This window comes from Macaca thibetana, chromosome 6 (assembly GCF_024542745.1).
Source record: "Macaca thibetana thibetana isolate TM-01 chromosome 6, ASM2454274v1, whole genome shotgun sequence".
In the NCBI taxonomy this organism is placed as follows: Eukaryota; Metazoa; Chordata; class Mammalia; order Primates; family Cercopithecidae; genus Macaca; species Macaca thibetana.
In genome coordinates, this window is record NC_065583.1 from 110,171,449 (window position 1) to 110,315,627 (window position 144,179).

The 144,179-nt window shown below is 41.9% G+C and overlaps 2 protein-coding genes, 2 non-coding genes and 1 pseudogene across 12 annotated transcripts; 2 read left to right on the top strand and 3 right to left on the bottom strand.

Annotated features, from left to right (window-relative positions):
• Positions 1 to 7,480: 7,480 nt before the first annotated feature.
• LOC126956542 (general transcription factor IIH subunit 2) lies at positions 7,481 to 44,494 on the bottom strand. 7 transcript variants are annotated; one of them, XM_050793580.1, is made up of 17 exons: positions 44,422 to 44,464; positions 39,443 to 39,530; positions 38,889 to 38,919; positions 38,419 to 38,496; positions 38,003 to 38,039; positions 37,580 to 37,666; positions 36,868 to 36,918; positions 36,437 to 36,491; positions 31,693 to 31,798; positions 25,224 to 25,314; positions 24,918 to 25,005; positions 24,168 to 24,275; positions 21,226 to 21,289; positions 17,641 to 17,744; positions 16,991 to 17,093; positions 12,680 to 12,719; positions 7,481 to 10,355 (listed from the first exon to the last, which is right to left on the bottom strand). In XM_050793580.1, the coding sequence occupies exons 5-17, from the start codon at positions 38,003 to 38,005 to the stop codon at positions 10,236 to 10,238; spliced, it is 1,020 nt and encodes a 339-aa protein (XP_050649537.1). In that variant the 5' UTR covers positions 38,006 to 38,039; positions 38,419 to 38,496; positions 38,889 to 38,919; positions 39,443 to 39,530; positions 44,422 to 44,464; the 3' UTR covers positions 7,481 to 10,235. The 7 variants fall into 7 exon arrangements, with proteins under 7 accessions (XP_050649537.1, XP_050649533.1, XP_050649532.1 ...); XM_050793576.1 differs by lacking the exon at positions 38,889 to 38,919 and having other exon boundaries at positions 44,422 to 44,494; XM_050793575.1 differs by lacking the exon at positions 38,889 to 38,919 and having other exon boundaries at positions 44,261 to 44,454.
• A 4,225-nt stretch (positions 44,495 to 48,719) lies between these two features.
• OCLN (occludin) lies at positions 48,720 to 111,276 on the bottom strand. 3 transcript variants are annotated; one of them, XM_050793562.1, is made up of 9 exons: positions 110,916 to 111,276; positions 99,862 to 99,978; positions 93,992 to 94,670; positions 89,602 to 89,763; positions 70,381 to 70,526; positions 60,247 to 60,462; positions 57,261 to 57,432; positions 53,776 to 53,817; positions 48,720 to 51,841 (listed from the first exon to the last, which is right to left on the bottom strand). In XM_050793562.1, exons 2-9 carry the CDS (start codon positions 99,909 to 99,911, stop codon positions 51,740 to 51,742), a joined length of 1,569 nt encoding a protein of 522 aa, XP_050649519.1. In that variant the 5' UTR covers positions 99,912 to 99,978; positions 110,916 to 111,276; the 3' UTR covers positions 48,720 to 51,739. The 3 variants fall into 3 exon arrangements, with proteins under 3 accessions (XP_050649519.1, XP_050649520.1, XP_050649521.1); XM_050793563.1 differs by lacking the exon at positions 110,916 to 111,276 and adding an exon at positions 110,667 to 110,804; XM_050793564.1 differs by lacking the exon at positions 110,916 to 111,276 and adding an exon at positions 110,727 to 110,803.
• Positions 66,242 to 66,345, top strand: LOC126957801 (small nucleolar RNA U13). Its single transcript, XR_007726964.1, has one exon. It is a non-coding gene; the product is annotated as a small nucleolar RNA U13 (small nucleolar RNA).
• On the top strand, positions 74,608 to 74,710 carry LOC126957707 (U6 spliceosomal RNA). The gene has a single exon (XR_007726888.1). It is a non-coding gene; the product is annotated as a U6 spliceosomal RNA (small nuclear RNA).
• A 21,984-nt stretch (positions 111,277 to 133,260) lies between the features above and the next one.
• LOC126956168 (40S ribosomal protein S27-like) lies at positions 133,261 to 134,612 on the bottom strand (annotated as a pseudogene).
• Between the last annotated feature and the right edge of the window lie 9,567 nt (positions 134,613 to 144,179).

Consider the following 144,179-nt stretch of genomic DNA (forward strand, 5'->3'; position numbering starts at 1 on the left):
CGGTGTCTGATTTGCCTACAGCCCACAGGTTGGTTTGACCAGGTGTGACGTTTACATAGTGCGATGGGGAAGGTTGGTCACCCCACCCGAATCTTACTATGACAAAGGGCAGAGTGACCTTGACATGCCATGTGCTTTCCAGAGCAAGGGCAGAGAGTGACGCTCACTGTGGTGGGGGAGGAGACCCTCTGTTCCTAGAAAATCACAACAGCATACCCCTGTGCTATATCCCTGGTTACTACAGCATTCCTTGTTCTTGCCTAACAAGATTACGTCCCTGCACTGTAAAACTCCCGCAGCACTGCATACAGAGGGAGGATAGGAGACACGGTGGTCGTGGACAGGAAATGAGGGAATTATGATAGGAAAGTTGGAGGTCCTGTTGCCCACACTCCTTAGAGTGGTCGGAGGCTGGGGTGAGTCCAGAGGCCTTCGGATGGCACCAGGAGGTAGCCCCAGCCAGAAATCCTCCGTTGCTCCAGGACCTCTTCAGCCCCACACGACGGCTTGGTCCTCCGTGAAAGGAAACTGGTTCAAACATGGCCAATATGCCCAGCAGCCCGTGGGTACTTGGGGGTTCTCCATGTTCTCCCCAGCAAGCCTGCCCCCCGAGACTTGTAAGGCCGGAAGGCACGCTCATCATTTTTAAACGGCTAATTGTTGAAGGCAGTTTTCCCATTCACAGAAGCAGAAGGGGGCCCAGTATTTGGTTTGGTCTGATTCTAAAATGGAGGCCAAGAGCCTCGAAATCAAAGGACAGAGTTGAGGTCTGCTCCTCTACTCACCTTTCCAATGAATGCACCTTGGAATCCCAGACGAAGTCCCCAATATGAAGTGGCATTGTTGCCTGGGGTCAGTACCCGGGGTTCGTCGTCTCACACCAAGAAGGTTAAGGACACAGATACACACGAGGAGTGGGTTTAGGAGCGGAGGTTTAACAAGCAAAAGAAAAAGGAGAACAGCTCTCTCTCTTGCGAGAGAGAGGGGCTTCTGAAAGGAAAATCCCAGTTTTGATCATTTCTTATAATGGCTTACAGAACTCAGAAACTGTACTTATGTTTACTGATTTATTGTAAAGGATACAGATGAACAGGCAGTTGAAGAGGTACACAGGGCAAGGTCCAGAAGGGTCCCAGGTGAACACAGGACCTTTTGGCTTCTTGCAGTTTGAGGTGCATCGCCTGTTAGGGTTAACCAAACCAAAAGCTCTCCAAACCTGCAGTTTATTTTTTAATGGAGGTGCCATCACTTAGGCATGATTGGTTAAATTACTGGCCATTGGTGGTTAGTCAATCTCCAGCCCTTTTACCCTCTCTGGAGGTCAAGGGGTGGGGCTGCAAGTCCCAGACCTCCAATCATGCCTTAGTCTTTCAGGGCATAGCCGCCATCCTGAAGTTGTGTAAAGGATCCCAGCCACCAGTTAGCTCATTGTCATACACTCTTATCATCTGGAGATTCCAAAGGCCTTAGAAGCTCTTGTGTCAGGAACCAAGACCAAGTATTCTAATAAAAGATGTTTCTATCACCCCTGTCACTCAGGAAATTACAAGGGTTTCTGGAGATCCGTGCCAGGAACTGGATGAAGATCAAATATACATATTTATTATATCACAATATTGCAGCCTACTACTTGCCAGGGACAATTCTAAGCACTTTAATGTGTCCACTTAATTCCTTTAACAGTCCAAATCAGCTATTGCTATATCTCCATATTACAGATAAGGAAACTCAAGCACATAGAGGTTAAGGTTAACCAGGTGATCTGGCTAGTCTGTACTTTTACCTGATGTTATGCTGCCATACAGACTAGAATTTTTTGTTTGTTCGTTTTTTTTTTTTGAGATGGAGTCTCGCTCTATTGCCAGGCTGGGGTGCACTGGCATGATCTTGACTCACTGTAATTTCCACCTCCTGAGTTCAAGCAATTACCCTGCCTCAGCCTCCCAAGTAGCTGGGACTACAGGTGCGCAACACCACACCCAGGTAATTTTTTTTGTATTTTAGTAGAGATGGGGTTTCACCATGTTGGCCAGGATGGTCTTGATCTCCTGACCTTGTGATCCGTCCGCCTTGGCCTCTCAAAGTACTGGGATTACAGGCGTGAGCCACCGCGTCCGGCCTATTCCTACATATTTACCCAAGAAAAATGAAAACACATGAACACACAAAGATTTATACAATAATGTTCATAGCAACTTTATTCATAATAATAACCAAAAAATCAGAAACAGCCCAGTGTCCACTGGGGATAAACACATGGATAAACAAAGTATCCATAAATGAAATACAGGTGGTAAAAAGAAGCAAAGTATTGATATATGCAACAAATGAATAAGCTCAAAAACATCATGCTAAGCAAAAGAAGCCATACATATTTAATTTTTAAAAATTGTATATAACAGACAAATCTCATCTACAGTGACAGAAAACAGATCAATGTCACCGGCGGCTGGAACTCCTCAGGAATACTGACCGCAAAGGAGCCCTTCTGGAATGATGAAGATGTTCTCTCTCGATTGTGGTGGTCGTGGCATGGGTACAGAACACTTGTCAAAAGGCATGGAATTACTCAAAATGGGAGCATTTTTACTGTATGTTAATTATAACTCAATAAAATTGATTTTTAAAAATTCTAAGTACATATATAAATACACTAATGTTTACAGAGCATTAAGAGAAGTGAAAAAGGCCGGGCGCAGTGGCTCACGCCTGTAATCCCAGCACTTTGGGAGGCCGAGGCGGGTGGATATCGAGGTCAGGAGATTGAGACCATCCTGGCTGACACAGTGAAACCCCGTCTCTACTAAAAATACAAAAAAATTAGCTGGGCATGGTAGCGGGCGCCTGTAGTCCCAGCTACTCGGGAGGCTGAGGCAGGAGAATGGCGTGAACTTGGGAGATGAAAATTGCAGTGAGCCGAGGTCGCGCCACTTCCCTCCAGCCTGGGCAACAGAGCAAGACTCTGTCTCCAAAAAAAAAAAAAAAGAAGTGAAAAAATAATTCCATGTTTGAGATTTGTTTTTTATTAAGGTTACCTGAATTTGTTTTTTAAGTTTAGAAGAATTCTTTTATCAGGACCTGTTTTTAAGTTACCTACATACCTCTGTAATGGGATTACAGGCAGTAACTCTCACACTTCAACATTTATTGTGACCACCTGGAGGATTTGTTAAAGCAAAGACTGCCAGACCCATCCTCAGAGTTTCTGATTCAACAGGCCTGTGATGGGGCTTAAGAATTTGCATTTTTTTTTTTTTTTTTTTTTTTTTTGAGATGGAGTCTCACTCTGTTGCCCAGGCTGCAGTGTAGTGGTGCGATCTCAGCTCACTGCAGCCTCCTCCTCCCGGGTTCAAGTGATTCTCCTGCCTCAGCCTCCTGAGTAGCTGGGATTACAGGTGCCCTCCACCACGCCCGGCTAATTTTTGTATTTTTAGTACAAACAGGGTTTCACCATGTTGGTCAGGCTGGTCTCGAACTCCTGACCTCGTGATCTGTCTACCTCAGCCTCCCAAAGTGCTGGGATTACAGGCGTGAGGCACCGCCCCGGCCAATAATTTGCATTTCTAATGACTTCTTGGGTGATGCTAATGCTACTTACTGGTCCAAACACTACATTTAGAGTCACTGACTGTAGAGATCCTTAAAAGATCCCTAGTCCTCCAAAGAGTCAATTCTTAATGCTTAAAACTTGAACTAGGCTGGGCACAGTGGCTAACGTCTGTAGTCTGTAATCCCAGCACTTTGGGAGGCCTAGGAGAGAGGATCGTTTGAGGCCAGGAATTGAGACGAGCCTGGACAGCACGACAAGAGTCCATCTCTTAAAAAAAAAAAAATCAGCCAGGCATAGTGGTGCACGCCTGTAGTCCTAGCTACTGGAGAAGCTGAATTGGGAGGATCACTTGCGCCCAGGAATTCAAGGCTGCAGTGAGTTGATTGTGCCATTGCACTCTAGCCTGAGAGACAGAGTGATACTGCCTCAAAAAAATAAAAATTTAAATTTAAAACAGAAACACAAAAACCCTAAACTAAATTATCCCCTAAGTCTGGCCACAGTGGCTCACGCCTGTAATCCCAGCACTTTGGAAGGTCCAGGTGGGTGGATCACTTGAGGTCAGGAGTTCCAAGACCAGCCTGGCCAACATGGTGAAACCCTGTCAGTACTAAAAACACAAAAATTAGCCAGGCATGGTGGTGCACGCCTGTAGTTCCAGCTACTCAGCAGGCTGAGGCAGGAGAATCGCTTGAACCCAGGAGGCAGAGGTTGCAGTGAGCCAAGATTGTGCCACTGCACTCTAGCCTGGTTGACAGAGCGAGACTCTGTCACAAAAACAAAAACAAAAAATAAATAAATTATCCCCTAAGAGGAGTATATCCCAGGAAAGTATAACACCTGAAACTTATAAGAATATCTGCCCTGGCCGGGCGCGGTGGCTCAAGCCTGTAATCCCAGCACTTTGGGAGGCCAAGACGGGCGGATCACGAGGTCAGGAGATCAAGACCATCCTGGCTAACACGGTGAAACCCCGTCTCTATTAAGAAATACAAAAAACTAGCCGGGCGAGGTGGCGGGCGCCTGTAGTCCCAGCTACTCGGGAGGCTGAGGCCGGAGAATGGCGTGAACCCGGGAGGCGGAGCTTGCAGTGAGCTGAGATCCGGCCACTGCACTCCAGCCTGGGTGACAGAGCGAGACTCCGTCTCAAAAAAAAAAAAAAAAAAAAAGAATATCTGCCCTGATGATAAGTGATAGAAAAGAGACAGGCCAGGCCAAAGTTTGTAAACTGGTGGCCTGAAGATATTTAGCCTCTGTGTTTTTCTAAATTAGATGCCAGCATCTCAAACTTGGGAGAATTCACTTTAAAAATCCAGTTTTTACGGCTGGGCACGGTGGCTCAAGCTTGTGATGCCAACACTTTGGAAGACGGAGGCATGCAGATTATTTGAGCTCAGGAGTTCAAGACCAGCCTGGGCAACATAGGAAGACGCTGTCTCTAAAAAAAAAAAAAATCTTTTTAAAAAATTAGCCAGGCACAGTGGCACACACCTGTGGTCCCAGCTACTAGGGAGTCTGAGGTGGGACCATCACTTGAGTCTGGAAGGTCGAGACTGCAGTGAGCCATGATTGTACCAATGCACTCCAGCCTGGGGAACAGAGCAAGGCTTTGTCTCAAAAAAAAAAAAAAAAATTCCAGTTTTTAGTTTAAGTATCATTCCCAGAAGAAAAAAATAGGCTGGGGCCAAATAATGGTTACCTCACTTTAAAATCTTTATTTTTACATTTTTTTGAATTAAGTAACAAAATTTAAAAGATACAAAAGGATCTACAGTGAAAAGTACATCTCCCTTCTATCCCTGATCCCCAGCCTCTCAGAGGCTGCCTCCTTTAGATGGGATGGGTGCTTTCCAGATGTCCCCACTGTGCATCAACTGGCCCCCTTTCACTTATCTGCATTGTCTGCCTGACCGCTTTAGACATCTGAGCTGCCTCCCAACCCACTTTACCACACCTCTCCTGCATCCCCACAACACTTGGCATGTCGTTAGCGCTTTCACACAAGCTTCTTTACAAGGCTGTGTCTTTTCAGATAGGGAGATTCACAGATGCATGAGGTTAGGTTTACTTCTTTTGAGTATCTACATCCCTGATAACTAGGATTGTGTCAGACTTACGGCAGATGTACAAGTTTGTTGAGTGAATTAATAAATGAATGAATGGGCAAATTGTGTATTGTTTCCAGAGTCCTGAGGTGTGACACAAATAGCAATTCAGTCAGGTGAAATCAATAATTTAAATCCCTTCAGGATCCCAGCTGAGTTCCCAGTCCATCTTGTAATACTTCTCCCCAGAACAGACTTAGATTACCTGGAAATAATGAATCCTCTGCCCTTACAGAACTGGATCCAAAGCGGGTACTAGGGCACTCTAAGACTACTTCTCAGAAATGTGACAACCTCCTGTACCGTTTTTCTCCTTACTACAGGGCCCAAGGACTGAAACTTCTTACCTTTTCTCCTAAACTCTGCCACCCACTAATGGCCTCCAGACTGGGGTTCCACTCACCCACTTCCCAAGGGCTGACTGCACCCTTTGTCACCACTCATGAAATCATTTCATGCTACGAATTTGCCAGCCGTTCTAGAGATACAGCTGAACACAGACATGACCACAAACATGAGGAAGTTATAAAGTATTGAGAAATCCTTCTAGAGGCGGATGCAATGCCACACCACTGAGCACGAGATCTGGCTTCCTGAGCAGTTACCACAGGATATGACACAGCCCTGTGGGCAAACTAGGATCAATGGGAAATGGAAGAACTTAAGAAAAGTGAGTTACTTCTCCTTCCTCCCTTCAATGGACTGCTCAGAGGGGCAGTTTCTCCTTATAAACCTTCTGGAGAAGCCCCACACTCTAAGTGAACACACTTGTTGGGAGGCTCCTGTATCTCGTCACAGCTTGTCATGAAGTCCAGCCACTGCAGTAACGCAATGCATCACGTTTTTCCTTGCCTTGCTTTCCCTTTTCTTCCACACTCTCACCCCCCTAGATCTGCCCCTTCCTAATAAAGTAACAACACTTTCATCTTTGCCTCAGGTTCTACTTTCTAGGGGACTTAAGTTAAGAAATTGTTGTTGGCCAGGGGTGGTGGCTCATGCCTATAATCCCAGCACTTTGGGAGGCCAAGGCAGGCGGATCACGAGGTCAGGAGATCGAGACCATCCTGGCTGACACGGTGAAACCCCGTCTCTACTAAAAAAAATACAAAAACTTAGCCGGCGAGGTGGCGGGCGCCTGTATCCCAGCTACTCGGGAGGCTGAGGCAGGAGAATGGCGTAAACCCGGGAGGCGGAGCTTGCAGTGAGCTGAGATCCGGCCAGTGCACTCCAGCCTGGGCGACAGAGCGAGACTCCGTCTCAGAAATTGTTGTTGGCCAGGGGTGGTGGCTCATGCCTATAATCCCAGCACTTTGGGAGGCCAAGGCAGGTGGATCACGAGGTCAGGAGATCGAGACCATCCTGGCTAACACAGTGAAACCCTGTCTCCACTAAAAATACAAAAAATTAGCCAGGCATGGTGGCAGGCGCCTATAGTCCTAGCTACTTGGGAGGCTGAGGCAAGAGAATGGCGTGAACCTTGGGGGCAGAACTTGCAGTGAGCCGAGATCGTGCCACTGCACTCCAGCTCTGTCTCAAAAAAAAAAAGAAAAAAAAAAAAAGAAATTCTTCTTGTTGTAATTTCTTGTTGTAATTTTTGTTTGTTGTAATTTCTAGGGTAACCACTGAAAGAATAAAAACAAAGTATACAATTTTCAAACTAGTGAGGGAAAACACAGAATGGTAGAAAGTAAGTAATCAAAAAGAAGGCAGGAAGGAAAAGATACTGTCAAATATGCAGTTAAAAAAACTAAAAAAAAAAGGAAAGATGGAATTGTTGGAACCAATAACACAAAGATAATAAATTTAAACCCAAATATATCAGTGGTAATCTTTTAATAAATAAATATATTTGTTTATTAAATATAAAATGTACACAGTAAATATAAATGAACTAAATGCTTTAGTTCAAAGACAAACAGAATAAAAATTATGAAATAAAAATATATACACTTGAAAGTATTTAAAATAAATCTAATTTTCATAATGAATTTTAAGCATTAAGGAGTTTTGTAACTGAATAGTGGAACTCAGAAAGATATCCTATTCAGAAGGATCTCTCATGTTAATAGTTTCCTTCACTATATTGTATATTGTAGTATACTGTAGAGTTTCAAGAAAACAATTAAAGGCCAGAACTGTCTTACATTACCATTTCTATTTCTGCAATATTCAACAAACCAAAATTTTCTCTGTAATTGTGAAAAAAGAACTCCTCCTCAAGCATAAGCAAAATTTTGTCTTAACCTTTCAAATACCCAGAACTGTAGAAAGAGATAAAGCTGTTAACAGAGACATGGATATCCCTTTTTATCAGGTCAAGAAGGTGAGTCTCTAATAGAGAGTTCTAGTAACTTTTCAATAGGTAATTAATGAAGGCCTTCCTTCTAAACCAGATAGGGGGAGATAGAATGCTCTGAGAGTATTAAAGGCATCTCCTGCAAGCCACTGATACCTTTGTTGACAGAGCAGATGGAAGAAAATAGCAGTTACTAGGTAACCTATAGCTGAAATTTGTGTCCACATAAAGAACCACTGGGTCTAGGCTCATGGAGTATGACTCCTGAGAGAAACTCCTGTTACTCTAATCACATTGTGTGTGTGTGTATGTGTGTGCATGTGCACACACACTTACTAAAGATGCATATTCCTGGGCTCCCCTGAAGATCTATTGAATAGACTCTCCAGGGTGGGACTATATTGTCTTTACTGATAATGTTCTTAACTAAAAATTGTTAGTTATAAAATCACAGATTTCCGCTGGGCACGGTGGCCGAGGTGGGTGGATGACCTGAGGTCAGGTGTTGGAGACCAGCCTGATCAACAAGGTGAAACCCCATCTCTACTAAAAATACAAAAATTAGCCAGCCATGGTGGCAGGTGTCTGTAGTCCCAGCTACTCAGGAGGCTGAGACAGGAGAATTGCTTGAGCCCGGGAGATGGAGGTTGCAGTGAGCCAAGATCTCGCCACTGCACTCCAGCCTGAGTGACGGAGCAAGACTCCATCTCAAAAAAAAAAAAAAAAAAAAAAAAAAAAGTCACAAATTTCATAGTGAAACTCAATCTAGAGTACCTGAAGTTTATATACATAAAATAGACATACCTTTGCTATGAAAGCCTGATTTACTCTTAACTGGGTAAAACCAGAAAAGAGTTCTGCCTATAATGATATATCTGCATTGAACCTAAAACACAGACTTCATCATACATTCTCACCTAAATTTCTCTGATGACCCAGAGTAAAGCAAAAGGTTTAGCATATGAGAGTGAAAGGATTTGAATCTCACTTTCTGTCAAACTTTTAGAGCTCTGTTAACCATGGTTAGTATCAACTATGATTTTAGGCAACTTTGCTTATAGTAAAAATAACTCGTAATTGTTACAGTATCTAGATTGGGATGCACTATAAATAATCTAATGGAGACTTCAAGCTTTAGGCTTTCCTGAGTGTGGTGACTCATGAAATTGACACATCCCTTGTGGATACCCTGGAAGCTGTGTTTATGGAATTGTTAAGAGATATTGGTTCCTTGATGCCTGTGGAGGATCTTATCTCCTTGCACCTAAACTGTAACAGTGGACGGCTGCAAAGACCTCCACTGCTAATGAGGACCACTTGATGCTGTGCTGGCAGGCTGTTGTTTCTGTTTAGTATCCTTTTGAGTAAGCGGGTACCAAGTATGGCCATGGCAGTCTTGTGAGTCTGAATGTTTAATCTAAAGTGACTTCTGTTGGTCAGAGCCACAAATAATTTCAGATGTACTAACTTGATAAACATATTCCAAATGTTTGGTTAAACCTAAAAAGACCTCTCTGGTGGATGTAGCAGTACATCATTTCATATGTATTAATTTCATAACTTGTTTTTTTTTTTTTTGAGATGGAGTCTCACTTTAGGATGGAGTGCAATGGCACCATCTCAGCTCACTGCAACCTCTGCCTCCCGGGTTCAAGCAATTCTCCTGCCTCAGCCTCCCAAGTAGCTGAGACTACAAGCATGAACCACCATGCCCGGCAATTTTTTTGTGTGTTTTTAGTAGTGACAGGGTTTCACCATGTTGGCCAGGCTGGTCTCGAACTCCGGACCTCAGGTGATCTGCCCACTTTGGCCTCCCAAAGTGTTGGGATTATAGGCCTGAGCCACAGTGCCCAGCCTAATTTCATAACTATTGATAAATTTTCATCTTACACTGAATTTACATTTCGACTTAACTTTCTTCTTACACTAAATTAATGAATTAACATAAATCATATTCTGTATTTAATTATAAAAACATAAATAAAATTATCACATCAATTTAATTATTATAAGTAATTTATACATACTGCATAATGACTTTGAAAACAGTATAACTCAAAATAATAGAAAACAAAATTAATTGAATGAAGTACTACTGAATTTCAGGTATTTCTGTGACAGAACACAAATTTAAAATTTAATAAAATAATATCTTTTCTTAGCAAAAAGTTTCTTAAGTCAGATTATCCTTTCATGTTTTAAATGAAGCTTCTTCTAAATAAGTCATTTTATTCACAGTTGCAAATTTCTTTTCAACACATACAATGTATAGTACATGCTGGAATCAAACACCTGAAGGAGCTGGAATCTTATGAATACAGCCAGGGCAACAGTGTAGAGAATCATGAACAAAAACATCACAGTCCACACAGAAAACATTTTGGCACACAGCACAAACATAAACCTGTAGTGAAAAGAAGAAAAGTGATAAACTAGTTTCCAAAAGTTAATTACAGCACAGCTTGATGACATTCAAGGTGTGCTTTGCTCTTTTGTATCTCTACCAGTTTTTTCCCACTACCTACTTTATTACTTCCATGTACTCTATATTCTCAAATCTAAGGCAATTAATTTTTTACCCCAAACTATCCCTTAGAAATGAGGGAATGACTTTGTTTTTGAGCCTTTAAAGTCTATTCTATTATAGTTCACTCTCAATTATTTCATTCTAAGGTTTGGGAAAGACATGAGCTTCAAACCAGCGCTACTTTTGAATGCTTAGCAAGACCACCTAATTGATTCAATTAAAAAGAGAAGCATAAAAATTTAACATAGATTTAATTATTCTTAGGGAATGACCTCACAATTGCAAACGTTATATTTCCTTTTCAAGTAAACCTTTCAAAAAAATATGTCAAATGACACAGATAAGACAAATAAAAAGGAAAAAACTACATTTGTTCTTTCAGCATTACATATATGAGTACTTATGCCTTGGGATAAAATTTCCAGGGCAGCTTCATACACAGATTCAAAAATCACTAAATCTCAGAAGTATGTGGCTTTGGATAAAAAAATAAAAACGAAATGAATGAATAAATAAATCTCAAACAACACAGACAATGACCTATTCTTAAAAACTCAAATGAGGCTGGGTGTGGTGGCTCACACCTGTAATCCCAGCACTTGGGGAGGCCAAGGCGGGCAGACTGCTTGAGCCCACAAGTTCAAGACCAGCTGGTCAACACGATGAAACCCAGTCTCTACTAAAAATACAAAAATTGGCTGGGCATGGTGGTACATGCCTATAATCCCAGCTACTTGGGAGGCTGACTCACAAGAATCACTTGAACTTGGGACGCAGAGGTTGCAGTAAGCCAAGATTGCATCACTGCACTACAACCTGGGTGACAGAGCAAGAGTTCGTCTCAGAAAATAAAACCAAAAACCTGTCAAATGACTCAAAAAGTAGTTCCAGTAAAGAGGAAGCTACTGATGTCAAAGAGGTATATACAATTTAATAAAATTATAAATTGTGACAGTGGAATAGCAATACTTATAATTATTATTTTATATAATTTATATAGTTTTAAATAGGAACATGTAACTAAATTAAAAATTAAAGCTAGACAGTGATCCATATTATATACATCTATACAAGTTTATATATTAAAGTTGGCCCTCTTCAAAATTGAAAAAATATTTTCTCATTGGCATAATGGAAGAATCACCTATTATCTGTGGCCACCTTAAACAACTTCAATGTGTTATCACACAGCTTAAAGTATAACATGAAGAAAATATTTTAAATACTTTCAGATTAAATGCAGTTTAGCTTGAAAGATAAAGACAAATTACATGTTTTACAAGGGTGTACCAAAGTAGACAAAACAATCAAAGAATTTTAAAAAATAAGAAAAATATTTAAAAACTTTTAATACAAAAAATTTTTTTTTTTTTTTTTGAGACGGAGTCTCGCTCTGTCACCCGGGCTGGAGTGCAGTGGCCGGATCTCAGCTCACTGCAAGCTCTGCCTCCCGGGTTTACGCCATTCTCCTGCCTCAGCCTCCCGAGTAGCTGGGACTACAGGCGCCTGCCACCTCGCACGGCTAGTGTTTTGTATTTTTTAGTAGAGACGGGATTTCACCATGTTAGCCAGGACAGTCTCGATCTCCTGACCTCGTGATCCGCCCGTCTCGGCCTCCCAAAGTGCTGGGATTACAGGCTTGAGCCACCGTACCCGGCCCAAAAATTTTTTAAGAAGATGAATTATAGCCCGGCATGGTGGCTCATGCTTGTAATCCCAGCATTTTGGGAGGCCAAAGTGGACGGATCACGAGGTCAGGAGATCGAGACCATCCTGGCTAACACGGTGAAACCCCATCTCTACTAAAAATACAAAAAAATTAGCTGGGCATGGTGGCGGGCACCTGTAGTCCCAAAAACTCAGGAGGCTGAGGCAGGAGAACGGCGTGAACCCGGGAGGTGGAGCTTGCAGTGAGTCGACATCATGCCACTGCACTCCAGCCTGGGTGACAGAGCCAGACTCAGTCTCAAAAAAAAAGAGATGAATTACAAAGTATCTTTATAGCAAAAATTATAATGCAGAATAACAAAACTACTATTTAAACTATATTGTTCCCATTTTACCTCCACCTATTTTAATTATCTTTACAAGAAATAAACTGATATGAGCCTGGTCTTTAACAACCTGTTGAAAACTTATAGTACCATTTATTTCAGTATTTCTTGTACATTACTTAATATTTAGAAAGCCAATGAACTTACATGTTGGTCTTTCAATTCCCCCTGACATCCATAACAAAATCTGAAAAAAAAGTTTAACAATCAGTTTTTTCTTAAAATTTACTCATTAAAATAGTTCAGCAAAATCTCAATAACTAGAATCCTTTAATTAATATGTACTTGTCTTCACATGACTTTCAGGAAAAAGAGTTAAGAATACCAAAAGGCCAGGCACGGTGGCTCATGCCTGTAATCCCAGCACTTTGGGAGGCCAAGATGGGTGGATCACCTGAGGTCAGGAGTTCGAGACCAGCCTGGCCAACATGGCGAAAACCCGTCTCCACTAAATACAAAAATTAGCCGGGTGTGATGGTGGGCGCCTGTAATCCCAGCTACTTGGGAGGTTGAGGCAGGAGAATCGCTTAAACCCAGGAGGCGGAGGTTGCAGTGAGGCGAGATGGTGTCATTGCACTCCACACTGAGTGACAGGAGCGAAACTCCATCTCAAAAACAAAAAAAAAGGATACCATAAATTTAAAAAAATTCCACAGTATATACAAGGTCATCTGACAGCCCAAAATGTAGTTTTTATTTTCATTAAGGTTAAATGTGAGCATGCTTTATTTTTCTTTTTTTTCAAGTCAAGGGTCTTGCTTTGTCTCAAAGGCTGGAGTGCAGACATGCTATCATGGCTCACTGCAGCTTCAACCTCCTGGTGATCCTTCTGCCTCAGCCTCCTGAGTAGCTAGGACTACAGGCATGCATCTCCATGCCTGGCTAAGTTTTTATTTAGACAGGGTCTCGCGATATTGCCCAGGCTGGTCTCGAATGCCTGGGCTCAAGCAATCCTCCCATCTTGGCTTCCCAAAGTGTTAGGATTACAGTCATGAGCTACCGTGCCCAGTCACAAGCACTTTCAAACTTTTGTTTGATAGTCAGTTATTCTAATAAGTGCTACTTTGTGATTCTTCACAGTTACTGGCTATGAACCTCCAACTACGAAAGAAGAGAATTTAATTCTCTTTCAACCATCTTGAACCCAGTAATGCATAAATATGTAACTAATGTCATTCTCAATTCTTTCTACATAGTTAAGTCTTCCTTTTGGATAGAACAATAATCAATGTTTAGTTTACTATGCCTATAAAAATATTCTCAGCTAAGCCATAAGTTTTCCCCTATTTAAAACATTTTTTTTTTTTCCTGGAAATACTGTGTTGCTATTCCCAAGGTTAGTTTCCTATGTAATTGACACTAATTCAGGCCCAGTTTTCTCTGGAATAATATAACTGTCCTCTCAATATATTTAAATACATCAGGGGTTCTGCAGTTTTCATCCCCTTGGTGATATCTTTCCTGGAGCATTCTGACTGTCTCCAAACTGGACTGTTCCCCATATGTGACACACAGGTATCATTCTGGAATTTCTTCTTACCATCATGCTAGGCCGTTCTTCCGCCTGTTTTGAATTAGATACATATTACTAGACCCCATGTCATTCTCTTTCTCTGTTCCTTTGAATCATCTACCTCTTCCAGACCTTCCCCAGAAAAATATCTTTTTGAGACTTTACAAGTCTGAAAATGTTGTTATTCTACCTTCACTTAACTATAGCTTGGCTGGGTATCTAAGGGTAACAATTTTCACTACAAACTTTGAAGGTGACTGCTCCCTCTCTGCATCCAGTGTTGCTAATGAGAAGCCAAACAAGTTTAATTCCAGATCCTTTGTATGTGACCTCGTTTTTCCTCTCTGGAAATGTTTAGGGTTAAGGATTTATTGTGTATTCTGAAAGTTCACAATTATGGGGTCTGTCTTCCTTCAATACGTCAGGCACTTGGCAGTCCCTTTCTTTTATCTTTGTTGTAGAGATGAGGTTTTGCTATGTGACCCAGGCTGGCCTGGAACTCCTGGCCTCAAGTGATCCCCATCTCAGTCTCCCAAAGTACAAGGATTAGAGCTATGAGCCACCCTTCCCAGCCAACAGAACCTTTCAATCTAGAAAGTTCTGTCCTTCAACAGAAAATTTCTTTGAACTATGTCTTTGATGATTTTCTATCCTACCTTTTTTTCCCTCATATTATTCTCATACTGGACCTTCTGGATGAATCTCCAGTATTCTTATCTTTACTCTCCTATTTCAACCTCTTTATTTTACTCCTTTTATTGTACTTTCTGGAATATTTCTTAAACTCCATTTTCTATAGTACTGGGTTTTTCTTTTCTACTACATTTAACCTCAACCATAAGCAAATAAATACCAAGCTAAAATAATGAGACTTTTTTTTTTTGTCTGTCAGTTTTAGCCAATATAAAAAAGTTTCATAATACCTAATGTTGGCTAAATGTGGGAAAACAATAAATGAAACTTCTTTGAAGAACAACTTTACAGTATCTATCACAATTCACAAAACATGTAAAACTCCTGACTCAGTAATTTTACCTCTAGGAATTTACCATGCATTTATACTTGTACAAATGTTCAAAAATATAGATATAAGCATTATTTGTTAATAGCAAAAAGAAAAAAAAAATCTTATATCCAACAGGAAGCAATTGGTTATAATTATCCCTGAAATATGCAACAATTTCAAAAACAACACTGATCTAGATACGGTGACGTTAAATGACTTCCAAATGATTTAAGTGTGAAAAGCAAGATGGATACATAAGCCCAGCGCAGTGGCTCAAGCCTATAATCCCGGCACTTTGGGAGGCCGAGACAGCGTATCACAAGATCAGGAGATCAAGACCATCCTGGCTAACACGGTGAAACCCCGTCTCTACTAAAAAATACAAAAAAAAAAAAACCTAGCTGGGTGAAGTGGCGGGCGCCTGTAGTCCCAGCTACTCGGGAGGCTGAGGCAGGAGAATGGCATGAACCTGGGAGGCGGAGCTTGCAGGGAGCTGAGATCCGGCCACTGCACTCCAACCTGGGCGACAGAGCAAGGCTCTGTCTCAAAAAAAAAAAAAAAAAAAAAAAAAAAAAAAGATGGATACATAATTGTCTTCTGCTAGCCAGTAAGCATTTAATGTGATTCCTAAATCCTGGATGTTCTTTTTTTTTTGAATGGAGTTTCGCTCTTGTCGCCCAGCTGGAGTGCAATGGTGTGATCCACGCTCACTGCAACCTCCGTCTCCGAGGTTTAAGCGATTCTCCTGCCTCAGCCTCCCGAGTAGCTGAGGGTTACAGGCACCTCCAACCACACTCGGCTAATATTTGTATTTTTAGTAGAGACGGTGTTTCACCATGTTGACCAGGCTGGTCTCGAACCGCTGACCTCAGGTGATCCACCTGCCTCGGTCTCCCAAAGTGCTGGGATTACAGACATGAGCCACCATGCCCAACTGATCCTGGATGTTCTTAAAAGTAGTAAATCTTTATTTTCTGAAGACTATTCTATAAAAGATTGACTACCTCTATTTCAGACTTTATTTGTTGTATTTCACACAAATACCATTCATAAAAATCCTTAAAGATTTTAGGTAAATTATGTTATGCCAGATTTTTATTTTATTTTATTTTATATTTGAGACAGAGTTTTGCTCTTGCTGCCCAGGCTGAAGTGCAATGGCGTGACCTCAGCTCATCGTAACCGCCGCCTTTCGAGTTCAAGCGATTCTCCTGCCTCAGCCTCCCGAGTAGCTGGGATTACAGGCATGCGCCACCACTGGGCTAAATTTTGTATTTTTAGTAGAGATGGGGTCGAACAGGCTGGTGTTGAACTCCTGACCTCAAGTGATCTGCCTGCCTTGGTCTCCAAAAGTGCTGGGATTACAGGCATGAGCCACCGTGCCCAGCTTTTTTTTCCTTTTTTAAGAGATGGTGTCTCACTATGTTGCCCAGGCTAGTCTTCAACTCCTGGCCTCAAGTGATCCTCCCACCTTAGCCTGCCAAAGTGCTGAATAAGCCTCTTATTTTCAGTAGTATGCTAGGACTGGATTGTACTGGCTCAAGAGGATATATTGTTAAATATGTATTCAAGGATTTTGAGAGCTGGTTGTTAATTGGTAGCTAAAAATTGGCCATAGTGGGAGTATTCAAACCATGGAAATCTGTGAATACTACCAGTCAGGGTTTTTTTTCTTTTCCTTCTGGAAAACTGATTTAGTAGTACAATCATTACCCTTATTTATACATACGTGGGTTTAGTGAAATTATTTGGTTTCTGGAGATTCAGATCTATTTAACAATGAGTCATTTCAATCACAACCACGACATTCTTCACCTCATCTTCCATATTAGAAGTACTCTTGTCCAAGCCAATTGGATTATTTTTTAAGGTAGTAACAATCTATTCAAACATTAGCTTACCACTTATAACAGATATAAATTAATCCAAACTGATATACCTTTCTCCATTATATTCTTCTAGGGGAATTTCTTGAAAAGCATCCAAAGGAAACAAATGATGGTAAGACCGTGCCAAGTGGGGAGCAGACACCAAAGTAAGACCTAACACATGAAGCAGAGAGACATGTTGAGTAGCCCAAACCTCATGAAGACAACAGCTGAAAAGACAAAAGATGTAACTTTGGCAGAATATTTTCAGTTTCTTTTAGGATGGCAGTTATTCATTTTACCTGTGGCTATAACAGAAGATTGTATGATGGAATCTTAGTTCTGTCACTAAGTGTGTAACCAACCTGTCTTGGTCTATTTGCTTACTTATAAATGAAATAAAATTAGACAATTCTATTAGTTCAATTATTCATTCTTGTATATATTTACTTTATAAAGGTAAGAGATGGAAAAATGTCTACTAGATCTACTGCACTGCCTTTAAAGAATATACTTTTTTCAGAAAGAGGATCAGAAAACTAGAATGCTACATTTATATCTGGAAGTGGAGTACTAGGCACTCAATTTAAAAAGAAATCTATTTTTCTTTGCACAGATTAATTCCAGAAACATAGGAATAACTTAACATTTACATTAATTTTAGCAGCAATACAGATAAGTCATTCAACATTTACTGAATAATGAATAGTTGGTTTCTTACCACAGATTTTACATTCAACAGGTAGCTCACAGTACTTTGCCCGACACTGTGGACAGAAATAGCCTCCTAATGTAAGTCCTGGCTCAGTATTGCCATCCAAATGCCTGTAGAGGGGAAAAAAAAGGTAATATATAAGACTCTGAAAAGTTAGAGCAGGAAAGCACATTATCTTGACCTTAAAATCTTGACACTATTTAAAAATCTATTTAAAAGTCTGTATTTTTGGCCGGGTGCAGTGGCTCACACCTGTAATCGCAGCACTTTGGGAGGCCAAGGCGGGTGGATCACCTGAGGTCAGGAGTTCAAGACCAGCCTGGCCAACATGGTGAAGCTCCGTCTCTACTAAAAAATACAAAAATTAGCTGGGCATCTGTAATCCCAGCTACTTGGGAGGCTGAAGCAGAATTGCTTGAACCCAGGAGGCAGAGGTTGCAGTGAGCTGAGATAGAACCACTGCACTCTAGCCTGGGTGACAAGAGTGAAACTCTATCTCAAAAAAAAAAAAAAAAAAAAAAAGAAGTCTATATTTTAAAAAAATTTATAACTTTTTGTAGAGATGGGGGTCTCACTATGTTGCTGGTCTTGAATTCCTAGCCTCAAATGATCCACCTGCCTCAGCTTCCCAAAGTGCTGGGATTATAGGTGTGAGCCACCTGCCTGGGCTGAAAGTCTATTTTTAAATCTGTATGTCTTATAGCTCAATTATGCTACATTCATTTTTTTCCCTCTCTTCAGTTTTTTTTTTTTTTTTTTTTTTTTGAGACAGAGTCTCACTCTATTGCCCAAGCTGAAGTACAGTGGCACAATCTCAACTCACCGCCTCCATCGCCCAGGTTCAAGCAATTCTCGTGCTTGGCTTCCTGAGCAGCTGGGATTACAGGCACGTGCTACCACGCCCAGCTAATTTTTGTATTTTTATTAGAGATGGGGTTTCATCATGTTGGCCAGGCTGGTGTCAAACTCCTGGTCTCAAGTGATCTGCCTGCCTCGGCCTCCCAAAGTGCTGGAATTACAGATGTGAGCCACTACACCCAGCCCTTCATTTTTATTTTAAAGTTTCTATTACTATCTTTGAATTCACTAACTTTTTTCTTCTGTAGTGTCTAATCTGCTGTTAATCCCAGCAAATATATTTTTCATCTAAAACACTGTATTCTTCATCACTAGAAGTTTATTTGGGTCTTTTTTATACCTTCCATATCTCTTCTTACCATTCTCATGTTCTATAATATCCTGAACATACAGAGTACATTTATAATATAATTGTTGTCCTAACATCTTTATCTACTAATTAATTAATTATTTATTTATTTATTTATTTTTAAGCCTGTCACCCAGGCTGGAGTGCAATGGCACGATCTCAGCTCACTGCCATCTCTAGCTCCTGGGTTCAAGTGTATTTTATACCTCAGCCTCCTGAGTAGCTGGGATTACAGGCGTGCGCCACCAGGCCTGGCTAATTTTTGTGTTTTTAGTAGAGATGGGTTTTACCATGTTGGCTATACTGATCTCGAACTCCTGGGCTCAAGTGATCCGCCCACCTGAGCCTCCCAAAGTGCTAGGATCACAGGCATGAGCTACTGCACCCAACCCTTTGTCTATTAATTCTACCAAATGGGTTATTTCTGGGTATGTTTCCATTCTGTGATTTTTCTCCATTTTATGGGTCATATTTTCCTTTGCATCCTTGGTAATTTCTGCCAGGGATTGTGAATTTTGCTTTGCCAGACATTGTGAATTTTGCTTTGTTTTGGGTGCTGGATTTTTTCTTTTTCTTTTTTTTTTTGTATTCCCTTAAATATTTAAGGGTTTGTTTTAGAATATACTTCATTAACTTGGAAATAGTTTAATCTCTTCAAAACTTGCTTTTAAGCTTTGTTAGGCTGGTCCAGAACAGCTGTTAGTCTAGATTTTTCTCTCTTTTTTTTTTTTTTTTGCCTCTGGTTCCAGTTCTTGTGATAGAATTAATTTGATCCCATTACTGTGGACTCTATTCAATGCCTGTCATGTTAAGAGGTATTTCCATACAGACTGGTGAGAACATGAATGTTCTCTGTGTGAGCTCTGGGAATTGCTCTGTCTGCTGCTTTCCAGTGATTCTTTTTTTTTTTTTTTTTTTTTTTTTGAGACGGAGTCTCACGCTGTTGCCCAGGCTGGAGTGCAGTGGCGCGATCTCGGCTCACTGCAAGCTCCGCCTCCTGGGTTCACGCCATTCTCCTGCCTCAGCCTCCTGAGTAGCTAGGACTACAGGCGCCCGCCACCGCGCCCGGCTAATTTTTTTTTGTATTTTTAGTAGAGATGGGGTTTCACTGTGGTCTCGATCTCCTGACCTTGTGATCCGCCCGCCTTTGCTGGGATTACAGGCTTGAGCCACCGCGCCCGGCCTTTCCAGTGATTCTTTCCCTGACTTCCAGTAGTCTCCTCACACGAAAGTGCTGATCAACACTCAGCTGCTGACTCATGAGCAAGTCTCTGCAGCTCCCCAGAGAGTTCTCTCTGTGCAGCTCTTTCCTCTCCAGTACTCTGACCTGCAAAATTATCACCCTCTCAGCCTCCTTGAAAGATGAACTTTGTTTCTTCAACTCAACATCTCCAGCCTCCATCTGTAGCCTGGGAATTCCATCCAGGCAGTAAGCTGGAGTGCTCTTAGGGCCCATCTCATTTGTTTCCTTTTTGTCAGGGATCATTATCGCAAGGCTTGCTGTCCAATGTATGAAAACCACTGTTTTATATACTTTGTCTACTTTTTTTGACAGGAGGGTAAATCTAGTCCCTGTTACACCTTTTTGGCTGGAGGCAGAAATCTTGTTTGTGATTTTTAAGAATTACTCTCTTAAATTTAATTTTGTTTTATAATTATGTAAAATACAAAGCTCTGAAGTTAAAACACGGTACAGTAATATTCTATGTAACATTCTGGTCAGTGATGGACCACACATATGACAGTGGTCCCATAAGATAATACCACATTTTAGTTGCACCTTTTCTGTGTTTAGTTACACAAACACTAAGTGTTACATTAAAACTGCCTACATTATTCAGTACACAATATGCTGTACAGGTGTGCAGCCTAGGAGAAATAGGTTATACCATATAACTGTGATGTTAGTAGGCTACACTATCTAGGTTTGTGTAAGTACACTCTGTGATGTTTGCACAATGATGGTATCACCTAATGACGCATTTCTCAGAACAGATCCCTATCATTAAGTGATGCATTCAGAAAAGTCTAGGGTCTATCCCTTTGCTTTTCCCTACGCACTCACTGAGGTAAACATAAAAAAAAAAAAAAAAACTTCCCCCTCTACCCCTTTTAAGTTTTTATTATTTCCATACTACTGTTTTTATTATTAACATAAACAAGCAAATATATCCACTTACATCTCTACTTTCTTCTTAGGTGATCAGTAGCATACTACAAAATTCTCTCAAACTTACTATTTTATTTAGTAATAGATCCTGAAGATCACTCCATACAAGTATACAGACATACTCTTCATTGCCTGTCTTTTGAATTTATAACTTAAAAGAAGGAATTAAAAATGTAAAAACATTATCACTGATATTTTCAAGGTCTTTACTTACGCCATGCTGAAAGAGGGTTTTGCATCCTGGTCAGATAAAGAAGCAATGGTGTGCTGAGGAAATCCTTCATAGAAGAAAATGTATTACTTTCTTTTTCCAAGCAAACAGCAGAATTCTAGGACTAAGAACCTAAAGATGTTCTTATCAAAAAGCCAACGAAGTTGTACAAAATATCACTTTACCACCTTTCAGATAAGCTTATTATAGCATGATGAAACTAATTCCAAGCTACAAGAAAAAGTAGAGGAAACAGGCGAAAGACCTGTCTATATATATGACCTCAGATTCTGAAGTTCATATATATATTTTTCTTTTTCTTTTCTCTTTTTTTTTTTTTTTTTTTGAGATGGAGTCTTGCTCTGTCACCCAGGCTGGGGTGCAGTGGCGTTATCTTGGCTCACTGCATCCTCCACCACCCGGGTTCAAGCGATTCTCCCACCTCAGCCTCCCAAGTAGCTGGGATTACAGGCATCCGCCACCATGCCCAGCTATATATTTTCTAACTTAATAATGATCAACACTACTTTTTAAAGAGGTTGTAATTTTTACATCATTTCTGATACAAGTGAAGATATAGTACACCTTCATTTTATCTAAGTTTATACTTTTATGTTTAAAATTTTGAAATGCTCAAATCTTTCATGTAATTTGTTTTCCATATATAATTTTAAATTCTGAAAACATGTTCAGGAAAAGCAGAAACCATTTTTAAAAAGAGATATTACATAAAAAATTTAAATGTATCTACATATCAAAACAAATAAATAAAAGTAAAGGCAAATAACCAACAAGAAAAATATTTGCATCAGGTGACTAAGAAAAGGTTAATGCCGGGCGTGGTGGCTCAAGCCTGTAATCCCAGCACTTTGGGAGGCCGAGACGGGCGGATCACGAGGTCAGGAGATCAAGACCATCCTGGCTAACACAGTGAAACCCCGTCTCTACTAAAAAATACAAAAAACTAGCCGGGCGAGGTGGCGGGCGCCTGTAGTCCCAGCAAATGTAGTCCCAGCTACTCAGGAGGCTGAGGCAGGAGAATGGCGTAAACCCGGAAGGCGGAGCTTGCAGTGAGCTGAGATCCGGCCACTGCACTCCAGCCTGGGTGACAGAGCGAGACTCCGTCTCAAAAAAAAAAAAAAAAAAAAAAAAAAAAAAAAAAAAAAAAAAAAAAAAAAAAAAAGAAAAGGTTAATATTCCTAAAGGACTCTAACAAACAAATTATAAATTTAAAATGGAATAAGAATATATATCAGTAAATCAAAAAGATTAGCTAAATAAGATCTAAAATGTATTGAATGTTTACATCAAGCATTATTCTAAATGCACCATCTGTATTAACTCGATCCTTGCAACACACAATAAGGTAGTTAACTAACATCATTAAACACATGAGAAGACCATGGAAAAAAGAGGTCGACTAGTAATACAAAAGGCCAAAAGTAGAAAAGCATCCTACTTAATTAACATTTAAAAATATATATATTAAATAAGGAGATTCTTTTTCTATTTAAAAGTTATACCTTTTTTCAATATAAATGTAATAAATCTTCATTGCAACATTTTTGTAAAATAGAAGAAAATAACATTTTAAAAAAGTCATCCAAGCCCGGGTGCAGTGGCTCACGCCTGTAATCCCAGCACTTTGGGAGGCTGAGGCGGGCGGATCACGAGGTCAGGAGTTCAAGACAAGCCTGGCCAACATGCTGAAACCCCGTCTCTACTAAAAATCCAAAAGTTAGCTGGGTGTGGTGGTGCCCGCCCATAATCCCAGCTACTTGGGAGGCTGAGGCAGGATAATTACTTGAACCCAGGAAGCAGAGGTTGCAGTGAGTTGAGATCGCGCCATTGCACTTCAGCCTAGGCAATAGAGTGAGACTCTATCTCAAAAAAAAAAAAAAAAAAAAGAAAGAAAAAGTGATCAAAAACCAATAATTTCCCCTCCTTTGAGCAATTTGGTGTATTTCCCTGCAAGCTTTGTCTTTGCACAGTTTGTATTACACAGCTTTGATCATACAGTACAGAGAATTTTGTAGCTTATTTTATTTTTATTTTTTTTAAGACAGTCTCGCTCTGCCACCCAGACTGGAGTGCAGTAGCGCAATCTCAGCTCATGGCAACCTCTGCCTCCTGAGTTCAAGCGATTCTCCTGCCTCAACCTCCTGAGTAGCTGGGATTACAGACATCTGCCACCATGCCCTGCCATTTTTTGTAATTTTTAGTAGAGACAGGGTTTCGCCATATTGGCTAGGGTGGTCTCAAACTCCTGACCTCAGGTGATCTGCTAGCCTCGGCCTCCCAAAGTGCTGGGATTACAGGCATGAGCCACCACGCCTGGCTTTTGTAGCTTATTTAAAACATTTCTTAATGTAAGTATTTTTCTTTTTTGTTCTTTTCTTTTTTTTTTTTTGAGACGGAGTCTTGCTCTGTCACCCAGGCTAGAGTGCAGTGGCACGATCTCGGCTCATTGCCAGCTCTGCCTCCTGGGTTCACACCATTCTCCTGCCTCAGCCTCCCGAGTAGCTGGGACTACAGGCACCCGCCACCACAGCCGGCTAATTTTTTGTATTTTTAGTATAGATGGGGTTTCACTGTGTTAGCCAGGATGGTCTTGATCTTCTGACCTCATGATTCGCCCACCTTGGCCTCCCAAAGTGCTGGGATTACAGGTCTGAGCCACCACGTCCAGCTTAATATAAGTATTTTTCTATAAACACAGTTTATACCTTTCTAGCCTTAAAAATAAAGAAAGCCAACAGTATTTTCTGGGTGACAGGACTACTGGTAGTTTTAATTTTTTTTTTTTTTTTTTACTTCTCTGTACTTTCCAAAATTGCTTCAACAAGCATATTTCTTCTTTAAAAATTCTTAAATATTAAAATAACTTGTGCAAATAAAAATAGAGAGCCTAGATATATATTTTTTTAAAACATAAAAACACTTACCCATACGAATAAGGGAGCATTCAGAACTTGAGCTAGCAGGAGGAGGACTAACATGATGTGTGAGCAACTCTTTGTAATGGCTTTCATCTAAAATAACATGGTATGTGCCTAACAAGATGAAAAGGAAAAAAAAAACAGCTTCATAGACATAACGAAGTATACGTTCTATGTAATTCTGTAAAAGTTTTATCATCTGAAAATGTACATTTTCAAAATAATGATTTCAGCTAAATTATCACTTTTAAAACCTTATTTAAATAATACATCTAAACCAACTTCTCTAGGAATAACTGTAATTACAATTTATTATTATTACTATTATTATTATTTTAACATATAAATAGAGACAGGTCTCACTATGTTAATCAGCCTGATCTCAAACTTCTGGCTTCAAGTGATTCTCCTGCCTTGGCCTACCAAAATGTTGGGCTTACAGGCAGAGCCATCATGCCTGGCCTGTAATTAGAATTTAATTAAAGACAAGTTATAAAATCTTTATAAAGAATTACATACAGTAAAATTTCCAGCTTTCCAAGAGTTATACTACTTCCTCTAAATATTGACATAAGTACTGAAAACTCTTTGCATTTTGAGATGATTTCTTACAGAATCAATGATATATTTAAGATGACTGCCCATATTTTAGACTACTTTTAGTAGCTCAGAACAGATTAAAACATCCTAATTTAATTAATAAATTATTTCCTACACAGTAATTATGAGCAAATATTAAAGAAATTATATATATACCACCAGTTTCACGAGCAAGTACAGTGCAAACGCGAACCTCTGCAGACAATCCAATAACAGATACTCTAATTTTAGCTGCCTTTAGGGTCTTCATAAAATCCAAGTAGATAGATAGTTTTAGGGAAGAAGAAAAACATTTAAGAATTAATGTATTTGAAATATAAAGAATGCTCTGAAAACTAGTAATAAATTCACTACATCTACCACAAAGATGAATTAGACACACAAATATATATATATAAAAAAACAAATTTGCTACAGAATTCTCTTTAGAGTTGTAACTTTGGTTTTGATTTTTTGGTCTACCTTGATTAGATCATAAATATTAGATGGATCACAAGTTGTAAGGCTGCTAAAGATGATTAGTACTTCTCGACTTGTATGTCCAGGCATGTGTCTTAAAAGAAAGATAAAATACACTCCAATTAGGTACAACAAATTACACTACCAAAAAATTTACCCAAAAAGAATAGTAAACATAGGAATACACATTTAGACTACAGAATACCTCATTTGTTTCAATAATGCAAGGAAAGGTTGTGAGTATATTTTAAACACTTCAATGTAAATTTTTCTAAAATGAACTACGCACTTCAAAAAATTGATAATTGATTCATTTAATAAATACTGAGTACTCAAGTTCTGGGGATAGAGTGATAAACAAGACTGACAATGTTCCCGACATCATGAAGCTTACATTCCAGTGGCTTGTTTCATACAAAGTCTAAAGTATACACTAAGAAATACAACAATATATGGATAAACTTTAAAAAGTGGCAATATCATATGGATCAGCTTTAAAGTATATAGATGTGGCTTCAAAATAGTAACACACACTTCTTTCTCAAAGACTATATAGTAGTCCCCTCTTATCTGCAGAGGATACATTCCAAGACCCCCAATGGATAACTGAAATCAAGGATAGTACTGAACCCTATATATACAGTCATCCTTCGGTATCCTTGGGGGATTGATTTCAGGACCTGCTACGGATACCAAAATCTGCAGACACTCAAGTCCCAGATACAATATGGCATAGTATTTGCATATAACCTATACACATCCTCCCACATGTTTTAAGACATCTCTAGATTATTGATAATACCTAATACAATGTATACTATGTAAATAATTGTTATCCCCTTTTAGGGGATAATGACAAGAAAAAATGTCTATTTGTTCAGTACAGGTACAATTTTTTTCCAAATATTTTCGATGTGTGGTTGATTGAATTCACAGAAGCAGAACCCAGGATTCGGAGGGCTGACTATACCATGTTTTTCCCAATACAGGCATACCTTGGAGATACTGCAGGGGTGGTTCCAGACCACAGCAATAAAGCAAATATCACAATAAATATTTGCAATACAGCAAGTCACATGAACTTTCAGGTTTCCTAATGTATATAAAAGTTCTGTTTACAGCCAGGGGTGGTGGCTCACACCTGTAATCCCAGCACTCTGGGAGGCTGAAGCAGGTGGATCACGAGGTCAGGAGATCAAGACCATCCTGGTAACATGGTGAAACCCCGTCTACACTAAAAATACAAAAAAATTAGCCGGGCGTGGTGGCAGGCGCCTGTAGTCCCAGCTGCTCAGGAGGCTAAGGCAGGAGAATGGTGTGAACCCGGAAGGCGGAGCTTACAGTGAGCCGAGATCGTGCCACTGCACTCCAGCCTGGGTGACAGAATGAGACTCCATCTCAAAAAAAAAAAAAAAAGTTCTGTTTACACTATGCTGTACTCTAATAAGTGTGCAACAGCATTATATCTTAAAAAAAAAGTACACACCTTAATGAAAAATACTGCTAAAAATCAACAGAGCTGTCAGTGAATAATATCTTTTTGTTGATGGAGAGTCTTGCCTTGATGTTGATGGCCACTGACTGATCAGAGTGGTGCTTTCTGAAGGGTGAGGTGGCTATGGCAATTTCTTAAAATAAGACAAAGTAGTTTGCTACATGGGTCAACCCTTCCTTTTATGAAAGGAATGCAAATGCTGTTTGATAGCATTTTATTCACAGTATTACCTCTTTCAAAATGGGAGTCATTCCTTTGAAACCCCACTGATGCTTTATCAACTAAGTTTATAGGGTATTTTTTTTTTTTTTTTTTGAGACTGATTCTTGCTCTGTCACCCAGGCTGGAGTGCAGTGGTACAATCTTGGCTCACTGCAACCTTCACCTCCTGGGTTCAAACAATTCTCCTGCCTTAGCCTCCCCAGTAGCTGGGATTACAGGCATGCGCCACCATGTCCAGATACTTTTTGTATTTTTAGTGAAGACAGGGTTTTACCATGTTGGCTAGACTAGTCTTGAACTCCTAACCTCAAGTGATCCACCCGCCTTGGCCTCCCAATGTGCTGGGATTACAGGCATGAGCCACCACACCCAGCCAGTGTGGATATTTTGAACTCCTTCCATGAATGGCATTTAGAATGGTGAATTCTTTCCAGAAGGTTTTCAGTGTACTTTGCCCAGATCCATCTATGGCAGTCACAGCCTTATGATATGTATTTCTTAAATAATCAAGATGTGAAAGTTCAAACTATTCCTTTATCCAAGGGTTGCAGAATGAGTGCTATGTTAGTAGACATGAAAATAACATTAATCTCCTTGTACATCTCAATTAGAGCTCTTGGGTGACTGGGTGCATTGTCAGTGAGCAGTAATATTTTGAAATAAATCTTTTTTCTGAGATAGATCTCAACAATGGGCTTAAAATATTCAGTAAGCCATGCTGTAAACAGATGTGCTGTCATCCGGACTTTGTTATTCCATTTGCAGAGCACAGACTGAATAGATTTAGCATAATTCTTAAGGACTCTAGGATTTTCAGAATGGTAACAAACATTAGTGCCAACATCAAGTCACCAGCTGTATTAGCCCCCAACAAGAGAGGAAGCCTATCCCATGAAGCTCTGAAACCAAGCATTCACTTCTTCTAGCTATGAAAATCCTAGATGGCATCTTCTTCCAACAGAGGGCTGTTTCATCTACATTGAAAATAAGAGGCCAGGTGCAGTGGCTCACGCTTGTAATCCCAGTATTTTGGGAGGCAGAGGCAGGAGGACTGCTTGAGCCCAGGAGTTCAAGACCAGCCTGGGCAATGTGGCGAAACCCTACCTCTACAAAAACAACAACAAAAAAAAATACAAAAATTAGCTGGGTGTGGTGGCACATGTCTGTAGTCCCTCCTACTTGGGGGGCTGGGAGAATAGCTTGAGCCTGGGAGTTTGAGGCTGCAGTGATCCATTACTGCACCACTGCACTCTAGCCTGGGTGACAGAGCGAGACCCTGTCTCAAAAACAAACCAACAACAAAAGAAAAGAAAAGAAAAAGAAAATTTAATATTTAGTGTAGTCAGCTTCATCAATTATTTTAGCTAGATCTTCTGGATAACTTGCTGCAGCTTCTACATCAGCACTTGCTGCTTCCTCTTGCACTTTTTTTTTTTTTTTTTTTTTGGAGACGGAGTCTCACAGTATCGCCTGGGCTAAAGTGCAGTGGCACGATCTCAGCTCACTGCAACCTCCGCCTCCTGGGTTCATGCAATTCTCCTGCCTCAGCCTCCTGAGTAGCTGGGATTATAGGTGCACACCACCACGTCTGGCTAATTTTTTGTATTTTTAGTAGAGACAGGGTTTCACTATGTTGGCCAGACTGGTCTCGAACTCCTGACCTCATGATCCGCCCGCCTCGGCCTCCCAAAGTGCTGGGATTACAGGCCTGAGCCACTGTGCTTGGCCCCTCTTGCACTTTGGTTTTGGAGATAGCTTCTTTCATTAACCTCATGAGCTCAGCTCTGTTAGCTTCAAACTTTTCTTCCGCAGCTTCCTCACTGCTCTCAGCCTTCATAGAATTGAAGAGAATTAGAGTCGTGCTCTGGATTAGGATTTGACTTAAAGGACTGTTATGGCTACTTTAATCTTCTATCCAGCCCATTAAAACTTTCTCCATATCAGCAATAAAGCTGTTTCACTTTCTTATCATTCATGTGTCCACTGAAGCAGCACTTTGAATTTCCATTATGTTTTTCTTTTTTTGAGACAGAATCTTGCTCTATCATACAAGCTGGAGTGCAGTAGCACAATCATAGCTCACTGCAGCCTCAAACTACTGGGCTCAGTCTCCTGAGAAGTTAGGGACTACAGGTGCTCACCACTGTGCCTGGCTATTTTTTTTTTTTTTGGTAGAGATGGGGGTCTTGCTATGTTACCAGGGCTGGTCTCAAACTCATGGCCTCAGGTAATCCTCCCATCTCAACCTCCCAAAGTACTGCAGTTACAGGTAAGAGCCACCAGGCCCAGCCAAGCACTTTTAATTTCCTTCAAGAACTTTACCTTTACATTCACAATTTGACTAAGTGTTTAGCACAAGAGACCTAGCTTTCAGCCTGTCTTGCATTTTGACATACCTTCCTCACTAAGCTCAATCATTTCTAGCTTTTGATTTAAAGTGAGACATGCGACTCTTCCTTTCTCTTGAACAATCAGAGGCCACTGTAGGGTTATGATTGGTGTAATTTGAGTTTTTTTTTGTCTTAGGAGATGGGGGGCCCGAACAGAGGGAGAAAGACTGGAAAACAGCCAGTTGGTGAAGCAGTCAGAACACACATAATACTTATCAATTAAGTCTGTTGTCTTATATGGGCCCAGTTTGTGGTGCCCTAAAATAATTACAATAGTAACATCAAAGATCACTGATCACAGATCACCATAACAGATATAACAATAATTTACAAAGCTTGAAATATTGCAAGAACTACCAAGTGTGATATAGAGGCATGAAGTGAGCACATGCTGTTAAAAAAAATGGCACCAACAGACTTGCTCAACACAGAGTTGCCATAAACTGTCAGCTTGTTAAAAAAAAAAAAAAGTTATCTGAAAAGTGTAATAAAAGTGCAACAAAATAAGGTATGCCTGTACATACACACCTATGATCATGTTTAATGTATAAAAATTAGGCAGAGTAAGAGATTAACAATAATAACTAATAATAGAACAATTATAACAATGTGCTGGCATCACTACTCCTGCACTTTGGGGTCATTATTAAGTAAAATGACACAAACACTGCAATAGTTTTGACAGTCAATAACAGTTAATCTGATGACTTAGGCCATTACATGGGTGGGCAGCATATACTGTGTGGATCTACAGGACCAAGGGATGATTCACATCCTGGGCAGGACAGAGAAGGAAGGTGTAGGATTTCATCACGCTACCCAGAATGGCATACAACTTAAATCTTATGAATTATTTATTACTGAAATTTTCAATTTAATATTTTTCAGACCAAGAATAACTAAAACTGGAAAGTGAAACTGCAGATAAGGGGAGATTACTGTAAACCTCATAGTAATTCGGTCATAATAATCACAAACATTAATCTTGTATACCATTTAATTAAAATGATAGCTTGTAGAGTTTTAAGTTGTGGTGACCAGTTTTCACCTATACTAAATAGATGTTTCTATGCTTTCTGCAGCAATTTTATCAGTTAGTTATAGCTTTCCTGCTTATGTTTTCTTTTTTTTTTTTTTTTGAGACGGAGTCTCGCTCTGTAGCCCAGGCTGGAGTGCAGTGGCCGGATCTCAGCTCACTGCAAGCTCCACCTCCCGGGTTCACGCCATTCTCCGGCCTCAGCCTCCAGAGTAGCTGGGACTACAGGCGCCCGCCACCTCGCCCGGCTAGTTTTTTGTATTTCTTAGTAGAGACGGGGTTTCACCGTGTTAGCCAGGATGGTCTCGATCTCCTGACCTCGTGATCCGCCCGTCTCGGCCTCCCAAAGTGCTGGGATTACAGGCTTGAGCCACCGCGCCCGGCCACCTGCTTATGTTTTCATTGTTATCTTCTCAGCTGTCACTGGTAGACCCTGCTACTGAACTTACCTCTATTACATGTGTTACCTCCTTCTCATCCACTTCAGAACTAGAAAAATATCTATTATGTAAAGTTATAAAGTCTGAGCCAGGGCAGACTACCCAGAGATAAAATATGTAAGCTTTAGGGAGGCTGAGGTGAGCGGATCGCTTGAGGCCAGGAGTTCAAGACCAGCCTGGCTAACATGGTGAAATCCCATCTGTACTAAAAATACAAAAATTGGCTGGGCATGGTGGCACACACCTGTAATCCCAGCTACTAGGGAGGCTGAGGCACAAGAATCACTTGAACCCAGAAGGCGGAAGTTGTAGTGAGCTGAGATCATGCCACGGCACTCCAGCCTGGGTGACAGAGCAAAACTCTGTCTCGAGGAGAAAAAAAAAAAAAAAAAAATATATATATATATATATAAGCTTTAACTATACCAAGTATTTCCTTTCGGGTCTTGGCTCTATTCCACATAGCTGAACTTGCCATATCTATTAATTTACAGATATATGAGGTTGGTGCAGAAGGAATTGTGGTTTTGGCCATTATTTTCAAAATAAATTAATAAATGTTAATAAAGGTACAACCAACCTACAATTATTATACTACATTAAATCTCATTTTAATAAAATATTTTTTACCAATATATTTCTTTTGTACTATTGATATTGCCAACAGTTTTAAATTATATTTTTATAAAACCTTTAACAATATCCTACTAAAATGTAAAATAGAAATTACTAGCCAACACCACACTAAACATCATAAATGACATTACATACTTTTCGTACTTAATAATTTTGTTATAGCTGTGTTTATGGGCCCCATATTAACACATCATTTCAACTTAACTCATTTAAAAAACTTCTAATTCAATTATACATAATGTATAATACTAACTTTAGAGTTTGCATAGCCATGCTTAGGGAATTATAAAGAGATGGCTCTCCATGACAGGTCATATCCACAGCTTTCTTCAAAGATGTTATATGTTTTCTTGGGTTTCCTAAAATAGAAATAAGATCTTTAAATAAAATCCTATATATTAAAAAAGGTTCTTTCTCTCAAAATTTACATATCTAAGATGTTAAAGAACAGAATCCTTTCAATTTGCATTTCTGTTGGAATTTTATCTCAAATATTTTGTAAATAGTCTCACTTCATACTGAAAAACATAATACAAATAATCTCCTTATAGACTAGCATACATATTTTAAGATAATATTAACCTAGAGTGCATTTTTTTACTCTTAATATTTCCACATTTCATCATTTTTAAGATGAATACATTTTCACATTTTAACATCTCTGAAATCAGCATGTGTTTAATAATCACTGGTAGCCAGCAGCACTTATAACATAGTCTTTGCCTGCTCATATGTGAACCTACAAATAGGTCTTCACATATTGTTGCTTCAATTACATTATGTACATTGTCCTCTTCATGGTGAGTTTAACTGCCATTTAAAATGTTTTTAAGGCTGGGTGCAGTGGCTCACGCCTGTAACCCCAGCACTCTGGGAGGCCATGGCATGCAGATAACCTGAGGTCAGGAGTTCAAGACGCACCTGGCCAACATGGTGTAAACCCCATCTGTAGTAAAAATGCAAAAATTAGCTGGGTATGGTGGCACACACCTGTAATCCCAGCCACTAGGGAGGCTGAGGCACAAGAATCGCTTGAACCCAGAAGGTGGAGGTTGCAGTGAGCTGAGATCACACCACTGCACTCCAGCCTGGGCAACAACAGCAAAACTCCATCTCAAAAAACAAACAATAAAATGTTTTTAGAAAGGTTGTTAATACAAAAGGCTATATTTTTATGTAGAAAGGTGTGGAACATAGAAGTGAGGCATAAATTTATTATTAATGAAGCAAATATTGATGGAAGAATGCATGCAATCCCGTATTTTTCTTGAGGGAAGAAATCAAGAGGTTTACAAGACCTAAGAAAGGAATAGTCCCACAAATAGACAAAGCTGTGTTATCTTCTCTTACCAAATAGCATCTGAAAAGATTGTCTATCTTATGCCAAGCAATTCAAATGAAGGGGGGAGAAGTTGCCAAATCCTTCTTTTTCTTTTTAATATAAAAATTTTTTATAGACAGGATCTGGCACTGTTGCCCAGGCTGGAGTGTAATGGGGCAATCTCGGCTCACTGCAACCTCTACCTCCCAGGCTCGAACCATCCTCCCACCTCAACCTCCCAAGTAGTTGGGACTACAGGTGCCCAGCACCACACTCAGCTAAATTTTTTTTTATATTTTTGGTAGAGACAGGGTTTCGCCATGTTGTCCGGGCTAGTCTTGAATTCCTGGATTCAAGCAATCCTCCGGTCTCAGCCTCTCAAAGTGCTGGGAGTACAGGTGTAAGCCGCCACGCCCAGCCCCCAAAGTGACAGACATGTCAAATTACCAAGAAGCTAGTATAGCCAACTCATATATCATTTGATATTGTGTCAAAGTTTAACTACTACGACTTTTCCTTCTTAATGGCTTATAAAAGTATACTGTAATTGATGGAATCTGAGTTTCAATGAAATATAGTATTCCGTAAACATTTTCCATTTCAGCACTGTCTTCGTATCAAATCATTAAATTGATTTTGTCATAAAATATAATCCATCAAAGTATACTTTTAAACGTTTAATTTTTAATCTGTCACTATTACACATAATGTTACAAAGAGTATTTTTGTAGAGTGATCATTCTCCTTCCATAACATTTCCTAAATATAATTTCAGGAACAATTTTTATGCTGTTCTAAAAAATGCTGAACTAATTTATAAGACTATCAGCACTATAAATAACAGTTTCTCTGTGGTTCCACAAGCAACATATTGCTTTTGAAACTTAATTTTGCTCATTTAAAATATATTAAAAAATAAAATGTTATGGAATTGGGTGGAGTTTTTTTGGATTACTAGTTTCCCTTATTTAATTTCTGGGGTTTTTTTCTGTGTGAATCATGTCTTGTCTATTCATCAACTTGGGAGCTCCCTTGAGTTTTTATTCATCTGAATAAGTTTTAAAATATTAACTATTTGTAATAAATATTAACTATTTGTAATAGTTAATATTTACTGCAAGTATTTTAGATTCATAAATTTTAGAGATGAAAAGTACCTCACTAAGCAGACCAAATCCCTCACTTCATAAGTGAGAAAATTAATCTAAATCTAAACAAGTGAAATGACTTGCCCAAAGACATATGCCTACTTAACTGCAGGACCAGCAGCACCCAAACCTAGATCTCCTGGCTCTCTATCCACTTCTCTTCCTACCCTACAAAATTATTTTTAATCTCCCACTGTGTTATGGGTATAGGAAAAAAGCATACCACAATAGTGTCAGTGTGGTTTACAGCAGTGGTCTGATTGGAGGAAAAAAGGTGGCTTCAAGAGGCCTGTCAGAATCTCCAGAGTATTTTTCATCTTTACGTATATGACTTCCATAGAAAACTGCTGGGGCTGAACACAGTGGCTCACGCTTGTAATCCCAGCACTTTGGGAGGCTGAGGTGGGTGGATCACCTGAGGTCAGGAGTTTGAGATCAGCCTGGCCGGCATGGTGAAATTCTGTCTCTACTAAAAATAAAAAAATCAGCCAGGCCTGGCAGTGCACACCTGTAATCCCAGCTACTCAGGAGCGGGAGGCAGGAGGATCACTTGAATCCGGGAGGCGGAGGTTGCAGTGAGCCAAGATAGCGCCACTGCACTCCAGCCTGGCAACAGAGTGACAGACTCCTTCTAAGAAAGACAGAAAGACAGACGAAAGACAGAAAGAAAGAAAGAAAGACAGAAAGATAAGAAAGACAAGAAAGACAAGAAAGACAAGAAAGACAGAAAGAAAGACAGACAGAAAGAAAGAAAGAAAACTGCTGGTAATTTGGGGTGGGTAAAGTGAGAGGAAAGTATTGACCCTATAGCCCTACCTTGGAGGAACCATCTTCTTCCACTACATAATAATCCTGCTTAGTTCATATGGTGCTGACCCTACTTCTATCCTCCTCTGGGCATTGGCAGGCAATCGAAGCATACAAACAAAATACTTCATTCACTGGCCACTTTGTTCATGGATGGGCAAATCATAAGTCAGGCCAGGCCGGGCGCGGTGGCTCAAGCCTGTAATCCCAGCACTTTGGGAGGCCGAGACGGGCGGATCACGAGGTCAGGAGATCGAGACCATCCTGGTTAACACGGTGAAACCCCGTCTCTACTAAAAAATACAAAAAACTAGCCGGGCGAGGTGGCGGGCGCCTGTAGTCCCAGCTACTCGGGAGGCTGAGGCAGGAGAATGGCGGAGCTTGCAGTGAGCTGAGATCCAGCCACTGCACTCCAGCCTGGGTGACAGAGCGAGACTCCGTCTCAAAAAAAAAAAAAATAAATAAGTCAGGCCAATCAGAGTTCTCCCAAGACGTGTGCTGAAGCTATAGGCTATGGGTACAATGTAGACTGGGACAATTAAGAGACATCTTTCAACTTCCAGAAAATCTATCCGAGAATGAAGCCCGACAAAGCCAGGACCCCAACATACACAGCAGCTATATATGGAATTGGCCCATCTTTGAATATAGCCAAAAATGTTCCTTCTGCACCTAAGCTAGCGTGACATTCTTTTGGTTACTCACAACTGAGTTTCTTGGATCACTCCAAGCCAATGTACATTTCACTCCTCGCCAATGTACATTTCACTCCTCACTGCATTTAATGAAAAACTACTAATGAAGAAAGTATGTCATTTCCCTTATGTGTGTTGGCAAGGATAAAAGGTTGAGAACCAGATTTAAGGGATAGCGTGTTTCACAGAAAATAAAATAGAATCAGTGATGCAAATCTGTAACAGCATATATACCAAAGCAAATTTTAAAATGCCATTACTACGTTTTGCAACTAAAATTCAGTTAGGTATGTCATGGAAGCAGAAAAATTGATTCATTAGCAATAGCTACAGTTTAATTTTTATACTTTTTCCCTTTTAAATTAGATGCTTAACTTTTTAAGAATTTAAGATTAACTGGATTTTATAAATGATTACAATAACTGTATTTTAATATTTTCAGGATAAGGCCGGGCACAGTGGCTCAAGCCTGTAATCCTAGTGCTTTGAGAGGCCGAGGTGGGCTGATCACAAGGTCAAGAGATCAAGACCATCCTGGCCAACATAGTGAAACCCCATATCTATTAAAATACAAAAAATTAGCATGGTGTGGTGGTGGGCACCTGTAGTTCCAGCTACTCAGGAGGCTGAGGCAGGGAATCCCTTGAACCCGTGAGGCGAACTTTGCAGTGACCCGAAATCACGCTACTGCACTCCAGCCTGGTGACAGAGCAAGACTCCGTCTCCAAAAAAAAAAAAAAAAAAGAAAGAAAGAAAAAAAAATTTCAGGATAAGCACATATAGATTTTAAATAAAAACATTTATATTCAATGTAATTATTATTTGCCACTATGAAGAACTCAATTTAGAATAGTTAACCTTGTATCCTAAGAATATAATGGTGGGGGAAATGTTATTAAATTGTTTCCCCTAGAGAAGACTGAGGAACCCTTCACGTTACTTATTAAGCAGACATACAAACAGGGCTACGAGGTTGGGTAAATAAAGCAAAGTCCTTGAGTCATGTAAAGGTAATTTTATGCATACCTGAGAGTTCAGTCAATTTTTCAGCTCTTTTACTCTTAGTCACAATTATTCCAATCTTGAAATAAAAACAAAAATTATTATTAATCTAACAAGTTATTTCTTCCCATTAAGAATATATATAACTATTCCTGTAGATCATATTGGGGCAGAAAAAAAAAATTTACATAGCTAAAATAAACTAGTAATTACAAAAGAAAGAAGCAACAGGTGAGAAACTTTTTCTCATGGTGTTTTTGGCAAATAAATTTAGCTATGAGTTCACCATACATTGTTTAACTTTTAGAGTTATTATGCTTTTCATTCTTAAGTATACCGGAAACTGGTTAAACAATTTGGGTAATTCACAAAATACATGTCCAATTTTTAAAAATAAATTACATTTGGAAGCAAAACATGAATCTAATTCTGAATTCTATCATTTATATACGTACCTGACTAATAGGATTTTGATCAAAATATTCCTCTACAAAGTATTCCAACAACTGTTTAAATAAAAAAAGACATACTAGATAAAGGCAAAATAACAATCATAAAGAACATGTCCAAGTGATGTTTCAAGCATCACTTCTTATGACTTTTAAACTTACAGATTTTCAAAAAATTTTAAGTAATAAAAATATTAAACAGTAAAAACTTTAATTTGAAATGGTGGGTAATGAGATAGGTTTGAGCTAGGTTTTAAAAGATGGAACCATTTGGATGTGTCAGAAAAAATTTCAACGAGGAAAAGATCCAATGAAGAGAGATGGGAGAATGAGCAGAATTGAGAATAGGTTTTGATAAATTAGGAATAATATGAACATATTTGTAATCTGAGGAGACAGATTTAAGTAAGGCAAAGGAGAATGAAGATTCAATAAAGAAAAGGGATAACTGACAAACCAAGATCCTGACGTGGGGTGGGAAGATAGAAATTAAAAACACAAATAATTAGCTATGTTGGTTTAAAATTTCCCTAAATGACCTGGCAGTACTTCTACTTAGCTATCATTAGTACTAACTAAAAATACAAGGCAAAAAATAAAAAATATTGCATTCTTTAAAAATATCCTTTAGAATCCAGTGTTCTTCCCCACTTTCTTAGTAGAAGTTTAAGTGATTTTGGTATAAATTTAAATGATTTAGTATAAATTTAAATTTTACCTTTAAAGTACATGTCAGTCTATTAGGCTTTAAATCTTGGTCTTCCATTGTTCTTGATCCATCTACTACCACATAAAGGTGGCGCATCTACCAGAAAAAAGAAAGGGCCAATTTCAAGTACTTGTTTTGTTTTGTAGAAACTGGGTCTCACTCTGTTGCCCATGTTGGTCTCAAACTCCTGGGCTCAAGCAATCCTCCTGCCTTGGCCTCCCAAAGTGCTGGGATTATAGGCATGAGCCACTGTGCCCAGCCTCAAGTGCCATTTTGATTAGTAAAAATAGCATTTAATAATTTCATATTCTATGCATATATTTTTAATGTATTCTTTTAAAAACTTTGTTATTTCACTATTGTTTTTTCTAGCAAGTCAGAATATTTCTCTAACCTAAACTAGTTCTGTACTAGTAAAAAATAATGACATACCATTCCAAGTCGAACTTGTCCATGGTGCTCAAATACTCTGTTAAAATTACACAAACATTTTAATGGAATTCAATATACTATCCCCCCCAACACACGAAAAAAATACAACTTTCCAATTGACCTGCTTTCTCTTTTTTTCTAATTCTGATTAAGAATGTCATAATGTGCATTTTTAGTGGAGTAAATAATTAACTTATGGAATACAATACACATAATTATAGGTATTGTAGATAGTCTCTAAAGACCATTTCCTGCTGAGGCAAGGGTAGGTGGCTAGTTCTTTCCCCATAGTCAGAAGGCAATAGGTCAGTTTCCCTGAAACACAGCTGAAGTGAAGTACTGAGGAGTGTTTATAGATAGAAAGGCTTAAAATGAATATATTTTACCTTTTTAACATACATAGGAAGGTTACATACCTTTTTCTCTTTGCCTTGAATAGAATGTCTTCTATTGTAGCTTTAAGTGATCCAGATTCATCTTCTTTAAGAATCTCCCTATAAGTCATAATTATTTGTTTGAAAAGACAAGCTAAAATGATTACTAGCCCAAATAAAATGAAAATATACGTCCACACAAAGATTTGCATGTGAGTGCTCATGGCTGCATTTACCTAACAGCCAAAAACCGTAAAGAACCTAAATATCCACAGACTAGTGAATGGATAAACAATAATGTGGCATAACCATAGATGGGAATACTATTCAGCAATAAAAAAGGAATGAAGTATCAATACATGCTGCAACATGGATGAGAAATAAATGAAAGCCAGCCACAGCAGACCACCATGCTATAATAAGTCATGCATTGCTTACTGACAGGGATACGTTCTGAGAAATGCATTGTTAGGTGATTTCATTATTGTGTGAATATCACAGGGTATACTTACACAAACCTAGATGGTATAGCCTACCCCACGCCTAGGTTATGAACCGGTACAGCATGTTACTATACTGAATATATTAAAGACAACTGTAACACAATGGTCAGTATTTGTGTATCTAAACACACATAGAAAAGGTATAGTAAAAATACTGTATTATAATATTATGGGACCACTGTCATATATATATACAGTCTATCTTTGACCAAAACATCATTATGCAGCGCATGATTGTATATGATCACATTTTTGTGAAATGTCCAGAAAAGGTTAAAATTTAGAGACAAAAAGTAGACTAATGATTGCCTACAGGTGGAATTAAATCCAGATTAAATTAATTGTAAATGGACATGAAGGATCTTACTGGAGTGGTTACAATGTTCTAAAACTGGTTTATGATAATGGCTGCACAGCTCAGTAAAGTATTAATAAAAAATCACTGAATTGTACATTGGAAATGAGTGAATTTTAACAATGTAAAATATACTTTAATAAAGTTGTAAAAAAAAAAAAAAAGACAATGTCTAAAAGAAAAGACAGGGCAATAATGCTCTCCTTACCATGTTCTTTCATAGCCTCCTTCCCATCGCTTAGTTCTTTCAGGTTCTTCATCCATTTTTTCAAAACTGTATTTTATTATTCAGTAATCTATAAAAATCATTAGAATGTAAGTTATCTAAAGATGTTTGTTACAAAATGCATCCAATTAAATTTGAAAATTAGACACATATATAAAGTAAAAAAAATTGAATGCCAGGTCATCTTATTCTTTGTATTTTACTCAGTAATTGTCATTAAAAATCTTCATAGAACTCCATTTCTCATTTTCAAGAAATAATATGAACATGTATACACAAACTTGGTACTAATAAAGCATCTTTTTATGATTTGTAAAAGAACAAAAATGCTTTATAGATGTGTCACATGACAAAACTGCTTTATAGATGCTTTATAGATGCATCACATGACACATGACTGTAGAATTGTGAGGAGTCAGTATGGGTATAAACTATTATAGCTGAGTGACATGTGATTTATTGTAATATCTTTGTGTATGTCTGAATTTTCTCATAATCAAAAGTTTTGAAATAACATTTATTATTTATAAATGGGTAAATGCTATGGCTCATAATTCAAAAAAAAGGACACAAAATTAAACATAGTTCTTTGAGACATCTCCAAACTGCTTTCCACAGTGGCTGAACTAATCTACATTCCTACCAATAGTGGATAGGCATTCCCTTTTCTCCACAACCTTGCCAACATCTGTTATTTTTTGACTTTTTAATAATATCCATTCTGACGGGTGGTGAGATGGTTCCGTGGTTTTGATTTACATTGTGGTTTTGGTTTGCATTTCTCTAATGATCAGTGATGTTGAACATTTTTTCATATATTTATTGGACACATGTATGTCAACCCAACAATCCCAATACTGGGTATATACCTAAAGGAAAATAAAATCATTCTACCAAAAGTATACATGCACTCATGTTAATCACAGCACTATCCAAAATAGCAAAGACACTGAATCAACTTAGATGCTCATCAGTGGTGCACTAGATAAAGAAAATGTGGTACCTAATATATCATGGAATACTAGCAGCCAAAAAAAAACAACAAAAAAACCCCACAATGAAATCCTGTCTTTTGCAGCAACATGGATACAGCTGGAGGCCATTATCCTCATTGAATTAACAGGAACAGAGTCCCAACGCAGTGGCTCACGCCTGTAATCCTAGCACTTGGGAGGCCGAGGCAAGTGGATCACCTGAGGTCAGGAGTTCGAAATCAGCCTGGCCAACATGGTGAAACCTTGTCTCTACTAAAAATACAAAAAAATTAGCCAGGCGTGGTGGCGAGCACCTGTAATCCCATCTACTTGGGAGGCTAAGGCAGGAGAATCGCTTGAACCTGGAAGGCAGAGAGGCTGCAGTGAGCCGAGATCGTGCCACTGCACTCTGGCCTTAAAAAAACAGGAACAGAAAACCAAATACAGCATGTTCTCATTTACAAGTGGGAGCAAAACACTGAGTACACATGGACATAACGATGAGAACAGACATTGGAGACTACTAGATGACGAAGAATGAGAGAGAGTGAGGGTTGAAAAACTGCCTATTAAGTACTATGTTTACTACCAGGGTGACGGGATCATTTGTACACCAAACCTCAACAACAAGCAATTTATCCATGTAACAAACATGCACACGTACTCCCTGAAAATAAAAGTTGAAAACAAAACAAAACAACAAACAAACACAGGCCAGGCCCAGGTGCGATGGCTCCATCCCTGTAATCCCTGCACTTTGAGAGGCCAAGGTGCGGATCACCTGAGGTTAGGAGTTCAAGACCAGCCAGGCCAACATGGCGATACCCGTCTCTACTAAAAATACATAAATTAGTTGGGCATGGTGGCGGGTGCCTGTAATCCCAACTACTAGGGAGGCTGAGGCAGGAGAATTGCTTGAACCTGGAGGGCAGAAGTTGCAGTGAGTCACAAAAAACAAAAACAAAAACAAAACCAGGCCAGGTATGCTGGCTCACACCTGTAATTCCAGCACTTTGGGAGACTGAGGCAGGTGATCACTTGAGGTCAGGAATTCAAAAATTAGCTAGGAGGTTGGTAGGGACGGGCGCCTGCAATCCCAGCTACTAGGGAGGCTGAGACAGGACTGTTTGAACCCAGGAGGCACGGAGGCTGCAGTGAGCCAAGATCATGTCACTGCACTCCAGCCTGGGCAACAGAGTGAGACCCTACCTCAAAAAGAAAGAAAAGAAAGGAAAGAAAGAGAGAGAGAGAGAGAGAAACAGGCACGGTGGCTCATGCTTGTAATCCCAGCACGTTGGGAGGCCGAGGCCAGCAGATCATTTGAGGTCAGGAGTTCGAGACCAGGCTGGCCAACATAGTGAAACCCCATCTCTACTAGAAATACAAAAATTAGCAGGGCATGGTGGTGCACACCTATAATCCCAGCTACTCAGGAAGCTGAGGTAGGAGAATTGCTTGAACCTAGGAGGTAGACACTGCAGTGAGCCAAGATCGTGCCACTGCACTCCAGCCTGGGTGAAAGAGCAAGACTCATTCATTCATTCATTCATTCATTCATAAATAAATGTCCTCATCATACCTCCACCCTCCCCAATGCAATCTCCCTCTCCACTCCACCACCTCCTGACTCACTGCAACCTCCGCCTCCCGGATTCAAGTGATTCTCCTGCCTCAGCCTCCCGAGTAGCTGGGATTGCAGGTGCGTGCCACCATGCCCAGCTAATTTTTGTATTTTTAGTACAGTCAGGGTTTCGCCATGTTTTGTATTTTTGTAGAGCCAGGGTTTCACCTGACTTGCCAGGCTGATCTCGAACTCCTGACCTCAAGTGATCTGCTCATAAATGGAACATTTTTGTTTGTTTTTTGTTTGGAGACAGAGTTTCACTCACCACCGAGGCTGGAGTGCAATGGCGCGATCTCGGCTCACTGCAACCTCTGCCTCCGGGTTCAAGTGATCCTCCTGCCTCAGCCTCCCAAGTAGCTGGGATTATAAGAGCCTACCACCACACCTGGCTAATTTTTGTGTTTTTAGTAGAAATGGGGTTTCTCCATGGTGGCCAGGCTGGTCTTGAACTCCTGACCTCAGGTGATCAACTCACCTCGACCTCTGAAAGTGCTGGGATTACAGGCGTGAGTCACCGCACCCAGCCTAAACTGAACATTTTGCTCTTCCCTGTTTTCTGTTACATATTGCGAACTTCAAAAATGAAAAACTCACATAACGTTCTCAATGTTTTAAAACTCAAATTCTTGGCAGGGCACAGTGGCTCAAACCTGTAATCCCAGCACTTTGGGGGGCCAAGGCAAAAGGATCGCTTGAGTTCAGGAGCTCAGATCAGCCTGGGCAACCTTGTCTCTACAAAACATCAAAAAACTAGCTGGGCGAATTGGCGAGTACTTGAGTCCCAGCTACTTGGGAAGCTAAAGTGGGAGGATGGCTTGAGCCCAAGCAAGTCAAGGCTACAGTGAGTCATGTTCACTACTGCACTCCAGACTGGGTGACATAGTGAGACCCTGTCTCAAAAGAAATAATTATAAATATATAATATGTATTATAAATATAAAAATAAATAGCAACTGAGAGACTTTTGGATGATCGTGTCAAAGGACTTCTTTTTTTTCCTTTTTTTTTTTCCTGAGACAGTCTTGCTCTGTCGCCTAAGCTTGGAGTGCAGTGACACGATCTCAGCTCACTGCAACCTCCACCTCAGGGTTCAAGCGATTCCACTGCCTCTTCTGTCTCCGGCATAGCTGAGATTAAGGCGCATGCCACCACAGTTAACTTTTTTTTAGTAGAGACGGGGTTTCACCAGCCTGTTGGCCAGGCCTTGTCTCGAATTCCTAACCACAACTGGTCCTCCTACCTCGGCCCTCCAAAGTGTTGGGACTAGAGGCATGAGTCACCACGCCCGGCTAAAAGGACTTCTTAATTAGAGCTGCCTGCAATGGGAAATCAGAGACTGGACAGGAGGTATTAAGGTCCCTAAAACTGCAGACGTTCAATGGGAAGTCTGATTGTAAACATGCACGCTGTTTAAAGGATTCATGCATCTTGAAGATTGACTTTGTAAAGATCTCCAATGGCCTATCATTTCCCAAGAGTCCATCTTCTTCTTAAAAATATCAGTGAGGCCGGGCGGGTGGCTCACACCTGTAATCCCAGCACTTTGGGAGGCTGAGGCGGAAGGATCACGAGGTCAAGAGATCGAGACCATCCTGGCCAACATGGTGAAACCCCGTCTGTACTGAAAATACAAAAATTAGCTAGGCGTGGTGGCGCGCGCCTGTAGTTCCAGCTACTCAGGAGGCTGAGGCAAGAGAATCGCTTGAACCCGGGAGGTGGAGGTTGCAGTAAGCCGAGATCGCGCCGCTGCACTCCAGGCTGGCGACAGAGCGAGACTCCGTCTTGGTGGGTGGGGGGGGGGGGGGGGGGGGGGGGGGGGGGGGGGGGGGGGTGGTGGTGGAATTAAGTGATCTGTTTCCTGGAATCCAACCCCAAACAATCCACATTCCTCAGCATAAGCCTACTGGTGTGATTCCCATTACATGAGCTCGGAATGCTCTCTGGAAACAAATGAGAGCACCAAACATCCCAATTTAAGAAGCTTTTCTTCACACCTTACCCTACCAAGCTATGTGAAACTGGCAAGGCTGATTACTGTCCTTGTTTTTCAGGTATGGGATTCAGGCTCAGAGGGTGGTCACTTTCTCAAGCGGGTCACAAACTCGAACCCTGAACCATCATTTCTAAAAGTCGCGCTTTTACTTAGGGAGGGACGGCCTGCAGCCCCCCTCCCTACTCTACGCCTCCCCACACGAAAGTTACCTTCCTCTGCCTTCACAAGCTCCTTCACATCCTCCTTCCCTAGGAACACAGGCAGGGCAGTTCAGCCTCCGTTCCCCGCCACGAAAACCCTCCCAGCCGCCTACCTAGCCAAGCAGCCTGCCCCACCTCTGCGCCACACAGACTTCCACCCGCGGACTCACCGGCCCGGCTAGAAGGACTCTCAGCCGGAAACTCCGCCCCGCCGCTTTAGAGGCGCCCCGGAAGTCATTCCGCCTCGCGCTGCGGCCAAGGCGAAACGTTCCGGATGGTGCAGGCGACAGCTGCCGGAGCGGGGCGCTCTGGTGCAGGGCATGCCCGCCGCTGAGTTGGGGCGCGGAAAGGGATTGTCTTCCAGCTGGACTTCGCAGAGAACTGGAAAACAGTGATCGCCATTCGCTCTCGGAAGGTCGAAGGCTCTGCAGCCGTCGACCTGGGTTCTGAGGAGCTCGATCTTGTTTTTCTACCTCTAAAAAGTTGAGATAAAAGACCCTGGCTACAGAAGTAAGGCCAGAGTTATCCTTGCTTCTTGCTGTGTATTTCAGGACTCTTCCGTTGCTCTTGCTGTTCATTCAGCAAACATTGAGCATCTACTTTGAGCCTGATGCATGTCTAAGCACTGAGGAAATAGCAATGAAAAACTGACAAAAATCCTTACTCTCGTGGAGTTTTTCTCCAAGGGGAGTAAGTATGAAGAAAAACATATACTATATGAAATGGTGATAGTGCTGTGGAGAAAAACTAAGCATTGAAGGGGAAAAGTTGACAGTTTAAAATAGGATGGCTAGACCGGGTGCGATGGTTCACGCCTGTAATCCCAGGCATGGTGATTTGGGAGGCCTAGCGGGGATGGATCACCGGAGGGCAGGAGTTTGAGACCAGCCTGGCCAACATGGTGAATTCCGTCTCTACTAAAAATACAAAAAAATTAGCCGGGTGTGCTGGCAAGCGCCTGTGATCCCAGCTACTCGGGAGGCTGAGGCAGGAGAATCACTTGAATCCAGGAGGCAGAGGTTGCAGCGAGCCAAGGTCGCACCTTGCACTCCAGCCTGGGTGACAGAGACTCCGTCTCAAAAAAAAATAAAGTAGGGTGGCCAGAGGAGTCCTCGCTGAGAAGACAGTTAAGCCATGACCTGAATGAGGAAGGGTGTTAACCCTGCTGATATCTAGGGGAAAAGCTCTTCAAAGACAGCTGCAAGTGCAAAGGCCCCGTTAGAAGTGCATTGGGGTCTTTGACGAGTGCAGGAGTGAGCAGGGGATGAGTGATGGCAGCTACAATCAGAAGGGTAAGGTGGGGAGGAAAGGCTGTGAGCATTGTTAAGAACTTTGCCGGGATTGTGATGGCTTGGACCAGCAGCTGGTGAGAAGTGACTGAATTCTAAATCTTACTGATACACTGGATGTGTGTTATGAGAAAAGAATCAAGGATACCTCCAAAGTCTTCAGCTGAGCAACTGAAAGGTTGGGGTCGCAATTATTGAAATGTTGGTGGGGTGGGTAAGATCAATTCAGTTTTGGACAAGTTGTCTGACTGCCAATTAACACAAGTGGAATTATTGGCATTTCCCATACTTGAGAAATGGAGACGCAGTGCACCCCCAGATGAGAAGAGGATTAGGAATAACAGAAAGCAACTGCAGAAGCTGGGGCCTCTTTCCTTCCCCATCAGCATATTCATCCCCTCCGTTGCCTTTATTGTTAAAAATTCTTCCCATCTCTGTTGTCTCCCTCAAAAATATAAACAGAAGGTATCTTGCATAGCAGTGGAAAGAACAGCCCTGGATTTAAAATCAGGTTCTGACATAGTGGCTGGGTGACCTCAAGGAAGTCACACCAAGTCTATGAACTGATGTGTAAAATGGGGTTGTCTCCACCAACCCTACAGGGCTTAGTGGCAGCTCTGTAATCAGTCTCATTTCCTCCCAGAAGACAAGATTTTATTTAGTTATTTGTGTTGGCTTTGCATGAACACGATTTTAAAAGGGAGAGGAGGGGAAATTAGTATCACAGTGCCAGGAAGCTTCCATGCTTGCCTCCCTCCCACCTTTGACCTCATTAGAGGACTCACACCCAAACTCCACACTTTTCCGTTTGTGCCCTTCCTTCCTATCCACACTTTTGCTTCCTTCCATCTTAATTGACCATCCTATTTGCAAGATGGGATGCATTCCTCTAGGACAAACAGCCTAGAGGAATCCCAAGCCCTAAGTTTCTTGTATATGTTTGTTATCCATCAGCCTGGGAAGACTTTAAGGAAAATCAGGAAAAGGATAGAGGATTCCCCAATAAATGTAAAGCATATTTGCAGAGAGGAGACTAAAACAGTTTTCCTAACTGTAATATTTGCTCTGTATAGATTTTAGACATGGATGTTAAGATTCAACTAGGAATGGTACTAAAGCAAAACAAAATATGCATAAATCCATAATCTCTTGGCGTGATTATGACTGACATATTCTAATCATGTACAAGTGGTAGAATAAATTATCCAACCTATCAGATGTTTTTTCAAATTGTAAAACTAAAAGACATATAGACTATGTCTTTTATATGTCTTTTATAACATATAGACTATATGTCTTTTATAACTATAAAGAATGGAATAAATCTGCTCTTTGCCCACGAGTGGCCAGACACAATCAACAGGATTAGGACATTCACAATCAGCTCAGCCAACGGAATCAAACAGATATAAAAAGCATGCAACTTGAAAGACTGGGAGAGCTGATTCCCTTACAGGGAAACTAAATCATTCCAGAAAGCCTCATCTAAAACCTCTGTAATTGACAACAGTATCTAACGATCTTGATCTTGATATGTAAGTATTTGCTCTAACCTAAAGAAGCATTTGTTTATCACGTACAAATATTTAGAATGCCAATCCTGCATTCTCAGCCTAGAATTCAAAAGAATTCTAGGCTCTAAGGCTGCACCCAGCACAGATCAATCATATGGGATTGGATGATACATGCACTTCAAAAAACACAATTTGCGGCCGGGTGCGGTGGCTCAAGCCTGTAATCCCAGCACTTTGGGAGGCCGAGGCGGGCGGATCACGAGGTTAGGAGATCGAGACCATCCTGGTCAACACGGTGAAACCCCGTCTCTACTAAAAATACAAAAAAAAAAAAACAAAAAAAAAAAAAACTAGCCGGGCGAGGTGGCGGGCGCCTGTAGTCCCAGCTAGCTACTCAGGAGGCTGAGGCAGGAGAATGGCGTGAACCCGGGAGGCGGAGCTTGCAGTGAGCCGAGATCCGGCCACAGCACTCCAGCCTGGGCGACAGAGTGAGACTCCGTCTCAAAAAAAAAAAAACCACAATTTGCAGCCCGGTGCGGTGGCTCACGCCTGTAATCCCAGCACTTTGGGAGGCCGAGGTGGGTTGGATCACGAGGTCAGGAGATCGAGACCATCCTGGCTAACACGGTGAAACCCCATCTCTACTAAAAAATTAAAAAAAAAAATTAAAAAAAAAAATTAGCCGATCGTGGTGGCAGACACCTGTAGTCCCCACTACTCGGGAGGCTGAGGCAGGCAAATGGCGTGAACCCGGGAGGCGGAGCTTGCAGTGAGCCGAGATTGTGCCACTGCACTCCAGCCTGGGCAACAGAGAGAGACTCCCATCTCAAAACAAAAAAAAAAAACCCACAATTTGCTTTTAGAAAACTTGTTAAAGTTTTACCTTCTGGCTTTGAAAGATAGGGGTAGCTAGGCATATTTACTTTTAGACAAGGACTGAGTCACACATTAACTACCTCCTTAACTATTAGATTATTACAAATGTATTTTACAGATACAAAAAACTGAAGTACAGAGAGGCTAAGTTAATTTCTCCAAGGTCCCACAGCAAGTAACTGCAGAAGGGCAAAGCAAAAATAGGACAACACATGTAGGCAATACCAAGCAGGTCTTGTGGCAGCAACTGGAAACCTTTTGGAGACACCATTCTGCATTTTGTTGTAGTCATACACAAACCTAGTTATGTATCCAGGCTTCTTTCTCATAATGCCAAAGTAGCACTATTCTAATTTACTAACACAACGTTTTCTAAAAACTACCCAAATTATTGAGGTGTTTTTGCTCACTTCTTCCCATTAGAATAAATGTAGACAATAAGAAAAGCATGAGGGATGACGTAGTCCTCCATCAAATTTGTCCTTTCACACAAGAGATGGCATGGTGTAGTGTAGCAGAATCATAAGCTGCCAGGAAATTATGAATTCTGTATTCCTTCAGCTGAGTCTTTGAAAAAGTCCAGATGGGAAACACTTCCATCCTGATGCTGAAGGAAGGAGAATGTCCTTGTGTGAGGAATTCTCACACCAACTGAACCTAAGGTCCCTGGAGCCATGATAAAAGCACTCTTCTGCCCTGATTCTTCTTTACACATATGTACCCATTCAGGTCTTTACAGATATTTCACAGGAAGCATTTATGTTACGAGTACTTAAAATGCACTCAAAATTAATATAGAACACTTTATTTACATCAGAGTGATCTCACATTATCCAATCCATTAACAAAGTCAACACAGGATGGAAGTATAGAATCTAACAGTCCAAGAGACCAAGATCCTAATCCCTTGTTTTGCCACTTGCTAGTGTGACAATGGCCAGTTAATCTATCATATCATTAGTTCCTTGTCTGTAAAACAAGAATAAGAAATGGTCACATATCAAAAGATCGTTGTAAGGATTAAATATCCTATATGTACTTATGTGTATATAACTTATTTACTATAAATACTAGTTGACTTCACTTTATTTCAAAAACTATGAAGCACATATGACAAAACATTAACAGATGTTATTTCTAGGTGGATGGTACTTATATTTTATACTTTTCTGTATTTAAAATTTTCAAAATAAAATAATGATCCTATATACTTTTAATACAAAGCCACACATGTAGGGCATCACTTTATATACAGGGAATCTTTACAAAATGAACTATGTGCTATCACAACGAACTCCTTAGAACAATAGTTTATAACAAAGCAGAATTCCAGACAAGAACCACAGGTCAGAAATGGAAGGGATGGCGGAAATCTAATCTAAACCTCTGACTTGCTAGACTAGGAAACTTTCTGAGTGGCTTTTCAAATTTACATCCAGCTAGTTAATGCCAACACCAACAGAAACACTCTGATCCTGGTTTCCTAAAATGGTATTTCGTATAAATACATATGAAAATTTTTCCTATTTTTAAAATTTCAAAGTCCAATTTTATAACACAATTTTACAATGCAAATTCTTGCTATTTCACCTTCTGGATTCAGCTGAATAGTTTTGTTTTGTGAAAATACTGACAAACTTGCCTTCATGAATTAAGTACACTGACTTCCAAGAACAAATTGTTAAAAATTTAACACAGAAAAATCAGTTAAAGGTGCTTGAGAGTCCTTTTCATTTGGTATAAATCCAAAAGCTATGAAAATACCTTTTCTATTATGTGCAGCATGCAGAAAATTAAGAATTTATTCAATTTGCAGAAATAAATCAGTGATATAATGGAAACATTTAAAATTTTATCTCCGGAAAATAATTCAAAATCATCTATCAAAAATTATAGGCTGGGCACAGTGGCTCACACCTCTAATCCCAGCACTTTGGGAGGCCGAGGTGGGCAGATCACCTGAGGTCAGGAGTTCAAGACCAGCCTAGGCAACATGGAGAAACCTCATCTCTATTAAAAATACAAAAAAAATTAGCCAGGCATGGTGGCGCATGCCTATAATCCCAGCTACTTTTGCTTGAACCTGGGAGGCAGAGGTTGCGGTGAGCCAAGATCACGCCATTGCACTCCAGCCTGGGCAACAAGAGCAAAACTCCATCTCCAATATATATATATATATATATATATATAAAATATATATAATTTATATATATATAAACATATATATATTATACACACACACACACTTAGGCTGGGCGTGGTGGCTCACGACTCTAATCCTAGCACTTTGAGAGGCCAAGGCAGGTGGACCACAAGGTCAGGAGTTCAAGACCAGCCTGGCCAATATGGTGAAACCCCATCTCTATTAAAAATACAAAAATTAGCCAGGCATGGTGATGGGCACCTGTAGTCCCAGCTACTCGGGAGGCTGAGGCAGGAGAATCGCTTGAACCCAGGAGGTGGAGGTTGCAATAAGCCAAGATAGCACCACTGCACTCCAGCCTGGGTGACAGAGTAAGACTCCGTCTTAAAAAAAAAAAATTATATACCTAAATATCTGAAATGCATACTAAAGGTCACAGATTATTCTAAAAAAAGATTTTTCGAAAAGTCTAAGCTGGGATGGTCATGATCAACTTGGTCAGCACAGTGCTATCAACTAATTTTACTAATAAGAATCTGAATTTTTAAAAAAGTGATACAATTTAAGGGCACCATTTGAAATTATTTGGTATTTCGTGGTATAGCATTCTATTTGCAGACATACCAGCATTCTTACAGCCAAAGGATTGGGAAACGACTAACCAGCACAGCACCCAAAAGAGTATAAACAACAACAGATACAACTCCTGAGTGTGGTTTTCCACAGCTGTATGTTAACAGCACTAACAACATCAAACAGGTTATTATGGAAAGAAAACACCAGGTTGAATAACTTATAAAATATGTATAGAAATTGAACATTCCTGTAAGATACAGTTCAAGTCACAATTGAATTATAAATGTAATCAGATATTCTGATATAAAGAAAAGGTTTAGTTGTTTTTTTAAAAAATGCATGTAAACCATAAAAGATAAAAAGTATTTAAAAACACACAAAATTCTAACCACTGGGTTTAAACTTTGATCTTAAAAAAGTAAATGTATATTTACAATCTTTAAATTTCACACATTTGTTACTTTTACATGATCTTTATTATTTAAGAAAAACTTCTTTTAGCCATTTATATGACAGAAAAAAATAGGGAGGCTGGTAGATCATCACATATATAGTATCTAAAATATGAAAGGCCAGGGAGTTTATTATTAATGGAGTCATAAAACAGACTTAACCAAAAGTGTGTGCTAGGAAACAAGCAGTTTCACTTCAGAGACTTCATTGCAGGAACCCAGTTTCCTTAAGTGGAAAAAAGTGATTATAAATAACAGTTATCTGAAGGGTGGTTGAGAGGATTAAATGAGATCACCTATGCAAACAAATACATGTAGGTATTAAGACAACATCTGGGGTGTGAAAGTTTAGTTCACACCAGAACCTTCCTTTAAGGCTTAAAAACCTCAAACAGTATTTCATTCTTAATACAAGAACCAATGTTTAAAGCATAAAATCCTTAATTGGAGTGTTCAGCCCAGGTGATTATCAAAAGCTATTTATAAAATGCTTCAATACTGATGATATTAAAGCAACCAAAACTTTGTGATGCTCACAAGGTTTGGCTTCCTGGGTTATGGTCCAAAGTCATTTGCCTTCTGAGAAGAATGCAGAGATGTCAGATACTTAATTTCTCAAACAACTTGGCATCAGCCTTCTATGTTTTCTGTCTGTCATAGTCTCCAACCATCTTCTTGATGTGTGACAATTTGCTCTTTAACTGCTTGCAATGATCCTTCTTACTTTTGTAATCTGCAGACTAAAAAGGGAGAAAATGAATCACATAAATTCAACAAAATAAAAACAGGTCTGCTAGGAAGGCAGAGGTGAACAAAAAAATGGAATATTTAGTCAGAGAATTGTTGGGAGTGTTAATTGAAGTAATACACTCAAGGTGCCTGGCAGTATCACTAACCACACAGGCAGCTGATTCTGTTTGCTCAGTTCTGTCTTCTAACCTGGGTTTTTAAAAAGGATACCCCATTTCTAAAAACCTGTAAAATGACCAAGAAAACTTATCAGCCTTTTTGCTAACAGATCATCTAAAACTGTAAGTAAAACAAGAGACTGGTGATCTCAGTTGACTGGGGAAAGGGAAGCTGAATAGGGGATAAGTGAGATGGGAAATTTTACTGTATACCCTTTAAACTCTTATTGCAAATCATGATGCCTGTAATTGATAATTTTTTTTGTTGTTGTTTTTAGAAAGGGTCTCATCCTATTGCCCAGGCTGGAGCGCAGTGGTACAATTATAGCTCCCTGCAGCTCTGAACTCCTGGGTTCAAGGGATCCTTTTGCCTCAGTCTCCCTAGTAGCTAGGACTACAAGCACGTACCACAGCACCTGGATAAGTAATTTACAGAAATTTTAATATAATTTTTGTTAAGGTTTTAAGTCAATAGTGACTGACATGCCAAGTGTTAGCAACGATATAGGGCAATAGGAGTCTGTAGTGGTTGATGGGAAAGTAAACTGGTACAACTACTTTGGAAAGCCATTTGACAGTATCTACTAGCGCTGGATACACAAATGCCCATCACTTCTATGTTCAAACATTTACAAATATGTTTGAAGCTGTGATATTTTTAAATGCCAAAAATTGGGAACAACCCAAATGTTCATTAACAATAGAATGGATGAATAAAGTTGCGTTTTATATACAACACTACACAGCAATAAAAATTAATCAACCGGCCAGGCATGGTGGCTCATGCCTGTAATCCCAGCACTTTGGAAGGCCGAGGCAGGTGGATCACTTGAGGCCAGGAATTTGAGACCTGCCTGCCGAACATGGTGAAACCCCATCTCTACTAAAAATAGGAAAATTAGCCGGGTGTGGTAGTGCTTGCCTGTAATGTCAGCGGCTCGGGAGGCTGAGGCAGGAGAACTGCTTGAACCCAGGAGGCAAGAGGTTGCAGTGAGCTGAGATCATGCTACTGCACTCCAGCCTGGGTGACAGAGTGAGACTCCCTCTTAAAAAAAAAAAAAAATCAATGAACCATGGCTGGGCATGGTTGCTCATGCCTGTAATCCCAGCACTTTGGGAGGCCAAGGCAGGCGGATCACCTGATGTTGGGAGTTCAAGACCAGCCTGGCCAACATGGCAAAACTTTGTCTCTACTTGGTGTGTGCCTGCAATCCCAGCTAGGCTGCAGGAGAATTGCTTGAACCTGGGAGGCGGAGGTTGTAGTGAGCCAAGATTGCGCCACTGCACTCCATCCTGGGCAACAGAGCAAGACTCCGTCTAAAACAAAAAAATAGTAATGAACCATGAATGGACCCTTACAAACACAATACTGAGCAAAAGAAATCACACACAAAATACATACTGTATGGTTCCATTTATGTAATGTGCAAGAGAGACAAAACTCTATAATGTTAGAAGTGAGCATGGTGGACCCCTCTGCAGAGAGTGTAAACACTGGAAAGGAGTACAAGCATGGGGTGGGGAGGTACTGGGAAATACATTTCTTGATCTGCATACACAGGTATGTGGTCACACTGTGAAAATTCATCATGTTATACACTTTGATTTGTACACTTTATGTATACTTCAACTTTTACAAAATACATAAAATAAAAAATGAAAAACATGTAATAGAAAAGCTCTTCCTCCAGATGAGTAGGTATGGGAATTAAAAGAAAAAGAAGAGGAGGAAAGTTCTTCCTACAAGAACGATCTCGGATACTTACTCCCTTCACTTGCTTCAGTCTATTGTATTCATCAGCAGCAGCCTATTAATGAGAGACACAAATGAATATGTTTACTGGGGCATTTTATCTTTCAAAAGTAACATTCCTGATGTTATACTTTGGAGCTAAAAGTGACAGCTTATGACAAAAATATAAGCAATTAAAAGAACAAAGTCATAAAGCTCTTAAAACTCATGATCAGTAGGAAGGTCTGAAGGAATTCAGTGAATAGATATTTATGATACTGTATCTTTCACATTCCACTCACACAGGCAGGTAACTATCTGTTCTGCTACTTCTCATCTCTCCTCATGCCAGTCCCCATGCTACACTGACACCAGGAAGATCTTTTCAAACACAGCGCTGATCAGGTAATATCCCACTACAAAACTGGTCTGAGCTTCCCATTAACTTCTCTCTTCATCCAGTTTCCTACCTTTCCAGTCTCAGCACCCATCATCAGCAACTCCTTTAAAAACTGAAACATGTTAAATGCTTCAAGATTTTGATCATGTTTTCCTTATGGCTGAAATCATGCACCTCCCCGCACCCTTCTGTCTGGAAAATTCTTAATGATTCCCTCACTGTGAAGCCTCGAAAGACTTTATTTCTCCTATGAGCAGTTAAGTTATAGTGCTTTCTACACATGATACAAATACAGCATTAATCATATTGTCTAAATTGGTTAGATGTCAGTTTTTTTCTTAAAATATGAGCTCTTTGAGGGTGGGGACAGGATTTTATATATCTAACCTCAGCATTTCCACATCAAAGAGCAATAAGTGATCAATATATGTTCACTAAATTAAGAAAGATCTATAACACCCTATAGAAACCATAAAAGAAATACATAAATCTAACTATACAAAGATGTGAATATATCAAAACTAAAAAGCAGATCACTTCAACTGAAAAATGGCAGAATATCTAATTTTTCAGGTGTAAGTGACATGTGCATCAAATGAGCCCTGTATTGTATCAGGAGGGGGACGCAGTTAGTGCAATCTCTCTGGAGGGCAATTTTGCAACAGAAGTTTAAAGATACATACCCTCTGACTCTCAGCAATTTCACATTCTGGAATTAGTTTTAATTAGATAAGCAGGCTGGGCGCTGTGGCTCACACCTGTAATTCCAGCGCTTTGGGAGGCCGAGGCAGGCAGATCACCTGAGGTCAGGAGTTTGAGACCAGCCTGACCAACATGGCAAAACCCCGTCTCTACTAAAAATACAAAAATTAGCCAGGTGTGGTGCTATATGCCTATAATCCCAGTTACTTGGGAGGCTGAGGCAGAAGAATCACTTGAACCTGGGAGGCAGAGGTTGCAGTGAGCCAAGACAGAGCCATTGCACTTCAGTGTGGGCGACAGAGCAAGACTCTGTCTCAAAAAAAAAAAAAAAAAACTAGATAAGCAGACAAGAGTACAAAAATGGAGAGGTTCACCAGTGCATACTGGTACTACTGGAGTAGGGGGAGACATACTTAAATGTCTATCCATAGAAAATGACTCTTAAATTATGATGCAACCATAAAATTGAAAGTTGTTTACCTAATTTTACACATAAAAAACTTAAAACTAAGTAGGTCTTTATTACTGATATAAAAAAAAAACTTGCTGTTAAGAAAAGCCAGAAATAAGCAGTGCAAGAAAGTTTTGTTTTGTTTTTTTTTTTAAAGATAAAACACCACAATGATAAGAATACATCAAAGGGACACAGGAAGCAACTGAAAGAGTTCCCAACGGTCAAAGTGAGAACAATTAGAGCTACAAAGTAAAGCAGCCTTGGATTATAACTCACAGTATAAAACAGATATCCATGAGTCCACAGTTACGTAAGTGATTGATCAATAAAGGAACAAATAAACAAGAAGAGACTAATCTCCCTCTAAAAGGTGGTGTAACTACATTAATTTCAGTACGTATACAAAATACAGTATGAAAAGGATGGATTTAAAAAAAAAACAAAACCCAGTAACTCTACATGGACAAATTCTATCTCAGCCAGGTGATCAAGGGAGGAAAAAAAAGATAACTATAAACTGTTGATTTAAAAGACAGGAAGAAAGTAAGTGGAACATGGAAGATGATAGATGATGTTTCCTTAGAGAAAGTTATATGTACCTCGGTGACTCCTGCTTGGAGAGATTGTTTTAACAACTAATATTTTGGTGATAAGGATTTCTTGATGGTAGGATTTAAGGTGATTTCTTTTTCTTTTTTTCTTTTTTTTTTTTTTGAGATGGAGTCTTGCTCTGTCACCCAGGCTGGAGTGCAATGGCGCAATCTCCACTCACTGCAATCTCCGCTTCCCGGGTTCACGCCATTCTTCTGCCTCAGCCTCTCATGTAGCTGGGACTACAGGTGCCCGCCACCACGCCCGGCTCATTTTTTTTTTTAAATGTATTTTTAGTAGAGATGGGGTTCCACCGTGTTAGCCAGGATGGTCTCGATCTCCTGACCTTGTGATCCACCCGTCTCGGCCTCCCAAAGTGCTGGGATTACAGGTGTTAGCCACCGTGCCTGGCCACGGTGATTTCTTTTTCTGTATACAATTCTGTGTTAAGTTCTTTTCTACAGAAAGAATGGCTTTATAAATAGGAAAGATAATAGGGCTATTTTATTATTATTATTATTATTATTATTTTTGAGATGGAGTCTCACTCTGTTGCCCAGGCTGGAGTGCAATGGCGCAATCTTGGCTCACTGCAACCTCCCCCATCCCAGGTTCAAGCAATTCTCCTGCCTCAGCCTCCCGAGTAGCTGGGATTACAGGTGTCCACCACCATGCCCTGCTATTTTTTGTATTTTTAGTAGAGACGGAGTTTCGCCATGTTGGCCACGCTATTCTCAAACTCCTGACCTCAGGTGATCCACCCGCCTTGGCCTCACAAAGTGTGGGGATTATAGCCGTGAAACCACCATGCCCAGCCTGGCTATTTTAAATAGGAAAGCATAGATGTACATAGAATAGTGCTTTGTAGGGGCTGGGCACGGTGGCTCATGCCTGAAATCCCAGCACTTTGGGAGGCTGAGGTGGGTGATCACAAGGTCAGGAGATCGAGACCATCCTGGCTAACACGGTGAAACCCCATGTCTACTAAAAAAAGAATACAAAAAATTAGCCAGGCGTGGTGGTGGCAGGCACCTGTAGTCCAGCTACTCAGGAGGCTGGGGCAGGAGAATGGTGTCAACCCCGGAGGCGGAGCTTGAAGTGAGCCAAGATCGCGCCACTCCAGCCTGGTCGACAGAGCAAGACTCTGCCTCAAAAAAAAGGAATAGTGCTTTGAAATTCTTAACTATTATACATTAGTTCAGTCTTCTATTAGAAAAGAATTTCATCCAAAACCCAATCTCAACTATTCTTCAATGAAACTGCAGTTTGATAATTACTAGCACATTTTAATCAACATTAATATAAAGGATGCTGTACCTCCACAGATAAGATTCAAATTCTGCATAATATACAAATATTAGGTTGAATTTACCATGTACTCTTCACTTTCTTCTCTATAGTCATCCAATTCTTTATCCAAACGGGAGAGTTCTTTATTGATCTCATCAAGTTCTGATTGTAAGCTCTTGTATTCCTGTAGGCCAGTGTCAAAATTTCTCTTGTACAGTTGTCTTTGTTGATCTGAAGTGATAGGTGGATATTCCCTAAAAGGTGAGAGAAAATGACTACATATGTATCCTTAGCAGACATAAAATTCAGTGCTCCTTCCTCAAAGATAATAAAGCTGGTGGGTATGGAGAATGACATTTTCTTGTTTCCTTTTTGTTTCTTATGGGTAAAGAGAGAGAGAGTACAAATAGGTTCTATTAAGAGTGACTATATATTACTGCTCATTTTTTAAAAACTATGCCGACATAATTTGCAGAAATAATTTTGAAAATCATTTACAAAATTGAAGGTACAAGTCATAGGAACTCATTTATTCTCCATACACAGTATCAATAGTGGACTACTTATGTTTCAAGTTTTTCTTTCTTTTTTTTCTTTTTTTGAGACAAAGCCCGCTCTATCACCCAGGCTGGAGTGCAGTGGCACAATCTCGGCTCACTGCAACCTCTACTTCCCGGGTTCAAGCGATTTTCATCCCTCAGCCTTCATAGTAGCTGGGATTACAGGCAGCTGCCACCATGCCCAGCTAATTTTTGTATTTTAGTGGAGACGGGGTTTCACCATGTTGGCCAGGCTGGTCTCAAACTCCTGACCTCAGGTGATCCACCCACGTCAGCCTCCTGAAGTGCTGGGATTACAGGAGTAAGCCACCACGCCTGGCCTGTTTAAAGTCTTAAAACTGGAATTCTGGAACACAAAGTACGCTTTGATCACCACAGTGGCAGCACAGCTGACTGGAAGTGGCTGTTTCCTGCTACCACCCATAGTTTTCAGACTGGTTTATTTATTTTTTGCTCTTGTTTTTCCAAAGTGGAAATAGCTTATCTACTTCTTTCATAATAAAAATAGACATTAAAAATGTACATGTATAAAAACATGTGCTCATTATTAAAATAATCTGGCAATTCATTAAAGTATAAAGAAGAAAAACTGAAATTTTGTATCACATGTATCTCTCAATATGCCAGCTACTCCTTACATAGGAAGATGATGCCATCAACCCATAATCCATAGAGAAAATACTCTGAATCCTTTCACAGGACTGGAGTTTCACAATGATGTGGAATTTCAAATTTTAGATCTAACAATCTAGTATCTTCATTTTACAGAGGGGAGAAATTTAAATGATTTGATCCAAAGGGAAATAAGAATTCAGATTTTGAAAATTTTCAGGCTGGGCACAGTAGCTCACACCTGTAATCCCAGCACTTTGGGAAGCCAAGGCGGGTGGATCACCTGAAGTCAGGAGTTTGAGACCAGCCCAGCCAACATAGTGAAACCTTGTCTCTATTAAAACCTCAAAAATTAGCCAGGCGTGGTGACACATGCCTGTAATCCCAGCTATTTGGGAGGCTGAGGTAGGAGGATTGCTTGAACCTGGGAGGTGGAGGTTGCAGTCAGCAGAGATTGTGCCACTGCACTCTAGCCTCGGCAACAGAGTGAGACTCTTATCTCAAAAAAAAAAAAAAAAAAAAAAAGTTTTCAGTTAAATCTTCTGGATACAAGTTAGGTGAATATTTTACAGATAGATAGCTAAGCCAGGCCAAAAACTCTTGAGGGGAGAGGGGAAGATAAAGTATCAGAATCATCAGTGAATAGGGGATCTCAAGCTACCCATGCCCCGCCTATCCTTCCTCACTCTCTGAGAAGCAATGTTTTGATTACCATTCACATTGCAAATGTTTCTGATGTGTGTCTTAGTCCTCAGCATACTTGGGCATAGGAAGGCTACACATCATAAACAAATACATTTGGTGATGGTGGGTGGACTGTAACAAAACCACGGACACACAAAGAAACTTAACCACAACTGTGGCTGAATACTAAATTGTTACCTCAATTGTTTACGAAACTCTTTGGATTAAACTTTAAAAGAAACTCTGGTCTTATCATTTTAAGCTTAACTTAAAAAATAATTGCCAGCCAGGTGTGGTGCCTCACACCTGTAATCCCAGCACTTTGGGAGGCTGAGGCGGGCGGATCATCTGAGGTCAGGATTTTCAAGATCAGCCTGGCCAACACGGTGAAACTCGTCTCTACTAAAAATACAATTAGCCAGGCATGGTGGTGGGCGCCTGTAATCCCAGCTACTTGGGAGGCTGAAGCAGGAATCGCTTGAACCCGGAAGGCAGAGGTTGCAGCCAGCCGAGATCGTGCCATTGCACTCTAGCCTGGGTGACAGAGCAAGACTCCGTCTCAAAAAAAAAAAAAAGTAATGCCAAAGGAAAACCATAGCACTGGTCTGGGAATTTTATAATCAGTAAAACAAAGTTCCTCTATACCTGGATTTTATTTATTTGAAAGGCCTTTCTTTGGTTGTTTTTTGAGACAGGGTCTAGCTCTATCGCCCAGCCTGGGGTGCAATGGTGCAATTAAAGCTCACTGCAGCCTTGAACTCCTGGGCTTAAGCAATCCTCCTGCCTCAGCCTCAGCCTCGGCCTCCTGAGTAGCTGGAACTACAGGCCCATACTACTATGCCTGGCTGGTCTTGAATTCTTAGCCTTTGCCTCCCAAAGTGCTGGGAGACCTTTCTTGCGTGACTATTGGTATAAGTAAGAGCACTGGTGAAGTTCACCAGCCACGCTGTGGAAAGTTCAAAGTGGTTACTGCCAAAGTTCAAAGACATGGTTACTGCCAAACATTCTCTCCACTTCAATCTTTATCACAAAAGGGTGCTAAGGAAAAAACCAACCAACACCACACAAAAAACTGTCTCCAGTCCTGGCTGGCAAAGAATGAAATTACACCAGTGACCTCAATTTGGGAGGCAACAACTCCGACACCTGGTTGGTCTCCTTTAATCATCAGAAGGTGCACGTAGCCCAGGAAAAGGAGAGCTGAGTCGGTACCTGATCCAGTCCTCCTCCAGCTCATCACAGGACTCGCCGCCAGTTGTGTAGTCTGTTTCATAGTGATCTTGCTCTGTTCTCTTTGACTTTCCTGCTCTTCCCTTTGCAGAAGTCCTTTTTGAAGGTGTCTCAAAGTTACCACTGCTGCTGTAACGAGGCTGCCTGAAGTCATCCACAGGCGAAGTCACTGGAAGCTCCTGAACCACTTCAGGAACCCTAATAAAAACAGGCATCATTGTTCAGTACACTACAGCCCTTTGCCAGTGCACTGTAATCACAGAGTGCAGCCATAATAAACACCAGGAGACATCTGCACACAGGTGCACTCAAGCAAGGACTTCAGACAATTGAAGTCTTGAATTGCTTGAACTTCAGTTCAAGTAATCCACCTGCCTCAACACTAGCACTGAGCAGATGCCTCGTTTTCTGCACGCAATTTGACAGCAGTTCAGAGTCCTCTAATACACACAAGTAGTAGGTTCCAATTTAAAGGGGAGTAGCCATTTTTATACCTTCTAAGTACAATGGATCTCAGATTTCATTTTAAAAAGTTCAGGCTGATCTATAAGAGGTGTTTACTTGACCTGTGCCAGGGACTTACTCTACAAATGCTGTCAGGAAAATAATGATCATTCTTTTCTACAGGCTCTTCTGGTTCCCTGGAATACTGCGTGGGGAAGAATGCACATATGCTCTTTGTAATATTAATCTTATACTACCATGTAGCAATTATCATATTAAGATAAAATCTTGCAAAATAAACTAAATATCTAAACTAAAAAACTAAAAAGCTTTACATTACAATAAATTAAAGAGTTCCTTTAGGATTCTTTTTAAAATTGCTGTTAATCCTGAAGTCATGTAGAATGAATAGAAGGGTTACCATTACACACTTATTATTTTTTCTAATACAATTAAAGTTGCATCACAATTGCACATTTATAGTGTTTCAGACATAAACATGAAAATAACCCTAACTGAGGAATAAAATACCAAAGTTGAAAGTGGGAACTACTTCTGAGTAAAAGAAATACGAAGTTTCATTTTCTTGTAGAAAAGGGCAAGCACAGAAATGCTTCTCACTCTCTGAGAAGCAATGTTTTGATTACCATTCACACTGCAAATGTTTCTGATGTGTGCTTAGTCCTCAGAATACTTGGGCATAGGAAGGCTACACATCATAAACAAATACAAAGAATGGGCCTAAGACTTTCCAAGCATCAGCCTTGCCATTCCAGTCAACTATTTAAAACATCTGAAGCGTTTCTTTTTGCTGCCAATTTACATAAACTATCATACTAAGCTTTATCTTCCAGGTTTAGTCCCTTTTCTAGGTGATCCACATGTGCTTTGCTCTAACTGTTGTCAGAGTCTTAGATTTGTAAGCATACAATTTCTTGCAGACTCTAAACTTTGGGGTATGTGTGTGTAGATGCAGGTGGGGGTGGTATTTATTTCTTCTTTCAAGATTTATGGCCGAGGGCGGTGGCTCACACCTGTAATCCCAGCACTTTGGGAGGCCAAGGTGGGCAAATCCTTTGAGGCCCCAGGAGTTCAAGATCAGCCTGGCCAATATGGTGAAACCCCATCTCTACAAAAAATACAAAAATTAGCCGTGCATTGTGGCGAGCATCTGTAATCCCAGCTACTCGGGAGGCTGAGGCAGAAGAATTGCTTGAACCCAGGAGGCAGAGAGTGCAGTGAGCTGAGATCACACCACTGCACTCCACCCTGGGTAAAAGAATGAGATTCTGTCTGAAAAAAAAAAAAATGTATTCAGGTAATATGGCTTTGTGTGCTATGCTAATGTTACTTCTAATGGAGGGAAAATGTGACTTTCTCCATGAGTCAATGATTAACAAGTTCCTAGACACTCTGCCAAAACTGCCAAGTACTATGCTTCTTCTTCAAGGTAGCAAAACAAAACCTTTAGAACGCAGTGGATTTATTTTAGGGGTAAGGCCAAAGAGGGAGGAAACTAAAGGGCAAAAGAAATTACAAAAAAACATAAAAAGTAAAACATCGAAGTAGGCCTCCTGCCAGAATTTTTATATTCTTGATGTATCTTTACCTTCGAAGTTTTCCTCCCCTCCTCCTACACCCCTTTAAAATATTAACATACTTGATCTAGCATGAAAGCTAAAAGCAAAATGTTTCACAAGAAAAGTACTGACTACAGGTGTGAGCAACACCACACTGGGCTAATTTTTAATTTTTTTTGTAGAGACAAGGTCTCACTCTGTTGCCCGGGCTGGGCCCTCCACATTTCCCGAGCTGCATTGATCTTTTCAGCCCAGCATGAAGTTTCCTTTCCCAAAGCTTACATAGCAAAAAGGTTCTGATTGGCCCTTTTCAGGTCACTGTCATCCTTGAAGCCAGGAGAATGTTCTCTGATTAGTAAGACTTAGATATGCCTCCCAATAATGGTGGCAGCTCTAAAATACACAGTGTATAACAAACTTCATTCTAATAGTCATGGCATTGTTGATCATAGGTTGTTTCTCTGCTGTCACTGATTCTGTGTGTAATCAGAAAAGGATTCTTATACATATGTTTTCAATTCAGTAATTGTCCTTAACACCTGACATGCATAGAGTACTGAGCCAGGTGACCCTGGGAAGACCAGGTCCATGTTCTCACGGAGGCTGCAAAACAGGGGTGGAGGAAAGTGCACAACTCCACTGAGATCAGGGCAAGGTAGGAGCAATAAAGGCAGCATGAAGGAGTGTGTGTGAGAATGAAACAAATGACTGAAGAATAAAAACAAGCCGGCCAGGTGCGGTAGCTCACACCTGTAATCCAGCACTTTGGGAGGCCTCGGCAGGGGGATCACTTGAGGTCAGGAGTTTGAGACCAGTCTGGCTAACATGGTGAAACCCTCGTCTCTACTAAAAATACAAAAATTAGCTGGGCATGGTGGTGCACGCCTGTGATCCCAGCTACTCGGGAGGTTGAGGTGGGAGGATCACTTGAACCTGGGAGGCGGAGGTTGCAATGAGCCAAGATTATGCCAAGCCTCCAGCCTGGGTGACACAGCAAGACTCCATTTCAAAAAAACCACCACCAACAAAAACCCAGGCGTGGCTGCATGCACATGTAGTATTAGCTACTCAGGAGGCTGAGGCAGAAGGATCACTGAGTGCAGTAATTTGAGAATTCAGTGAGCTATGATCACACCACTGGACTCCAGCCTGTGTGAAACAGTGAGACTCTATCTCTGAAAAGTAAAAACAAATAAATAAATAAATGTAGATGGCTATGCTGTCACAACAGAAGCTGAACTGAGAATAAAGCCAACATACTGACAGATGAAAGCATATAAGAGCCCTGCTATCTTCTGAATCCCTCGATTATGCCATGACTGAAGCTAGAGACATCCTTGGGCCTCATGTGACTCAGATAATTCCTCCTTTTGCTTAAGCTACTTTTTTCTTCATGATTTTTTAAAAAATTGAGACAGGGTCTCCCTACGTTGCCCAGGCTGGTCTCGAAATCTTGGCCTCAAGCAATCTTCCCACCTCATTGGCCTCCCAAAGTGCTGGGATTATCAGCCTGAACCACCATGCCCTGTCTTAAACTAGTTTAAACTGGGCTTCTGTAATTCCTCTAACTTGCATAAAAGTCCTAACATCATCCTACCAGCCTATTGCTACCAAACAATAGTCTCATTTGGCAATGCAAGGAGTCAGTCTTTGAAAGTTTTGCATTGCAGCAACATTCAACTTCCTTGATTTATGAAGGCTAATTCAACCTGGGTGTGGACAGGATAATAGACAGTGTACCTAATAGGGCTCTCCCAAGTTCGTTTAGTAAGTTTGGAGAGGCAACCATCTTCAGCTAAATTCTGGTGTGCCCTGATGCAGGATTAATTCTCATAGCCAACTGCCTTAAAATTCGAAGGTATAGGACATTATAAGCAAAAGGAACCAGATATGAGAATAAATTGCATGATTCCATTTTATATAAGTTCACTAACAGATGGTGACAGACATCAAAATAGCGGTTACCTTGGCATGGGTGTGGGTGGGTATTGATGGAGAAAGGGCACATGAGGACCTTATGTGGGGCTCAAAATGTATCTTGGTGGTGGGAGTTAAGTTCATATATGGGAAAACTCATCAAGTTGTATACTCAAGATTAGTGCTCTTTTTATGGAATGTATATTATGCGTTGGGAGAAAAAAACATCTTAATACTGAGTTACCTCATCCTTAGCATGGATGGATGGATGGACACAATGTTCTCCATCTAATTCCTTCTCTATCCACTAGAGTGGTGAGGAAGAGACGTGCTCATGGGTTACTAAGCACTTGCGAGAATGCCTTAGGAAAGACAGGCTATGACTTATGTCTTCTTATTCCCATTCAAGTGGATGTCCTCTGAATGCTCTACAGCACTCAGTACTCTACTGTGAATAACACTTGACAATTTCTGTTGCCCCCCAGAAGCTGTAAAATACTTCCATCATTACCATGCTCTGGGGGAGATACTGTGCATTTGTATCTCTTAGTACCACTCCCATTCACCCATTCATCTGGGTTCTAAAATGAAGCATCATGTTTGCATTTTCCAGACTTTCAAAAAAAATTCCGGGGCATAAGTTCAGAGTAGAAACTAGTACAACCCTTATGAAATAAAATTTTTACATCTATCAAAATGAAAAAATGCACACTTATTTTAGCTCAGCAATTCTGCTTGTAGTATTTATCCTCCAGATACGTTCACATATGTATAAAGTGATAAATGTATAAGGTTATTCCTTAGAGTGAGTGGTCTGTAATAACAAAACATTGGGGGAAGTGTGCATCATATAGAATTAATACATTAAGTATACCAGCCGGGTGCGGTGGCTCACACCTGTAATCCCAGCATTTTGGAAGGCTGAGGCGGGCGGATCACCTGAGGTCAGGAGTTCAAGACCTGCCTGGCCAATATGACAAAACCCCATCTCTACTAAAAATTAGCCGGGCGTGGTGGCAGATGCCTGTAATCCCAGCTACTCGGAAGGCTAAGGCAGGAGAATCACTTGAACCTGGGAGGCAGAGGTTGCAGTGAGCCGAGATCGCACCACTGCACTCCAGCCTAGGCAACAGAGTGAGACTCTGCCTCAAAAAATAGTAATTAAATAAAGTATACCTATTTGATAGAATATTATACGGCTATAAAACAGAACAGTGCTTCTTCTTGGTTATAATTTAAAAAATAAAACAGAATCAGTCAACTCATTGTATACTGCTATGGACAATATCCAAGATAAAATATATTGCTAATGATACTTTTGATATGCTAATATTTTCTGTCTGTTTCGAAACAGGGTCTCGCTCTGTCACCCAGACTGAAGTGAAGTCGCACGGTCTTGGCTCACTGCAGGCTCGACCTCCTGGGCTCAATCAATCCTCTCACCTCAGCCTCCCAATAGCTAGGACTAGAGAGGCATGTGCCACCAGAGAGGCATGTGCCACCATACCTGGCAAATCTTTATTTTTTTTGTAGAGAGGGGGTTTAGCAATAATGCCCAGGGTGTTCTCGAACTCCTAGGCTCAAGCAATCAACCCACCTCAGCCTCCCCAAGTGCTAGAATTACAGGCATGAGCCACTGTGCCCAGCTCTGGTATTTTAGTATTTTAACGGGGGTGGGGGTGGGGGAAATCAATGTACTTTGGCCAGGATCTTTATGTTTTAAAATCTCAGGAGAAATATAAAAGAAAGTGATGACATTAGTTGCCTCTGGGGAGAGGAACTAGGTAGCTGATACCTTTTGTCCCTTTTAAATTTTACACTACCTAAGGTATTCAAGAATAAGAAAGATTAATATTTAAGGAATAAGATTTTCAAATTAATTTCATATGAATTTGTGAAACTACCCTGGTTTTCGTGAAAAGGGACAACACCTGGGAATGCTGTGTAAGCATGCAGGCCTCACAATTTAGAGGCACAGCTGGTGCCAAGATGCAGTATAGGCGGACATTTTGCATGTATGAAAGTTCTGCAAATCGGTCCTTTTATAGTTCATGAGCACAATGACTGGGTGTTCACACGCATGTGTGAAATGTGCCACCCTCAAACCTTGTTACAATATTGGCATATTACCCGTGTGACATAAAAAAGAAGAGAAAAAAAAAAAAAGCTCTGCAAATCATAGCTTAAAATTTTTAGAGGTTGAGGCAGGAGGATCACTTAAGGCCAGGAGTTCAAGACTATCCTGGGCAACAAAACAAGACCCCTTCTCTACAAAAATAAAAATAAAAAATTAGCCAGGCATAGTGGTATACACATGTGGTCCTGGCTAAAGTGAGCTATGAGGCAAGAGGACGGCTTGAGCCCATGAGTTCAAGGCCACAGTGAGCTATGATCACACCACTGCACTATAGGTCTGGGCGACAGAGTGAAACAGCGTCTCAAACAAATGATGAAAAACAAACTTAGAAGGACTGCATCTCTCTTGTGTACCCTTGTCCCTAACAGTCTCAAGTGCTTTAGTTTTTGTTAAAATCCAAAGACACAGAGAAAAAGTGCTTTCTCCAAATCATTCACAATTGAAATCAACAGCAAGATCAAGTCTGAATACCAAAACAACTATGCACTCAGAGTAAATCTCATACATCATGGGCCACTAATCATGAGTTGGGCGTTGTGGATGAAACTTCAAAGTAGGCAAGGTGCGGTGGCTCACGCCTGTAATGCCCACTTTGGGAGGCCAAGACTGGTAGATCACCTGAAGTCAGGAGTTCGAGACCAACCTGGCCAACATGGTGAAACCCCGGCTCTACTAAAAATACAAAAATTAGCCAGGCGTGGTGGCTACTAGGAGGAGGCTGAGGCAGGATAATCATTTGAACCCAGGAGGCGGAGGTTGCAGTGAACCAAGATCGAACCACCGTACTCCAGCCCGGGCAACAGAGTGAGACTCAGTCTCAAAAAAACAAAAAAACAAACAAAAAAAACTTCGAAGTAACAAAAAAGTTATTTCCAGTAGATACACTTTTAACATAGACATTCCAACTAGCTGAAAGGAAGTTTTTTGGGCTTTTTCAGCCTCCAAAGGAACCTGGAGTTCTAGAATTACAGTCACAAAGTCAAAAGGGCATTTTAGTCAATGATGGACTAATAAAAGTACACGGAAAATGCAATTACATACAGTATATAATACTTGACAATAAACGACTATGCTACCGGTTTATGTATTTACACTATATTTTTTATTATTAGATTCCTTCAACTTATTAAAAAAAAAGAGTTGAAAGAGAAAAAGAAGTTAAAAGAGGTTCAGACAGGTGCTTCAGGAGGTATTCTAGAAGAAGGCACTGTTACCACTGAAGATGACAGCTCTGGGTATGTTATTGGCCCTGATAACCTTCCACTGCAACGAGACATGGAAATGGACGACAGTGATATTAATGTAGGCCTAGGCAAATGTGTATATTTGAATCTTAGCTTTGGGTTTGTGTGTGTGTGTTTTTGTTTGTTGTTTGTTTGTTTTGAGATAGGGTCTCTGTTGCCCAAGCTGGAGGGCAGTGGTGCAATCACAGCTCACTGCAGCCTTCCAAAGTGGTGGGATTACAGGCATGAGCCACTGCACCCAGTCTGTATCTTAGTTTTTAACAAAAAAGCGTAGAAACTAAAATAAAATTTACATGGTAAAAATAGAAAACAGCACTTTGGGAGGCCAAAGTGGGAGGATCACTTGAGGTCTTTTCTAGAGAGTCTAAGAACAGCCTGGTGGCAAGGCATGGTGGCTCATGGCTGTAATCCCAGCACTTTGGGAAGCCGAGGCAGGCAGATCGCTTGAGCCCAGGAGTTCAAGACCAGCCTGGGCAACATAGCGAGACCCTGTCTCTACAAAAAAATAGAAAAAAAATTAGCTGGGCATGGTGGAGCACATGTGTAGTCCCAGCTACTGAGGTGACTAAAGTGGGAGGATCGCTTGAGCCTGGGAGGTCAACGCTACGGTGAGCTGTGATCACAGCACTGCACCCCAGCCTGGGTGACAGATCGAGACCATGTCTCTACCAAAAAAACAAAACAAAACAAAACAAAAAACCAAAACCAAAAACAACAACAAATCTTATAGAGTAAGGCAATTATTCCTCTATATCTATACAATGTAAGTACGGGTTTTTTGGCTTTTCTTTTTTTTTTTTCTCCTGTCTCACTATATTACCCAGGCTGGATTTGAGCTCCTGGGCTCAAGTGTGATCCCTCCCACCTCAGCCTCCCAATTAGCTGGGACTGCTGGTGTGCACCACTGTGCCAGGCTTTGTGATTGTGTTTTTCGTTGTTGTTCTTTTTTTGAATTTTTTTAAAACAGAGTTTCACTCTGTCACCCACGCTGGAGTGCACTGGTGCAATCTCAGCTCACTGCAACCTCCACCTCCCAGGTTCAAGCAATTCTCCTGCCTCAGCCTCCTGAGTAGCTGGGATTACAGGTACGCACTACCATGCCTGGCTAATTTTTGTATTTTTAGTAGACGGGGATTCACCATTTTGACCAGGCTAGTCTCGAACTCCTGACCTCGGGTGATGCGTCCACACTGGCCTCCCAAAGTGTGGGGACTATGGGCGTGAGCCAGTGCACCCAGCCATGTGATTGTGTTTTAAGTGCTATTACAAAAGAGTCAAAAAAAGTAAAGTTATAGAAAGCTAAGATTTATTATAGAAGAAAGAAAAATGTTTAGTAAAGTTAGCATAGCCTAAGTATAGTGTTATAAAGTGTACAGTAATGTCCTAGCCCTTCATATTCACTCACCACTTACTCCCTGACTCACCCCGAGCAACTTCTAGTCCTGCAAGCTCCATTCATGGTAAGTTCCTTACAAAGATGTACCATTTATTTATTTATTTATTTATTTATTTATTTTAGATGGAGCTTCGCTCTTGTTGCCCAGGCTGGAGTGCAATGGCACAACCTCCGCTCACCGCAACCTCCGCCTCCCGGGTTCAAGTGATTCTCCTGCTGCAGCCTTCCTGAGTAGCTGGGATTACAGGCATACGCCACCATGCCCGGCTAATTTTGTATTTTTAGTAGAGATGGGGTTTCTCCATGTTGGTCAGGCTGGTCTTGAACTCCTGACCTCAGGTGATCCGCCTGTCTCGGCTTCCCCAAGTGCTGGGATTATAGGCGTGAGCCACTGCACCCAGCCAAGATGTACCATTTTTGATCTTTTATATTTACTGTAACTTTTTTGTGTTTAGATATACAAATACCACTGTATTACCTCTGCCTAGAGTATTTGGTATATTAACATGCTGTCTGCATTTGTAGCGTAGGAGCAAGAAGCTATACCACATAAGCGGGCTACCCATCTGGGCTATCCATCACAGTGTTAAGTACACTGTGATGTTCACTCAAGGATGAAATTGCCTAAAGACACGCTTCTCTGTATTCCCATCGTTAAACAATGCATGACTATATATGTAAAAATACCGATTTTATCATCCTTAGGCAAAAATTACATCCCCGTCCATACCAATTACCTCCAATATTCTTCTCTCACTAGTCATTAGGTGGAATTAGAATTGGGCTTTAGGGTAAGTGTTTCCACCACAGAGATATCATTTCAATAATCATATGGCACCTACCCTAGGCCAGACGTTCACTGAAGTTTCACATCTCCCAACAATACTGAGGAACTAGCACAGCAAATGAAATACCACAATTCCTGGATTCAAATGAAGTCTTCCAGTTTAACAGAAATGTATGTGGACAGGGTTGATTAATGTGCAGTGTCCTCCTTCTGTTTATGAGATCCAACAATTACAGGCAAAAGGAGAGGCTGAGCACAGCACTGACCTCTGCTTAGTCACTTCCTCTCACCCTCACCTAAACTTCAAAACCAGAAATAGCAGAACCACATTCCTAGAGTGAAAGAACCCAACCCAGCCTTTCAATTAAACAAGCAAGTGAAAAGAAGCATTTTCAACTTAGAAGGGAAAGAGAACCCCACCCTCCTCAACCTGGTCTTCCAAGTGGCCGTAGGCCTCTCTACCAACAAAGCAAAATTGTAATACCAAGATCCAGATCCAGCTTTTGTGTGCACTGCTGGATACTTTTTTAAGCAGAAAGGTACAAAAACCAATTATGTGCAAATATTCATTTTTACACTCAGTCTGTCAAACTAAGAGAGACGCTACTTACGGTGTGGATTTATAGGAAGACTCTGGATAAAACCGCTTGTCATTCACTTTGCCGTTGGAAGAGTATGCCATGGGACTGTCAACTCTTTCCGCATAGTCAGATGGGGGTGCAGGCACGTCCTGTGTGCCTGCAGACACATTTTTAACCTTAAAAAACCCCAAGAGATAGTTATTATTTATCTTGTAATGAAAAGGGGGCATACACTGAAGAAAATTATCTTATATGCATTATCTAGTATTTATGTGGCCCATTAATGCTATTAATGCTAATAAAAAAAAGGCAATCATTACAGGTTAATAATCAAATCCACTTTTTAATAGACATATAAATAGTGCTACCGCTAGTTGAAACAAGTATATTACCAAGAAGAAAAATCTGATCACCTCGTTCTCATTCTAATGTGATTAGGTTTAATAATTATCCATGGCAATTTCCCACCTCCATATTAGGAAGACTGGTCTCATTACCTCACACCCACATTAGAAAGACCATTCTCATTTAACCTAAGCCAGGTCCGGGTTAGGAGAATTTTCATTTCTAACAAGCTCTCAGGTAATGCCATGTTGCTGTCTGTGCACCACACTTGGAAAAGCACTAATCTAGAACAAAGTACACTGGTGGTTCTTAATCCATTCATCTCTCAACGTGGAATGTTAAAACCACAGAAGAAATCAAGCAGTTCAAGCTGACTTCTGCTCTTTTAATAAGAGATTTGTTTATTCTCCCTTAATGTAGGTTCTTAATGGCTCTATTACTAATAGCCTACGCAATATATCTCACAACATCAGTGCCTTCCCTTTCCACTTTCCTTATTTAATTGTGATGTGTAAGTGAATTCATCCTACAGAAGTAACATGCATTAGAAATTATGCCTTAATAGGCTGGGTGCGGTGGCTCACGCCTGTAATCCCAGCACTTTGGGAGGCCGAGGCGGGTGGATCACGAGGTCAGGCGATCGAGACCATCCTGGCTAACATGGCAAAACCCTGTTTCTACTAAAAATACACACACAAGCGCACAAAAATTAGCCGGGCGTGGTGGCATGCGCCTGTAGTCCCAGCGACTCAGGAGGCTAAGGCAGGAGAATCGCTTGAACTGGAGAGGGAGAGGTTGCAGTGAGCAGAGATTGTGCCACTGCACTCCGGCCTGGCCGACAGTGAGACTGTCTCAAAAAAGAAAGAAATTATGCCTTAATGTTAGATACATATACAGGTTCTTCTTATCTGAGGAATGTAAGCCCTTTCTTAAAACATATCAGGCCTGGAGAGGCATTAAAATGAAACAGCAATCAAGTCCTACTGCCCCCTTGAGCTATGTAGTTATCTCCAGAAACTGCATAACCTAACAATGCTCCACACTGGGCACCATGACCCTGCTATAGCTCAACATGTAACAACGTTATTTCTGTAAACCAGTGAGAATTCTGATGAACAACTTTGTTTCTGCCCACTCCTCGTGCCCCTTTTTTGCCTTTAAAAACTTGCTTACAAAAAAAGCTGAATGGAACACTCCCCAGGGCAGCTTGGAAGCATGTCCCAGGCAGCTGTTCTCAACCTTGGCCCAAATAAACTCTCTATATTAATTTTGCCTCAGGTTCTTCCCTTAGGTCAATGTTAACATGGAAGGCTTACCACAGAACCTTTGGGATAAAAAATTTAAACATACAAAGCACAGCCAATTAGACTCCCAACACTGTTTTTTATATATATATATATATACACACACACACACACACACACACACACACACACACACACACATATATATATATATATATATATATATAGAGAGAGAGAGAGAGAGAGAGAGAGAGAGAGACACGGAGTCTCACCCTGCACCCAGGCTGGAGTGCAGTGGTGCGATCTCAGCTCACTGCAACCTCCGCCTCCCAGGTTCAAGAGATTCTCCTGCTTCAGCCTTCTGAGTAGCTGGGATTACAGCTAATTTTTGTATTTTTAGTAGAGACAGGGCCTAACCATGTTGGCCAAGCTGGTCTCAAACTCCTGACCTCAAATGATCCACCCACCTTGGCCTCCCAAAGTGCTAGGATTACAGGCGTGAGCCACCCCGCCCAGCCACTGTTAGATTTTATGTTTTATGTAACAGCTCCAACACTCTTGACATTTCACCTAATAGTCTTTAAATTATTACATATCACTCTGTAACTGAGAAAAAAAATTGGAAAAAAAAAAAATCAAAGACCTCAAACAAGTGCTAACCCTAGATGAATCATTTAGTTGTTTTAAGGCAAAGGAATAGAAATAAAGGGTGGAAAAAAACTAAATCTACAAATCATTTCTGTGAAAAAGAGCTGCTATTCAAAAGGGTAGAACCGCTTTAGCTTTGTGATAGGATCAATGGCATTTTAGCCAGGTTTGGTACACGTGCCTATAGCATCAGTTACTCGGGAGGCTGAGATGGGAAGACCTCTTGAGCCTGAGAGACGGAGGCTGCAGTGAGCTCTGATTGTGCCACTGCACTCCAACCTGGGTGACAGAATGAGACCCTGTCTCAAATACATACACAAACAACCAATGGCATCAGATTATCTGGGCTCACCCCAGGTCTGCCAACCACAAATTCTATAAAGCCTCAGTTTTCCTCTGGAAAAAAAAAAAAAAAAAGAAGAAGAAAAGAAAGAAGAAGAAGAAGAAGAAGAAAGAAGAAGAAGAAAGAAGAAAGAAGAAAGAAGAAGAAGAAGAAGAAGAAGAAGACTACCTAGTACATAAAGTTATTTGACGATTAAATGAGGTGACAAGGTATCACATTTACCACAGTGCCTTTAAACACAGTAAAAATTCAAAAGATGCTGGATTTTGGAATTAAGGCCACTGGATCTGATCAAATTAATTTTTACAAGAATTTAGAGGTGGCAGAAGACCTTTATTTGGATTATTTTGCTATTATAAAGCCTTACAATTAGGTTCAGCTTCAATATAGTGTATCTTCCTGCAATACACATTCCTTACATCTTAACTTTCCCATTCTTAGTAGCATTAAAACACAAGATGCAGTCTCCGGACTTATCCAGGCAGTACTGCATGCAGAAAGATATTTACCTACCCCTCCAAGTCCATAGGGGTATTCTTGATTGTTTAACATTCAGAGTCAGAAAGGAATAGAATCATTTCCCTCTGAAAGTGGAATTTGGCAGCAACTGCGAAACCAGTGGGTGGGTTACCACGGAGTGTGCTCAGATCCCACCACAGGGGGGAAGGGAGGGGAGCACTCGGTTCCCACAGAATTCCTTACAACAAAAGTTTACAGCAGAAGTTGCCAAGCTTCACAGGCAAATGCTTCACCAAACCAAAGCCTATTCTTAATCCAATACCTCATCAGAATTTAAAAATGCTTCCTTTACTTAAAAGCCCATTTTATACTTCTCTAGGTCCCACCCCCTCCTCACAGCGTGAGCTTTAGCAGAGTCTGGGTATCTTTTCAGAGATTTCTTACTGGCTAGAATGCCCCTCCCCTTTTGCCAGCTATTCCTTAATTGGGCTTCAATTCTTGGCTCACGTGCCACCACCTCCTCCTCATACAAGCCCCTCCTGGATGAGGCACCAACCAGTGCTATTTCCCTACACCTGTGCATACAAACCTCCCACCAAATCACGTATACACTGCCGAACAATGGCTTACTCACAGTACAATGGCTTGCTCACCTATCTCACTTCAGTAGGCAGTGGACTGGGCTTAAGCCACCACTATCTGACTGCTTACAATGAGCCAAATATTGAAGTGACAGATCATTTAGTAGGCATGGCTCTACAGACATTTCTTTTTCAGAAATGAGGAAGCTGTGGCTCAGGAAGTTAGACAAGTTTCCCAAGAACCTAGACATAGAAAATGGAAGTGAGCTGAGATCCGGCCACTGCACTCCAGCCTGGGTGACAGAGCGAGACTCCGTCTCAAAAAAAAAAAAAAAAAAAAAAAGAAAAGAAAATGGAAGGGTGGGCAGTCTCCTGCTTTCCTCTTCGAGTCTCCAAAGTACCACACAGTGTCTGGCACAAATCGGGAGCCCCAAGTTTGCTGCATAAAGGTTACCTCACTGATAACTGTTATATTCCTACATGTATACCGAGGTATCTTATCAATGAGGCACGCTGAGCTGACCTTTCTCTCTTAGCGTCAGCAGAACTGGACTAGCTTGACCACTGACTCCACCCTCCAGCACAGATCTTTGATTAAACCTTTTCTATACACGTGCATAATAAACTCCAAGGCAGTGCTCCCTTCAGCAGCATGTATATAAAGCTGAACAATACAGGGAAGGTTAGCATGGCCCTTGGGCAAGGATGGCACCCAAATTCATGAAACATTCCACATATTTTTTTTTTAATTCTGAGCCAGCTATGATGCCACTCCAAGAGTCTAGAGGCAAAGGCAAAATATATTTGAAAAACAAAATATATTTGAAAAGATCATTTTTTTTCTCTCTTTACGCTTCAATTTTTCTGAAAAAAAGGCTAAAATATTTTTTCCTCTAACCCACTTAATGGTATCAATGCAAAGTAAGTATAAACCCAGTATCTGTGGCTTTTGAAGGACAGGAGGAAAGTAGAAGGGGGTTGGAGGGGGCAATACAAAGTGAACAGGTGCTCATTTCTACAAGGAATCCCCAACCTGTATTTCCTATTATGAGAGAAAGGACTTCTGAATTTCACTGTTATTACTGATAGGATCCCCAGTCAGCTCATAAAACTCAATGATGTAGTTAAAGTTCTCTTAAAAAAGAAAAAAAAAAAAGATTTTAATTTTCAGTAAGATTTTTTTTTCTTAAGAGATGAGGCCTTGCTATGTTGCCCAGGCTGGGCTTGAACTCCTGGACTCATGCAATCCTCCTACTCCAGCCTCCTGAGCAGCTGGGACTACAGGCTCACACCACTACACCTCGCTTTTAAAGAATGAGAACTTGAGAAAACCAGCTAGGCATAATTCTAAACAGTAAAATGTCTTTGTAACAATTTTCCCTTAAGTAACTTGAGGATATCTCTAAGAAACTAGGGACAGAAGAAAGCAGGATGAAAACACAAATTAAAGATTTCTCTAGGCTGGGCGCGGTAGCTGATGCCTGTAATCCCAGTACTTTGGGAGGCTGAGGCAGGAGCGATTACCTGAAGTTGGGAGTTCGAGACCAGTCTGGCCAACATGGTGAAACCCCATCTCAAAAATAGCCAGGCATGGTGGCGCACGCCTATAATCCCAGCTACTTGGAGGCTGAGGCAGGAGAATTGCTTGAACCCAGGAGGTGGAGGTTGCAGTGTGCCGAGATCGCACCACTGCACTCCAGCCTGGGTGACAGATTCCATCTCAAAAAAAAAAACAGTAACTCAGACTTACTCTTGAAACTACATTCAAAAAGGACAAGTGCTCACACTAAACATGCTTAAGGAGTACGAATTATTAATTTAGGGGATACTTAGGGAAGTTTTTTTAAGATTCTTATTCCAATCAAGAAAGAACTTCAGTATTTCCAAAATAGCAAAATGAAATATCTTTTTTTTTCTTTTTCTTTTTTTTTTTTGAGACGGAGTTTAGCTCTTTTTGCCCAGGCTGGAGTGCAATGGCACAATCTCAGCTCACCACAACCTCCACCTCCTGGGTTCAAGCAATTCTCTTGCCTCAGCCTCCCGAGTAGCTGGGATTACAGGCATGCGCCACCATGCCTGGCTAATTTTGTATTTTTAGTAGAGACGGGGTTTCTCCATGTTGGTCAGGCTGGTCTCAAACTCCCGACCTCAGGTGATCCACCCGCCTCGGCCTCCCAAAGTGCTGGGATTACAGGAGTGAGCCGCTGCGCCTGGCCGAAATATCATTTTTATTGATCTTCACAAGAGGTAATTATGAGGATAAATTTTTATTCAAAGTTTAATTGTACTCATTAGAAGTGTTCTGATTCTGTCACTTGTGAAAAAATTCTTTGTGACAAATAACACCTAACACTCCTTGGAGAGTTAATCAAAACATCCTAAACCCCTGTGGGATGCCAAAAGGAAAACAAAGAGGGCAGCTCTCCTTTAGCGCAGCTCAGGTGCTCTTCTCCGAATATGTACCGTGATTCTTCCTCGCCTGAGAGTAAGATGGGTCTACACCACCATGTTGGTCCCACCTTCCCCACCCTGACTCCCTGAAGTCAGAGAAGAAATAAAAAGGTCAAGAAGGAATGTTCTAGGTCACTCTGAAAGAAAATCTTCTCTCCTCCAAAACAAAGATTGGGGAAAACACTTATTCCCACTTAAATCAATTTCATATTTCATTTAGAGTTACTAAAAGCAAAATATATGCAAATTATATGCAATTATAGCTAATCCTAATTTTTCCCCTCACCCTAATTTCATCCCTAGTTCACATATGGGAGAGAGTCAGACTAGACCTGCCTCCATGTGGCCTAGCAATGTGCAAAAGCCATCTATCACTAAGAAGGAAAGGGAAGTTCGCCTGCTGAGTATCCAGCATGTGCCAGGCAAACCTGACTGTTTATTCTCACCGCCACCCAGGGAGACACAATTATCTCCATTTTCGGATGAGAAAATTGAGCTTCTATGGTTAAATTAACTTGCTCAAAGTCACAGAGAAGGTAAAGTAGCAGAGGGGAGATTTGAACCCTGGTCCATCTAGCTCCAAAGCCCAGCTCTTTCTGGCATAACAAACTGCCACCTCAAGAATTCAAACATGGCTTGAAGTACCCATCTTGGGTACCTGGTATTTTGACTGGTCTTTGTAACAAAGGAGACCATTCTCATTGTCTTAAACTCCTCACTGTTTTGAAGAATTTTATTTGCCTATTAGTTTAACTTGGTAAGAGCAGCTATTGGTGCAAAATTATTATGAGTATGTTTCAGTCACCATGTGCTTTTGTTTGGGTCAGCGTTTAGGAACACCTCTCTCAAAAAGGAAAGAGTAGGTTTTTCCCAGCTTGGTGATTAAAGTGGAGAAATACCTCAGGCAGCAGAGGGAGGAGCATCTTAATCTCAAGGATCATCTCCAGGTTTACAACCTGCCCATTCCACCCTCCTCAGCCCTATGCCCTTGTACTACAGGTTCTCAACAGTAAGTGGTCTAACTCGTTTTTCCTGTTTTCTGATATTTTACACCCTCAGATACTCCCCCGAATAAAAGCTTCAAAATTGACTGGAAAGTTCTCTTAGACTTTTCTCCACCTTTGGTCACTTGAAGGCAGACGGTCTCACATGTACTAATCCCACAAATAAAGAGATTGTGGACCAGGTTTGAACATGTCTGGTTATTTTACCTTGCTCAGGTGGCACTCAGGATTTAGGAAACAAATTGCCCCTACTCAACTACACACTGTCCAAAAATACTAATAATATAGACTAATGAGAACTATAAATAAAATCCTAAGCCCCCAACCGAGAGACTCCCTTTTGGTCAAGAGTACTTCAGAGAAATCTTAACTGAGTTCCTGGCCATGAGAGAATGGGAGGTCAGACACAACTCATTTACTCCCTCCCTTTTGTGGTTCAGGCACAACTGACCAGCATTCATGTTAACATAGAGATCATCAAGATTGATAGAAACAGACTCTTTGTGGCAATAAAACACCAAGTTATAAACAAGACCTAAGGCCATGCCAGACAAGGGTTAAATCCCATACCCCTATATTTGTCCTAACCATATACTATGTTCTAACTACCATAATAAGGTTGCTCTTTTTCTCCAGCAGCCAAACAAGCACTAGCCTCAAGGTAAGCAAGATTAAAGCAATTGCATAAGCCTACTATGTGCCCACAAAAATTAAAAATAAAAACTTACCAAAAAATACAAAAAGAAAACAACCGCAGCTCATCCACCAACAGATACTGACTGACCCCTGCTCCACAAGCCATACAGCTTTGACTGGACAAGGAACTGATTTCAGTAACTTCCTCCTGATCAGAGTGGTTCTGGCCAGCTTGCAGAAGCTGCAGGTGAGCGCCTTGTGTTCCTGTTTCACCTTTTTTTTTTTTGAGACGAAGTCTCACTTTGTTGCCCAGGATGGAGTGCAGTGGCACTGTGTCGGCTCACTGCAACCACCGTCTCCTGGGTTCAAGCAATTCTCCTGCCTCAGCCTCCCAAGTAGCTGGGATTACAGGCGCCCACCACCACACCCAGCTAATTTTTATATTTTTAAAAGAGAAGGAGTTTCACCTTGTTGGCCAGCTGGTCTTGAACTCCTGACCTCAGGTGATCCACCTGCCTCGACCTCCCAAAGTGCTGGGATTACAGGCGGGAGCCACCGTGCCCGGCCCCTGATTCACCTTTTGATGTACAGGGTCTAACTGTAATACATTTAAATGTTAAGTCTCCACCCCAAAGTGAACGTGGGATGCATGTAACATCAATGTTTGTTCATTACGCATGCATCAGGACCCCATTCATGGATATTCATAGCTCCTCCTATAACCTGTTGAATAGGAACATATAGCCAACCTGTTCAGCATTAAGCTCTTGTCCCAACTCCATCTCCTTCTAAGTGCCTTTCAGTGTCTGCCAGAAGCTACGCTTCCAAGACTGTCAAGGATGGCCACCTTGCAGGTTGTAACTCTTTATAATAAACAGTCTCCTTTCTACTTTTTTCTTCCCTTTCACAGCTGGAGATTCTTTCTAAATTTATAATTGTGTCATCTTTAGGTTGACATCAGCAAAGGTAAATTCTGAAATTCCCTGACAGTCAACAAGTTATTAGAGCTCTGGAAGAGGATGAGGTAGAAAAACCTTGTACTCAATGAGGCTTATCAATGATCTCATTCAAGGCCCCTTACTTAAATGAAAATCCCTGTGAATTTCAGACTGTTAAATATACCTGTACCTCATGCCAGAGTTTTTCAACAGGTGTGCCACGATGTCTTTGGTCATTCAGCCTGTGAACCAATCATCTGCACTTCCAGATCCCCCTCAGTTTACTCCAGTATCTTGTACTAAGTTACCATTTTCCAAGTATGCCATGATGTAATGATAACTTGCTTACAGTTTAATGGTTGCAGCTTGAATCTATAAAATAGTGGTTCTCAAAATATGGTCCCCAGACCAGCTACATTAATATTACCGACCTACGCCCCACCCAGGCATAGCGTGCGCATCATAAACTCCAGGGTGGGAGTGAGTGGGCTGTTTCAATGAGCCCTCCAGGTGACTCTGTTGCCTGCAAAAGTTTGAGAACCACTGATGTAGACACAATTCTCTTCAATGTTGCAGATCACTGTACCTCATAAAGACATACAAGTTATGGGTCTCGTTTGCCTGCAGTGATGCACAAACCTGACAGTGCCTGTTGTTTGGGCCCAGGTATCATAAAATAACCTAGAGCAACAGTGAGAAGGTTCACTCAGCATGACAACAGCTGAGGGTACCTACTTATAACACAACAGAAACATTAATTGATTCTCAACCCTGAGAAGGACTTCTATCATACCAACAACACAGTGGAAAAGGGAAGGAACACATCTTTCCCTAAATAAAGGAGAGAAGGCACTTTGGCTTGTCGTATCTATAAAGGGTTACTCATTTGTGAAAAGGACACTAATGATCAGGCAATAGACTATACTTCCTCAGGACTATGCCTCATAAAAAGTTGACCTTTATCCCATCAAAACGCTTATAAAAATCAAGAGTATCAGAGAAACTGGTTGAGTTTTGCCACCTCAGCAATTGCCAAAAGGTAAAAAGTAGAAGAGAAAACACATTAGGCCAATAAACATGACATGTTCAGAAGAAATATAAACCAAGACAACAGTGATACACTTTTACACATTTGACTGGAAAATATTATAAAGTCTAACACCACTAAGAGTTGCTCGTTTAGATTATATATGAAAAATAACTTGGCATTGTTTTATAGAAATGTACACTCACAGGCCGGGCACGGTGGCTCACGCCTGTAATCCCAGCACTTTGGGAGGCCGAGGCGGGTGGATCATGAGGTCAGGAGATCGAGACCACCCTGGCTAACATGGTGAAACCCCATCTCTACTAAAAATACAAAAAATTAGGCAGGTGTGGTGGTGGGCACCTGTAGTCCCAGCTACTCAGGAGGCTGAGGCAGAAGAATGGCGTGAACCCGGGAGGCGGAGCTTGTAGTGAGCAGAGATCCCACCACTGTACTCCAGCCTGGGTGACAGAGAGAGACCCCATCTCAAAAAAAAAAAAAAAAAGAAAGAAATGTACACCCACAAATGCTGCATCCCAGAAGCTCCACTCTTAGGTACATAGCCAAGAGAAATGTTCACAAGTATAGGTGATTTAAAAATGTTCATGGGGCCAGGCAGGGTCGCTCATGCCTGTAATTCCAGCACTTTGGGAGGCCAAGGCAGGTGGATCACTTCAGGTCAGGAGTTTGAGACCAGCCTGGCCAACATGGCAAAACCCCGTCCCTACTGAAAATACAAAAATTAGCCAGGTGTGGTGGCATACGCCTGTAATCCCAGCTACTTTGGAGGCTGAAGTGGGAGAATTGCTTGAACCTGGGAGGCGGAGGTTACAGTGAGCCAAGATCACGCCACTACACTCCAGCCCAGGCAACAGAGCGAGACACTATCTCAAAAAATATAAATAAAAAATAAAAATGTTCATGGCATTTGTAATGGTTTTAATAATCCAAAACCCCATTAAAAGGAAACTGGATAAACTGCTATGAAATGTTATAAAATAGAGGACCAGACAATGGTGACATCAGATGGACTTCAGCTCCATCAACATGCATTAATCTACAACCCAACTCTCAGTAAAACGGCAAATGCCAAGACACTACATGCAGGTACGCCTTCTACGAAGTTAAAAAACACCCAAAACAAAATCGTGTATTGCTAAGTTATACATATACATAGGTAAAAACTTCTTAAAAAGCAAATTATAATAAACTCCAAATTCTAGACAGCCTACCTCTGGGGACAGGTAGAAGCAAGTAGACGAGAGAGTGAAAACTGTATAATGTCACTTAGTAATGTATTGTAATTATTAGGTGGGATGGTAGATCTGCAGGTGTTCATTATGAAACAATAAATGTACCAGGAATGCTATGCATGGACTAAAGGTGATCATGTCATAAGCTAAGAATTGAATTCATCTATTTCTGTGCACCTGAAGTCCAGTTTTTGTTTTTAGAGACAGAGTCTCACTTTGTCACCCAGTCTGAAGTGCAGTGGCACATCTCGGCTCACTGCAACCTCCACCTACCAGGTTCAGGTGGATTTCCCACCTCAGCCTCCAGAGTAGCTGGGACTAGAGGCGTGTGCCACCAGGCCCAGCTAATTTTGTATTTTCAGTAGAGATGGGGTTTCACCACATTGGCCAGGCTGGTGTCAAACTCCCGACCTCAAGTGATCCACGCACCTTGGCCTCCCAAAGTGCTGGGATTACAAGTGTCAGCCACTGTGCTCAGCCTTAAAGTCCAGTTTTTAAAAAGGTAATCATTGGCTGGGCACGGTGGTTTACACCTGTAACCCTAGCACTTTGGGAGGCTGAGGCGGATGGATCACCTGAGGTCAGGAGTTTGAGACCAGCCTGGCCAACATGACGAAACCCCATCTTTACTAAAAACATAAAAATTAGCCGGCTGTGGTGGCGGGTGCCTGTAATCCCAGCTACTCGGGAGGCAGAGGCAGGAGAATTGCTTGAACCCAGGAGGTAGAGGTTGCAGTGAGCCGAGATCACGCCACTGCACTCTAGCCTGTGTGACAGAGCGAGACTCCATCTCAAAAAATAATTTAAAAAAAAAAAAAAAGGTAATCATTAAGGTTTTTCCTAAGAATCTAATGGCATGGAAATGCTCAATTAGGGTTCTAATCCTGGCTTTGTCGCCCATATGTGACCCCAGGAATGCGGATGAAAATGCTTTCTGTTAATATAAAACCATATTTAACTTCAACATCAATTTTGTCTATTCTCTAAAAATATTATCATATACAGTTACAAAATGGCTTAATAGCCCCCTTTTACACAATTATTCTGGCCAAAATGTGTTCAAAAAAGGAAGAATAATCAAAAGACTCAACTTTCACCAAAAAATGTAAAATTTCAGAAAACACAATTTCAGTATTATTCAAGTTGACCATCTGGGAACAAAATTAAGTTAGTGTTTATCTCATACTATAATAAAAAACAAGCTTCTCAATCTGAATAAAGTTATGACATTTGGTTAATAGCAAATATCAATATTGGTCCAGTAGTGGTGACAAATGTACCATACTAATGTAGCATATTAACAATAAGGACAACTAGCTGCACTGTGTGTAGTGGCTCACACCTGTAATCCCACCACTTTGGGAGGCCAAGCCAGGAGAACTGCATGAGTTCAGGAGTTCAAGACTACCCTGGGCAACATAGCGAACTCTGTCTCTACTTTAAAAAAAAAAAAAAAAGTCAGCCAGGCATAGTGGCATGTGCCTGTAGTCCCAGTTACTTGGGAGGCTGAGGTGGGAGGACTGCTTGAGCCCAGCAGTCAAGGCTGTAGTGAGCTATGGTTGTACCACTGCACTCCAGCCTGGGCAACAGAGTGAGACTTTGTCTCAAGAAAAAAACACAAAAGGGAAAACTGAGTGCCATGGTATACAGAAATCCATCGTACTATAATTGCAACTTTTCTGTAAATCTATTAATAAAACTATTCTAAAATGAAACGTTTATCTTCAAAAACAAGGGGAGTGGTCCATTGTATATCCCGGATGTTAAAAAAAACAAAAACAAAAACACAAAAACTGGATTGGGTGCATGACACTTCTAAGTTTGCTAAAAATTACTGTAAATTTTTAATGGGTGATTACTATTTATGGTATATAAATTGTACCTCAATAAAGCTGTTTAAAAAAACAAGTTTCTGGTGGTCTAAAGCTTCTGGTGATCTTAAAGGTCTAGACTGGGCAAAAATAAAAACAAGAAACATGAGAGGAACATTACACCAATCAAGGATGTTAAAATGTACCAAGGACTGACATATGTTTAACTCAACCCTCTACACACATTTAGTACACATGGGGTAAAAAAACAAAACTTTAAGATACCAAAGAAACTATAGGAGGGTATTATTTAAACCTTGAAGGGGGTATAAAACTTTCTAGGAACAAAGATATGTAGAAGCCATAAAGAAACAGGAAATATAAGTACATAAAAAAATAAGAAGTCTGGGCACGGTGGCAAATGCCTGCAATCCCGACACTTTGGGAGGCCAAGGCACAAGGACCACTTGAGGCCAGGAGTTCAAAACCAGCCTGAGCAACACAGTGAGACCCTCTCTCTTACAACAAACAAAAAAACACTGTAGACAAAGGTGAAAGACCACAATAATATGTGAGAAATTATCATCAATAAGACAAAATATTAATAACCATAATATAAAAAACTCCAGTCAGGAAAGAACGAACAATCACAGAAAACTAAGCTATGCTCTGAAGACATCAAGTGATGAAGAACAGGAAATAAGCATATGCTTAATCACCAAATTTTGAAAATGAAACTTTATTTTTACTTACTGGATTAACAAAAATGAATGACAGATAATAACCAGAGCAGAAAAAAAAATGTTGGGAACTGAGCAATTTCATATACCATTAGGGTTAGTAGAACCTGCAGAGCTTTTAAAAACAATTCAACTTGGTAATCCCTCGTAAAATGCTTTTTTTTCAAGAGAAGGGTCTTGCTCTATTGCCTAAGCTGGAGTACAGTGACACAACCATAGCTCACTGCAGCCTCAAACTCTTGAGCTCAAGAGATCCTCCTGTCTCATCCTCCTGAATAGCTGGGACTACAGTCGAGTCACCATGCCCAGCTAACCTAGTAAAATTTTAAGTGTGCACACTCGATGACTAGCTCTGGAAATTTATCTTACACAAACACTAGCAAGAGTGCATAAAGACATGTGAGAGAACGTTCACTGCAGCATTATCTGTAATAGTAAACCGAACACAATTAAAACATCCATAAATAGGAGAATGAATCATCGTTTACTCATACTATGAAATACCACCCAGCTGCTAAGAGCAAGTAGGTCTGTGTGCTGACAGACTTGGAAAGATGTTCACAAAACAAAGTTTTTAAAAAAGCAAACTGCACACAATGTGTACATTATGATCCTATTTTTGGTTTTAAAATAACACAAAATTGGCTGGGCACGGTGGCTCATGCCTGTAATCCCAGCACTTTGGGAGGCTGAGGCAGGTGGATCACCTGAGGTCAGGAGTTCAAACAATGTGGTAAAACCCCATCTCTATTAAAAGTACAGGCCGGGCGCGGTGGCCACGCCTGTAATCCCAGCACTTTGGGAGGCCGAGACGGGTGGATCACGAGGTCAGGAGATCGAGACCATCCTGGCTAACACGGTGAAACCCTGTCTCTACTAAAAATACAAAAAATTAGCCGGGCGTGGTGGCGGGCGCCTGTAGTCCCAGCTACTCGGGAGGCTGAGGCAGGAGAATGGCGTGAACCCGGGAGGCGGAGCTTGCAGTGAGCTGAGATCCGGCCACTGCACTTCAGCCTGGGCAACAGAGCGAGACTCCATCTCAAAAAAAAACAAAAAAAAGTACAAAAATTAGCTAGACATGGTGGTGTGCGCCTGTAATCCCAGCTACTCAGGAGGCTGAGGCAGGAGAATCACTTGAACCCAGGAGGTGGAGGTTGTAGTGAGCTGAGATTGCGCCACTGCACTCCAGCCGGGGTGACAGAGCAAGACTCCATCTCAAAACAAAAAAACAAAAAAACCACCAAATTATTAAAAATAACATTACATTATTTACCATATGCAAGGTATTATACTAAGTATTTTACAAATATTAACCAGTTTGAGGCTGCAGTGAGCTATGACTGCACCACTGCACTCCAACACAGGTGACAGAGCTACACCCTGTCTCTAAATATTAACAAAATTTAAAAAAAAAAATTTAAGGAAGTATGACCATACTTCTGATTTAGAGTAAGAAGTAGGAAATGAAAAAGATGATTAAAGAAAGTGCCCTGGGCCAGGCATGGTGGCTCACGCCCGTTATCCCAGCACTTTGGGAGGTGGAGGCGCATGGATCACGTGCTCAGAAGTTCGAGGCTAGCCTGGCCAAGATGGTGAAACTCCGTCTCTACTAAAAATACAAAACTTAGCCAGGCGTGGTGGCAGGTGCCTGTAGTCCCAGCTACTTGAGAGGCTGAGGCAGGAGAATCGCTTTAACCCAGGAGGCGGAGGTTGTTGTGAGCTGAGATAGTGCCATTGCACTCTAGCCTGGGCAATAGAGCAAGACTCCTTCTCCCAAAAAAAAAAAAAAAAAAAAAAAAAGTACCCCAAAGTGCTAACTGAAAACCACTTGAACCTGGGAGCGGGAGGTTGCAGTGAGCTGAGATCATGCCATTGCACTCCAGCCTGGCAACAGAGTGAGACTTTGTCTCAAAACAAACAAACAAACAAAAAATTACTTTATATAGTCGGCCCTTGAACAACCAGGTTGGAACTGCATGGGTCCACATATATGTGGATTTTTTTCAACTAAACACAGATGGAAAACAGTATTGGCGGGATGCAAAACCCGGGTATCCAGAGGGCCAATTTTTCATACACATGGGTTCCACCAACTACAGGAGTTGAATATGCATGGGGGTCCTGGAACCAACCCCCTGAGTATACCAAGGAATGGCTGCACTTCACTGTATTTTCCAAATAATCCATACTTAAACAAACATAATATTTAACTTAAAAAATCAGATCTGAAATTTGAGGGCAGAACAAAACAAAGACCTGCAAAGTTTAATTAAACAAACCTTAAAACATTTAAAATACAAACTGGTATCCACCTGAGTGACTATAAAAGACCAGGTTATAAATCAAGCAGTGTGCAAACATGAGCTGTTTATTTTACAAGGTACAAGATATCCAGAAAAAGGAAGAGAAAAAAGCAACAACACTAAAAAGCCCTAAGAAGGGCAGAGAAACCACCGTGTTCAGCCAACAGGGACAGGGAATTACAAAACTCTAAGTTTTCTCACAGATTATACAAAAGGGCTAAAACCTGTTTTAAACACTGAAGGCACAGCTTTTGACTACACTCTGCTCTGAGAGGTGGCGGGGCAGGAGGCGTGTTATAATCCTGAAGATGCTAAAAATCCAAGAAGGCAGGCAGTAAGATTTAGCAACATAATAAAATTCTAGACCGACCGCAATCTGTAGGGAGGGATTAAACTAATATTGAGTAGCTAATTGTTACTGTAGTAATTTTTTGTTTTGCTTTTTTGGGACAGGGTCTCATTCTGTCACCCAGGCTGGAGTGCAGTGGTGAGATCATGGCTCACTGCAGCCTTGACCTCCCAGGCTCCAGGAATCCTCCCACCTCAGCTTCCCAAGTAGCTGGGACTACAGGCACCTGTGCCCACGTCCGGCTAATTTTTTTAATTTTTTGTGGATATAGGGTCTTGCCATGTTGCCCCAGATGGTCTTAAACTCCTGGGCTCAAGTGATCCTCCTTGGCCGCGCAAGTACTGGGATTACAGACTTGAGTTTTTCTTCTTCCCCCCAAATCAACCATCATTAGCTATTCGGGGAGTCACCTGTCTCGGCTCTTTGCAATCAATAAAACCCAAATTTTAATTCTCCTTTAGTGCAAGTAGTTAATTCTAGATTCTTGTCCATTATTTTAAGTAGAAATTGTTTTGATATTAATTTCTCATGACCAAAAGGAAGAAAACTCCCTAATCTACTCCACTGTGAACAGTTTAGATGCAGGAAGACACAATTCCACAGCGATAGCCACATTATCAGGGTGAAACTAATTCAAGCAGAAATGAAAGTAACAGGCTACATCTGCCTGTTGCCATCAATTAAGGAAAGAATGAGAACGTGGTATTGAATTCCACGACGTGAACTTGGGCAGGTGAGGGGAGAATAAAAAGAAAGGCAAAATACCAGTGGTTAAACCACCTCCAAATAATTTATTTTAAATAGGCTTTCTAAGGCATTTCAGTTCAGAAAACTGAAGGGGAGAGGAAAAGAAACGAGGAATTTGCCTCTGGTTAAGTATCACATAAAACATCAGTCTGGGCAAAATCATATATCTGCTATTCAACAGATAGTTCTTTTACATACAATGAAAATACTTGTTACTAGAGAGAAACAATGAAGTCCATGTGCAACAACCCACAGGGTATCAAATTTCCAGAGGTTCAAGGAGGAATTTTATTAAAATAATACCTTTTTAAAAGCTAAGTCATTCTTTCACCTTAATCATCATCACCTCCATAAGTTACAATAGTTATCTTTTGCCAAGTTATCAAAAGCAACTAGAACTGATTAAACCTACATGATAGTAAATCAGATGAGAGGCCAAAGTTCACTGGCACTCTAATATTACTGGCATTGGTCTCCCTTGAGTTGGGTTTGTTGTTTTTAAGCCTCTTGAAACCTTAAGTAAACAAATCTAACTGCCAATGAAAACTAACACACCCAGAAACTCTCAGCGAAACATTTACTTCATACCTCCTAATATAGACCTGTCCTATTCCAGCTACAGGTGGCCTTGACTGGAGGTAAAGGTCGAAAGAAAACACTTCCTAACACCTTCTCATGTTAAAGCGAGGGAAAAAAAAAAAACAGGGCTTCGAGTCAAGGGCAGGGACATAAGAACTATCATCTCAGTGGTGAATACATACCACAGCCTTCTTGGCTTTCCTAAGACTGCTTCATTTTTGCTCCTTAATTAACCAGAAAAAAAATTCATCTATCCTCCTAGATTCCCTTAAAAATCAGACTTATAGAATGTTAGAGCTAAGCCTTCAAGATAGTAATGTCTCGCCTATAATCCCAGCATTTTGGGAGGCCAAGGCAGGCAGATCACTTGAGGTCAGGAGTTCGAGACCAGCCTGGCCAACATGGTGAAACCCCGTCTCTCCTAAAAATACAAAAGAACTAATCAGGCGTGGTGGTATGCACCTGTAGTCCTAGCTACTCGGGAAGCCGAGGCAGGAGAATCGCTTGAACCCGGGAGGTGGAGGTTGCAGTGAGCCGATATTGCACCACTGTACTCCAGCCTGAGCAACAGAGCCAGACTCCGTCTCAAAAAAAAAAAAAAAAAAGATATTAACGTCTTTACCCTAGACCTGACCAGCAGCAGCCAGCATCCATCTTTAGCCAGCCCACTCCCCACCCCACTCCTAGAGGCCAAAATAAACCTCCCCGGGAACCAGTGGCAATACCTTCATGACAATCAATCAATCTGCTCAAAGAACCCTGTGATGTCAGTTTCTGAGGTAGCTTCTAACAGGACCCTAAGAGGATTTCTTAGAAAAAGTTTCACTCCAAACATCTTTTCGTTTTTATTTTTTCCGAGACAGGGTCTCACTCTGCCACCCAGGCAAGAGTGCCAGTGGCAGAATCACAGCTCACTGCAGCTTCAACCTCCCATGCTCCAGTGATTCTCCCACCTCAGCCTCCTGAATAGTGGGGACTTCCGGCATACACCATCATGCCCAGCTAATTTCTTTTTTTTATTTTTTGTAGAGACAGGGTCCCATTATGTTGCCCGGGTTGTTCTCAAACTCCTGGACTCAAGTGATCCTCCCACCTTGGCTTCTCTAAGTGCTGGGATTCCAAGTGTGAGCCACCACACCTGGCCTCTAAACATCTCTAAAGACAGTTTACTAACACTCATTTGGGAGGCATTTTTAAAGAGATGAACTTTCTAGGCTTTCAGCAAATCACATCATATAGGAAGCCTGGTAAGATTAATAGCATGTATTTTTAAAAGGAAATTGTTCTAATCTGTCTTTGCCTCACTGAAGTATTTCATAATGTTAACTCAGAATTAGTCACTGTGGTTTGTCATGCTGTTATCTATGTCAAAAGTTTAAAAGGCCTGCCACCTGCTATTCCAAAAACACCCTTGCCAATCTTGACCCAAGAGAGCACCCTTGGCAATGGTTTCTGTTTATCTCCAAAATGATAAGCAGAAAAATAAAAGGCAGTAGGGGAAGAAGCAGTTTTTGTTTTGCAAAAACCAAGTTCTTTCTGCATGATTTTTTTAGAAGCCATTTCTTTTCAAAACCTAGATTCACTTCTTGAAAATAGAAAGCTGATTTTCGCCTTTTAGTAAAACCATTTCCACTTAGCCCACCCTCTTAAAATTCTGAGTAAAAACCAATGCAACAATTTTTGCAACATATACAAACATTAATTGTAAGAATAAAGTTTAACAAAGCACTAAAAATTCAGACACATATTTGGGGCTTTAATAAAAGATGTAAAGTTATTTTTTTAACACTTACCCACTCCTCGACATTGGGGGACTGCTCTTCATAAATGTGTTCCTTGTCCCACAAAATATTGGACTTGTCATACCTGTCCATCTTTCTTCGAGTTTTCACAGCAAAGAAAATTATTAAAGCAAAAGCCACAATAATCAAGAAACCCAGTACAATGGCAATGGCCTAAAAAGGGGTGAAAAATATTGGCATAATTAGATTTTAATTACCTAATCACAATTCACCCTCTACATACTATTAAAACCCTTATCTACCTAAGGCCCTACTAAATCCATGTGGTTTAACTTACAGAAAACTGAAGCAAATAGTTACATTTCAGACATATCATAAAACCTAACCCACACTAACTGGGCTAAGGCCAGCAAATGTACACACATACATACTACTTGATTCAATCCTCAGAAAATGCCTAACGTTAAAAACTATCAATCATCACCCTCATTTCAGAGCTGTACAAAATTAGTTCCAAAGCTTGTGCATCTATGGGCCACAGTTTTATAAACAGATGAGAATGGCCAGTAAAGTAACTCAATCATTGGTATACTTCTAAAGGGCCTGAAAAATGCTATTCAAAAGCTTTAAAATAGCCAATCATGCTTGTAATCTTGTTCAAAACACATGCTTAGCAAGCCTTTTTACGATGAATGTAAATTTCAGTCCACAGATCTCTATCTTACCAAAAATGATGAAGACATGGATCTAATCAAGCTATAAGTAGTAAATTGACTAATGATTTGTTTGGTCTGGCAGGTTTCTCTGTTTTAGGAGTCTTGCATACTTAGTAGAAAGGGCCCTGTGAGGCGGAGCTTGCAGTGAGCTGAGATCCGGCCACTGCACTCCAGCCTGGGCGGCAGAGCGAGACTCCGTCTCAAAAAAAAAAAAAAAAAGGGCCCTGTGACAAACTTCCTACTCTTAACAGTTCTCCCAGCAGTGATGGGATATTAAATGGTATATTGGCCTAGGAGGCACTTGGAGTTGAGGGAAGTACCAGGCCTCTGCCCTGGATGTCTGCTAATGGGAACAAGAGGCTCTCCTTCCAGCTGTCTGACAGTGACATCATTTTTCAAAGACTACAAGTTTCAAGTAGTAAGAGAACTAAGAGGGATGGATGGGGGTGTGATAGGATAGGAGTACCAACCTTCAGTCCCTATCTACAATGGGCATGTCTAAATGGCAACAACGAGCACTGTGAAAACCTACATCTGCAGGGAAAACCTTCTGTCTTCAAAATAATGGCAGAGATACTAGAGGTCTAACTCCAAAGGAGTGACTCATTCAGGAATGGGAATTCCTGAGTCAGTGTAAGAAAAAAGGAAAACAAGGGAAAAAAGATTAGTAACTCAGAAATGTTTCAGATGTTAATATAATCAGGATGACTCATGGTTACTAAGGTAGGTTTCTCAACCCCAACCTGAACATTTGAATCACTTGCATTGCTTTAAAACATACTTACACTCTGAAAACTATAAAACACAATTAAAAGAAGTTTAAGAAGACCTACATAAATCGCAAGACATCTTATGTTCATGAATCAGAAGACTTGTAATTGTAAAGATGACAATACATCCAAAATTGACCTACAGATTCAATATAACCCTTCAAAATCCTAGCTGGCATTTTTTTCCAAAATTGACATGCTCATCTTAAAATCCATATGGAAATGCAAGGAATCCAGAATCTAGCCAAAACAGTTTTGAAGAACAAAGTTGGAGAACTCCCAGTCCACAATTTCAAAACTTACTACAAAGCTACAGTAATCAAGACAGTATGGTACTGGCATAAGGACATATGATTAATGGAACTGAATTGAGAGCCCAGAAATAAATGTCCACATTTATGATCAATTCATTTTTGACAAAGGCATGAAGAAAACTTAGTGGAGGAAAAGTCCTTTCAACAAGAACACTAAGACAACTGCATACAAACACGTGAAAGCTTTCAGAACCCTTGCTTCCATCACGCCCAAAATTAACACAACATGAATCACAGACCTAACGGTAAGAGCTAAAATTATGAAACTATAGAAAAGTTAAAAAATAGACAATGTAGGAGTAAATCCTTGTGACCCTGAATTGGGCAAAACATTAGCTATGACATGAAAAATACAAGCAACAGAAGAAAAATTAAATAAACTGGACATCATCAAAACTAAAAACTTTTTTCTTTCTTTTTTTTTTTTGAGACAGAGTTTTCGCTCTTGTTGTCCAGGCTGGAGTGCAGTGGCACAATTTCGGCTCACTGCAATCTCCACCTCCTGGACAAGTGATTCTCCTGCCTCAGCCTGAGTAGCTGGGATTATAGGAGCGTACCACCATGTCCAGCTAATTTTTTTATTTTTAGTAGAGACAGGGTTTCACCATGTTGGCCAGGCTGGTCTCGAACTCCTGACCTCAGGTGATCCACCCACCTTGGCCTCCCAAAGTGCTGGGATTACAGGCGTGAGCTACCATGCCCAGCCCAAAACTAAAAACTTTTATGCAAAGGACACCATCAAGAAAGCGAAGATGCCTATAATCCCAGTGGTTTGGAAGGCCAAGGCAGGATTGCTTGAGCCCAGGAGTTCCAGCCCAGACTGGGCAACAAAGTGAGACCCTATCTCTACAGAAAAAAATTTTTAAAAATTATCCGAGTGTGGTGGCATGCCCCTGTGGTCCTAGCTACACAGGAGACTGAGGTAGGAGGGTCACTTGAGCCCAGGAGGTCAAGGCTGCAGTGAGCAGTGATTGCATCACTGCATCCCAGAGTGGGTGACAGAGTGAGACTCTGTCTCAAAAACAAAACAAAAACAAAAATAGCCCAATTAAAAAATGGGCAAGTCTAGGCCGGGCGCAGTGGCTCACGCCTATAATCCCAGCACTTTGGAGGCCGAGGCAGACAGATCACAAGGTCAGAAGATCGAGACCATCCTGGCTAACACGGTGAAACCCCATCTCTACTAAAAATACAAAAAATTAGCCGGGCGTGGTGGAGGGCACCTGTAGTCCCAGCTACTCGGGAGGCTGAGGCAGGAGAATGGTGTGAACCCGGGAGGCGGAGCTTGCAGTGAGCCGAGATCGTGCCACTGCACTCCAGCCTGGGCGACAGAGCAAGACTCCGTCTCAAAAAAAAAAAAAAAAAAAAAAAAAAAGGGCAAGTCGTCTAAATAGCCATTTCTCCAAAGATAAAAGAGAAATGGCCAGTAAGTACATGAAAAGATGCTCAATAACATTAGCTACAAGGAAAATACAAATCAAAATCACAATGAAGTACCACTTCACTTCTCACCCATCAGCATGGCTAGAATCAAACAGACAATAACAAGTGTTGGTGAGGATGTGGAGAAATCGGAACCGTCATACATCTCTGGTGTGAATGTAAAATGATGCAAACTCTTTGGAAAAACTCTGGTAGCTCCTCAAAAGATTAAAGAGTCACCATATGATCCAGGAATTTCACCCCTAGGTATAACCCAACTCAAGAAATCATTAAAACATAGGTTTACACAAAAACGTATACAAGAATGTCTATAGCATGATTCTTTTTATTTTTTTTTGAGATGGAGTCTTGCTCTGTCACTCAGGTTGGACTATATGGGCGCGATCTCGGCTCACTGCAAGCTCCACCTCCCGGGTTCATGCCATTTCTCTTGTCTCGGCCTCCCAAGCAGCTGGGACTACAGGCGCCCGCCACCATGCCCTGCTGATTTTTTTTATTTTTAGTAGAGACGGGATTTCACTGTATTAGCAAGGATGGTCTCAATCTCCTGACCTCGTGATCCGCCCGCCTCAGCCTCCCAAAAGTGCTGGGATTACAGGCGTGAGCCACTGTGCCTGGCCTAGCATGATTCTTAATAGCCAATGTAGACATGGCCCAAATGTCTATCAACTGATAAATAAAATGTGGTTTATCCACATACTGGAATATTAGCAATAAAAAGGAACGAGGGAATGGCACAAGCTATGACATGGGCAAACCTTAAAAACATTATGCTAAGTAAAAGAAGCCCATCATAAAGGCCACATTGTGTGATTCCATTTGTATGAAATACCTAGAGAATAGACAAATTTATAGACGTAGGATTAGTGGTTGCCTAGGGCTAAGAACAGTTAGGGAAACGAGGAATGACCACTAACAGGTACAAGTTTCTTTTTACGATAGCGAAAATGTTCTAAAATTGATTGTGGTGATGGTGGCACAATTCTGTGAATATATTAAAAACCACTGATTAAGTAACCAAATTACATGGTATGTTAATTATATCTTAATGACACTCAGTCCCTCCCCCAGATTTAATTAGTAGTGGAGCCTTGTCATTAATATTTTTTAAGAGTTTCCAGAGTGATTCTATTACATATCCCAAGTTGAAAGCCTCTGGCTAAGGAGATGGAGAAAAAACCCAACACACCACTCATACCTCCTGGGGATCCACAACACAGTAGTGATATAAATACTGATCCACGTAGAGTCCAGTAACGGCAGGTGTATAAAATTGGTTGCAGAGGGCATATATTTGTGAACCATACAGAGATCCAGAAGACTGAGCAGTTGGGTTCACTCCCATTATATAGACAATTGTGGCAATAAACACCATGATGCCCAGGATAGCACTCACTATTATCACACTTAAGTAATATCTTCTTGTTCTGGACATTTCAGATCTTATAACACTGGTAGCAAAGATCACCAACGCGGCAATGAAACAAAAGGCGGCCATGGCCAACATGAAGCCCTTTGCTGCTCTTGGGTCTGTATAGCCTCCATAGCCATAGCCATAACCATAGCCATAGCCATAGCCACTTCCGTAGCTACCAAAGCCACTTCCTCCATAAGGGTAGCCTACACTACCTCCTATAAGGGAAGTTCCATAGCCTCTGTCCCAGGCAAGCGTGGAGGCCACACATGCAAAGATGGCAATGCACATCACAATAATGAGCATAGACAGAATCCGAATCACTCCTGGAGGAGAGGTCCATTTGTAAAAGTGAAGAATTTCATCTTCTGGGTAAAAAGAGTATGCTGGCTGAGACAGCATCGGTCGAACATGCATCTCTCCACCATACATGTCATTGCTTGGTGCATAATGATTCGGTTTGCTGAAATGAACATGAAAATAATTTCAAGTTAGCACTTTTTGGTAGTAAGCAGAAAGAACACAACTTATTTGGAATAATTTAAACCATTGGGTAAATGAAACTAAAGCTTATCTGTGCATAGGAATCACCTGGAGGGCTTGTTAAAACATAAGATTATTGGCCTCTGGCCACAACCTATTGTGCTCGGACATCTGGGTTATCTCTGTTTGGGGGTATTGTAAACAGTTTAAGTATAAACATCCTTCAATGTGTATTCTGGTATAGAAAAGTACTCATTTTTCTAGGGTATATACCCAGGAGAATTTCTGGATCACATATTTTTTTATCTCCAACTTCACTAGACAGTATCAAACTGTTTTCCAAAGTGATTGTACCAATTACCTACAGTGGAAAGGGTAACTGTAATATATCCATACAATGGAATACTCCATAGCTATACTGTCCAATGTGGCAGCCATTAGCCACTTGGGTCTATCATACACTTGAAATGTATCTAGTCTGGCTGGGCATGGTGGCTCACGTCTGTAATCCCAGCACTTTGGGAGTCCGAGGCAGATGGATCACTTGAGGTCAGCAGAGTTCGAGCCCAGCCTGGCCAACATGGTGAAACCCCGTCTCTACTAAAAATACAAAAATTAGCCAGGCATACGCCTGTAATCCCAGCTACTCAGGTGGCTGAGGCACAAGAATTGCTTGAACCCGGGAGGTGGAAGTTGCAGTGAGCCGAGATCGTGCCATTGCACTCCAGCCTGGGTGACAGAGCAAGACTCCGTCTCAAAAAAAAAAAAAAAAAAAAAAGAAAAGAAATGTGGCTAGTCCAAACTCAGATATGCTGTTAAAATGCACAGCGGTAAGTTCGGGGCGGGCAGATCACTTGAGGCCAAGAGTTTGAGACCAGCCTGGTAAACATGGTAAAACCTCATCTCTACTAAAAATACAAAAATTAACCAGGCATGGTGACACATGCCTGTAATCCCACTTACTTGGGAGGCTGAGGCACGAAAATCAAGAATCACTTGAACCCAGAAGGCAGAGGTTGCAGTGAGCCGCGATCACACCCACTGCACTCCAGCCTGGGTGACAGAGCAAGACTGTCTCCAAAAAAATTTAAAAATACAGCCGGGCACGGTGGCTCAAGCCTGTAATCCCAGCACTTTGGGAGGCTGAGACGGGCGGATCACAAGGTCAGGAGATCGAGACCATCCTGGCTAACACGGTGAAACCCCGTCTCTACTAAAAAATACAAAAAACTAGCCGGGCGAGGTGGCGGGCGCCTGTGGTCCCAGCTACTCCGGAGGCTGAGGCAGGAGAATGGCGTAAACCCGGGAGGCGGAGCTTGCAGTGTGAGCTGAGAGGCCACTGCACTCCAGCCTGGGCGACAGAGCCAGACTCAGTCTCAAAAAAAAAAAAAAAAAAAAAATTTAAAAATACACAGTGGATTTCAAAGATATAATATGAAGAAAGAATGTAAAGCATCTCCTGAATCTTTCATTTTTATGTCAATCACATGATGAAATGTTTTAGATATCCAAGATTAAGTGAAGTATATTAAAATTAATTTCTTCTTTTGGCCGGGCACGGTGGCTCATGCCTGCAATCCCAGCACTCTGGGAGGCCGCGGCGGGTGGATCACCTGAGGTCAGGAGTTCAAGACCAGCCTGGCTAACCTGGTGAAACCCCCATCTCTACTAAAAATACAAAATTAGCTGGGTGTCGTGGCGGACGCCTGTAATCCCAGCTACTTGGGAGGCTGAGGCAGGAGAATCACTTGAACCTGGGAGGTGGAGGTTGCAGTGAGCCGAGACCATGCCATTGCACTCCGGCCAGGGCAAAAAGAGCGAAACTCTGTCTCAAAAAAAAAAAAAAAAAAAATTCTCCTTTTATTTTTCATGAAAGTATAAAATTACATATATGGCTCATGTTATATTTCTACAGTGCTATGAAGCCAAAACTGATGAACTATGAATACATGCAGTTACAGATAATGCTGAAAAAAATGAAAAAATACATATAGCATTATTATATTTATATAAAGTTTTAAAACAGGTAAAACTGGCTGGCCGTGGTGGCTCACACCCATAATTCCAGCACTTTAGGAGGCGGGAAGGTCACCTGAGGTCAGGAATTCGAGACCAGCCTGGCCAACATGGCGAAAACCCATCTCTACTAAAAGTATAAAAATTGGTTGTGCATTGTGGTGGTTACCTGTAATCCCAGCTACTTGGGAGGCTGAGGCAGGAGAATTGCTTGAATCCAGGAGGCAGAGGTTGCAGTGAGCCAAGATTGTGCCACTGCGCTCCAGCCTGGCCAACAGAGTGAGACTCCGTCTCAAAAATAAATAAATCAGGTAAAACTAAACTGAAATGTTTAGGATATACAAGGTGATAAAATAATAAAAGCAGCTAATGATCACAACATCAGGACAGGGGTCTCCACAGAAAAGGAGAGGACACAGGGAAGGACTTTGAAGTGTTCTGTTTCTTGACGTGGGTAATGAGCATGTATGTTTGCTTGGTCTTTCCTCATGATCTCCTACATACATTGTATGTCCTTTTCTTTATGTATGTTTCAGTTCATCATTATTTACAAAAGCAACACAAAATAAGTGTCAGATTAGTGGTGTACTACTCAATTACTATATTCTCTAGTATGTTTTAAAAACTGTATTGTCATAAACAACTTGTGTCCCCACCATGTTTTAGGCACTAGTAAGGAGGTTAAATAACTGGAACACAACCTCCACATGATATTGTGAAATATGTATTTGGTCTTCATCTCCATTTTCTGGCATACAACTCCTAAAATCTCTGGAATCTCCAAAGTGATAAATGTCCCTTATATGTTAATGAGATGATAGGTTCCTAGCAGCCCTAGGAAGCTTTAGGATGGGAGCTAGGATTAGAGGGTTGGAACTTTTCAGCCCCAAATCCCTCTGGACAGGAAACAGGGGCTGAGGCTTACACTGCTCACCAATGGCCAATGATTTAGTCAATCATGCCTGTGTCATATAGCTTCCATAAAAACCTAAAAGGACTGAATTCACAGAGCTTCTGGACAGCTGAACATGTGCAGGTTCCTGGAGGGTGGCACAACCAGGGAGGACCCCTTCCCACATACCTCGCCCTGTTCAACTCTTCATCTGGTGTTTGTTGGTATCCATTGTAATATCATCTGTTTGTTCATTCATTCATTCATTCATTCTTAAAAGACAAGGTCTCCCTATGTTGCCCAGGCTGGCCTCAAACTCCTGGGCTCAAGCACTCCTCCTGCCTCATACTCCCGAGTAGCTGCGATCACAGGCGTGCACCACCACATCTGGTTTTCGTAATACCCTTTATAATAAACCAGTAATGATAAGTAGTGTTTCCCTGAGTTCTGCGAGCCACTTTAGCAAATTAATTGAACCCAAGGAGAGACCTGTGTGAATCCTGATTTACTGTAGGTGGGTCAGAAACACAGGCTACAACCTGAGCTTGTGGCTGCTACGTGAAGTGGGGGCAGTCTTGTAGGAATGAGCCCTGAACCTGTGATCTGATGCTATCTCCGGACAGTGTCAGAACTCAACTGATAATTAGAGGACACAGAGCTATTGTCCACTGTAGAACTGATTACTTGGTTGCTGGTGGGGAAAAATCCCCACAAATTCTGGTGATCAGAGGTCACAGATGTGTTGTGACAGAACAGCAGGAGAAACTGTTTTTGCCTACATTACACTCCACTACACTTATCAGGGTTAAAGCTGCAAACTACTTAGAGGAGGAAATCCCTATCAATGTTTGATAGCAAATTTGGAATTCAAAAATTCACTGATAAATCTTCACATGACGAAGGAGCCCAAAACCCCTCAACATTGCTTGTTTTAGATAATGGCAGGAATCACTCTTTAAACTGACGGTATGGAAAGTATTATGCTGAGTGAAAGAAGCCAGTTACAAAAGGCCACATATTACATGAATCCTCCATTTATACAAAATATGCAGAATAGACAAATCTATAGAGACAGAAAGTAGACCGATAGTTGCTTAGGGCTGATGGAACTGGGAGATGACTGCCAATGGGTAGGTTTCTTTGGAGAGTAATGAAATGTTCTAAAATTAATTGTGGTGATGGTTATACAACTCTGTGAACATACTAAAAATCATTAAACTATCCATTCTAAATGGGTAAATTGTAAAGTATGTTAATTATATCTCAATAAAGCTGTTATTTTCATTTATTAATTTATTTTTTGACAAGGAGTTTCGCTCTTGTCTCCCAGGCTGGAGTGCAGTGGTGCGATCTCAGCTCACCGCAACCTTCGCCTCCTGGGTTCAAGCGATTCTCCTGCCTCAGCCTCCCAAATAGCTGGGATTACAGGCATGCACCACCATGCCTGGCTAATTTTGTACTTTTAGTAGAGATAGGGGTTTCTCCACGTTGGTCAATGTGGTCTCGAACTCCCGATCTCAGGTGATCCACCTGCCTCGGCCTCCCAAAGTGCTGGGATTACAGGCATAAGCCCCCCGGCCTGGCCTTTTTTTTTTTTTAGATGGAGTCTTGCTCTGTCTCTAGGCTGGAGTGCAGTGGCATCATCTCAGCTAACTGCAACCTCCGCCTCCTGGGTTCAAGTGAATCTCCTGCCTCCCGAGTAGCCAGAATTACAGGCAAGTCGCTGGGATTACAGGTGTGAGCCACCACACCCAGCTAATTTTTATAGTTTTAGTAGAGATGGGATTTCACCATGTTGGCCAGGATGGTCTTGATCTCTTGACCTTGTGATCCGCCGGCCCTCAGCCTCCCAAGGTGCTGGGATTACAGGCATGAGCCATGGCACCCGGCCTGGCCTAAAGCTGTCATTTTTAAAAACTGACAATATATTGCCAGTGCCCATCTAAACAAGGCATTTAAATGGAAGCTTCATTATCATTTGTACAAAACAAAAACGAACATAAAAATATAAACCTTGGCAATCTCTTGAAACAAACATTAGCAATAGGTGACAGTAGTTGTCCTAGCAGAGACAAACTGTCACTCTGAAAGTTGAGAGAAATTCACTTTTCAGTGCAGACCCTTTGATACAATTTGAATTTACAAGTACACGTATCATTTTATTTTTAAAAGCAAACACTTAAAATTGAAAGTTTCAACCATATTTATTGTTTACATGTGACAGACTTTTTAAAAGAGAATAACTAAAGGATTATTTACTTACAATTCATCAGGTCTGTAAGGAGGTGGACTTTCAAGAGGCCTGGATGACATGGCTGATGTCAATGGTCAGCTGATCTTCAGGATGAGCAATGCCCTATAGCTCCCAAGATAAACCAATCTAAGCAACAAAAGTAGGGTTATGGCATCACTACTGAGCTCACAGTTTCTTTCTTTTCTTCACCCCCTCCCCCACACCGAGACAGGGTCTTACCCTGTCACCTAGGCTGGAGTGCAGTGGTCCAATCACAGCTCACTGCAGCCTTGACCTCCCAAGCTCAAGCCCTCCTCCTACCTCAGCTTCCCAAGTAGCTGGGACTACAGACGTGCACCACCATGCCTGGCTAATTCCTCTATTTTTTGCACAAAAATTTGAAATATATATAATTTCATATTACTTTTGAAAGTTCATATTAAATGAGAACACATATGAAAGTGCACATATAGCAGCACTAGCACATACTAGCTCCTCAATGCAAACTAACAATCTAATGGGTTAAACACCTTTATCATTAAAAAAGATAATAAAATGTATCTATAAATGGCAGAATTGTAGATATTTTCCCCCTTATCTCCTTTTCCAAGTCTTCAAAACCGAGCATACTTTTTATACAAGGGGAGAAAAAACACTATGCATAGTATTAATTGGTTGTTTTCTGAAATTTTGTCCTAATATTCTTCAGCACAAGTTCCTAAACATCTGAGAAGCAATTTCACTTACCAAGCATTTATTAAGTGCCTACACTAGACCAGGAGAGCCTGTGGGAGTGACGCATGAGAGCCAGCGCTGGGGTCCTGGTTCTTCCAGGCTGGTGTGGTGCTGATACACAGGTGGCTAGCTTATGGAACTGTGAGGAGACCAGGTGGGAACATGGTGGAATGGTGTAGTCTTTTAAAATAAGGTTAGAGTAAGAATATAGTGGATGGAGGATGAGTAAGAAAAGGGAGGGCTTTGAAAGTCTAGTGGAAATGTCTCACTTCCTTCAGGTAGGAAACAGGGAGCCAGTTCGTGATTCTCGGCAAGGGAGGTGTAAGTTTGATTTGAAACAGATTTGAAGGACAAAGTCAACAGTAAAAAGAAGCACCTAGAGTCAGCAGCAGCAAACCTAGGTGTGAGGCATCAATGAAAGACTAGCTTAGGAGACAGAAGATGGGAAGGAAACTAACATTCAGCAGACACCTACCGACGTGCTGGGTGCTTTAAACAAAATCCTCCTTTCATCCTCAAAACAACCCTCCATGGTTGATTAGTCACTTTACAGATGCAAAGAGGGTCAGAAAGAGATGTAAAGTAATATGCTCAAGGTTATATGGATGACAGGGAGTCACTCAGAAGTAACTTGAACCCAGATGATCTCCTGTGCTTTTCACTATGCTAGTTTGAAACAGTGAGTTCCATTTGGGAAACACCAGCTTTTGTGGGGAGTGCACAGCTGGTGTTAGCATCCATGAGGAAGTGAAGATGGAGATCGTATGCCTAGGTCTGTAGGTGGATCCATGGGCACTGAGAGCTCTCCAGGAAAAAGACAAGTCTCAGCAAGATCTGGTAAACACACAACTCCCAAACCTACAAAGCTTGAGGATTATTCTAGAAAACTCAGTGCTGGAGACACTGGCAAGGTACTTCCCACATCAGCTACAGAACTTTATGCCACTCCTTAGCTATGTTGAACCAACAATAAATTCTTTCCAGGCTATACCAGTGATTAGTAGAGTAGGGAACTTTGAGATCTACTAGAAGGTAAACTCCACGTGAACAGGAATTTTTGCCTGTTTTGTTCACTGATTAAAACAATGCCTGGCACATAGTAGACATCCAAATAATTTGTTGAATGTTTACAGGAACCAGATTGGACCATGGATATCTCTGCCTGCAAAACCTCTTGTGCTTTCAAGTTGAAGGTAATGGAAAAGTATCAGAGTAACTTTAAAAGGTATGATCCTTGAATGACACTTGAGCAACATCTATAATGAGTATATTAAAGTATCTGATTTGTTTTCCTTTTCTAATAAGGCCTGTACAATCATACATTACTATATTAACAGCAGTACATCAATTTAAACTGTTAAAACTTTTTTTTAAATTAATGGCAGCTCTTCTTTTTTTTTTTTTTTTTTTTTTTGAGCCGAGTCTCGCTCTGTCGCCAGGATGGAATGCATTGGCACGATCTCAGCTCACTGCAACCTCTGCCTCCCGGCTTCAAGCAATTCTTCTGCCTCAGCCTCTAGAGTAGCTGGGACTATAGGCGCATGCTGCCACGCCCGGCTAATTGTTTGTATTTTTAGTAAAGACAGGGTTTCACCGTGTTGCGGAGAATTAACTGTCTCAGAATTAAACTCTGCCCAACTGTTAGATAAATCCTCAAAGATGGGAATATAATGTTAATAACACCAACACAATTAGCATAATTTTCCAAAGACATGAAGGAAGATGACTTTTCTACATTTTTGAAAACCACTTTATTAAAGTATACCATATAGAAAAGTGCAGAAATCATAAGTGTACACAGCCCTGTAACTAGCACTCAAGTCAATTTCTCTGTATTTTTTTTTTTTTTTTTTGAGACAAAGCCTCACTCTGTCACCCAGGAGGAAATGCAGTGCCATCATCTCAGCTCACTGCAACCTGCCTCCCAGGCTCAAGCCATCCCCCCGCCTCAGCCTCCCAAGTAGCTGGACTACAGGCACATGCCACCATGCCTGGCTAATTTTTGTTTTTTTAGTAGAGATAAGGTATCACCATGTTGCCCAAGCTGGTCTCAAACCCCTGAGCTCAAGCTATCCACCTGCCTTGGCCTCCCAAAGTACTGGGATTACAGGCATGAGCCAACACATCTGGTCAATTTCTCTATATTCTAATAATGGTGAAACACACACACAAATGAGCAATTTAGGCCAAAATGTTTTGGTACTATAAAAAGGCAAAAGTCCAAACTGTCTTCCAAACTGATGTTCAGAAAAAGAACATTAAGGAAAACTGATTTTAGGTCAGGCGAGGTGGCTCACACCTGTAATCCCAGCACTTCGGAGGCAGGTGGATCGCTTGAGGCAAGGAATTCAAGACCAGCGGACCAACATGGTGAAACCCCATCTCTACTAAAAATACGAAAACTTAGCCAGGCATGTTGGTGCATGCCTGTAAACCCAGCTCCTTGGGAGGTTGAGGTAGGAGAATCGCTTGAACCTGGGAGGCGGACGTTGCAGTGAGCCAATATTGCGCCATTGCACTCCAGCCTGGGCAAAAAGAGCAAAACTCCGTCTCAAAAAAAAAAAAAAAAAAAAAAAAAAAAAGCAAGCTCGTTAAGAACAAGTCCCGCCACACCAACTTCACTTCCTTTTCTGGGAAGGTTACCAGACTGGTGGATGACGGGAATGCAGAGAGAAAGAATCCTGAGAATCTTGAGCACATCCTTGTGTGGGTGGGCAGATTCCCAAGGGGCTGAATTATGGCACCCCATTAGCACAAAAGAATGAACCATTTATGTCCACCTGGTGGGAGGTCTCCAGTGGTAACCACAAAGTGGAGGAGACAGCTTATCCAGATTTGCAGCTGACCAAACACACCGGAAAGGATAACTAACCCATTGGCTAGGCCATCAACACTAAGCAAGAACTCTCTGTAAAATAAGAATGATGAGTTTAAAACAACCTAGTGGTTTGTTGTTGTTGTTGTTGTTGTTGTTGTTGTTTTTGAGACAGAGTCTTGCTCTGTCGCCCAGGCTGGAGTGCAGTGGCGCAATCTCAGCTCACTGCAAGCTCCGCCTCCCGGGTTCACGCCATTCTCCTGCCTCAGCCTCCCGAGTAGCTGGGACTACAGGCGCCTGCCACCTCGCCCGGCTAGTTTTTTTGTAGTTTTTGGTAGAGACGGGGTTTCACCGTGTTAGCCAGGATGGTCTCGATCTCCTGACCTCGTGATCCACCCGCCTCGGCCTCCCAAAGTGCTGGGATTACAGGCGTGAGCCACCGCGCCCGGCCCAGCTTAGTGGTTTTAACAGCCCCCATTTACTGGCTCACAATCTGAGACAAATTCTTTATCTCCTCTAAGTGCACTCCTCTGTCAAATGCGGGAATAATCCTGACCTCTGCACTGGGATAAGAAAAAGTCTTAAAGAGCTAAGCGCTGTGGCTCACACCTGTAATCCCAGCACTTTGGGAAGCCAAGGCAGGTGGATCACGAGGTCAAGAGATGGAGGCCATCCTGGTCAACTGGTGAAACCCCGTCTCTACTAAAAAAAAAAAAATACAAAAATCAGCTGGGCGTGGCGACGTGCTCCTGTAGCCCCAGCTACTCAGGAGGCTGAGGCAAGAGAATCTCTTGAATCCAGGAGGAGGAGGTTGCAGTGAGCAGAGATCGTGCCAATGCACTCCAGCCTGGTGACAGAGCGAGACACCAGCTCAAAAAACAAAAACAAAAACAAAACCCCACAAGAAAAAGTCTTCAAGAAAATGGGCAACAGGCCGGGCGCGGTGGCTCAAGCCTGTAATCCCAGCACTTTGGGAGGCCGAGACGGGTGGATCACGAGGTCAGGAGATCGAGACCATCCTGGCTAACACGGTGAAACCCCGTCTCTACTAAAAAAAAAATACAAAAACTAGCCGGGCGAGGTGGCGGGCGCCTGTAGTCCCAGCTACTCGGGAGGCTGAGGCAGGAGAATGGCGTAAACCCGGGGGGCGGAGCTTGCAGTGAGCTGAGATCCGGCCACTATGCTCCAGCCTGGGGGACAGAGCGAGACTCCGTCTCAAAAAAAAAAAAAAAAAAAAAAAAAAAAAAAAAAAAAAAAATTTAAAAAAAAAAGAAAATGGGCAACAGCATTCATCATAAGGTGGTTATCCTGAAAGTGAGAAATTTCAGTGCTTAGGCACTTAGGTATATTGTATCCATTTTCAAATACAGCTGACCCTCCACATCCATGGGTTTTAAATCCAGATTCAACCAACCTCAGACAGAAAATATTCAGGGGAAAAAAAATTAAAAATAACAGGGCAGGTACAGTGGTTCACACCTGTAATCCCAACACTCTAAGAAGCTAAGGCAGGAAGATCACTTGAACCCAGGAGTTCAAGACCGACCACAGCAACATAGCAAGACCCCATCTCTACAAAAAATTTTTCTTAAAATTAGCCAGGTATGGTGGCACATGCCTATAAGTTCCAGCTACTCAAGAGACTGAGGTGGGAGGATCTCTTGAGCAGAGGAAGTTGAGGCTGCAGTGAGAGCCATGATCACGTCACTGTATTTCAGCCTGAGTAACATTAATACCTTGTCTAAAAAAATAATAAACAGTAAAACAAAAAATACAGATTTTTAAAACTACAATATCACAATTCTATGTAGCATTTACACTGTATTAGGTATTATAACTAACCTAGAGATTATTTAAAGTCTACAAGAAGTCTGGGTGCGGTGGCTCACACCTGTAATTCCAGCTCTTTGGGAGCCCAAGATGGGCGGATCACTTGAGGTCAGGAGTTCGACACAGCCTGGCCAACATGATGAAACCCTGTCTCTACTAAAAATACAAAAATTAGCTGGGCATGGTGGTGCATGCCTGTAATCCCAGCTACTTCAGAGGCTGAGGCAGGAGAATCGCTTGAGCCCAGGAGGCAGAGTTTGCAGTGGGACAAGACTGCATCACTGCACTCCAGCCTAGATGATGCAGTGAGATTCTGTCTCGAAATAACAATTAAAAAAAAAAAAGTATACAAGAGCATTTAGGCCATATGCAAATACAAAGCTATTTTGTAATAGGGACTTCAGCCTCCTCAGATTTTAGTATCAAGGGGTCCTGGAAGCAACCTCTCACAGATACTGAAGGGTGACTATATTGGTGGCATAAATGAGTCATTTTTAAAATGTAAACTGATTTTTTTTTCTTTTTCTTTTGAGACAGAGTCTAGCTCTGTCGCCCAGCCTGGAATGCAATGGCGTGATCTCGGCTCAATGCAACCTCCACCTCCCAGATTCAAGCAATTCTCCCACCTCAGCCTCCTGAGTAGCTCAGATTACCAGCGCATGCCACCAGGCCAGGCTAAGTTTTGTATTTTTAGTAGAAATGGGGTTTTACCATGTTAACCAAGCTGGTCTCAAACTCCTGACCTCAGGTGATCCACCCGCCTCGGCCTCCCAAAGTGCTGGGATTACAGGCATGAGCCACCACGCCCAGCAGTAAACTGAATTTTTTAAAAGTCAATTCCATAGTACAGTATAGAGGAGAACTAACTTAATAATCGTTCATTTTTAAAGGTGCATTTCTTTGGTAAGAATTTCAACAAAAGCTAACAAGCGATCCCAAACTTTATTCACAGAAATAGTGCTCATATCTAGGAATAATACGCTATTAAAAAGAACTAACAAAACCTGATTTGTACATCATATTCTAAACTACGTGCCTCTCCAGGAGGGTGACTAAGAACGGTAAAGATCTAGAAAAGCTGGCCAGGCACAGTGGCTCACGCCTGTAATCCCAGCACTTTGGGAGGCCAAGGCAGGTGGATCACAAGGTCAGGAGATCGAGACCATCTTGGCCAACATGGTGAAACCTCGTCTCTACTAAAAATACGAAAATTAGTTGGGCTTATAATCCCAGCTACTTGGGAGGCTGAGGCAGGAGAATCGCTTGAACCCAGGAGGCAGAGGTTGCAGTAAGCTGAGATTGTGCCGCTGTACTCCAGCCTGGAGTGAGAGCCAGAGTGAGACTGTGGCCCCCCCCAAAAAAAAAAAATCTAGAAAAACCATGTCTTAAGACAAACAATTAGAAAAACAGGAAATGTTTGGCCTGGAGAACTGAACATTAGAAGAATCACTTTAGTAGCCCTGAGGTATCTGAAGAGCTGTATCCTAGAAATGGTTAAAAAAAAAAAAAAAAAAATCCAAAAACCACCATGTTAGGAAGCCTCTCCCTCACCCTGACCCCACACCCCCTCCAAAAATAACGAACAACAATTTGAGCTCATGCAATTTATGCAAAGCTTAAGTTATTTGATATTTTTTTGGAGACCAGACTGGAGGACTTCTAAGGTCTCTGAAATTTCAAAGTGAATCTGTGACTATGCTTTAAGGCCGGCAGCCAAAGGTGAAAGAGGACCAATGCCCAGCACAGCAACATTAACAATCTGTACATGTGTTGAGTGAAGGAAAAAATAAAATGAGGAATGAAGAGACCACTTATTAACTACATGAACTTATGTCAAGAGTGACAAGGACAGAAGTCAGATAGCTAAATGAGAGTCAGGGGCAAAAGGGAAGCAGCAGATCCTTGTCAAATATGTTAATCTGAAAACCAGCATCTTGAGCTAATGATAATATATAAAAAGCATTCTCCCCTTGACAATGTTTACTGACCAAAAGCTATCTTAATGGAAAACTAAGCTAAGATGAAAAAAACAGGCTGAGGCTGGGTGAGGTGGCTCACACTTGTAATCCCAGTACTTTGGGAAGCCAAGGCAGAGGGATTGTTTGAGCCCAGAACTTCAAGATCAGGCTGGACAACAGAGACTCCGTCTCCATCTTTAAAAAAAAAAAAAAATATATATATATATATATAGTAGAAAAAAATAGACTGAAAATGCTTTGCCCTCAAATTATTCTTTAAAGAAAACTCTCAATAAGTGAAAAATAAACATATTTAAGAGAAGTCTGTTCCTTTTAGGGCACATGCAGTAACTGTCAATTTGTCTTTAAAAAGTTTAAGTTGTGCCTTATATTAATGATTTAGATTATAGGCACATCATTAAATTGTCTAAAAATTTGAAGTTAGGCAGATTTTGTAATAGACTGTGTCAGAAATTGTATTTTTAATAAACCTTCCAAGTGATTTTTTAACACACCACGTATTTTGAGAATTGCTGTTTACAGTAATGGTGTCAATCCAAAAAGGACATTGATCTTACAATTTCCTGTCTAGAAAGCCCAGATCTTTTACACAGCAGACACCTGCTGTTCACATCTCAGCTCAGATGCCACCTTCTGGGAGATGCCCTCCCAGTCCCTCACTCCATCACACAAAACTTGTTTTTTCAGAGCAAACTCCCCTCTGCCCTCATACCTAAAATTATTTTAGGTATTATCTCCACCCCATCTGGAATGCCTCCATCCCAGGCATCGAATGTCTATTTTGACCATCATTTATATCCCTGGTCCCTGAAACTAGCCCTGGCACAAAGTGATTGTCAATGAGTACTCAATTAATAAAACCACGTCAATTGTTAGAGTTGGGATTTCAATCCAGCAGTGAATGCCTTGAAGTTCTTCACACAACACCCAATCAACACCCAATAAACCTATTTTTTTTTCCTTTACTTCCAACTTCAGTGTTCAAATGTAATTGAGTAGAGTCTAAGAGAAAGGGAGAAAAAGAGGACAGAACAGTCTGAGAATCACCTGTGAGCCTGTTAGAAAGGCAGAATCCCAGGTCCCACTCCTGACCTCCCAATCAGAATCTGTGTTTTAACAAGATCCCTAGGTGATTCATACTACAGCCAAGACTGCAATCACTGGGTTACGGAACAGCGGCAAGCCTAGGGGTTAAAACGAAAAGCCTAACAGAAATCTACATGGTCTGTTTACTCTATTTCTATAAATAGTAATTTGATGAAAAAGATCCACTGATATTCCACTGATATTCCAAGCCTTAAAATGCAACTGAAGAAAACTTCCTTCTGGGACGTTCCTGGGAAGGTGAAAGATATTACATCAGATCATTTATGTGGTTAAAAGTAATCTATTATTTTGGAAAGGCAGTAATTCCAACATTACCTTTAGAAGAAAAAAGAATTTTGCCATGACATCAAGCAAAATGCGGGAAATCTTGTATCAGGCTACAGGTACTAGTCAATGGTACAAAGGTCCAGAAATATCCCCCAGATCTGGTTCTGGAATATCAAGGACCGCTGCTTCTGATATTCCTTCCCAGATTAGCTGAAGCAGTTTGCAAGCAAGCCCACGCAACACGTTTCCCCCACAGCATATGCCCGCTTTTAAAACGGAGTTCTACTAAGGTCTGCCTTTTAGAGTTGTTGGGATAATTAAATGAGAAAATACAGAATGCTTTTAGCACAGTGCCTCACGTGCAGGAGACACTGCCCATTATTTCCCGAAATGGCCTGGAAGCTGCCAAAAGGTGGAGAATCATGTCTTAACGACCTCCCTATCCTCCGCTCCATCACCTAACAAAGGAGGCCCCTAATAACTAAATATTGCAAAACGACAAAAAAAAAAAAGTGTTGCTTTGTTTGAGGAAATATCTGTGCCGCCCCCACACACTCAAAAAGCACCACTAAGAAAATATTCATAAAGGCTGGGCGTGGTGGCTCCTGCCTGTAATCCCAGCACTTTGGGAGGCCCAGGCGGGTGGATCACCTGAGGTCAGCAGTTCGAGATCAGCCTGACCAACATGGCAAAACTCCGTCTCTACTAAAAATACAAAAATTAGCCGTGCATACTAGTGGGTGCCTGCAATCCCAGCTACTCGGAAGGCTGAGCAGGAGAATCACTTGAACCCGGGAGGCAGAGGTTGCAGTGAGCCCAGATCACGCCACTGGGAGACACAGTCGGACTCCGTCTCAAAAAAGCAAATAATAATAATAATAAAAACAAAAGAAAGACTCATACGTACAGTGCAAAAGAACTATTGTTACACTTGGGAATGCCTAGTTTTCTAAATCACCATAAGTGCCTTCATGGGAAGCGTTTCTCTTTTCCAGGTATTCCAATAATACACCTGTTGCCTAAGGGCCACACACTAACTGGCCTAGAAAGCTGCCGCCTCCTTGCCCGGGATAATTCCCCAAGCGGGCAGTGTAGCCAGCGAGCCCCGGGTCCGGCCTGAGGATGCCGCGGTTTTCCCCTCGGGCCCTGTGGCTTCCAACCCCTAGGCGCAGAGGCCATCTTGGCCCTTGACCCCCGCTCCCCGCAAGCTTCCTTCCACGCAGGCAACATGGCTGGCGTGCGAGGCCGGCCCACTCCCGGAGGTCCCCAAACTCCGTGGCCCGGCTGGGCGCGGGTCCCGGCGTCCGTGCGCCCCGAGGTGCTCCCGGGCAGCGCGCGCCCGCTTTCGCTGGGCAGGCACCGCCCGGAGGCAGTTCCGCCCCCCTGGCGGCAGCCCTTTTGGTCACGGGTGAGAATCCCAAGCGTGAGCAGCTTCCCTCGAAATTAACTCCGTGAACCCCAGCTTAAATCGGCGCGGGTTCACACAACTCCCAACAAGTGGATTCCAAGTAGCCAGTGTGGCCCACACCGTGACTCCCGGAATATTTCACAGACTGAATCCAGCCCCCGTCTCCCCGGGATACCCAAAGGAGTGGGGTGGGGTGGGAGCGGAAGGGATGAAATTCCCCCCCGGGATCTAAGCGGCTCGGACCAGCAAGCCGTCTCTCGCTGCAGCCTCAAGCTTAGGACCCCCAACGAGCTGGGCGCAGGACCCCTCTCCATGAGGGCCGCCCCCCAAAACTGCAGCCCCAGAGCTGATGCAGGATCGTCGCTGTTCAGGAATGTCCTGCCTCATAAAAGTGAAAAGTTGCCCGCGCCGCTGAGGCACTGCTAGCTTTAAGCGTCTCCGCGGAATAAAGCTTGATCGGCGGCTCCAAGCCGCCCCTTGCCCGGGGAGGCAGCCTCCCAAGTTGGCCGGTGCTGCTCTCTCCGCAGACCCGCGCCTCTCCGGTTCCCACGAGTCCCAGCCCGGGGACGAAACTGCCACCGAAACCAGCGCGGAGCGTCCTCCCCCCCGCACCTCCCCTAACAGAGGCGCCGCGGTCCCCCCACGGGGACCCTGGGGGCTCCCGTGCGCCCCTGACGCCGCGCCCAACACTCACCCACTGGCCGCACCTGGGCCCGACCCTTCGGGGGCCAACCGAGCCAGTGAGCGCGCTCACCTGGCGGGCGCACCTGACGCCGCGCCGACCGCCAGCGCGCAGCCAGGGACTGGGCTGGGGACGTCTCCTCCCCCTCCTCTCTCTCCTTCCCCTCCTCCCCCTTCTCCCTACAACCGGCCCTGCCCCCGGGCATGCGCACCAACGTGGAGGGGGTGCGGGAAGCCTGCGGGCCAGCCCCGAGAGACCCACCTGCTGCGTCCCGGACGGGCTCCTCGGCGCTCTGGCCCTAGCTCTCGGTTCTTGCCGCCTCCGCCGGAGGAAGCAGGGAGGGAGAGGTGGGCGCAGGAGTGTAGGTGTGGTGTGTTGGCCTCCTCCCTCGGTGACCCATTCACCTGAAACTCGGATGGGAGGGGGCGGGAGGACGCACCCCTGCTTCCCACACCCTGCCAGCGCGCTGTTAAAGGAACCGCGCGATGTTCCGGCCCGAGGGGCGGAGCGCAGAGGAGCAGCGCGGGCTCCCAGGGGGCAGCACGGATGGGCGTCCCGGACCACCTAGGGGTGCGTTTGGTGCTCCGCCTGCTTCACATGGAACCTTGGGTGTCTGACGGAGAGAGGTCGAACGAGGTCCGGAGGGGACTTTTTCCTCCGGAAAGGGTCTAGGCACTAAGCACTTTGATAGGAAAGGCACGTCCTCACGGGATACTTTTCTGCTTCCAAAATTTGATTGAACTGTTGCTGGAAAAAGGCATATAGATGTGTTGCTCCCACGAAAGACTCCTGGGAAAATTTCAAAACTCGTGTGTAAATATTGGCGCTATTTCTGAATTTCTAGATTCAGAAATAAGACAATTACTTATTGGGGATAAAATGAGGGTGAACTACTGTAGCTGTTAGTTGCCGTCCAGCAAGCTAAAGTGCATAATACACAGTTTACACATCACCACCTCAGGGTCCTCCCCTGCCCACCCGTTCCGAAATGTAACTGGTCCGCTCTTGGGGACGGGGAGATTTAAACTATTATGGCTCTTTGGCCTAAGAAAAAGCACCTTATACTTTGTTTATCAACCTGTAGTGCTTTAAGAACCCTACTTAAAAAGCAAAATAAACCTGGTTTATTTATTTTTTTAAGAAAACGAAAAAGCACCTTAGTCCTGGGTGCTGTATTCTATTTCTTGATCTGGATTATGGTTCCAAAGGAAATTTCATAGTCTGCACTTAACACTGTGTATGTTTTTATGTATGTTTGTTGTTTTTGAACATATTTTTAAATTGTACTCCAGGATGAGGTAATTATAGTTCTTGGCATTTAACTACCTGCATTGAAAGCGAACTGTTAGGTTTCTTAAATCCTGCTTGTCTTTGCGTTCCAATCTGGAATGTCAGCATTGCTAATAAATTTCTATCCAATCCCACCCACTTCTCTACCTTTAATTAAATGGTTGGAGATGTGACTCTCCCATACATTAGATCTTAAGGCACAATTCATACTTAAGGAAGTAAAAGCACCATGTAAATATGAGGTATTCCAGATGATGACAGCTTTAATGAGTAATTAATTTTTTTTTTTTTTTTTGAGACGGAGTCTCGCTCTGTCGCCCAGGCTGGAGTGCAGTGGCCGGATCTCAGCTCACTGCAAGCTCCGCCTCCCGGGTTCCCGCCATCCTCCTGCCTCAGCCTCCGGAGTAGCTGGGACTACAGGCGCCGCCACTTTGCCCGGCTAGTTTTTTGTATTTTTTAGTAGAGACGGGGTTTCACCATGTTAGCCAGGATGGTCTCAATCTCCCGACCTCGTGATCCGCCCGTCTCGGCCTCCCAAAGTGCTGGGATTACAGGCTTGAGCCACCGCGCCCGGCCATGAGTAATTAATTTAATTGGTATTTTTTTCGTGGAAGTCATTGCTACAAATGCTTTAATATGACTATGTAGTTTTTGAATGATGCAGTTTAAATTGGTATTGTTAACACTGGGGAAGTCAGGTTAATCCTCTTAATGTTCCCTGTCAGATTACTGAAATCTCCAAACATTCCACTTGGTTTATAATTAAACAAGAGAACATTTCCTAATACTCTCAGATTTGTAAACACATGTCCATTATTTTATAATGTATTTTGATATGTTCTGAAGAGGAGATCTTAGGAGTTTTTTTCCACTTTATAAAAGAGTTCACATACCATAAAATTCACCCTTTTAAAGGGCACGTACAATTCAGTGGGTTTTAGTATACTCACCAGATTGTACAACCATCACCACCATCTAATTCCATTTTAATCACCCCCAAAAGAAACCCCATGCCCATTAATAGTCACTCTCCATTTCCCCTCTCCCCTCATCCCTCGGCAACCACTAATGTACTTTCTGTCTCTATTAATTTGCCTGTTCTGGACATTTTATATGAATGGATAATACAATATGTGCCCTTTGTGTCTGTCTTCTTTCACTTAGCATAATGTTTTAAAGGTTCATCCATGTTGTAGTGTATATCAGTACTTCGTTCCTTTTTATAACTGAATAATATTCCGTTGTATCGATGTATCACATTTTGTTTAATCATTCATCTGTTGATGAACATTTGGGTTGTTTTTCCTTTGGGGATGCTATGAATAATGTTACTATGAATATTTGTGTACAAGTTTTTTTGTGGATGTATGTTTTCAGTTCTCTTGGTAAATTAGGTTTTTAAATTAAACTTTTTATCATTTTAAGATAATAATTTATGCATATCATGTTATTTTGCTTATTCCCACCCTAAACCTAAACTCAAAGACATGTTGTGTTGGGTAGAAGGTTAGCTTTCATATTTTATTTGCTTTCCCAATTCATTCCTTCAACTATTTTCTGAGTGCTCTGTACACATGAGTGAACAAAACTCAAAAATCTCTGTGAAACTTACTTTCTAGTTAGTTCTGAGTTCATCCATATGGAATAATAGGATTCATTAAGTTGAAATATATGAATTCTATTTTATTCACTTGAGATTAATTTTCTAAACAACACAGCATCAAAAGAACAGTTAACTATTGCCCAATATTGTATATATTTGGTAGTTGAAAGTGTCTAGAAAGAAAAATCCAGCCTTAAAACTTAAACACATCATTCTTCAATACCAAAACAAAATTTGTTGGATGTTAAATGATGCCATGCTCAATTTAATCTAAAATTTACATAATCATAAATTATAGCAAAATTTAACTACTATATTGTTACCAAATATTCCTTCTTGGCAACTCACATTAGTATTGAGTAGTATCCACTATTGGATATTACTTAATGAAAATCCCCATGACTCAGAGCAATGTAAATATTATTCTCAGAAGAACCCCATGATTAGAAGCTTGTTGACTTTACCTGCAGTCAAATGGATGATAAGATGAAAAAACAATTTTTTTTCTCCTTTTTTATGTGTAAAAGAGAAACTTAAGAGCTCAGATTATGGTGTCAGAAATTTCATTTGAAATTCCAGTGTTGCTACCTGGTAGCTGGGTAGGACTAAAGGAAATTAAACTACATAAGCCTCATTTTTTTCCACCGTAAATTTGAGATGATAATAAACAATACTATCTTTATAAGTCTGTTGGTGGGAATGTGGAACATTCACCAAGACAGTCTATATGCTGAGCCATGAAACAAGTCTCAATAAATTTAACAAGCCATTGCTGTATCCTATCTGCCTGAAATAGGAATTCCATAACTATGTGTTGGATGAATGAATGAATGACTATAGCCCTGTTTCCCAAATCCAACATACCTGTGGAATCTTGTCCTCCTCTCAGATGGCCTCCTGCCATTGTGAAACCTGCACATTCCTTAGTAGCATTTCAAGGCTTACATTCTAGTACTAGGGTTTAGAGGGGAAAAGACGGGAGATTAAAATAGTTCCACGGTTTCCACTCTGCCTTGCCTACTTAGTAAATGAATTCAAGCACTGGTATGTGTCCAAGGCAACTCAGTTTGGAGTTGCTGAGGGCCTGGCCTGAAAGGCCTCTGGTTTCTCTGCCCAATTATGAAGAGGGAGGCTCCTGGTCCACACAGGAGAGTTTCCTTGGACAGGTGTATGGAAGAATTTATGGGGCAGCCACTAGGAAGACAATTTCTAAAAGGATGATTACACTAGATGAGTAAACCTTTATCTCCTCAATTCCTATGTGTTAAGCAAGATCCTCCTGGGAGGAATCCACATTTAAACAAAGAGACTCAGCACCTGAGCAGGAACTGCAACAGGTGGAAGAATAACAATAGCACCATTTACTCAGGGAAAAACATGTTATAAGTACTATGCTAAGTGTTTTTTTGGTTTTCTGTTTGTTTGTTTTGAAACGGAGTCTCATCTGTAGCCCAGGCTGGAGTGCAGTGGTGTGATCGGCTCACTGTAACCTCCGCCTCCCAGGCTCAAATGATTCTCCTACCTCGGCCTCCCGAATAGCTGCGACTACAGGCACCTGCCACCACGACTGGCTAATTTTTGTATTTTTAGTAGAGACGGGGGTTTCACCTTGTTGGTCAGGCTGGTCTCGAACTCCTGACCTCAGGTGATACCCATGCCTTGGCCTCTCAAAGCACTGGGATTACAGGGATGAGCCACCATGCCTGGCAGTTTTATGGGTTTTTTATTTTTTTCTATTTTTGGGGAGTTTTTTGAGATAGAGTCTCCCTCTGTTGCCCAGGCTGGAGTGCAATGGCGCGATCTTAGCTCACTGCAACCTCTGCCTCCCAGGTTCAAGCGATTCTCCTGCCTCAGCCTCCCAAGTAGCTGGGATTACAGGTGCCCACCACCATGCCCAGCTAATTTTGTATGCTTAGTAGAGTTGGAGTTTCTCCATGTTGGTCAGGCTGGTCTCCAACTCCTGACCTCAAGTGATCCACTCACCTCAGCTTCCCAAAGTGCTGGGATTACAGGCGTGAGCCACCACGCCCGGCCCTGGCTGAATATTTTTATTTTTTATTTTTTTGGTCTTTACAACAACCTTATGATGTACTATTATTTTCCCCATTTTACACATAGGAAAACTAAAGCTCAGAAAGTATTGATGATTTACTCAAGTTGTCTACTAAGTTGTAGAGTCAGGATTCAAAAACAGGTCATCTGATTCCTGAACGAATGTTCTTAACAGTTTTACTATATTTTAGGACTACTTTTTGTCTATAGGCAATATTCTGTTTCTTACCGAGTCCAAGTTACATGGCTGTTAGCCTTACAACAATTTATCAAGCTGTACATAAATGTTTTATATACATTTTTGTAGGAATTTTGCATTTCATAATTTTAAAAAAATTATTTTGAGTCACCTCTGTCACCCAGGCTGGAGTGTAATACCATGATTATGGCTCACTGCAGCCTCTATCTCCTGGGCTCAAGCAATCCTCCCACGTCAGCCTCCTGGGTAGCTGAGACTACAGGCATGCACCCACAACTGGCTGTTTTTTTTTTGTTTTTTGTTTTTTTTTTAGTAAAGATGAGATCAGACCGGGCGCAGTGGCTCATGCCTGTAATCCCAGCATTTTGGGAGGCCGAGGCGGGTGGATCACTTGAAGTCAGGAGTTCCAGACCAGCTTGGCCAACATGGTGAAACCTCATCTCTACTAAAAATACAAAAAACATTAGCCCAGCGTGGTGGCAGCACCTGTAATCTCAGTTACTTGGGAGGCTAGGGCAGGAGAATCGCTTGAAACCAGGATGAGAGACTGCAGTAAGTCAAGATTGCACCATTGCACTCCAGCCTGGGTGACAGAGTGAGACTCCATCTCAAAAAATATATAAATATAAATATAAATATAAATAAATAGAGATGAGGTCTCTCTATGTTGCCCAGGCTGGTCTCAAATTCTTGGGCTCAAGTAGTCCTCCCATCTCTGCCTCCCAAAGTGCTGGGATTACAGGTGTGAGCCACCACTCCCGGCCAAAATTTGCTGATAGGATTTAGTTAGAGACCTACATCCAGGATTTTTGTTTTGTGAATAATGTTTTTCAAATACCAACAGAAAATACATTCATGGGATCCGAGTAAGTTGAGATCATCATCTAAAGAGAGAGTAAATGAGTTTGGTGTGGGACAGAATATTGCTACAATTATAAGGATAATACAGAGAAAGAGATTTGGGACTGATTTTTTAAAATTGTATCAGTCATCTATTGCAGTGGAAAATTGGCCTTGCAGGCTTTTTCAGGAACTAGCCTTCCTGAATCTTTTAAGCTCAAAAAAGGAAAGAGGAAAAAGTAAACATTAACCAAATACTGCCTTCACTTACCTGCTTTTAACTTCACGGGGCTCTTTACCTCCTGTGTCCCCAAACTGGAAAGGTAATAATAATTATCTTGTAATTTAGCATAAGGAATCCTAACCCTAGGAAAATCACTTGAACTGGGTCAGTGTGAAACCAACACACTTTAAGCAGATCACAAATTTCTCTTATTCTTTGGTTTTGAGGTACAGGACTCCTTTTATTCGATATAGGGGTTTCCAAATAGCAGCTTTTCTTGTTTTTTGTTTTTGTTTGAGACAGAGTGTCGGAGTCTCACTCTGTCTCCCAGGCTGGAGTGCAGTGGCACAATCTCGGCTCACTGCAACCTCCACCTGCTGGGTTCAAGCATCCTCCTGCCTCAGCCTCCCGAGTAGCTGGGATTACAGGCGCACACCACCACACCTGGCTAATTGTTGTATTTTTAGTAGAGATGGGGTTTCGCTATGTTGGCCAAGCTGGTCTTGAACTCCTGACATCAAGTGATCTGCCCTCTTCAGCCTCCAAAGTGCTGGGATTACAGGCATGAGCCACTGCACCTGGCCCCATATGGCAGCTTTTCTGATTTTACTTGGAGTTTCTTTAGGAGAAACTCAAGGAGCCTACAAGCAAAAACTCACTACAGTTCCTGAAATGTTGTTGTTGGCTGACACAGGGTACAGCGTAAGTGGTACATATGGCAATTGTATGTGAAAAGGAGTATTTATTCAGTCAGGAAATATTTACCTCAGTACCTGCTGTATACCAGACCCTGTTCTAAGCCCTGGAAATACAGTGGACTCAGGACAGACAAGGTCCTTTATGGAAGTTTAGGGAGGAAATAGTTAGGAGAGGAAATACAACAAAGATGATGAAACTGAAAATAAACAAGATAATGATAAGTGACTTGGAGAAACTAAACCAGCTAAGGGGACAGAGAAGGCTAGGAGAGGCAGGTGGAGGAACAGCTGCCTTGTAGAGTGGTCACAGGTGGCTGCTCTGAAGAGGTGACATTTGAGCCAAGACTTCTAGTGAGAAGGAATCAGCCATGCAAAGATCTGTGACAAGAACATTCTAGGGCTAGAATCCAGGACCGCTTTGGACATTCAAAGCAAAGAAAGGAAGAGGAAGGGGAGCGTGGGGGAGATGAAACACAAGGAAGGCAGACGTCAGATCTTGGATGCTGTGCCACAAACTGTCTGGGCTTCTTTTTCTTTTTCTTTGTTTTGAGACAGGGTCTCACTTTCCCCAGGGCTGCGGTGCAGTGGTGCAATCCTGGCTCACTGCAACCTCAATCTCTGGGTTCAAGTGATCCCCTCTGCTCAGCCTCCTGAGTAGCTGGGACTACAGGTGCATGCCACCGCATCTGGCAAACTTTTTATTTTATTTATTTATCTATTTTGTAGTGACAGGGGTCTCACTTTGTTGCCCAGGCTGTTCTCGAACTCTTGGGCTCAAGCAATTCTCCCACTTCAGCATCCCAAAGTGCTGGGATTACAGGCATGAGCCACCGCACCCAGCCGAGTGTCTGTTTTCTTCTAACTGCAACAGGAAGGCTTTGAAGGGTGATGAATTGTGTTTGGAATGTTGTGAAATTCTGAATGTTAACCTAAATATTTTCCTGTTTTTAGACTAATGTTTTGTAACGCTTGAGCATTTTATCTTTAAAGTTTGTGGCTTCTGAATAGAAAGGACTAAACTTGAGAAAGAGAGTCTGGGTGATCTGAAACCCAGTTAATAGGATCTGGAGAAATGCATACGACTCCTATTCATCTTCCTACATGAATCTTAATTAGAAAGATTGGCCTTTGTGCCTGAGAGGTCTGCTGACAGTGCCAAGGGTGGAAAGAGACATAGTAGGAGAAGCTCTACCGTAATGCCATGATGTTTTAAAATGTTTTTTCTGTATTTTCTAAAATTTCTCAATGAATAGGCATGCATTATTTCCAACAATTAGGAAAATAACATATTTTATATTTATTTATTTATTTATTTATTTATTTATTTTTGAGACAGGGTCTCACTCTGTTGCCCAGACTGGAGTGCAGTGGCATGATCTCGGCTCACTGCAATCTCCACCTCCCAGGTTCAAGTGATTCTCCTGCCGCAGCCTCCCAAGTAGCTGGGATTACAGATGCCAGTCACCACACCTGGCTAATTTTTTGTATTTTTGGTAGAGATGGGGTTTCACCATGTTGGTCTCGAACTCCTGACCTCAAATAATCTACTTGCCTCGACCTCCCAAAGTGCTGGGATTGCAGGCGTGAGACATCACACCCGGCCATATTTTAATTTTTTCCCTAATTTACTGCGTTGAAAATTTCAAACCCATAGAAATGTTGGCTGGGCATAGTGGCTCACACCAGTAATCCCAACACTTTGGGAGGCCGAGATGGGAAGATTGCTTGAGCCGAGAAATTTGAAATCAGCCTGGGCAACATAGGGAGACCCCATCTCTACAAGAATTTTAAAAATTAGCTGGGCATGGTGTCACACCCCTGTAATCCCCGCTACTCAAAAAGCTGAGGTGGGAGGATTGCTTGATCCCCCAAGATAGAGGCAGCGGTGAGCTGCAATCATGCCACTGCACTCTTGCCTGGGCAACACAGCAAGACCATGTCTCAAAAAGAAACAAACAAACAAACAAAAGTTGAGAAATAGTACAATGAATTATATCCTTCACCTAAATTCACCAATTGTTAACATTGCCCACATTTGTTTTTTCTCTCTCACACATATAATAAAAAGTATACATAGTATAATTTTTTTAACTATTATTTATTTCGAGACCAGGTTATGAGATTGCCTAATTTTTGTATTTTTGGTAGAGACAGGGTTTTGCCATGTTGCCCAAACTGGTCTTGAACTCCTGGGCTCAAGCAATCTACCCACCTCAGCCTCACAAAGTGCTGGGATTACAGGTATGAGCCACCGTTCCTGGCCCATGGTATACTTTTTTTGCCCAACCATTTATACTCTAACATTTATACTTTTTTGTTCAGCTTTCTAAAATGAACTATTAGATATAATAATACCTTACCCTAAATACTTCAGCATGTATCTCCTAAGAATCAAGACATCCTTCTGTATAACTACCATATCATGAACACATCTGCAAGCAAACATTAATATAGATTATATTTACATTGTTCTAATTATTCCAAAAATATCCTCTACACACACACACACACACGTGTGTGTGTATATATATATATGTGTGTATATATATGTTCTTTAAAATCCAGGAGCCAATCAAGGATCATCCTCACATCTCACCATCATGCCTTTTTTTTTCTTTTTTTGAGACTGGGTCTTGCTCTGTTGCCCAGGCTGGAGTGCAGTGGCACGATCTCAGCTCACTGCAACCTGTCTCCCAGGTTCAAGCAATTCTTGCACCTCAGCCTCCCAAGGAGCTGGGACTACAGGCACCTGCCACCAGGTCCAGCTAATTTTTGTATTTTTAGTAGAGACAGGGTTTTACCATGTTGGCCTGACCTCATGGCTAGTCCCAAACTCCTGACCTCAAGTGATATGCCTGCCTCAACCTCCCAAAATGTAAGTCTCCTTAAATCTTGAACAGTTCCAGTGCCATTTTTGTCTTTCATGACACTGCCATTTTTTTAAGAATCTGGTCCAGTTGTCCTGTTGCACGTCTCACAACTAGGACTTGTATTTTCCTTCCTCATTGTTAGATTTAAAGGAAACATTTTGGCAAAAATACTACACAGGTGATGTTGTGGACCTCATAGAGCATTACATCAGGAGGCTATCACTATCAAGTTGTCCCAGGATAGGTGATGATAAGTTAGAATGCTTGGTTCAGGGGGTGCTCTCCAGATCTCTCTTTTCTCTTTGTAATTTGTAAGTATTCCATGGAGCCATGCTTTGATTCTGTGTGACTCTCTTATTCCCCAACGACCTTTCACCCAACGAAAGCTTTCAGTGTCCACTGCTGATCCATCATTGCATTGGCTGTTGCATTATGGTTATTTTCTAATACTATCAACTATTAGCATCAACACTATTTAATACTACCAAGGGAAATTTTTAAAAAATTTTAAGTATAGGCCGGGCTCGGTGGCTCACGCCTGTAATCCCAGCACTTTGGGAGGCCCAGGCAGGTGGATCACGAGGTCAGGGGTTGGCCAATATGGTGAAACCTGGCCAATAGGGTGAAACCCCATCTCTACTAAAAATAAAATTTAGCTGGGCGTGGTGGCGTGAGCCTGTAGTTCTAGCTACTTGGGAGGCTGCAGTGAGCCAAAATTGCGCCACTGCACTCCAGCCTGGGCAACAGAGTAAGACTCTGTCTCAAAAAAAAAGAATTTAAGTGTAGGCCAGGCATGGTGGTTCATACCTGTAATCCCAGCACTTTGAGAGGCTGAGGTGGGCGGATCATGAGGTCAGGAGATTGAGAGCATCCTGGCCAACATGGTGAAACCCATCTCTACTAAAAATACAAAAGTTAGCGGGGCATGGTGGCGCATGCCTGTAGTCCCACCTACTCAGGAGGCTGAGGCAGGAGAATTGCTTGAGCCCAGGAGGTGGAGGCTGCAGTGAGCCGAGACCACGCCCCTGCACTCCAGCCTGGGCAACAGAGTGAGACTGTCTCAAAAAAAAAAAAAAAATAGTTTGAGAAAAAGAAGTTGGAACAGACTCTAAAATCATTAAAATATCGACTTTTCATGACATAATTTTCCTTCTTGTGATACATTTTCTTTCTATTTTGCCTTTAATGAGTCAACCAATGCCCTCACCTCCATAATAGGATGTGTTACTTTTTTATTTACTGAGGAGGGTAGATGATACAGGAAGAAATCAAAGCATACTTTTTGTTTTTTGTTTTTTAAGACAGAGCCTTGCTCTGTTGCCCAGGCTGGAGCGCAGTGGCACCATCATAGCTCACTGCAACCTTGAACTCCTAAGCTCCAGCAATCCTCCCACCTCACCATGTCCAGCTAAGTTTTAAAATGTTTTGTAGAGACGAGGTCTCCCTACGTTGCCTAGGCTGGTCTGAAACTCCTGGGCTCAAGCAGTCCTCTCTCCTCAATCCCCCAGAGTGCTGGGATTACAGGTATGAGCCATCACAACTGGCCCAAAGCATATTTTTTTGGACAGCACTCTTCCTTCACGTAGTCTAGGACAGGGGTCCCCATCCCCCAGGCCACGGACCATGGTCTCTTAGGAATCGAGCCTCTCACCTCCTGCATGGACTGGCACGGTGGAAATAGCTAATTTAGGATGTAAGTGGCTGGCGAGCATGTTAGGCTTCATCTCTATTTATAGTTGCTCCCCATCCCTCTGAGCTTACCGTCTGAGTTTCGCCTTCTGTCAGATCAGCAGCAGCATTAGATTCTCATAGGAGCATGAACCCTATGGTGAACCGGGGATGCGAAGGATCTAGGTTGCAGCTTCTTCTCATAATCTAATGCCTGATGATCTATCACTTTCTCCCATCACCCTCATTTGGGACCATCTAGTTGTAAGAAAACAAGCTCAGGGCTCTCACTGATTCTATATTATGATGAGTTAAATAATTATTTCACTAAATCTTACAATGTAATAATAATATGAATAAAGTGCACAACAAATGTAATGCGCTGGAATGATCCTGAAACCATCCCCCTCTGCCCTGATCCATGGAAGAATTATCTTTCACGAAACCGATTCCTAGGCCAAAGAAGTTGGGGACCACTCATCTAGAAGATGAGGCATACACTCATAAAAATTAAAAATAAAATGAAAAGGCCGGGCGCAGTGGCTCACACCCGTAATCCCAGCACTTTAGGAGGCCGAGGGGGGCAGATCACGAGGTCAGGAGATCGAGACCATCCTAGCTAACACAGTGAAACCCTGTCTCTACTAAAAATACAAAAAAATTAGCCAGGCATGGTGGAGGGCGCCTGTAGTCCCAGCTACTTGGGAGGCTGAGACAGGAGAATGGCGTGAACCTGGGAGACACAGCTTGCAGTGAGCTGAGATCTTGCCACTGCCCTCTAGCCTGGGTTACAGAGCGAGACTCTGTCTCAAACAAATAAAATGAAATAAAATAAAAGGACAGATAATTGGCAGATGAGTGGCAGAGATAAGGCCACTCTTTTTTTTTTTTTTTTTTTTTTTGAGATGGAGTCTCGCTCTGTCACCCAGGCGCTATCTCGGCTCACTGCAACCTCTGCCTCCCGGGTTGAAACAATTCTCCTGACTCAGCCTCCAGAGTAGCTGGAATTACAGGCACCCACCACCACGCCCAGCTAATTTTTGTATTTTTAGTAGAGACAGGGTTTCACCAAGTTGGCCAGGCTGGTCTCGAACTCCTGACTTCAGGTGATCCACCCACCTCAGCCTCCCAAAGTGCTAGGATTACAGGCATGAGCCACCACGCCTGGCCCACTCTCTCTTCTAAGTGGAACTGCTCACCTGGCTGCCCATCTGTCCCTCCCACTCTTGTCTCTGTGACTTGCCCTTTGCTCATACTAATTTCTCTACCTGGAACATTCTCTTCCCAACTTTGCATCTGGAAGTTCATATTCTAAAATACTGCCAGTGCTTCAAGACTGAGCTGAGATACAATCTCTTTAATTTATTATTATTTTTTAAAACCTCCTTTAGGCCAGGCGTGGTGGCTCACGCCTGTAATTCCAGCACTTTGGGAGGCCGAGGCAGGCAGATCACCTGAAGTCAGGAGTTTGAGACCAGCCTGGCCAATATGGTAAAACCCCATCTCTACTAAAAATACAAAAACTAGCCTGGTGTGGTGGCACATGTCTGTTATCCCAGCTACTTGGGAGGCTGAGGCAGGAGAATGACTTGGACCCAGGAGGCAGAAGTTGCAGTGAACCCCAGATCATGCCATTGCACTCCAGCCTGGGCAACACAGCAAGACTCCATCTCAAAAACAAAAACAAACAAACACACAAAAACAAAAACAAAAACAAAAAAAACTGGGCCGGGCGTGGTGGCTCATGCCTGTAATCCCAGGACTTTGGGAGGCCAAGGTGGGTGGATCACAAGGTCAGCCATCTCTACTAAAAATACAAAAAATTAACCAGGCGTGGTGGCGGGCGCCTGTAGTCCCAGCTCCTCGGGAGGCTAAGGCAGGAGAATTGCTTGAACCCAAGAGGCAGTGGTTACAGTGAGCTGAGATCACGCCACTGGACTCCAGCCTGGGTGACAGAGCAAGACTCTGTCTCAAAAAAAAACAAAAACAAAAAACTCCTTTAATTTCTTTTCTTCTCCAAAAAGTGGCTTCCTCCTATTCTGCATATACTTCATAAACAATTTAAATCAGCCGGGTGCGGTGGCTCACGCCTGTAATCCCAGCACTTTGGGAAGCTGAGGCTGGCAGTTCACCTTAGGTCAGGAGTTCAAGACTAGCCTGGCCAACATGGCAAAACCCCATCTCTACTAAAAGTACAAAAAAATTAGCCAGCCATGGCGGTGTGTGCCTGTAATCCCAGCTACTCAGGAAGCTGAGGCAGGAGAATTGCTTGAACCTGGGAGGCAGAGGTTGCAATGAGCCGAGATTATGCCACTCTACTCCAGCCTGGGCCACAGAGCGGGACTCCTGTCTTAAAAAAAATAATAATTAAATATTTTGACCCCCTGAAGTTAAATCACTTTCTAACCTGTATTACGTCAATCGTGTGTGGGTTCCTCGTCCTAGATTGTATTCTCTCTGAGGGTGCCCCCCTTCTGGGACTTTGCACTTCTGTTACCTTATTTAAGTAAATGAACAGTATTCAATGCTTCAATACTATCCCTAAGTACTTAAGAGTTGAATTATGCTGGTAATGATATTAATGAGAAACTCACTTGCTCTCCGTGTTTATTTTTTTGAAACATGTTCCTTATAGTAGCAGTTTAACAAGGAAGTTTTCTTTACTCCTTTCCCCCAGACAGAGGGAAAAAAATAACAGGAAACCAACCCACAAAAAACAATGAAGATAAATATCAAATATTTGTTCCTTTCTATATAAGAGGAGATAGGCACAAAATTAGGTCATCATACTAACACTTGAAAGAATCAAAGTTTCTCTGAGTTTTAAGAATTTCCAGGAGAGAAATTTGGCTATTTTTATTGAAGTGGATTGAAACATAGCCACTTAACAGAAATTGGTAGATATTATTCCAAATATCCACAAGCGTCATCTAGAAGTTGCTTTCAAACTTGTGATCCAGGAAGTTGGTCTGCTGCTGCAGGCAGTTAAGTCGCTTTCTTGTTGTGCTCACATAGACATTGTACACTGTAAAAAAATAAAATAAATAGAAGATGCTACTTATTAAGTACCGTCTATGTGTCACAAACACAGATGTTTTATACAGTTGTCACCGCAACATCTTAAATATTATCTTCATTTCATAGACAGGGAAAGTAAGTTTCATAGATGTTTAAAACGTGCCCCAGGCCGGGCGCAGTGGCTCATGTCTTAATCCCAGCACTTTGGGAGGCTGAGGCAGGCAGATCACGAGGTCAGGAGTTCGAGACCAGCCTGGCCAACATGGTGAAACCTCGTATCCACTAAAAACACAAAAATTAGGCATTAGTGGCACATACCTGTAATGCTAGCTACTCAGGAGGCTGAGGCAGGAGAATCGCTTGAATCTGGGAGGCAGCGGTTGCAGTGAGCCGAGATTGCGCCATTGCATTCCAGCCAGGGTGACAAAGCGAGACTCCACCTCAAACGGAAAAAAAAAAAAAAAAAAAAAAAGTACCCCAAAGTATACAGCTAGCAAAGAATAAAATCAGGATTCAAAAACCCATGTCTTTCTGACCCTCACACCCATGCCATCATAGACTTGTTTATTTAGGTACCTGCCTCCCATGCCAAACTGTGAGGTCCTTATGTCCACATCACTTACCCCAATGCTGGGTGCATGAGTATTGAATACTATTGAATATCTTCCAGCTTCCCTTACCCCTTTCATCTTACCTCATTAAATCTTTTTTTTTTTTTTTTTTTTTTTTTTTTTTGAGACAGAGTCTCACTCTGTTGCCCAGGCTGAAATGCAGTGGTGCAATCTCAGCTCACTACAACCTCTGCCTCCTGGGTTCAAGCGATTCTTCTGCCTCAGCCTTCCAAATAGCTGGGATTACAGGCGCCTGCCACCCCACCTGGCTAATTTTGTAGTTTTAGTAGAGACGAAGGTTCATCATCTTGGCCAGGCTGGTCTTGAACTCCTGACCTCGTGATCCACCCACCTTGGCCTCCCAAAGTGCTGGGATTACAGGCATCAGCCACCTTGCCCAGCCACCTCACTAAATCTTACCTCACCAAATTTTATGTTGTATTCACTCTGTACTTCCATTTATGTGAGACAATACATTGCCTTATTTAAACTACTTTAAAGTTTTTTTTTTTTTTTTTTTTTTTTTTTTTTTTTTTTGTAGCATTGAACTGAAATCATCCTGATATAGGAAGCATAGGCAGCTACTAAATATCCATCAAATAATATTTATTTTGTGCCAGGAATAAGGCCATTTTACTTACAACCCTTGCAAGGGGGGTATTACCATCACTTCCATTTAATTTTCATTTAAAAGCTTTTTTAATGGGGGTCTCATTATATTGCTCAGGCTGGAGTGCAGTGGCTATTCACAGGCACTATGGCACTACTGACTAGCACAGGATATCCCACCACTGATGATTAGCACAGGATATACCACTACTGATTAGCACAGGTTATACCACTACTGATGATTAGCACACAATATACCACGACTGATGATTAGCACAGGTTATACTACTACTGATTAGCACAGGTTATACCACTACTGATGATTAGCACACAATATACCACTACTGATGATTAGCGCAGGATATACCACTACTGATTAGCACAGGTTATACCACTACTGATGAGCACAGGTTATACCACTACTGATGATTAGCACACAATATACCACTACTGATGATTAGCGCAGGATATACCACTACTGATTAGCACAGATTATACCACTACTGATGAGCACAGGTTATACCACTACTGATGATTAGCACACAATATACCACTACTGATGATTAGCGCAGGATATACCACTACTGATTAGCACAGGTTATACCACTACTGATTAGCACAGGTTATACCACTACTGATGATTAGCACAGGATATCCCACTACTGATGATTGGCACAGGATATCCCACTACTGATGATTGGCACAGGATATCCCACGACTGATGATTGGCACAAGATAGCCCACGACTGATGATTAGCACAGGATATACCACTACTGATTAGCACGGGAGTTTTGAGTTGCTCCGTTTCCAACCTGGGCCAGTTCATCCCTCCTTGGGCAACCTAGTGGTCCCCACTCCCAGAATGTCACCATATTGAGGCAGAACTTAGTGAGGACACCCAATCAGCATACTGCACTACATCCCAAAACTCCTAGGCTCCAGTGATCCTCCTGCCTTAGTCTTACTAGTAGATGGGACTACTGGTACCCCCACATAGGCACCACTGGGCCTGTCATCACCTCCACTTTATAAGTAAGGAAATTAAGCCTCAGAAGATTAAGTTATTTGTTTAAAGTGTCATAGAGTTGATAAATACTGAATTTGGGAATCAAAGTAGAATCTTTTGATACCCTGGCCTCCTTACCCACTATACTGACAGAGGGAAGAAGGTGAAGGTGCTCACTCTGTGCTGTGACACTCTTTTTTTTTTTTTTTTTTTTAAGGCAAGGTCTCACTCTGTTGCCCAGGCTGGAATGCAGTGGCGCCATCACGGCTTACCGCAGCCTCAGCCTCCCTAAGCTCAGGTAATCCTCCCACCTCAGCAGCCCTCTTGAGTAGCTGGGACCACAGGCGCCCACCACCATGCCTGGCTAATTTTTTTGTAGAGATGAGGTTTTGCCACGTTGCCCAGGTTGGTCTCAAACTCCTGGACTCATGCAATCTGCCCGCCTTGGCCTCCCAAAGTGCTGGGATTACAGGCATAAGCTACTACGCCTGACCCGTGACATTCTTTTGCTTAAGGAAAAACACGCAGGAAGTCATAAGACCATTATTTGCCAAGATTATCTTCTTATGTCTCTTTTACTAAACAGACATTTCCATTCACCTTCACTGACATAGACCAAAACATCCATATCCAAAATGGCCAAGTTAATCACAGTGATTTCATTAGGATAGGCTAGGTTATGCTGAGGGAACAAAAACTCAACACAATCTTGGTGTCTTAGAACAACAAAACTTTCTTTCTTTCTCATGGCCACGTCCAGAGAGAGTTGGCTAGGGCATCTGCTTCATAATTTTGTTACTCTTGGACCCAGGTTGTTAGAGAAAACATTTCAAATGTTACCAGTCATATATATATATATGTGTGTATGTCTATTAGATATATGGTGTGTGTATATATATGTATATTAGATATATGGGGTGTGTGTGTGTGTGTGTGTGTGTGTGTGTGTGTGTGTATCTCAAAGGAGAAGAAAGCTCTGGAGGGTCTCACACTGGAAACTGAGTGCTTTGACTCAGAAGTGAATCACTTCCATTCACAAAAAATTGCCAGAACTAGACAGATGGCCCACCCAGCCACAGTCTTCCATGTGTATGGAAGGGGAGGAAAACTGGCTATCTCATCTGTGAACAGCAGTAAAAACCACATAATTGGTCATACATGGTAGAGTATGCCTGAATTAATACTCGTTCTTGAAATAAATCATAGTGACTGAGCGTGATAGTTCATGCCTGTAATCCCAGAATTTTGAGAGGCCAAGGCCAGAGGATCTCTTGAGCCCAAAAGTTTGAGACCAGCCTAGGCAACAAGAACCAGTCTCTATGAAAAATAAAAATAAAGAATTTAGCCAGGTGTAGTGGTGCATGCCTGTAGTCCCAGCTACTCAAAAGGCTCAGGCAGGAGGATCCCTTGAGCCCAGGAGTTTGGGGTTATAGGGAGCTATGATCATGACACTGCACTCCAGCCTGGGTGACAGAGCAAGACCCTGTCTTAAAAAGAAAAAAAAAAGCCTCATAGTTATTTAAAACTTACAGTTTGCAAATTTCATGGAACCCTTCAAAACACTTTACAAATGTATTTTTACAAACATTATGAAGGAAACCAAGATGTTTCACCACAAAACATATTTATTTCCCTGACATTGTTCAAGATATCTATTCAAAAGGGCTAGAAATAGAAGAGCTGAAAGGCTGTTTGTTGTAGGGGAGATTTACATCTATAAAAATAAAGTTTACATCAGTACAGTTAGGTTTTTTCCTAGGGCCTTCCCTTCTCTGACCTAAAACAAGTTAACCGAGAGTCCGACAGTTTTAAAGATCTGAAAAAAACCTTCACCATCTATTCTCTGTGAAGGCTGCTGCCTGTGAGGTTTTGCCAGGCCTCCTCTTCTCCCTCTCCCATAACCTGTTTTGCCACTATCCAAACCCCCATTCTTTATGGAACCTCAAGATGATGCATAAACTTCTACACCCTATTGGGAGCTTGGAAGTAATCACTCTATGTGCACATTAATCCATGTACATGCCTTTTCTCCAATTAATCTCCTTTTGTGAGTTATTTTGCTTTTTTTCCGTTTCTTTTTTTTTTTCTTGAGACGGAGTCTTGCTCTGTCGCCAAGGCTGGAGTGCGGTGACGCGGTCTTGGCTCACTGCAAGCTCAGCCTCCCGGGTTCAGGCCATTCTCCTGCCTCAGCCTCCTGAGTAGCTGGGACTACAGGCACCCGCCACCATGCCCGGATAATTTTTTGTATTTTTAGAAGAGACAGATGGTCTCGATCTCCTGACCTCGTGATCCGCTCGTCTTGGCCTCCGAAAGTGCTGGGATTACAGGCGTGAGCCACCGCGCCCAGCCTCTTTTTTTCCTTTTCTTTCTGTCACCTAGGCAGTGGTGCCATCTCAGCTCACTGCAACTCCGCCTCCCGGGTTCAAGCAATCCTCCCGCGTCAGCCTCCCAAGTGGCTGGAACTACAAGCGTGCGCCACCACACTTGGCTAATTTTTGCAGGGGTTTAACTATGTTGGCCAGGCTGGTGGCAAACTCCTGACCTCTGGTGATCTGCCTGCCTTGGCCTCCCAAAGTGCTGGGATTACAGGCGTGAGCCACCACGCCTGGCTGTGAGTTATTGTTCAACAAATCTTCAGAGGGTCAAGGGAAAGCTTTCCCTACAATTACCTCATTTTATATTCACCACAATCCTGTGAAGTATGTACAGTAGATAGATGATGATATCACCCTTTTTTTAATAGAACACAGAGGCTCATGGCGCTTACCTGACTTACCCAAGGATACAAGTAATTGACCTGAGATTCAAACACAGTTTGACTGTATATCTTACATTATGTCCAATGTACTACACTGCCTTTAAGAAACTATCTTCAGGCCAGGCACGGGGCCTCATGCCTGTAATCTTAGCACTTTGGGAGGCCGAGGCAGGCAGATCACCTGAGGTCGGGAGTTCAAGATTAGCCTGACCAAAATGGAGAAACCCCGTCTCTAGTAAAATACAAAATTAGTCGGGTGTGGTGGTGCATGCCTGCAATTTCAGCCACTCAGGAGGCTGAGGCAGGAGAATGCCTTGAACCCAGGAGGCGGAGGTTACAGTGAGCCAAGATCGTGCCATTGCACTCCAGCCTGGGCAACAAGAGCAAAACTCCATCTCAAAAAAAAAAGAAAAGAAACAAAGAAAGAAAGAAACTATCTTCACTACGGAGTCTTAGCACATCAATGTATTGTCAAACATAAGGGAAAATAATAGCCTTAGAAACAAAAAGATAGGTGAGGTTTCCTTTAGCAGACTCTACAACTCCATAAGTCAATAGGCTAAATAGGCTGGGTACACTGGCTCATGCCTGTAATCTCCACACTTTGGGAGGCTGAGGTGGGAGGATCGCTGGAACCCAGGAATCTGGGATCAGCCTGGGCAACACAGCAAGACCTTATCTCCACGAAAAAGTTTTAAAATTAGCTGGGTGTGGTGGCAAGCACCTATACTCCCAACTACTCGGGAGGCTGAGGTGGGAGGATTGCTTGAGCTCAAGAGGTGGAGGCTGCAGTGAGCCATGATCACACCACAGCACTCCAGCCTGGGTGACACAATGAGAACCTATCAAAAAAAAAAGTTTGGGTGTGGTGGCTCACACCTGTAATCCCAGCACTTTGGGAAGCCAAGACAGGAGGATCACTTGAGCCCTGGAGTTCGAGACCAGCCTGGGCAACATAGTGAGAACCTGTCTCTATTTTTTAAAATAGTCTGAATAATCACCCATTATCTGTACCTATAATTAGCCTGAAAGTTAGAGATGACACATCATCATCCTGGCCTTCTAGGGACAACATATCAAACTGTCAAAGTAGTGAAATTGAATATTTCTATGTTCTTCCTTCCCTTTGATATCAGTTCTGGCAGCACGAGAGAAGAAAAGAGGGAAACATCCTAAGGAAACCCACTTATGAACTCAACTCTGTCAGAAATCAGCTGTGTAGTTTTTTTTCTTTTTAATTATACTTTAAGTTCTGGGAGACATGTGCAGAGCATGCAGGTTTGTTACATAGGTATATATGTGTCATGGTGGTTTGCTGCATCCATCACCTCGTCATCTAGGTTTTAAGACCCGCATGCATTAGGTATTTGTCCTAATGCTCTCCCTCCCCTTCCTCCCAACCCTCCAACAGGTGCTGGTATGTAATGTTCCCCTCTCTGTGTCCATGTGTTCTCATTGTTCAACTCCCACTTATGAGTGAGAACATGCGGTGTTTGGTTTTCTGTTCCTGTGTTAGTTTGCTGAGAATGATGGTTTCCAGCTTCATCCATGTCCCTGCAAACAATGTGAACTCATTATTTTTTATGGCTGCATAGTATTCCATGGTGTGTATGAGCCACATTTTCTTTACCCAGTCTATCATTGATGGGCATTCGGGTTAGTTCTAAGTCTTTGCTGTTGTGAATAGTGCTTCGATAAACATGCATGTGCATGTGTCTTAATAGTAGAATGATTGATAATCCTTTGGGTGTATACCCAGTAATGGGATGGCTGGGTCAAATGGTATTTCTGGTTCTAGATCCTTAAGAAATCACCACACTATCTTCCACAATGGTTGAACTAATTTACACTCACACCAACAGTGTAAAAGCGTTCCTATTTCTCTCCAGATCCTCTCAGCATCTATTGTTTCCTGACTTTTTAATGATCACCATTCTAACAGTTATGAGATGGTATCTTATTGTGGTTTTGATTTGCATTTCTCTAATGACCAGTGATGATGAGCTTTTTTTCATATGTTTGTTGGCCACATAAATGTCTTCTTTTGAGAACTGTCTGTGCATATCCTTCGCCCACTTTCTGATGGGGTTGTTTGTTTTTTTCTTGTAAATTTGATTAAGTTTCTTGTAGATTCTGGATATTAGACCTTTGTCAGATGGATAGATTGCAAATATTTTCTCCCATTCTACAATGTAGGTTGCCTGTTCATTCTGACGATAGTTTCTTTTGCTATGCAGAAGCTCTTTAGTTTAATCAGATCCCATTTGTCAATTTTGGCTTTTGTTGCAATTGTTTTTGGGGTTTTAGTCATGAAATCTTTGCCCATGCCTATGTCCTGAATGGTACTGCCTAGGTTTTCTTCTAGACTTTTTATGGTTTTAGGTTTTATGTTTAAGTCTAATCCATCTTGAGTTAATTTTTGTATAAGCTGTAAGGAAGGGGTCTAGTTTCAGTTTTCTGCATATGGCTAGACAGTTTTCCCATCACCATTTATTAAATAGGGAATCCTTTTCCCATTACTTGTTTTTGTCAGGTTTGTTGAAGATCAGATGGTTGTAGATGTGTAGTGTTATTTCTGAGGCCTCTGTTCTGTTCCATTGGTCTATATATCTGCTTTGGTACCAGTACCATGCTGTTTTGGTTACTGTAGTCTCGTAGTATAATTTGAAGTCAAGTAGCAGCTGTGTAATTTTAAGCAAGTCATTTAATCTGCCTTTACCACTCACAATAAAATAATGTCTGTGTGTTAGTCCACTTGCATTGCTATAAAGAAATACCAGAGACTGGGTAATTTATTTTTTTATTTTTTATCCAAAATGTGTTTATTGAGGCCAGGCACAGTGGCTCACGCCTATAACCTCAGCACTTTGGGACGCTGAGGTGAGCAGATCACCTGAGGTCAGGAGTTCAAGACCAGCCTGGCCAACATGATGAAACTCCAAAATTAGCCAGGCATAGTGGCGCATGCCTGTAATCCCAGATACTCAGGAGGTTGAGGCAGGAGAATTGCTTGAACCCAGTAGGCAAAGGTTGCAGTGAGCCAAGCTCACGCCACTGCACTCCAGCATGGGCGACAAGAATGAAACTCAGTCTCAAAAAAAAAAAAAAAAAAAAAGTGTTTATTGAGATAATTTCCCACTCATCTTGATTCAGAGTGCTTTTAGTGCTGCTTCCTCCTGAAGGAACATCCTTGTGTAAGCCTTGCTTTTCTTCCTGTAGGCTGGCAGAGGACAGTGGAGCAGCCAACACACAACATTTCTGTTAGTGCATGGCTAAGGACTGTGGTGATTTTATAGCATCCTGGGCATTTACACCCATGAAGTAGGAATTGGGGCTCTGCACCAGGCGCTGCTTCTTGTGTTTCCTCTTCTCCTTTTCTGGAGAGGGATGAAGGAGATCTTTTGTGAGAGAGACGTTCTTGTGGGTAGGTTGTCACTGCTGGAAAGAGACTGGGTAATTTATAAAGAAAAGAGGTGGCCGGCTGCAGTGGCTCATGGCTGTAATCCCAGCACTTTGGGAGGCCAAGGTGGGCGGATCACCTGAGGTCAGGAGTTCAAGACCAGCCTGGCCAACATGGTGAAACCCTGTCTCTACTACAAATACAAAAATTAGCTGGGCGTGATGGCAGGCACCTGTAATCCCAGCTACTCGGAAGGCTGAGGCCAGTGAATCACTTGAACTCGGGAGGTGGAGGTTGCAGTGAGCCGAGATTGCACCATTGCACTCCAGCCTGGGCAACAAGAGTGAAACTCCGTCTCAAAATAAAAGAAAAAAGAAAAAAAGAGAGAGGAAAAAAAAGAGGTTTAACTGGCTCACCATTCTGCAGGCTGTACAGGAAACATGGCACCATCATCTGCTTGGCTTCTGGTGAGACCTTAGGGAGATTTTACTCATAGCAGAGGGCAAAGCAGGAGCAGACATGTCACGTTGTGAGAGCGAGTGGCAGAGGTAGAGGAGGTGCCACACTTTTTAAAACAACTAGAGCTCATGACAGCTCTGAGAGCGATAACTCACTCTTCACTGTGAGGACAGCACTAACCCATTCATGAGGAATCTGCCCCCATGACCCAAACACCTACCACAAGCCCACCTCCAACAGTGGGATCACATTTCAACATGAGATTTGGAAGAGACAAAACATTCAAACCTTATCAGTCTGTAAAAATGTTTGGAAGAATAAAGTGCTACTAGCAGTTGAGTCATTCAATATTTAAGGGCAAGCTGCTTCCATGGGCTTGGTCTTAGGAGGGAATTAAAGAATAACTAAGGTGAAACCAACTCAATAGTCCCATAGACAGTTCTGGTCTTAAGCTTGAAACTTACATTTGTATTATCTGAGTTCCTTCCTCAGGAAAGGATCCTCAAAAGCCTTCAAAAAGCCTGAAGAAAAAGAACTGAAAAGAACTGAAACTCACCAGGTCGTTGCATCCAGACAATGAAGACACCAGGCCCTTCATTCATCATGATTGCTTCCTTATCCCTCCGGAGTTGAGTTCCTGTTTTTCCATGCATAGTTACATTTCTTCCCTGCTAGATCAACCCCTAATTTTAGTCAGTCAGGAGATGAATTTGAGACTAGCTCCCATGTCTTTAGCTGAAGCACCCAATTAAAGCCTTCTTCCTCGGCAGTACTCATTGTCTCAGTGATTGGCTTTCTGTGCTGTGAGGAGCAGGACTTAGATTGAATACCTGGTATTTTGGTAACAAAGGCATGGTCTATGCCAGAAGCATCTGTGGGTTTTCCATGACTAGCTTCTATTAAGAGCACACATGCAGCTTTTCATTTATAACTTACCCTTCTTCAGCCCGGTGCAGTGGCTCATGCCTGTAATCCCAGCACTTTGGGAGGTCAAGGTGGGCGCATCACAAGGTCAGGAGATTGAGACCATCCTGGCTAACACGATGAAACCTCATCTGTACTAAAAATACAAAAAAATTAGCTGGGCATGGTGCCAGGCACCTGTAGTCCTAGCTACTCGGGAGGCTGAGGCAGGAGAATGGCATGAACCCAGGAGGCAGAGCTTGCAGTGAGCCAAGATCACGCCACTGCACTCCAGCCTGGGCAACAGAGCAAGACTCCATCTCAAAAACAAAACAAAACTTACCTTTCTTCCACTCTGTGAGGTCCTGATGGGATTATGTTCTGCCCACGCATTAATGGATATGAGATCCAGACTGGCTCATCTGATGTGGTGATTGGTTCAAAGATGGACACATAACCCAAATCAAGGCCTATCAGAGGCTTCCAGAGACATGATAGAAGGTTGCTGGAAGAGAGTCACTTCCCTTTAACCCACTATGTGCTTATGTACTGGAGCTGACACCAGCCATCTTCCACAGTTACACAGAGAAAGTCTAAACTTGAGAGCATGAGACTAAAATATGCTGTGAGAAGCAGTGAAGACGAGAGAAACAGACTGAGAGGGAACCCTGAAGCCAAGTCAGCTCCTGAACTTCTCAGTTCTCTAAGTCAAAAGATTCCCTTGTATGCATAAGCTGATTTGAGTTTCTGTTATTTGAGACCAAAGCTGTTCTAACACAGTTTCAGTCCTCAAATAATTCATATCTTATGAAATTTGATAGTTATTTACCTAATAATAATAGAGGCCATTTAAAAAATATCGGCTAATTCTAAAACATACAAGCTCAGTTTAAGTATCTTACAATGCCCTCAGCACCCTAGCAGGCCTCTTCCTAGACACTACTTCTGCTCTCAACAATGGAGTTGGCTGGTTAGCAATAGTTGTGTTGTACCTAAACCTGTTATTCCCACTTGTACTTGTTACTGTGTGTGTGTGTGTGTATGATTTAATTAAATATTATTTAAATGATAAAATAAGATGCAGGCCTGGTGCGATACCTCAGGCCTATAATCCCAGTACTTGCAGAGGCCAAAGCAGGTGGATCACCTGAGGTCAGGAGTTCAAAACCATCCTGGCCAACATGGTGAAACCCCATCTCTACCAAAAATACAAAAATGAGTCAGGCATGATCATGTGCACCTGTAATCCATTGCCCCCTTTTTTTTTTTTTGAGATGGAGTCTAACTCTGGCACCCAGGCTGGAGTGCAGTGGCACGATCTTGGCTCACTGCAGCCACCGCCTCCCGGGTTCAAACGATTCTCCTGCCTCAGCCTCCTGAGTACCTGGGCCTACAGGTGTGCGCCACCATGCCCGGCTAATTTTTTGTATTTTCAGTAGAGATGGGGTTTCACTGTGTTAGCCAGGATGGTCTTAATCTCCTGACCTCATGATCCACCCGCCTCGGCCTCCCAAAGTGCTGGGATTACAGGCATGAGCCACCGTGCCCAGCTGTTCATTGCCCATTTTTATATCGGGCTGTGCTCGTTTTGTTGTTCAGTTGTAGGAGTTCTTTATATATTTTGAATTTGATTTAGTTTTGAACTTGGCTAAATCCATCTGTTTGTTCATCAGAAGAGTTGTAAAAATATATTCCGGAGGCCGGGCGCGGTGGCTCAAGCCTGTAATCCCAGCACTTTGGGAGGCCGAGACGGGCGGATCACGAGGTCAGGAGATCGAGACCATCCTGGCTAACACGGTGAAACCCCGTCTCTACTAAAAAATACAAAAACCTAGCCGGGCGAGGTGGCGGGCACCTGTAGTCCCAGCTACTCGGGAGGCTGAGGCAGGAGAATGGCGTAAAAACCCGGGAGGCAGAGCTTGCAGTGAGCTGAGATCCGGCCACTGCACTCCAGCCTGGGCGACATAGCGAGACTCCGTCTCAAAAAAAAAAAAAAAAAATATATATATATATATATATATATATATGTGTGTGTGTATATATATATATATATATATATATATATATATATATATATTCCGGAAAATAATCTCAGCTAAATTATCTTTGGATACGAAAATAACATAATCTGATAGGGGGCTTAATGATGGTGGAGTTTATCTAGGGCAACAGATGTTACTGTTGGACTGCTGGTTGGGCTGGCCAGATAAGTAAAGTAGGTCACAAAAAAATTTAAAGTATAGAAGTTAAGCAACAAGGCCAAGACTCCTTTGAGACCTGCAACTGTGTTTTCTGGGTACGCAGTACCCAAGCCTTGTGCTTGGTACTTGTCCTCTCTACTCCAAACCTGGGTGTCTATAAATTGGGTAGAAAATGGCAGAAACAGCTGGGCGGTGGCTCATGCCTGTAATCCCAGCACTTTGGGAGGCCAAGGTGGATGGATCATCTGAAGTCAGGAGTTTGAGACCAGTGTGACCAACATGGTGAAACCCCGTCTCTACTAAAAATACAAAAATTTGCTGGGTGTGGTGACAGGTGCCTGTAATCCCAGCTACTTGGGAGGCTGAAGTAGGAGAATCGCTTGAACCCAGGAGGCAGAGGTTACAGTGAGCCAAGATCACACCACTGCACTCCAGCCTGGGAGACAGAGTGAGACTCCATCTCAAAAAAAAAAAAGAAGAAAGAAAGAGAGAGAGAAAGAAAGAAATGAGAGAGAGAGAGAGAAAGAGAAAGAAAGAAAGAAAAAGAAAGAAAGAAAGAAAGAAAGAAAGAAAGAAAGAAAGAAAGAAAGAAAGAAAGAAAAAGAAAGAAAGAAAGAAAGAAGGAAAGAAAGAAAGAAAGAAAGAAAGAAGGAAAAAGAAAGAGAAAGAAAAACAGAGAGAAGGAAGGAAGAAGGGAGGGAGGAAGGAAGGAAGGGAAGGAAAGGAAGGAAGGAAGAAAAGGAAGGAAGGAAGGGAGAAGAGAAAGAAAGAAGGAAGGAAGCAAGGAAAAAGAAAGAAAAAGAAAGAGAAAGAGAGAGACAGAGAGAGAAAGGGCCGGGCGTGGTGGCTCAAGCCTGTAATCCCAGCACTTTGGGAGGCCGAGACGGGCGGATCACAAGGTCAGGAGATCGAGACCATCCTGGCTAACACGGTGAAACCCCGTCTCTACTAAAAAAAAAAAATACAAAAAACTAGCCAGGTGAGGTGGCGGGCGCCTGTAGTCCCAGCTACTCGGGAGGCTGAGGCAGGAGAATGGTGTAAACCTGGGAGGCAGAGCTTGCAGTGAGCTGAGATCCAGCCACTGCACTCCAGCCTGGGCAGCAGAGCGAGACTCCATCTCAAAAAAAAAAAAAAAAAAAAAAAAGAAAGAAAGAAAAAAAATGGAAGAGACAGGTTTCACACATGTTTTGTAGCAGTGGGGAGGGAGTGCTTCAGTGAATCATTCGCAGATCCTCTAAGTCAAAAGATTCTGAAGAAAATAGAACACATCCTTGGTGAAACTGTTGTGGGACATGTGAATGAAATTAGGAGTATATGATGGGAGAGCCCATTCAGAGAACTGGGAGAATGGGGATTCAGGTATAAATATTGAGTAAGAGAATAGGAAAGTAGTTATCAGAAGCAAATACTTGGGATCAGGGTATTAACATTATCGTAAAACAAACCTCCTGATTCTACTTTCCATCTCCAGAGCTGGTTTCGGTATCACTATTTTACAGGAATATTGCACCTGGCAGAGTTAAGAGGCAATCTAAATATTTACTTTCATGCTGCAACCTTTGCCCTGTTTGCAGTCTATTTTTCCTAAGCCTTTAGAAGACAAGATACAAGCATTTGAATTTTGAGATAGTTTCATAACTATCGCAAATAACTGAAGCACCATGCTAACACAACCTGACCTTTTCAAAACAGCAACACAAAGATTGGTTATATCCTTTTTATTCTTTTTTTTTTTGAGACGGAACCTTGCTCTGTCGCCCAGGCTGGAGTGCAGTGGCTTGATCTCAGCTCACTGCAAGCTCCGCCTCCCGGGTTCATGCCATTCTCCTGCCTCAGCCTCCTGAGTAGCTGGGACTACAGGCGCCCGCCACCACGCCCAGCTAATTTTTTGCATTTTTAGTAGAGACGGGGTTTCACTGTGTTAGTCAGGATGGGGTTATATCTAATGTTATAGAAAATAATTTTTATCTAGTTATCTCATTATAATAATTCAACATATATTCTGAATAGGAAGGAAAACTACTTAAAATTTTACCAAACAAACCTTTTAGCTTTTTTCTTTTTCTTTGTTTGTTTGTTTTTGTTTTTGGCTATTTCAACTCCACATAAGCCCTTTAAATAAAATAATAAACACTTTGGGAGGCTGAGGTGGAGGATCACTTGAGCCCAGGAGTTTGAGACTAGCCTGGGCAACGTCAAGACCCCAACCCCCTCAAAAAAAAATCATCAAGGCCGGGCGTAGTGGCTCACATCTGTGATCCCAGCACTTTGGAAGGCTGAGGCGGGCAGATCACAAGGTCAGGAGATCGAGACCATCCTGGCTAACACGATGAAACCCCATCTCTACTAAAAAAAAAAAAAAAAAAAGACAAAATTTGCTGGGCGTGGTGGCGGGCGCCTGTAGTCCCAGCTACTTGGAAGGCTGAGGTGGGAGAATGGCGTGAACCCGGGAGGCGGAGCTTGCAGTGAGCCAAGATCGCACCACTGCATTGCAGCCTGGGTGACAGAGCAAGACTCCCTCTCAAAAAAAAAAAAAAAAAAAATCATTAAAAATAAGGTGGGTGTGTTGGCACATGCCTGTGAGCCCAGCTACTGGGGAGACTGAGGCAGGAGGATTGCTTGAGCTCAGGAGGTCCAGGGTGCAGTGAGCTGTGTTCATGCCACTGTACTCCACCCTGGGTGACAGAGGAAGACCTTGTCTCAAAACAAAAAACAACAAAGAAACCAAACTTTGTTATGTTGCTCACCTTTCTTTTCTGAGGGGCTAAGGTGGTGTGCATTGAAGGGGTGGCCCACCAGTTCAAAAGACCAGGAAGGATGTTACTTCCTTTTCTTTTCTTTTTTTCTTTTCTGAGACAAAGTCTTGTTCTGTCATCCAGGCTGGAATGCAATGGTGCAATCACGGCTCACTGCAGCCTCAACCTCCTGGGCTCAAGTGATCCTCTCACCTTAGCCTCCCAAGTAGCTGGGACCACAGGTGCACCTCACCACGCCCAGCCAATTTTTAAAAATTTTTTGTAAAGACACTGGCTCCCTATGTCGGCCAGACTGGTCTTGAACTCCTGGGCTTAAGTGGCTCCCCTGCCTCTGCCTTCCAAAGTGTTGGGATTATAGGCTTGAGCTACTGTGCCTAGCCACTTCCTTTTTTTGTTTTCAACATTTTTTTTTTTTTTTTTTTTTTGAGACAGAGTCTCGCTCTGTCGCCCAGGCTAGAGTGCAGTGGTGCAATCTCGGCTCACTGCAAGCTCCGCCTCCCGGGTTCACGCCATTCTCCTGCCTCAGCCTCCCAAGTAGCTGGGACTACAGGCGCCCGCCACCACACCCAGCTAATTTTTTGTATTTTTAGTAGAGACGGGGTTTCACCATGTTAGCCAGGATAGTCAGTCTATTATTATTTTTAATCCAGGAAGAAGGAAGAGGGAAGAGTCCATGGCTCTAATTTGCAGCTCTGAATTTCCAGGGATATAACCTACCAAATCCAGCCACCAGGCTCTTCCGTCTGTCATGAAATCTCTTGTTTTATTTTCAACTGGCTTGCGGCAGCTGACTGTGCCTCCTCTCTTCCAAGCTCTGAGATGCCCCTTTTCCCTGAATGACTGTCTTAATCCCATCCAAATACTCAAAGAGGAGGGTGGAGAGGTCTCAGAGAAGCTAATTTTTCCCTTAAATGGAAAAACGGGTGGGGTTGGAGCTGTTGTTCTTTCTGAAGCTTGCTTCTGCTAGACTTTGGCATTGTCCTCCCAGTGAAAAGGTTTTAAGTTATAAAAGCCAGCTCAGCAGAGCCCCACCCACATGAATAAAACATTCGTGCAGAAACATAGCCTCTTGTTTTCTTCTCAGTTAGAAATCTATGCATATACTTCACTCTCCCCAGGATATACATAGATAAGTAAGAGGGGATCTATTATGGCAGTTGGCTCATGCAAACAGAGAGGTCATGAAGTCCCAGAGTGTGGTGTCTGTGGGCTGCAGCTGGAGAACCAGGAAAGCCAGTGGTATAATTCAATCTGAGTCTGAAGGCCTGAGAACCTGGAGCTTTAATGTCCAAGGGCAGGAGAAGATGGATATCCCACTTCCAGAAAGAAGAGCAAGTTTGCCCTTCCTCTGCCTTTGTGTTCTATCCAGGTTCTCAACGATGGGAAGATGCTCATTCACACAGGTGAGGGTGATCTTTACTCAGTTTGATTCAAATGCTAATCTCTTCTAGAAACGCCCTCACAGACACATCCAGACATGATGCCAGCTATCTGGGCATCCCTATGTCCAGTCAAGTTTAACACATAAAATTAACCACCACATGGTGTAAGGTAAGGGTCCAATTTTATTATCTTGAATGTGGATATCCAATATTCCCAACATCATTTGTTGAAAAAAACTGTCTTTCTCCATTGAATGGTACCCTTGTTGAAAACAGCTATATATTTTTAGCAAAACAATAAACATATTCTCAATGCCATATCACAATATGATACCACGATGTACACTAGGGATACAATTGATACGCTTTGACCCATAAACAAATTGGGGTGGATATGTTGCTGGATACAAAATATACAATCACTTGATATTTACTTCATAAAAGAATATGAGCTTGTCCACATGGTGTTATGTTGTACAAAGTGCCTTATACATTTAAAAATAACCCAGTCATCGGCCGGGCGCAGTGACTCACGCCTGTAATCCCAGCACTTTGGGAGGCCAAGGCCGGTGGATCGGATCACGTGAGGTCAGGAGTTTGAGACCAGCCTGGCCAATATGGTGAAACCCCGTCTCCACAAAAAATACACAAATTAGACAGGTGTGGTGGCATATGCCTGTAATGCCAGCTACTTGGGAGACTGAGGCAGAAGAATCACTTGAACCCAGGAGGCAGAGGCTACAGTGAACCAAGATTGCGCCACTGCACTCCAGCCTGGGTGACAGAGCAAGACTCCCTCTCAAAAATAAATAAATAAATAAATAAATAAATACCCAGTCATTTCATTACAACTATCTAGCGTCCATGTTATATAAATAGCGCAAATTCATGAGAAGCACATAACCAATGAAATATCCTAGTGCAAGCATATTTTTAGGAAATTATAGAAACCTCTGATTTAGCAATATATATATAGAAGAATCCTATTAGAATATCAAACCAGCTGGGCGTGGTGGTTTACACCTGTAATCCCAACACTTTGGGAGGCCGATGCGGGCGGACCACCTGAAGTCAGGAGTTCGAGACCAGCCTGGTGGTAGGCGCCTGTCATCCCAGTTACTCAGGAGGCTGAGGAGGGACAATCACTTGAACCCGGGAGGCAGAGGTTGCAGTGAGCTGAGATCACATCACTGAACTCCAGTCTGGGTGAGAGCAAGAGTCTGTCTCAAAAAAAAAAAAAAAAAAAAAAAGAATATCAAACTATACACATCTTGAAGTCTAATTCCTTGAAAATTATGGCTTAAAAAGCCTACTTGGCTGGGCCTAGTGCTCACGCCTGTAATCCCAGCACTTTGGGAGGCTGAGGCAGGTGTATCACCTCAGGTCAGGAGTTCGAGACCAACCTGACCAATATGGAGAAACCCCATCTCTACTAAAAATACAAAAATTAACTGGGTGTGGTGGTGCACACCTGTAATCCCAGCTACTCAGGAGGCTGAGGCAGGAGAATTGCTTGAACCCAGGAGGCGGAGGTTGCAGTGAGCCGAGATCGTGTCACTGTACTTCAGACTGAGCGACAGAGCGAGACTCCATGCCAAAAAAAAAAAAAAATGCTTACGCAGATGAGCATTGCAGAAACTATACAGTTGGCTAAAGGAAACACCAAATTGATAATAATGAAGTTAAACTAATAATTGACATGTTAAAGGAAAGACTAAGCCAACCTAATACCTAACGAACTGTCTGATAAAGTGCTGATAACAAACCTATCTTTGTTGATAACAAACCTATCTAACTAGAAAGTTGAGGAATCCCAAGGATGTAGGTATTTGCGTAGTGGGAGCTTTACATAGTTACCAGTAGCTCAACTTTTCTTTTTTTTTTTTGAGATGGTGTCTCGCTCTGTCGCCCAGACTAGAGTGCAATGGCACCATCTCAGCTCACTGTAACCTCCGCCTCCTAGGTTCAAGCAATTCTCCTGCCTCAGCCTCCTGAGTAGCTGGGACTACAGGCGCCCACCACCATGCCTGGCTAATTTTTCTATTTTTAGTAGAGATGAGGTTTCACTCCTGCATTTGTTCTTAAGAACCACGGAAAGGACTTCCAATTTGGAATCAGTGGGCTGCCCCTTGGGAGGTGCAGTCGGAGAACATAAAGCTAACCCTGAGAAGGATGAGGGAGGTGCTTCCTCCAAGGTTTTGAAATCTGAGTGTACAATGTGAGGAGAGGGAGTAGAGGATGTAAGAGGAGAGGGAGGGATGGCTCCACAGATCCTTTGAGAGAGAGGAAAGTGACCTACATTTTCTCAGCAAAAGCAGAGCTATCTTCAGCCAAGTTGGAAAGACTGTGAGGACCAGGACAGTTTGAGATTTATAAAGTGCTCTTTAAAATTTTAAAATTTTTAAAATTTGTATTATTTATTTATTTATTAAAATAAAATTTAAAATTTAAAAATTTAAAAAGCATTTTTGGCTGTTGAGGAATTTTCTGCTGAGTTAAAGACAAGGGAATATTTACATTTAAATAACAACACAAGAAATATTAAGGCAGGGCACACTGGCTCACACCTGTAATTCCTGCATTTATGGGAGGCCAAGGCAGGAGGTTTGCTTGAGCCAAGAGCTTGAGACCAGCATGGACAGCATAGCAAGACCTCGCTCTACAAAAAAATGTTTAAAAAATATCAGCCAGGCCGGGCGCGGTGGCTCAAGTCTGTAATCCCAGCACTTTGGGAGGCCGAGACGGGTGGATCACGAGGTCAGGAGTTCAAGACCAGCCTGACCAACATGGTGGAATCCCCCATCTCTACTAAAAATACAAAAATTAGCTGGGCATGGTGGCGTGCGCCTATAATCCCAGCTACTTGGAAGGCTGAGACAGGAGAATTGCTTGAACCCAGGAGGTGGAGATTGCAGTGAGCCGAGATCATACCACTGCACTCCAGCCTGGGCAACAGAGCAAGACTCCATCTCAAAAAA

Bases quoted from the DNA above. Each gene is read 5' to 3' on its own strand.
- OCLN (XM_050793562.1), bottom strand. From the start codon at position 99,911: ATGTCATCCAGGCCTCTTGAAAGTCCACCTCCTTACAGACCTGATGAA. The intron at 94,671-99,861 runs GTAAGTAAATAA...TGTTCATTTCAG, and splicing joins CCTTACAGACCTGATGAATT to CAAACCGAATCATTATGCAC. The intron at 60,463-70,380 runs GTAAGTAGCGTC...TGTTTTTATTAG, and splicing joins TCTTCCTATAAATCCACACC to GGTTCCTGAAGTGGTTCAGG.
- LOC126956542 (XM_050793576.1), bottom strand. From the start codon at position 39,498: ATGGATGAAGAACCTGAAAGAACTAAGCGATGGGAAGGAGGCTATGAA. The intron at 36,492-36,867 runs GTACGTATATAA...TTTTATTTCAAG, and splicing joins ATCAAAATCCTATTAGTCAG to ATTGGAATAATTGTGACTAA. The intron at 25,006-25,223 runs GTAGACCAAAAA...GATTTTATGAAG, and splicing joins ATATTTATGATCTAATCAAG to ACCCTAAAGGCAGCTAAAAT.